This window comes from Juglans regia, chromosome 1 (assembly GCF_001411555.2).
Source record: "Juglans regia cultivar Chandler chromosome 1, Walnut 2.0, whole genome shotgun sequence".
NCBI lineage: Eukaryota > Viridiplantae > Streptophyta > Magnoliopsida > Fagales > Juglandaceae > Juglans > Juglans regia.
The window spans coordinates 12220744-12364922 of NC_049901.1; the positions used below are offsets into that span (position 1 = coordinate 12220744).

Consider the following 144179-nt stretch of genomic DNA (forward strand, 5'->3'; position numbering starts at 1 on the left):
AAAGGTAGAGATGACGAAGAGTGGAGGAGAGGAGGAAGAGTGGAGGCGTGGAGGAAGAGTGGAGGAGGGAGGAAGAGAGATAGAGGAGAGGAAAAGTGGAGAAAGACTGTTAAAGAAAAGTTTCTCATAATATGTATTGCAAAAATATTGCCTCAAAGAAGATAAAATAGATCAATAGAAAAACATTAATATGTTTACCCCGCTCCATAAAATACATAAACATAGCAAGTATATTTCGTCATCAATTTTTACAAAGTTCATTGCTGCAATGCTAAAGGCACCTCAACCGGCATGAAAAATCTTCATTATTACACAATCCTAGATAACTACAAATCTTGTAAATATTGGAAAAGTATGATGAATCAACAAAGAAATATAACAAACCAAGAGTTAATGAAGGAAAACATCTGAAGTCCTATATTATCAAGACAATATAATATAAAATAAAATCAAAGTTCTTGCCAAACAATCCAAAAGAGACATAATGCTTCTAACATAACATACCTATTGATTCCTTGGGAAGAATTCCGGGGTCAACTTGTCATAATATAATCATTGAAAGTTGTCAATGTAAAGTATGTAACTACCCTTCATCATCGAAAAATATGTCATCAGATAAAAAAGTAATAGAGCAGAATTAATCATGTAATCTGCCATCAAACTATTTACCTGTGCCGTATAAATGAGAAGTATGATTTCGAATAGGAAACGACAATATCAGTACCTAAATCAACATTTCTTCATCCCTTCATCTTTGCATCAAAATGAAAGGTATTCCTGAATAATGAACTAAGACCTATAAAGAGTACTTTATACCCAAAAAAAAAAATAGAGTACAAAATGTCATCTATAGACCTAGAGAGCGTCTGCCTCCTTTGTATCAAAGCTGAATATTGGCCACTAAGTCTATCTAATCAAAGTTGGGCCAAATGTCTCATCAACAAATCTCAAGAGTTGGAAATTAAAATTTAAAACCTATAATGATTGAAAAATAAATACTAAAAGTCTAATTACATCCAAACGAAAATAATATAATATTTAAAAATATAACATACAAATAGTAATTCTAAGAGGAATAAATGAATAGTAGTAATAGAGGAGGAGAGGAGGGAGGAAGATGAGGAAGAGGAAGTGAGATGGAGAAGAGGAAAATGAGAGGAGGATGAGTGCAGGAGAGGAAATGTGAAGGAATGAAGATTGGTGGAGGAGAGAATGAAGAGGATGAGTGGAGGAAAGGAAGAGCGGAGGAAGAGTGGTGGAGAGGGAGAGATGTGGAAGAGTGGAGAGAGGGAGAAAGGAGGAAAGGACGAGAGGAGGAAGAAAGGAGGGGAGGAAGAGTGGAAGGAGGAAGAGTGGAGGCATGGAGGAAGAATGGAGGAGGGAGGAAGAGAGATGGAGGAGAGGAAGAGTGGAGAAGGAAAGGAAGAGAGGATGAAGAGTGGAGAAGTGCAGGAAGATAGGAGAAGAGGGGGGAAGAGTGGAGAAGAGGAGGAAGAGAGTTGAGAGAGGAAGAGAGGTAGAGGAGAGGAGGAAAGAAAAAGTGGAGGAGGAGGGAAAAAACTTGTAATAAAAAAAAATATTGGAAATTTTCTGCTATAATATTGCTTTTAGCAGTAATTGACTGTCAAATGAAAGTTTATCATAATATGCATTGCAAAAATAATGCCTCAAAGAACACAAAATAGATTAATAAAAAAACATTAATACGTTTACCTCGCTTATAAAATACATAAATATAGCAAGTATCTTCCGTCATCAATCCTTACAAAGTTCATTGCTACAATGCTAAAGACACATCAACCGACATGGAAAACCTGCATTATTAGACAATTCTAGATAACTACAAATTTTACAAATAATGGAAAATGATGATGAATCTACAAAGAAATATAACAAATCTAGAGTTAATGAAGGAATACCTGTGAAGTTCTATATTATGACGACAATATAATGTAAAATAAAATAAAAAGTTCCTGCCAAACAATCCAATAAGAGACATAATGCTTCTAACTAGGGGTGTAACCGGTCCGGTCCGGTTTTAGACAAAATCTAGGACCGAACCGGTATGTACCGGTCTTACGTTTTTCAAAACCGATTATGCCTCTAAACCGATACCTCCGGTTTTAACGGTTTCCAGTTCGGTCCGGTTTTTATTTTTTTTCAATTGTAAAAATCATATAATAAAGTGTTATATCTTATGATAAAATGTTATTAATAATTTAATATATATTATGTTTAAAGCATATATGATCAATTAAATTTTCATCTTTAAGATTAAACTTTTATTTTATAAATTATAACAACATTATCTTATATATAATTATATTAATAACATATGGTTAAAAAAATTACAAATGTTAATATTTAAGATTAACATTTTATGTTATAATTTATAAATTATAATATGAAATTAATTCATATATGATATATAATTATATATATTATATATAAAAATTTAATATTTAATTATATATTATATATATAAATATTTTGTATAATAGATAAAATTAATTTATATATATATTTTCGGTCTGGTCCGGAAAACTACGGAACCGAAACCGGACCGGATCTGACCGGTTTTCATAAAATAGGAACCTGTTCTGGATCGGACCGGTTTAAAACCGGACCAACCAGTCCAGTTCAGTCTGGTCCCGACCGGTTTTCCAGTTTTTCGGTTTAAATTTACACCCCTACTTCTAACATAACATACATATTGATTCTTTGAGCAGGAAACCAGAGTTAATTTGTCATAATATAGTCATTATCAATGTAAAGTATGTAACTATCCTTCATCATCAAAAAATATGTCATCAGATTAAAAAGTAATAGTACAGAATTAATCATGTAATCTGCCATCAAACTATTTACCTTTGTTGTATATATAGCAGTAAAATTTCGAATAGGCAACGGATTTATCAATACCTAAATCAACATTTATTTATCCCTTCATCTTTGCCTCAAAATGAAAGGTTTTCCTCAATAATGGACTAAGACCTATAAAAATTATTTTATACAAAAAAAAAAAATAGTACAAATGTCATCTATAGAACTAGAGAGTGTCTGCCTCCTTTGATACCCTCCCTTTGTATCAAAGCTGAAGATTAGCTACTAAATCTATCCAATCAAAGTTGGGTCTAAGGCCTCTTCAACAAATCTCAAGACTTGGAAATTAAAATTTAAAACCCGTCAGGATTGAAAAATAAATACTAAAAGTCTAATTACATCCAAAAGAAAATAATATAATATTTAAAAATATAATATACAAATAGTATTTCTAGGAGGAAGAAATAAATAGTAGTAAGAGAGGAGGAGAGGAGGGAGGAAGATGAGGAAGAGGAAGTGAGAAGGAGAAGATGAAGATGAGAGGAGGATGAGTGCAGGAGAGGAAGAGTGAAGGAAGAAAGATAGGTGGAGGAGAGAATGAAGAGGAGTGGAGGAGAGGAGGAGCAGATGAAGAGCGGAGGAAGAGTGGAGGAGAGGGAGAGATGGAGAAAGGAGGAAAGGATGAGAGGAGGAAGAAATGAGGGGAGGAAGAGGGGAAGGAGGAAGAGAGGTAGAGAGGAGGAAGAGTGGAGGAGAAAATGAGTGGAGGAGTGGAGGCATGGAGGAATGTTAGAATGCACAGCGGAAAAGTACCTCAAGCTCAGTTTAAAGAATTGCTCCACAAGTTTTTTCAGATTGATAAACTCCAAGCGTTTCCTTTTAGTGGTGAAAGTGTACTACGTAGTATAGAACTAGAGTAACACTTAATCAATCCACAGCCTAAATATTTTATTAAGAGAGAACAAAAAAAGAGAGAGTCTTTTTCTATTTTTCAGATGGTACCAAAAACACAATTGAGGAGGACATAGTCCTCCTCTGCACGGCTGGCCTTAAAGGCCAGCCTTCAATATTCATGTGTAACGGCAGTAACGCATGGCCAAGCAAATAACGCATGGCTTAAAGCCATGCGTTATTCTGCAGGAGGGGGTCAGCCCCATGTGGGTGCCCCTCCATTTAATATCTCCCACTCGCACACAGTGGGCATGACCCCAGGTCAGCATCTCTCTAATGTTCTCAATCTTGTTCATACAAATAAATAGGCCGTGCGACCACCAAGCACATCTGTAGAAATGAGGGAGTACATACACCAAATCTCTCCCAGAGAAGACCAGCATAGTAACATCCCTAAAGTGTCTGGTAATGTCCTAGACTTATTCGATCGCATCAAGATCAAGCATTTTCGAACCCTCTTGAGTTTAAAAACTCAGAACAATGCTTGACTACCTCCAAATATTTCAATGTGTTCACAACCTTTAGCCGCTACCAAGATGTAGCGTCATTTGTATGACGTCAGCAAACACTATCGAAGATACGATATTGAACAGTCTTCCCTTTACACTCATATCACTCAACTTTGGTTGAACTGCTTTCCCAACAATGCCTCTTTAGACCGTATCAATCATGGCCATAGACAGCATGCCAAAGTAGCAAACATCACAACCTCCATCTCGTGACATAGTTAAAAGTAAATGACATTTTTTAAGAAATGAGACTCACACAGTGAGAAAGAGGGAAACATTTTACTCACTTACTCATATGGTCGTATAAGCACATATAGTATGAAACACATGCTACGGTGGATTTCTCTTTCTCAAAGAGCATATGTCTATATCAACACCGTACAGATCTCAGTCTAGCCGCTCCTTAAGCGTCTAACCCGAATTCCTCAATTTGCACGTCTCCAAGGCGTCAAAGAGAAACTCGCATCTGGCTTACTACAGGCTACATGGATGGTGGGGTAACCCATGCATAGTCCTATCAATGGACCTCATCTTAGCTCCCACTAAGGCGACATAACTTTGTGTCAACCAACTTATCCCTTTGGACAAGTACCTAGGGACACAATGTCTCATCTCTACTCGCTACTTAAGCGCTAGAGGCGATCGCTCGTGTGAGTGAGCCGATCTAAGCCTGTTGACATATCTTGTGTGTGTGTATTAAAAACAATACGATAAAGACAAGAACTGAATCATATTGTATTAATATCCCAAAGGAAATGTTACATCTTTATGTCATTTGAAACACAAATTACATTTATAGTCTACGCAGTCCTAGATTCCTAACATGAGCCTCGAAGACATCTCTTGCTATAGGCTTGGTTAAGGGATCAGCAACCATGCGACTCGTAGAAAGATGTTTCAGAACCACTTCCTTTTACGCTATCATGTCTCTGATGTAGTGATATCTGATATCTATGTGTTTGGTTCTTCCATGATACTTTGAGTCCTTAGCATATGCGAGAGCTGCCATGCTATCGCAGAATATTGTCACCGGATCTGATGTATCCGTGCCAATATCTAAATGCTTGAGGAACCTCCATAACCAAACAGCTTCTTGAACTGCTGCAGAACATGCTATGTATTCTGCCTCCATGGTGGATAACGCTATACAGGGTTGTTTCTTGCTGCTCCATGTAATGGCGCCTTGGTTGAGTAGAAAGACATACCCAGTGGTTGATTTGCGCTCATCTATGTCGCTGCCCCAATCGGCATCACTATAACCTCTTAGCTGCAAATCTGAACCCTGATAGCACAGCACATAGTCCGTAGTTCCCTTGAGATATCGCATAATCCTTTTGACCGCTTTCCAGTGAGCTAGTCCGGGGTTTGATTGGAATCTACTCACTAAGCCAACTGCATAGCATATGTCAGGCCGAGTACACATCATTGCGTACATCAGACTACCCACAGCATTAGCATAAGGGACACGGGCCATCTTTTCTTTTTCTTTTTGAGTCTTAGGACACATCATTTTAGACAAGTTCTCGCTCCTCGCAATAGGGGTGTCAATGGATTTACATCCATTCATTTGGAAGCGCTCGAGGACTTTCTTTATGTAAGTCTGTTGAGACAAACACAAAAGTCTCTTTGAGCGATCTCTGTAGATCTTAACTCCCAGAATGTATTCTGCCTCACCCATATCCTTCATCTCAAAATTGAAGGATAACCACTCTTTTGTGGCGACTATCAACCCTTTATCATTTCCAGCTAGTAGTATGTCGTCAACATATAATGACAACATAATGAAACTCTTCTTAGACCTTTTGACATAAACACAATGATCCTCTGTGATCATCGTAAACCCATTCGAGAGAATGGCTCGATGGAATCTGAGGTACCATTGTCTAGATGATTGTTTTAGGTCATATATAGATCGTTTGAGCTTGCACACTTTGCGCTCTTGACCTTTGACCACAAAACCCGTTGGTTGATCCATATAGATCTCCTCATCTAGTTCTCCATTGAGAAATGCTGTCTTAACGTCCATCTGGTAGAGTTCCAAATCCATGTTTGCTACTATAGCTAGAATCAGGCGAATTGAGGCAAACCTCACCACTGGTGAAAAAGTCTCCTCATAGTCTATACCCTCATGTTGGGTATATCCTTTCGCCACTAAGCGAGCTTTATACTTATCTATTGATCCATCCGACTTGCGTTTAACCTTAAGAACCCATTTGTTCCCAATAGTCTTACGCCCTATTGGTAGATCAACCAGATCCCATACCTGGTTAGTCTTCATAGACTCAATCTCATCATTAAGAGCTTTCATCCACTCATCTTTAGTAGAAGATGAGAGAGCCTCATAAATTGTTCTAGGCTCGTCATCATCATGCGGAGCTACCATAAAAGCTTCCCCTTCAATCTCAAAACGACGACGGGGAATACTTTCACGTGTGCTTCTACGCGGCTGAGGTTGTTGTGATTGATTGACAAGTGATGTGCTCCCACTCGGATTCAAATAATTTGTAGGAGCTTGAAGAATTTCTTCCTCATTCTCAACTAAATTCCTTGGAGCACTTTCCTCTTGTTCCACAATCTCATGAAGTTCTAAACTCCTATCAACCTCACCTCTACTTGGAAACTGATCTTCAATGAAATCCACATCTCATGACTCAATCTCAGTCACACTTCCATCAGATTGTTCACCTATTAATACATACCCTTTAGAGTGTTCTAAGTACCTTATAAAGATACACTTCTTCCCTCTAGGGCCTAACTTCCCATACTTATGAGAAAGGTTGTGAACAAAACCCGTTGAACCCCATGGCCGCAAGTTACTCAAATTGGGTTTCTCGCCGGTCCATAGTTCATATGGGGTGGAAGATACTGATTTGGAGGGCACTCGGTTAAGAATGTAGGCAGCAGTTAAAAGTGCATCCCCCCAAAAAGAAATTGGTAGGCTTGCTTGCGCCATCATTGACCTAACCATCTCAAGTAGTGTTCGATTTCTCCTTTCCGCCACGTCATTTTGCTGCGGCGTACTCGGCATCGTCAACTGTCTTTTGATTCCTTTTTCATCACAGAGCCTTTTAAATTGCTCAGAGAGATATTCTCGTCCTCGGTCAGTTCTTAGAGCTTTTAAACTCTTGTCTAACTGATTCTCAACCATTCTTAGATATCGCCTAAAACATTCCAATGCTTCAGACTTATGGGAGATTAAGTAGACATGACCGTAACGTGAAAAATCATCTATAAATGTGATGAAGTAGACACCTCCATGTCTTGCCCTCACACTCATTGGACCACAGATGTCTGAGTGGACTAATTGCAGTGGAAAAGATGCCCTTGTGGCTTTTCCAAACGGTTTTCTCTTAGCTTTTCCCATTAGACAATATTCACATGTGGGCAAGATGACCTTAGCGAGATTGCCTATTAGGCCTTCTCTAGCTAACCTAGTCATTCTATCTTGCCCTATATGGCCAAGCCTAGCATGCCATTTATATGAATCCAAATTATCAGATGTAGAAAGAAAAGCAATAGACTCATTTAAATTTGAATACTCCAAATTCAATATCATAAAACCGTCTTGAAGAAAAGCATTGCCATAAAACACATGGCCCAAATGAAAAGAAACATAATTGTTTTCAAATACAATTTGAAAACCAAGTCTTAATAGAGTGACTACAGAAAGTAAGTTTCGTCGGATCTCGGGAGCGTATAGCACATTGTGAAGGAAAAGAGTGCGGCCACCCCGCAAGTCCAGCTTGTAGGTACCAAGTCCTAGTACCTCCACGCTAGCTCCATTCCCCACCTTGATATCACGACTCCCAGCTGGAATCCGGCAATACTCAACAAATCCGACTCTGTCTCGCGCTATGTGTTCGGTCGCTCCTGAATCAACAGTCCACACAGGATAGGAGTGAGCAACCATCACATGGCTAGTTACAAAAACAATGCGAGAAAAGTCAGAGTGTACCTTCTTCGGCTCAGTGCAGTCACGAGCGAAGTGGCCATTCTTTCCACAGTTGAAGCACTCTAATTTCGACTTGTTCTTCCCGCGCTTGCCCCTCTTGCTGCGCTGAGAAGTTCCTGACACCTTCTTAATTTGTCCAGCAGCTACCCCATTCTTGGACTTCTTGCGCTTAGGCCTTGATGCCTTACGCGAACCAGAATCAGCCACATAGGCCGTGTGATTGGGCTTGGCAGCCTCTAGGCGCTCAGCCTCCAATTCCAAGTGACGCGAGACATCATCAAAGTCTTTGATATTCTCGTTATGCGTCAGGTTCTGGCTCATATTCTCCCAAGAATTCGGCAGTGATCTTATCACTGCCTGGACTTGCTGTTCATCAGTCAGGTTGTTTCCTGCCGACTTAAGTTCGCGGATCATGGTTGACATAGCCCTAAGATGCTGCTTCATCGTGTGGTCAGAGCGCATCTTATAGGAGTCAAACCTCATGGTTAACCCACGCAACCTAGTGGCTGAAGTTCCACCAAACTTCAACTTTAAAGCCTCCCACATGCTTTGGGCAGTGTCGTAGATCTCGAACTCACACATTAGATCATTGTGCATGCTGCTTAACATTATTATGCGCGCGCACCGACTTTTCTTAGCCCATTGAGAATAGGCTAATTGATCTATTTTGTGTTGTTCCGAGGTCCCTTCCCCGGGCTCAGTAAGGGAGTGAGATAAGGCCTCCAAGACCTCTTGCTCATCTAAAACATATTGGATCTTGCGATGCCAAATGTCATAGTTCTCCCCATCCAATTTCTCCCCTTTGTTTAAATCGGCAACTATACTCTTGGATGCCATTTCACTACAATACGCAAAGAAGGGATATTACACACACAGCTAAGAAATCTGCCGCGTCCATCCAAGTTAAAAAAAAAATAATAATTTAGACATGTCGCAAAATCGAAAAATCGCTAGGCTTCAGAATCATCTTTTGCGCCACAATATCCAATTATTAATTTTCTAACCTAATTCCCGCGCAAATTCAAAAAACAAATATGGGAGAATTAATCATAAATCCCAACCATACTCCCACTATCTTAAGTAGTCATCTAGTCCTAGTCACATGTAAAGACATAACCTACTAAAATCGCAGTAACCTTTTGGGCCAGTCTACAAGGACAGCTACTTCAACCACAGTAACCTGTTGGGCCAGTCTACAAAGATGGTTCATATAAAACCATTACAGTCCATTTTTCTTGTTCCATCAGTGCATTTACAGTTCTTACTGGGGTCACTGTGGTTTTTTGGCTATACAATGCATTTACAGTTCTTACTGGGGTCATTGCAATTTTTTTTCAGTCCATCATCTACACTGACATTTCTAACTAAGACTACTTAGTGGGAATTTTTCTATTTTATCAATAAAGACTAATGTATAAACATTTAAGCCTAATATTCATAGATGATAAAATAAACACATATCCACATGTTCAATTCACATATACATGTCATCACATTTAATATAACAAATTAAATAAAAGATCACATGTAATATAACATAATGGAATAAAAAAAATAGCATGAATATAACTATATATTCACATGTGATCACATTTAATCTAAAACATTAAATAAAAAATCACATGTAATATAACAATATATCTTAGCATATATTAAGCCATGCAAATTTCATCCCATCTTTTTATTTTCTGTTAAAAAAAATGGCTTGAAAAAATTGGACCTTTTTTTTTTAAAAAATGCCCAGATTTTTTTTTTTTTTAAACACTGAAGGGCCGAATGGCCCAAAAACAAATTGGGCCAAGCCCAGCCCATCAGGAAAAAAAAAAAAAAAAAACATTTGGGCTGGGCCGTGAGGCCCAAGCCCATGGAAGGCAGATGACCATTAGGTCATCTTCTTCCTCCATTCGGCTACTGTTCACGTGAACAGTAGCCGTTCGAAGCAGCACCCATGGAGCCTCCCACGCAGCACCGCAGGTGGCGGAAATGATCGGTCCAAGCAGCAGGGTGCTGCCGACCACCTTGCCAGTGCGCGCTGCGCCTCCGTGGTGCGCGCAGCACCACGGTGGTGCGCGCGGCACCGCAGGGGTGCGCACTGCACCGCGGTGGTGTTCGCGGCACCGCGCTGGTGCGCGCTGCACCGCGCAGGTGCGCTCTGCACCGCGCTGGTAAGCGCTGCACCTCTGTGGTGCAGCGCAGCACCTCTGTGGTGCAGCGGAGCACCTCGCGGTGGTGCGCGCAGCACCACTGCGTTGGTGCGCCTCTTTTCCTTTTTTTTTTTTTTTTTTTAACAGATAATAAAAAAAAGAGGATGAAAAAAGAACACCATATAAATCTCAAGCATATGCGAGAAAAAAATATAAACTAGAAGCAATTTAAAAAATAGCTCTGATACCAATGTTAGAATGCACAGCGGAAAAGTACCTCAAGCTCAGTTTAAAGAATTGCTCTACAAGTTTTTCCAGATTGATAAACTCCAAGCGTTTCCTCTTAGTGGTGAAAGTGTACTACGTAGTATAGAACTAGAGTAACACTTAATCAATCCACAGCCTAAATATTTTATTAAGAGAGAACAAAAAAAGAGAGAGTCTTTTTCTATTTTTCAGATGGTGCCAAAAACACAATTGAGGAGGACTATATAACGGCAGTAACGCATGGCAGTAACGCATGCGTAACGGCAGTAATGCATGGCTTTAAGCCATGCGTTACAAGTAAATAACGCATGGCTTAAAGCCATGCGTTATTCTGCAGGAGGGGGTCAGCCCCATGTGGTTGCCCCTCCATTTAATAAGGAAGAATGGAGGAGGGAGGAAGAGCGATGGAGGAGAGGAAGAGTGGAAAAGGAAATGAAGAGAGGATGAAGAGTGGAGAATTGCAGGAAGATAGGAGAAGAGGGGGGAAGAGTGGAAGAGAGGAGGAAGAGAGTTAAAGGAAAGGAGGAAAGAAAAAGTGAAGGAGTGCAGGAGGAGAGAAAAAACTTGTAGCAAAAACAAAATATTGGAAATTTTCTGCTATATTATTACTTTTAGCAGTAATTGACTGTTCAATAAAAGCTTCTCGTAATATGCGTTGCAAAAATAAAGCCTCAAAGAATACAAAATAGATCAATAAAAAAACATTAATACGTTTACTTCGCTCTATAAAATACATAAATATAGCAAGTATCTTCCGTCATCAATCTTTATAATATTCGTTGTTACAATGCTAAAGGCACATCAACCGGCATGAAAAATCTTCATTATTAGACAATCCTAGATAACTACAAATCTTGCAAATATTGGAAAAGTATGATGAATCAACAAAGAAATATAATAAACCAAGAGTTAATGAAGGAAAACATCTGAAGTCCTATATTATCAAGACTATAATATAAAATCAAATCAAAGTTCTTGCCAAACAATCCAAAAGAGACATAATGCTTCTAACATAACATACCTATTGATTCCTTGGGCAGAATACCGGGATCAATTTGTCATAATATAATCATTGAAAGCTGTCAATGTAAAGTATGTAACTACCATTTATCATTGAAAAATGTCATCAGATAAAAAAGTAATAGAGCAGAATTAATCATGTAATCTGCCATTAAACTATTTTACCTGTGCCGTATAAATGAGAAGTATGATTTCGAATAGGAAACGACAATATCAGTATCTAAATCAACATTTCTTCATCCCTTCATCTTTGCATCAAAATGAAAGGTATTCCTGAATAATGAACTAAGACCTATAAAGAGTATTTTATACCAAAAAAAAAAAAAAAAATAGAGTACAAAATGTCATCTATAGACCTAGAGAGCGTCTGCCGCCTTTGTATCAAAGCTGAATATTGGCCACTAAGTCTATCTAATCAAAGTTGGGCCAAACGCCTCATCAACAAATCTCAAGAGTTGGAAACTAAAATTCAAAACCCATAAGGATTGAAAAAGAAATTCTAAAAGTCTAATTACATCCAAATGAGAATAATATAATATTTAAAAATATAACTTACAAATAGTATTTTTAGGAGGAAGAAATGAGTAGTAGTAGGAGAGGAGGAGAGGAGGAGGAGGATGAGGAAGAGGAAGTGAGAAGGAGAAGAGGAAGAAGAGAGGAGGATGGGAGCAGGAGAGGAAGAGTGAAGGAAGGAAGAGGGGTGGAGGGGAGAATGAAGAGGAGAAGTGGAGGAAAGGAAGAGGGATGAAGAGTGGAGGAGAGGGAGAGATGAGAAAGAGTGGTTAGAGGGAGAGAGGAGGAAAAGATGAGAGAGGAGGAAGAGAGGACGGGAGGAAGAGTGGATGAGAGAAGAAAGAGAGGAGGAAGATAGATAGAGGAGAGGAAGAGTGGAGAAGGAGAGGAAGAGAGGCAAAGGAGAGGAGGAAAGAAAAAATGAAGGAGTGGAGGAGGAGGAGTGAAAAAACTTGTAATAAAAAAAAATTGAAAATTCTCTACTTTCATATTACTTTCAGGAGTAATTGACTGTTAAATAAAATTTTTATCATAATATGCATTGCGAAAATAATGCCTCGAAGAAAACAAAATAGATCAATAAAAAAACATTAATACGTTTACCTCCCTCTATAAGATACATAAATATAACAAGTATCTTCTGTCATCAATCTTTACAAAGTTCATTGCTACAATGTTAAAGGCACATCAACCGGCACGAAAAACATGCATTATTAGACAACCCAAGATAACTACAAATTTTGCAAAAAATGGAAAACAATGATGAATCTACTAAGAAATAGAACATACCTAGAGTTAACAAAGGAAAACGTTTGAAGTACTATATTATCAAGAAAATATACTGTAAAATAAAATAAAATGTTCTTGCCAAACAATCCAATAAGAGACATAATGCTTCTAACATAACATACCTATTGATTCCTTGGGCAGAATACAGGAGTCAACACGTCATAATATAATCATTGAAAGCTGTTATTGTAAAGTATATAACTACCCTTCATCATCGAAAAATATGTCATCAGATAAAAAAGTAATAGAACAGAATTAATCATGTAATCTGCCATCAAACTATTTACCTGTGCCGTAAAAATGAGAAGTATGATTTTGAATAGGAAACAACAATATGACTACCTAAATCAACCTTTGTTAATCCCTTCATCTTTGCATCAAAATAAAAGGTATTCCTGAATAAAGAACTAAGACCTATAAAGAGTATTTTATACCCAAAAAAACAAATAGAGTACAAAATGTAATCTATAAACCTAGAGAGCGTCTGCCGCCTTTGTATCAAAGTTGAATATTGGCCACTAAGTCTATCTAATCAAAGTTGGGCCAAATGCCTCATCAACAAATCTCAAGAGTTGGAAATTAAAATTCAAAACCTGTAAGGATTGAAAAAGAAATTCTAAAAGTCTAATTACATCCAAATGAGAATAATATAATTTTTAAAAATATAACATACAAATAGTATTTCTAGGAGGAATAAATGAGTAGTAGTAAGAGAGGAGGAGAGGAGGAGGAGGATAAGGATGAGGAAGTGAGAAGGAGAAGAGGAAGAGGAAAGGAGGGCAGGAGAGGAAGAGCGAAGGAAGGAAGAGGGGTGGAGGGGAGAATGAAGGGGAGAAGTGGAGGAAAGGAAGAGGGATGAAGAGTGGAGGAGAGGGAGAGATGAGGAAGAGTGGTGAGAGGGAGAGAGAAGGAAAAGACGAGAGTGGAGGAAAGAAGAAAGAGAGGAGGAAGATAGATAGAGGAGAGGAAGAGTGGAGAAGGACAGGAAGAGAGGATGAAAAGTGGAGGAGATGAGGATGATAGGAGAAGAGCGGGGGGGAAATAGTGGAGGAGAGGAGGAAGAGAGTGGAGGGAGGAAGAGAGGTAGAGGAGAGGAGGAAAGAAAAAATGGAGGAGTGGAGGAGGAGGAGGGAAAAAACTTGTAATAAAAAAAAATTGGAAATTTTCTACTTTAATATTACTTTCAGGAGTAATTGACTGTTAAATAAAATTTATCATAATATGCATTGCGAAAATAATGCCTCAAAGAAAACAAAATAGATCAATAAAAAAACATTAATACATTTATCTTGCTCTATAAAATACATAAATATAACAAGTATCTTCTGTCATCAATCTTTACAAAGTTCATTACTATAATGTTCAAGGCACATCAACCAGCACGAAAAACCTGCATTATTAGACAACCCTAGATAACTACAAATTTTGCAAAAAATGGAAAACGATGATGAATCTATAAAGAAATAGAACATACCTAGAGTTAACGAAGGAAAACGTTTGAAGTTCTATATTATCAAGAAAATATACTGTAAAATAAAATAAAATGTTCTTGTCAAACAATCCAATTAGAGACATAATGCTTCTAACATAACATACATATTAATTCCTTGGGAAGAATACCGGAGTCAACTTGTCATAATATAATCATTGAAAGCTGTTAATGTAAAGTATGTAACGACCATTCATCATCAAAAAATGTCATCAGATAAAAAAGTAATAGTACATAATTATTCCTGTAATCTGCCATCAAACTTTTTACCTATGCCGTATAAATAAGAAGTATGATTTCGAATAGGAAACAACAATATCAGTACCTAAACCAATCTCTCTTCGTCCCTTCATCTTTGCATCAAAATGAAAGGTATTCCTGAATAAAGAACTAAGACCTATAAAGAGTATTTTATACGAAAAAAAAAATGGAGTACAAAATGTCATCTATAGACCTAGAGAGCGTCTGCCGCCTTTGTATCAAAGCTGAATATTGGCCACTAAGTCTATCCAATCAAAGTTGGGCCAAATGCCTCATCAACAAATCTCAAGAGTTGGAAATTAAAATTCAAAACCCGTAAGGATTGAAAAAGAAATACTAAAAGTCTAATTACATCCAAACAAAAATAATATAATATTTAAAAATATAACATACAAATAGTATTTCTAGAAGGAAGAAATGAGTAGTAGTAATAAAGGAGGAGAGGAGGAGGAGGATGAGGAAGAAGAAGTTTGAAGGAGAAGAGGAAGAGGAGAGGAGGATGAGAGCAGGAGAAGAAAAGTGAAGGAAGAAAGATAGGTGGATGGGAGAATGAAGGGGGGGAGTGGAGGTAAGGAAGAGGGATGAAGAGTGGAAGAGAGGGAGAGATAATGAAGAGTGGTGAGAGGGAGAGAGGAGGAAAAGACGAGAGAAAATGAAGAGAGGAGGGGAGGAAGAGTGGAAGAGAGAAGAAAGAGAAAAGGAATAGTGGAAGATGGAGGAAGAGAGATAGAGGAGAGGAAGAGATGATGAAAAGTGGAGGAGAGGAAGAAGATAGGAAAAGAGGGGAGGAAAGAGTGGAGGAGAAGAGGACGAGAGGTAGAGGAGAGGAGGAAAGAAAAAGTGGAGGAATGGAGGAGGAGGAGGGAAAAAACTTGTAATAAAAAAAAATTGGAAATTTTTTGTTTTAATATTACTTTCAGGAGTAATTGACTGTTAAATAAAAGTTTATCATAATATGAAGTGCGAAAATAATGCCTCAAAGAAAACAAAATAGATCAATAAAAAAACATTAATACGTTTACCTCGATTTATAAAATACATAAATATAGCAAGTATCTTTCCTCATCAATCTTTACAAAGTTCGTTGCTACAATGTTAAAGGCACATCAACGGCACGAAAAACCTGCATTATTAGACAATCCTAGATAACTACAAATTTTACAAAAAATGGAAAACGATGATGAATCTACAAAGAAATAGACCAAACCTAGAGTTAATGAAGGAAAACGTTTGAAGTTCTATATTATCAAGACAATATACTGTAAAATAAAATGAAAAATTCTTGCCAAAAAATCCAATAAGAGACATAATGCTTCTAACATAACATACCTACTGATTCCTTGGGCAGAATACCGGAGTTAACTTGTCATAATATAGTCATTGAAAGTTGTCAATATAAAGTATGTAACTACCCTTCATTATCGAAAAATATGTCATCAGATAAAAAAGTAATAGAACATAATTAATCATGCAATCTGCCATCAAACTATTTACCTATGCTGTATAAATGAGGAGTATAATTTCGAATAGGAAACGACAATATCAGTACCTAAATCAACATTTCTTCATCCCTTCATCTTTGCATCAAACTGAAAGGTATTTCTTAATAAATGACTAAGGCCTATAAAGAGCATTTTATACAAAAACATAATAATAATGAGTACAAAATGTCATCTATAGACCTAGAGAGCGTCTGTTTCCTTTGTATCAAAGCTGAAGATTAGCCACTAAGTCTATCGAATCAAAGTTGGGCCTAAGACCTCCTCAACAAGTCTCAAGATTTGGAAATTAAAATTCAAAACCCGTAAGGATTAAAAAAGAAACACTAAAAGTCTAATTACATCCAAACGAAAATAATATAATATTTAAAAATATAACATACAAACAGTATTTCTAGGAGGAATAATTGAGTAGTAGTAAGAGAGGAGGAGAGGATAATGAAGAGGAAGTGAGAAGGATGAGAGGAAGATGAGAGCAGGAGAGGAAGAGTGAAGGAAGCAAGAGAGATGGATGAGAGAATGAAGAGGAGGTGGAGGAAAGGAAGAGGAAATGAAGAGTGGAGGAAGAGTGGAGGAGAGGGAGAGATGAGGAAGAGTGGAGAGAGGGAGAAAGGAGGAAATGATGAGAGGAGGAAGAGACGAGCGGAGGAATAGTGGAAGGAAGAAGAGAGGTGGAGAGGAGGAAGAGTAGATGAGAGAAGGAAGAGAGGAGTAGAGGAGGAGAGGAGGAAGAGTGGAGGCGTGGAGAAAGAGTGAATGAGGGAGGAAGAGAGATAGATTAGAGGAAGAGTGGAGAAGGAAAGAAAAAGATGATGAAGGGTGGAGAAGAGGATGAAAATAAGAGAAGAGGGGGGAGAGAGTGGAGGAGATGAGGAAGAGAGTGGAGGGAGGAAGAGAGGTAGAGGAGAGGATGAGGGAAAAAGTGGAGGAGTGGAAGAGGATGGAAAAAATTTGTAATAAAAAACAATATTGGAAATTTTCTGCTTTGATATTACATTTAGGAGTAATTGACTGTTAAATAAAAGTTTCTCATAATATGCATTGCGAAAATAATGCCTCAAAGAGCACAAAATAGATTATTAAAAAAAACATCAATACGTTTACCTCGCTCTATAAAATACATAAATATAGTAAGTATCTTCCGTCATCAATCGTTACAGAGTCTGTTGCTACAATGTTAAAGGCACATCAACTGGCACAGAAAACCTGTATTATTAGACAATCCTAGATAACTACAAATCTTGCAAAAAATGGAAAACGATGATGAATCTACAAAGAAATATAACAAACCTAGAGTTAATGAAGGAAAACGTTTGAAGTTCTATATTATCAAGACAATATAATGTAAAATAAAATAAAACGTTCTTGCCAAACAATCCAACAAGAGATATAATGCTTCTAACAAAACATACCTATTGATTCATTGGACAGAATACCGGAGTTAACTTGTCATAATATAGTCATTGAAAGCTGTTAATGTAAAGTATGTAACTACCATTCATCATCGAAAAATATGTCATCAGATAAAAAAGTAATAGTACATAATTATTCCTGTAATCTGCCATCAAACTTTTTACCTATGCCGTATAAATAAGAAGTATGATTTCGAATAGGAAACAACAATATCAGTACCTAAACCAATCTCTCTTCGTCCCTTCATCTTTGCATCAAAATGAAAGGTATTCCTGAATAACGGACTAAGACCTATAAAGAATATTTTATACCAAAAACAAAATAGAGTACAAAATGTCATGTATAGACCTAGAGAGCGTCTGCCTCCTTTGTATCAAAGCTTAAGATTAGCCACTAAGTCTATCCAATCAAAGTTAGGACTAAGGCCTCCTCAACAAATCTTAAGATTTGGAAGTTAAAATTTAAAACCCGTAAGGATTCAAAAATAAATTCTAAAAGTCTAATTACATCCAAATGAAAATAATATAATATTTAAAAATATTACATACAAATAGTATTTCTATGAGGAAGAAATTAGTAGTAGTAAGAGAGGAGTGGAGGAGGAGGAGGATGAGGAAGAGGAAGAGGAAGTGAGAATGAGAAGAGGAAGATGAGAGGAGGATGAGAGCAGGAGAGGAAGAGTGAAGGAAGGAAGAGAGGTGGGAGGAGAAAATGAAGATGAGAAATGGAGGAAAGGAAGAGGATGAAGAGTGGAGAAGAGGGAGAGATGAGAAAGAGTGAAGAGAGGAGGAAGAGTGGAAGGAGGAATAGAGGTGGAGACGAGGAAGAGTGGATGAGAGGAAGATAGTAGAAGAGGAGGAAAGGTAGAGATGACGAAGAGTGGATGAGAGAAAGAAGAGAGGAGGAGAGGAGGAAGAGAGGAGGCGAGGAGGAAGAGTGGAGGAGGGAGGAAGAGAGATGGAGGAGAGGAAAAGTGGAGAAGGAAAGGAGGAGAGGAGGAAGAGCGGAGAAGGAAAGGAAGAGAGGATGAAGAGTGGAGGACAGGAGAAAGATAGGAGAAGAGGGAAGAGTGGAAGAGTGGAGGCGAGGAGAAAGAGGGGAAGGAGGAACAGAGGTGGAGAGGAGGATGAGTGGATGAGAGGAAGATGGGAGAAGAGGAGGAAAGGTAGAGATAACGAAGAGTGGAGGAGAGAAGGAAGAGATGAGGAAGAGTGGAGGCGTGGAGAAAGAGTGGAGGAGAGAGGAAGAGAGATGGAGGAGAGGAAAAGTTGACAAGGAAAGGAGGAGAGGAGGAAGAGCGGAGAAGGAAAGGAAGAGAGGATGAAGAGGGGAGGATAGGAGGAAGATAGGAGAAGAGGGGAAGAGAGGAGGCAAGGAGGAACAGAGGAAGGAGGAACAGAGGTGGAGAGGAGGACGAGTAGATGAGAGGAAGAGAGGAGAAGAGGAGGAAAGGTAGAGATGACGAAGAGTGAAGGAGAGAAGGAAGATAAGAGGAGAGGAGGAAGAGTGGAGGCGTGGAGAAAGAGTGGAGGATGGAGGAGAGGAGAAGTGGAGAAGGAAAGGATGAGAGGAGGAAGAGCGGAGAAGGAAAGGAAAAGATGATGAAGAGTGGAGGATAGGAGGAAGATAGAAAAAAAGGGGAAGAGTGGAGGCGAGGAGGAAGAAAGTGGAGGGAGGGAGGAAGAGAGGTGGAGGAGAGGAGGAAAGAAAAAGTGGAGGAGTGGAGGAGGAGGAGGAGGAAAAAACTTGTAATAAAAAAAATAAAGGGAATTTTTTGCTATGATATTATTTTTAGCAGTAATTGATTGTTAAATAAAAGTTTCTCATAATATGCATTGCAAAAATAGTGCTTCAAAGAACACAAAACAGATCAATAAAAAAACATTAATAGTTTACCTCGCTCTATAAAATACATAAATATAACAAGTATCTTCCGTCATCAATCTTTATAAAATTCGTTGCTACAATGCCAAAGACATATCAACCAGCATGGAAAACCTACATTATTAAACAATCCTAGATAACTACAAATTTTGCAAATTTTGGAAAAGTATGATGAATCTACAAAGAAATATAACAAACCTAGAGTTAATGAAGGAAAACGTCTGAAGTTCTATATTATCAAGACAATGTCATATAAAATAAAATAAAAAGTTCTTGCCAAACAATCCAGTAAGAGAGATAATGCTTCTAACATAACATACATATTGATTCCTTGGGCAGAAATATTAGAGTTAACTTGTCATAATATAGTCATTGAAAGCTATTAATGTAAAGTATGTAACATCGTTCATCATCGAAAAATATGTCATCAGATTAAAAAGTAATAGAACATAATTAATCCTATAATCTGCCATCAAACTATTTACCTTTGCCGTATAAATGAGGAGTATAATTTCGAATATGCAACAAATTTATCAGTACCTAAATCAACATTTCTTCATCCCTTCATCTTTGCATCAAAATGAAAGGTATTCCTGAATAAATGACTAAGACCTATAAAGAGAATTTTATACAAAAAAAAAAAAAAGAGTACAAAATGTCATCTATATATCTAGAGAGCGTCTGCCTCCTTTGTATCAAAACTGAAGATTAGCCAGTAAGTCTATCCAATCAAAGTTGGGCCTAAGGTCTCCTCAACAAATCTCAAGATTTGGAAATTAAAATTTAAAACCGGTAAGGATTGTAAAAGAAATACAAAAAGTCTAATTATATCCAAACGAAAATAATATAATATTTAAAAATATAACTTACAAATAGTATCTCTAAGAGGAAGAAATGAGTAGTAGTAAGAGAGGATGAGAGGAGGAGAAAGATAAGGAAGAGGAAGTGAGAATGAGAAGAGGAAGATGAGAGCAGGAGAGGAAGAGTAAAGGAAGGAAGAGACGTGGAGGAGAGAATGAAGATGAGGAGTGGAGGAAAGGAAGAGGGGATGAATAGTGGAGGAGAGGGAGAGATGAGGAAGAGTGGAGAGATGGAGAAAGGAGGAAAGGACGAGAGGAGGGGAGGAATAGTGGAAGAAGGAAGAGAGGTGGAGAGGAGTAAGAGTGAAGAAGAGAAGGAAGAAAGGAGTAGATGAAGAGATAAGGAAGAGTGGAGGCGTGGAGGCGTGGAGGAAGTGTGGAGGATGGAGGAAGAGAGATGGAGGAGAGGAAGAGTGGAGAATTAGAAGAAGAGAGGACGAAGAGTGAAGGAGAGGAGGAAGATAGGAGAAGAGGGGGAATGAGTGGAGGAGAAGAGGAAGAGAGTGGAGGGATGAAGAGAGGTAGAGGAGAGGAGGAAAGAAAAAGTGGAGGAGGAGGAGAAGGGAAAAAACTTGTAATAAAAAAAAATATTGAAAATTTTCTGCCATGATATTACTTTTAGCAATAATTAACTGTTAAATAAAAGTTTCTCATAATATGCATTGCAAAAATAATGCCTTAAAGAACACAAAATATATCAATAAAAAAAATATTCATACGTTTACCTCGCTCTATAAAATATATAAATATAATAAGTATCTTCCATTATCAATCTTTACAAATTTCGTTGCTACAATGTTAAAGGCACATCAATCGGCATGGAAAACCTGCATTATTAGACAATCCTAGATAACTACAAATTTTACAAATAGTGGAAAACGATGATGAATCTACCAAGAAATATAACAAACCTAGTGAAGGAAAACGTTTGAAGTTCTATATTATCAAGACAATATAATGTAAAATAAAATAAAAAGTTCTTGCCAAACAATCCAATAAGAGACATAATGCTTCTAACATAACATATCTATTAATTCCTTGGGTAGAATACCGGAGTTAACTTGTCATAATATAGTCATTGAAAGCTGTCAATGTAAAGTATGTAACTACCCTTCATCATCCAAAAATATGTTATCAGATAAAAAAGTAATAGTACAGAATTAATTCTGTAATATGCCATCAAACTATTTACCTATGCTGTCTAAATTAGGAGTATAATTTCAAATAGGAAACGAAAATACCAGTACCTAAATCAACCTTTCTTCATCCCTTCATCTTTGCATCAAAATGAAAGGTATTCCTGAATAAAAGACCATAACCTATAAAGAGTATTTTATACAAAAAATAATAATAATGAGTACAAAATATCATCTATAGACCTAGAGAGCGTCTGCCTCCTTTGTATCAAAGCTGAAGGTTGCCACTAAAAGCTCAAGGTTTGGAAATTAAAATTTAAAACTCGTAAGAATTGAAAAAGAAATACTAAAACTCTAATTACATGCAAACAAAAATAATATAATATTTGAAAATATAACATACAAATAGTATCTCTAGGAGGAAGAAATATGTAGTAGTAAGAGAGAAGGAGAATGAGGAAGAGGAAGTGAGAAGGAGAAGGAGAAGAGGAAGAGGAAGTGAGAAGGAGAAGAGGAAGAGTGAAGGAAGGAAGATAGGTGGAGGAGAGAAGGAAATGAGGAGAGGAGGAAGAGTAATGGAGAGGGAGAGATGAGGAAGAGTGGAGTGAGGGAGAGAGAGGAGGAAGAATGGAAGGAGGAAAATAGGTGGAGGAGAGAAGGAAGAGTGGAAAAGAGGAAGAGAGGAGAAGAGGAGGAAATGAAGAGATGAGGAAGAGTGGAGAGGAAAAGAGATGGAGGAGAGAGGAAGAGTAGAGAAGAGGAGAAAATGAAGAGAGGATAAAGAGTAGGGCTATGCAGAAAAGTCGATGATCCGATCCGTCCGTGTGACCCGACCTGACCGAGAAATGCGGTTTCAACTAACTTGCAGGTTGAACCAGCTAAAGGTAAAAACGATCCGACTGCATGTTTTAACTGCTCAAGGGATTTCAATCCCTAGCAGCCAACCCTCTGGCCCTCTCCAAATCTCCCCCCTTGTTGCCATCCCTCTCCATTTCTCTCTGTGATCATCGTCATCGCCTTCTTCTCTGTTCGTCATCGTCGTCGCCTTTGTTCATCATCACTTCTCTACGTTCGTTCATGATTAAGTGCCTGAGCCCAGCAATGGCTGAAGAGATCTTGCCTGAGAGTCCATTTCCCTGCAACGAAATGTTCGTCACTTGACCTCTCTCATTGCAGGCAACACCTTCGAAGGAATGGTCACTTGGGTTACCATTGATGGTCCATGAAGATAGGTACTGGCTCCGTGGTTCCAAATCCGCCTTAATGTCCATGAGCGCTCTAAGCTCTGGATTTGCACAGACCCATGTTGGGCTCGCTAACAAAAATATGAAATTAACATAGAATAGAAATGCAGTGGAACCCATTGTGTAGGCTCAAACTAGTAGAAGCAGCACTAGTTTTTATCTCTCTCTCTCTCCCTTTCTCTCTCTCACTCAAAACAAAAAGGGTCTCTTTCTCCCCTCCCTCAATCTTTATTTAATTGTTTCTATCTTGCACTGAAAATGGCTGGTAGGAAGAGATAGAGAGAAGTGGAGTGCTGTAGCGGGAAAAGTCACCTCGGGACAATTGAGATGGAACCTTACGGAGATGTGACAGTAGGATTGAATGACTTTTGTTGAACAATAATGAAGATTATTAGAGCTCTCAGTTGCATGCAAAGTAGTTTGAAGTTGTGGTGATGAGATGGCAGTCAGGGATTTTTTTTTCTCAATTGGCAGTCAAGGATTATTACGAGGCATTGAAGTAATTTTAAGGGAGAGAGAGAGATCCAGATCTTGTCAAGCCAGATGTAATGATATAAACTCTGTTTTCGATAAAGTTGGGCATGCATGCGGTCAAACTGAGTCTTTTTAATTAGTAGCCATTATAACGGGTTGACCCAATTCAAGTCTGGTCGGGTTGGTTAGTGCCCGACTGGAAGTTGGGTCGGGTCAGTTCAGTCCCAAACACATCTCAGTTTGGTCTGGTTGCAGGCCTAATAAAGAGTGGAGGAGAGGAGGAAGAAATGAGGAAGAAAGTGGAGGGAGGAAGAGTGGAGAAGAGGAAAGAAAGAGTGGAGGATGTGGAGGACGTGGAGGAGAGGAGGAGGGAAAAAACTAGTAATAAAAAAAATATAGGAAATTTTCTACTATGATATTACTTTTAGCAGTAATTGACTATTAAAAAGTTATCATAATATGCATTGTAAAAATAATGTCTCAAATAATACAAAATAGATCAATAAAAAAACATTAATACATTTACCTCGCTCTATGAAATAAATAAACATAGCAAGTATCTTCCATCATCAATCTTTACAAAGTTCGTTGCTAAAATGCTAAAAGCATATCAACCAGCATGGAAAACCTGCATTATTAGACAATCCTAGAGAACTACAAATTTTGCAAATAATGGAAAAGTATAATTAATCTACAAAGAAACTTAACAAACATCAAGTTAATGAAGGAAAACGATTGAAGTTTCACATTATCAAGACAATATAATGTAAAATAAAATAAAAAGTTCCTGAAAACAATCCAATAAAAAACATAATACTTCTAACATAATATATCTACTGATTCTTTAGGCAAAATACCACAGCTATCTTGTCATAATATATTTATCGAAAGTTGTTAGCGTAAAGTGTGTAGCTACCCTTCATCATCGAAGAATATATGTTATCAGATAAAATAATAATAGTACGGAATTAATCATGTAATCTACCATTAAACTATTTAAACTATTTACCTTTGCCGCTAAATGAGGATTATAATTTCGAATAGAGAACGACCATATAAGTACCTAAATCAACCGTTCTTCATCCCTTCATCTTTGCATCAAAATAATGTGCAAAAGATGAGCCAGAAGTACTCATTGCTGAAAGACTCTGAAAAAAGCGTTTTAACAAAAATGATGAAAGGATTAGGACACTTGTAATCACTAGTTACTCGACAAATTATCTCTAACAAGTTCCACATATGAATTTATCTCTAGAAAATTGAATTAGTTTTTAACTGTATTGCTTTTTTGCATGACTACCTAACGTAAACAAAGTTCACTAAGCTTAACGAGGCTCTTAAAAAAAAAAAAAGTAGGAAATCATCTTTCAAAAATTAAGAGTCTCATATAGTTTCAACCAGAGGAGGCAAACGGTAAATACACTTGCAATTGACACACTTGTGCATGCAGAATATTTGGAATTAAAAGACCATAAGCCCCCATCTTGTTCCAACTTAAGAGGAAAATTCCAAGGTGTCTTACGAGGAACCCTATATAAATTTTCAAGCATATAGAATTATCCTATCAGATGAGGTCATGCACAATTACTAAAATTAGGTGTTTATTTGAGCAATTGGTTTGATATGATGTACACTAATCATTGTATGCAGACTTTGCAAAAGCAGACCCAAACCTGTCCACCAATAATTATATTCAATCAAATTTATGTTCACATATTTCAATCACACCCAATTGTTTGATAGCGTCAGCTACATTTGAAAAAGTTAACATATTGATTTCCAGGACCTATATAAAATAAAAATGTTACAGTGGCTGAAAAGAGCAGCAACTATCCAAATAGAAGTTAAATATCATTACCAAAGAAAGCGTGAATCAAAACCTTTGTTTGAAGGAAACTATGTTCAGGAAGATTTGGCTTCAAAACATCTATTAGAAAAGCCGTTGGCTCACGGATCAGGTTCTTCTGTTAAAACCACAAAGAATTGAAAGCAAAAATGAAAATCAATTTAGCCCTATGAAGCCTGTCAGTATTAAAAAAAGTAAAGCAATAACAATGGAAAATCACACGTCCTTATTATTACATTAATATACCAACTCAAAATTCATTAGAGACAACAAAACCTGAAGAAAGAGATCTGTTATGGTATAACTCGACAACCTCCCTCCATTTGAGACATCATTAGCGCAAAGTTAACAGCTCCCTACATTCCAAAAGTATGTATTAGCTACATGGTTCCAGAAAGAAAAGGTCTGTGATGGGTAAATATTAAGTTGATTAAAACATGGTTCAAAGATTTTGTTTTTAAAGGCAAAATATGGTTTCAAGATTTTCTCCTTCTCCAAAAAATAATACTTTTATACTACAACACAGTTATTCAGAAAAAGGTAAATGGAAAAAATATGAAAGGAAAAGTTTTGGCTCCAACAGGATTTCTTATTTGCTCAAGTTTCAACTCGTTTGTTTTAACAGATGAGATGAGTTGAGATGAAAGTTTAAAGTTGAATAAAATATTCTTAGAATATATTTTTCTAATATTATTTTTATTTTAAAAAATTTGAATTGTTTATTTATTTATTGTGGGAATTTGGAAAAGTTGTAATGATTAGATAAGATTATATGAAATGAGTTGAAAAGAGTTGTAAACTAGTAAATACTAAAACAACAAAACATACAAACACAGAGAGATATAGTCCAATACTTGAGGATCTGAACGAAGGATTGTCTGTAGAAGGAATAGTAAATCTGGACTATACCCAAGAAACAATGAAATGATCAGACCATGAAATTAGTAAACAAAAATAAATGATAAATAATATAATAATAACGGTAATGCAATCAATCACAATAGCAACAATGATTAAAAGAAAAAGATATCTTCACCTGTTTTGAATATATCAAAATTTTATCAAATCCCCTCTATTTGCAAACAAGTAACATGCAAAATAGATGTTTGTTCCTATAGTATGTCTTATTCAGTATCTACCAAAAAATGCATAACTAAGCACCCTCAAGAAAGAGGAGCAATCCTTTTTTTTTTTTGACAGGAACAATCTTATGTAGCAACATTCAATTCCAGCAAAAGAAAGATCCAGATAAACAATGAATGTCAAACTGGACAACAGAGACAGTGAGGAGAGATAAGCCCAATACAACCAATGCTTACAGAGATCCTGAAAGGCCAGAAATCAAATGGAGACAATTTGACAAGGACGAAGAACATGGAAGCTATGAAATATTAGCAGCCAACGAAATGTGTTTGATTGGGAAAACAAATTTGAAAGGTAAGATGTGTTTGATTGGAAAATCAACATGTAAAACCTGGAATTTGGCAACTATATCTGGTGTTCGGAGGATTCCTTGAGGGGACTCGGCGGCAAGTTCTGCAGCTTCTTTGTACTTTGTTTGGGAAAATCGTTCTTGGAAACGTTGGACAACCTGAGACCCAAAACCGAGCATCCCTGGATTTTCAGTATTATAAGAAGGCACAGAGCAATAAATAATTTAAACTCTAAGCATATATTCACATACAAGCAGTTAAAGAATAAAAACATGTAATTAAAAAACATGTTACCATTCAATATATCAACACAAACATCATTTATTCTATCATTGTGAGACCCCAGGTTCTAAAACACAATGGCAATAATACACGTCCATATTCCCACATCCACAGTGAATATGAGACAGGGATACACTATATTCCCAAGAACAGGGGTTCACAAACCTCAGGAACCACAGCCCAAAACATCATCTTTTTTATTCTTGGGATGTAATCATACTACACTTGTTAATCGTAACAAAAACAGGGTCAGCAGTAAACATCATTAATAAATCACATCTATCTCTGGTCTTATTAAAGGCTAGGCAGCACTGGTATGCTCAGGAAATCTACAAAAGTACTTAAAACTGTTCAATGCTTTGCTTTGCAGTGAAGGAGACTTTTTAGGAGAAACATGTATAAAGAGAGTGACTTGATCATTAAACAAACCAATCTTTCAAGCATTATCAAATCACAAACTGCAACATGGTTGCATAACTGCGTTAAATTTTAATTTTTATCTGCTGAAAATTTTCAAACTAGCAGAATGGGTACTTTAAGGTGGAAAAAGAATCAGCTTACAAGCTGCTCGGCTCCAGGAAGATTACCTCTTTTGGCAAGATTGACAGCAAGCTCCAAATTTTTCAACTGTAAATGTAAATAGACCCAATTTGTAAACCAAATAATTATTCTTCCATAATAAAACCAACAAAAATGCATGCTTGTGAGTATACCCGGCCACGACAAATGGTACAATTGTTAGATCATTTACTGTAGCCAATAATACCTGTCCATGCCTATTGATTGCATAAAAAACCTCCCACTGGTGAAGCTGCTGTCAAAAATATTGGATCTGGACAGATTCTATTTCTCTAAACTGCAGTTGCGGTCTCCAAGTCGTAAACAAATAATAGCCCAAGCTTGGTGATCACGTAGATCAAACTGTATTTGTGGTATATCTGTGAATTAAAAAATTCATGACTATCAATTTTGTAGCAGTTTACCGAAACAAGTACCAACAAGTAGCGACTTTGATACCTGCATTGCAACTGGAAAGTCTTCGGCAAAATCTAGGGGGAACAAAAGATCTGCGTGTTTCTTTGTAAAAGAAGGCTTCCCTACCAAAAAAAATCCAAATTCATGTAGTTATTGAGGATGCAAGAAAGTTGCGGAAGTAGAAAATGTGAATACATATTAATGATAACCATAACTTCTGTAAACTAATACTCTGCGTCTACCTCCAGGAATCCCACTTGATACCAGAAATGTTTATGAATCTCAAGCTCTTACTTCCTATAGCCATAAATTCGAATACGCATCTTTTTTTATTTTTTTTAAGACTACTTACTCCAAGTCCAACTTATACAAAACTTCTAAACAATAGCTTTGAAAATACAACCATGTGAAACCAGTATTCATTTATATTTTCCATAATTTTTCTCTTCTCCACTAAGATTTCAGTAATTCGCAAAACATAGCCGCACCTGTCCTGACCTTTTTTATTTTTTATTTTTTATTTTTTGTAAGTTGTCTAGGTATTTTGTTTTTTTTTTTCAACAATTGATCTTTTAGTGTAGGGCCTAGGCGACTTGTGGAGACCCAGTCCATCAGATTTTATGCAATTTATAATGAGTTTTACAAACAAGATACCTATTTCCAGCTTGCATGACAGAAAACCAAATCCATAACTGACTTTAAATACATACATATATAAAGAACAAAAATTTCTCTGGAACAGGGAAATCTATAGGTATGTATATGGAATTTGGAATGTGGTAGTTAAAACCTATTCCCACCCATGTATACATTTGGTTATATCAATGTTCCTTTCTAAACATAGCTCTTCACCGCTCCATGGAAACAGCGCACGAAGAACATATCACAAGTCATTTTACGGAAACCAGAACATTGAATAGACACAGAAAATGAAGGCATTACTAGACAATTCTACCTATGTCACTAAAAACAAAAGAAAGAGCAAACAACCAAAAGGTAATTAGAAAGAAATAGCAAGTTCACCTGGCTGGGCAACATAGTCCAAGATAGTTTATAAGGTGTTACAAGAACGACAGGCAAAAGAGAGCGATTAAATTCATCAAGAAATTTAGATAACAAGCATAAGTAGAGTAACACCCCGATTCCAGAGCTCTCCATGGCATGGTTCTAAACTGAAGTAACAACAGTCCCCACCCTATCAAATTCGAGCACCAACATGCTCCACGACAAGCCTTAAAATTGATAGATTGATTGATTTAAAAAAGAAAAAAAAAATGATTTCAATTCAAACGATTCATAGGTAAAAGGCTACTAGCAACTAGAGGATACGGGACATGCCTTTGATGATCACCCTGAGCATCAATAAATCTCATCCACCAAGAATAATGTAGCGAAAAAAGTGCCAAGAGGCCCGCCTTAAGGTCTCCTTCACAGCCATTACAGTTGCCGTCTTTCCTGGGCCCAAAGCTAAAAGACTAAATGTATAATAAATAAATAAAAGAATGAACTCAAAAATCAATGATAAAAATAAACGAAATTACAAAAGATTTGGTATTCAAAAGATTTTACATGAGGGAGTTAGGACCTTTTGTCTTCTCACTCGAGCAACGATCGAAAAGAGAGCAGGGCCACATTTGGGATCAGGTCCAATTGTGAATCTCTTAGCCGAATCAATGAAAATCCCTTCGTCGAAGAATACGAATCGGACCAGCAACAGATTTACCACAATGCTTACAGTTCGGATCATCGGATGCGTCTTGATTGCCGCGAAAACCACCCTTCTCTGAGTTCTCTCCATTGAAGCATGAGCCTCAATAAACCACCACTCTCTCGAATGGCTACCTGTTTGTGTGAGGAATCCTGGAATGGTAAATATACAGGCGCGCGCGTGTGTACATGTATATGTGTGTATATCTTCTCGTGTTCTTTCACCACTGGAAGATTAGAACGGCTATTTTTTGGATTTTGTTTAAAATTCAAATTAAAACTACGGTAACTAGCTTTATTCTTCAGCCTCCGAAGGAAGAGTTAAGCCTCGTTCGGTTACGAATTTACGTAAAATAAGATTAAATATTTTGTTAAAAATTGAATAAAATATTATTATAATATTATTTTTATTTTAAAATTTAAAAAAATTGAATTATTTATTATATTTTATATAAGAATTTAAAAAAATTATAATAATTATATGAGGTGAGATTAGATAATTTGATTTTATGTAACCAAACTAACCCTTAATTGATAATTCAGGTGAAATAACGATGCAAACGTTGGTAATCAGCCAATTGGAGTATTAGCTTTTGTCTTGAGAATTTCTTTTAACTCTTTTATCTCTTAAAAACAAGTATAAATCATCAGCAACATTATATTCGCACCCTTTTACAATATTTTAACTATAAAAACCGTCAAATCATTTAAATTATTTCTTTCTTATTAGATGTTTTTCACAAAATTTAAATTTCTATTTTTATCTCGAATGTAATTTTTCATTGATGAGCTTAAACGAAACGTAAATCTAGTTTATTGTAAATTCTTACTTTTTGATATAAAAAAAAAAAAAAAAAATCTATTATATCAAACTAACATCAATGCCTTGATATAAATTTATAGATTTTTTTTTTATTTGTTTCCGATTAATCATATAGTTTTACTTGTTGTAACATTGATAACATGATTGACACCCGACACTATGATAGTTTCGTGACATGAGAATGTGAAGTTCATGTAATAATTGGTTAAGCATGCATGATATGTCCTTGTAACCAATTATTATACCTTATGGTATAAACTATAACGAGACAGAAAGGCTATTCCATCAGTCCTTGAGTTCCTTTAGGATCTTTGGACTAATCTTTGTAACAAATAGTGGCAGAAAGTTATGCTTGACATTAAGATGTTGTTTGGATAGTGAATTGAAATGAGATGAAACTTGAAAGTTGAAAAAATATTATTAGAATTTTATTTTTTAATATTATTATTATTATTTTGGGATTGAAAAAATTAAATTGTTTATTATATTTTGAGTGAGAATTTAAAAAAATTGTAATAATAAGATGATATGAAATTAAACACTTTTTGTATTCAAACGAAGTTTACAAAAAGAAGCATGATTAGCTTTAGCCTTTCTTTTTTTAAGAGATTTGTTTATTGGGTCATTTACCTGTAAGTTAACTACTCGTGAATCTAGAGATCTTGTAGAGGCTAAGAAAAGAGAAATTTGTGTACCTAAATAAGCTCCTCAACTAGCTAGTGTATTTTGGACTCTATTACAGGGACCGATAGTGAATTTTTCATTTTTTTATAAAGTTTTTTTTATTTTCATCCAACAAAATGCAAAAACAAAAGTATTTGATAATAAAATGCATGCTGAATGTTGATCAGTTAATTTAGAAGAGCAGATACTTTTCATAAAGCAAATAATTGTCAATAGTAAGTTTGATATTGATGAAATGAGATGCAGTGTTGAGGAGGGAGGGATGAAACGGGATAGAGAGGGTTGTATTTGTAGAAGAAGCCATGGATGAAAAACTCAAATAAAAATCGGACGTTGGTCCTTTTGGCTCAAGATACCATGTTAAAGTTAAGAAAATTCAAAAGCACAGCAGGTGTTTGTAAAAAGTTCTTAAATAATATTTTACTCTAGAATAATCACATTTGATTCAAAATATTTTCTCACCTACATTTCCAATGTATGCCAGTACAATATAGAGACTTTTACATAACAAAATCGTCAGAGAACAACCATTTAGCTAGTGACACTTGTCTAACCTAGTCACATTAATTTGTTACAGGAAGATTCGGCAATAAGGTTTTCCAATATTTCAGAGTCATCATTTGATGCTAATGTTTATGATGCCTTAACACTCAATACTTGTTAAATTATCATGCATTTATTTCAAAAATTTTAATTAATAAAAAAATACATTTTTAATAATTTAAATTATATTTAAACATTACTCCTCAAGCGTGCACGGGCTAGATCTTTCTATATAGATACTTCTAACAGTACTTAAAATATTTAATTAAAATAAGGGAAATATAATATATATTTAGTTAAAATAAAAATATTTAATTAAAACATGTGAAATGTGGAGGTAAGGTTTGAACCCATCTACTTTGATTGATCATGTTAAATTGCAATTTGTCCAAAATATCAAAACTAATAAAAGATCTAAATTTAATTACTTAAATTATATTGGAGCCAACAGTACATTTACAGTTGTCTTGCCAAAAGTCAATCCTTAGATCGTCTATGTATTGAAAATATTCTTTGAATTCATGTCTAATGCTCAGTATATAATGTTATCTTGGATTTTAAATTTTCAATTGGCCACAAGAAAATGCCATGTATAAAAACAACTTGTTTGATCTTTCCAATAAAGTTTTTTGATATATTAATTGAGTTCCCTTAATTAGGGTATGCATATGAACTAGACTCAATAGATAAGATTGAGATTTCACCCAATTTTATGATACGTTATTCACAATTTTATTAAATTCCCCGTTGCCATAATTAATACATATTTTAATTCAATGAAATTTTTATAGAAAAAAAAAAAAAAGAAAAATATTCTGTATTACAAGGACACTGATGCTTAGTTTTGAATAATTATATGTATGCGTTAAATAGATAAATTTCGTATAATTTTATCAAGGAAAAATAGACACCATTATAAAAAAATATAAAAAAAAATTATTTAAAATTTAATTTTTTTAATAAATAATATTTATAATCATAGAGTGCGTGCACTTCTAAATATTACATCTCACTCCTTTTTTTTTTTAAAAATACATGATATGTATACAACTCAACCTCGTTTGTTTTTAGAAAACATCTTATCTCATCTTATTTCATCTAATCATTACAACTTTTACAACTTCTAATACAAAATAAAATAAACAATTTAACTTTTTTAAATCTTAAAATAAAAATAATATTAAAAAATATATTCTAATAATATTTTATTCAACTTTTTAATTTTAATTTCATCTCATCTCCGAAAACGAACCGTATCCCACATTAATTAATTTTTTTTTTAATTTTTTAAGCAAGGAAAGCTCGTGAACTTTACTGGTCTCCTTTAAAGATAACGCCCAATCAACAAACTCCACCTAGACAGAGAAGTCTAAAATTCTGGTTCTATCTATATGCCACGTGTACTAAAAAGCTCAGCTAAATTAAAATTTTAAATATATACAATTATAAAGAAAATATACATTTAATTTACAAACCTTGCCACTGCTTGATGAGCTCGGAATGCAGATCGAGACCGAAACTCGACCCGATCACTTCAAAGGTCCCGTTACGGTGGGAGACTATGTTCTGAAATCAAAACTCGGAGAGGGTTCGTTCTGCACAGTGTGGAAAGCGGAGCACAGGTTGAGCGGCCAAGAGGTGGCGTTGAAGCAGGTCTATCCGTCCAGGCTGAACCGCCAACTCAGGAACTGCTTCGACTGTGAGCTTAACTTCTTGTCCTCTGTTAACCATCCCAACATCGTCCGCCTTTTCGACGTTTTTCGGGTTCGTGATATCATTCTCTTTCTCTGCTCTTGTCGCCCACCTTTTCATTCAGTGATTTTGTTGAATCTGGGCCTTTCGTAGGTATTTACGTGTTCTTGGCCCTATTTGTGTGATCTTGGTTGGTATTAGCCACGACCCAGTTCATCAATTTTAATCTTTTTTTGGTGTTTTTTGCACATAACATTCTGCATATGTTGATAAAGAGGAAGGATTTCTTTTAGAGGAAACTATGAAATTTAGCTACAATTGAACTTAAAAGCATTTATTTCTTATAATCCCTCAGGTCCTAGAAAAATTAGTAACTTCCAAAAGGAACTTGTCAAGTCTTCAGTTGGTTTACTTAGGCTCTTGCTGAGTTGTGGTTTACTTGTCAAGTCTTTAGCTTGTCGAAGTTCTATATCGTTCATCCAGGTTTTAGCTTCTAGGTTTGGCGCTAATAAATTGGAAGCACGGAATTTTGGTTCCGGGAATGCTACCTAGAAACATGGTGATTTATCTGCAACCAATTTCTTAGGTGAATTGATTGTTGATCTTGTTGCAAGCAGGAGGTTAGTCCCAAAAAAAAAAAAAAAAAAAAACAGATTTATCAGAAGGAAGGCATGCTGTCAGGTGTTTCCATGTAGATTTGATATCCTAATGACAGTTTTTTTAATGGATATATCTTAATGAGAGATAAAACTGCTAACTTAGCATTATCGCTAAGTGTGAGTATTAAGCTTGGATACTTTATGAAATTTAAAGACAAAGGACCTGTTAAAAAGAAGCTTTAAATTGGGAATCTGGAAGAACATATTCAAGGAGCCGCATAGTTCTTGATATTTTGAAGATTAAAGAAGGCTAAACGTGGTTTACAATAGATACTTTAGATGAATTTGCAAAGGCATCCATTGCAGAGTAAAACCAGACTTGTCATGCTGCTGACTGGTGTTTAACGGTTAACTATCTTTCCCCAGTTCTCTTTGCTTGTCATGCTATTGGAAATTATCTCAAATTCCAAGATTTCCATTAACATATTGAAAAAGAAGCAAGGATTTTCAATTTATTTATAAGTTGGGGTAATGGTTCCACATCCATAAGAAAAGAGTAATGAATTTTAACTGAAGACTTTGTATAGGTCCTATCAAGAGTATTATGGCCTCAGCCCAAGCTGTGATATAGGCCCAAGTTGCTCTATAATTATGGAATAGTTTTGGTATTTTCTTGAACAGAGAGATATGTAGCTCTTGGGTTGAAGACCCCGTGCATGAGTTGAGAGTTTGTTTATTGTTTCAATCTGAGAGCACAGGTAATTCTATTTAGAGCTTGAGTTGGGTCAGTAGGAATTGGGATTAGTGTTGTCTATGGCGGGTTTCTGCGTTTTTTTTAAACCATACTTAAAATAAGATTTTTCTTTTTCTCAGTACCAAAACCTCATGATACCATAACAATTCCGTGGATTTGATTTGCAGTAGAGAAGGTAAGGGGTTTGTGTCCAAGGAAAATTGTGAGATCCATTTCTTGTTGGGGTAGTTCACCTATTGTACTGCCTGCTACAGAATGCCAAAGAAATTTTCTTCCAATGAATGGATAATTCTTATTTCTACAAGAATTTTTCCCCTTTATCTGACTACACATGTTTGGATTTCTCCATTCAATTGCCTTTTCTAATTTACTCCTCTAACTCATCTCTCTTTTCTTTTTATTGGAGATTGGTCTTCTATGAATAACCGTTTAAGATCCAATAAATTAAAATAATCTGTTCAAATTCACATCAATATTTTTAGAACTAAATTGAATATTTTCTACTCTAGATAATTTGGCACACCTGCAACATTCTGGAATGAATGCAAGTGAGTTGCTTACAAAACAACTAGTTTAATTAATCACATTCAAGGTTTTTGTGATGATTGAGAAGCTCTGCAGTGCAATTACAGAATTGAAGAGAATAAACCAATGCCCTCTGAGGGAATCTCTGGTGGTTGTATTAAGAATCTTAATGTGGGTAATTTATAATTTTGCCCATGCAAATTATACATGAGCAAACATTTGCTTCTTAAAACAGAGAAAAGAAAAGAAAATAATTCCTATATGCTCCCCTGTTGTTATCCCCAGGCTGAAGGTTGTATATTTCTGGTCCTGGAATTTTGTGCTGGTGGAAGTCTGGCTTCATATCTTCGACACCGTGGGAGAGTTCAAGAACAGATAGTGAGAGGATTTATGCAACAGCTTGGTAGCTCCTCCTTTGCTTTTCTTCCCAATATTCGGGCTTCTTAGTTGCTGCTATATTACTCCGATGGTTTGCATCAAATTGACATAATGCACTTTTGTCCTCTTTGATGCAGGAGCTGCTATGGAAATTCTGAACTCACACCACATCATTCACAGGGATTTGAAACCGGAGGTAAAAAAATTGTTCATAGGCTATGTGACTTTTGTCTAATTAGTAACATCCGGTATGGAAATTATTTACATCACGCCATTCGATGCTATAGATCATGGTGTCCCCATCAACTGAAAATAAAAGATGACACGATGTTCATTCCCTTAAGGAGAATAAAATTAAGGGCTCCCAACCCTTAAGGGTTGGCTCAAGTGGTAAAGGCCTTGGACTTGGGGGTATGCTCCCCTTAGGTCTAAGGTTAAAATTCTCTTGGGTGCAAACAATCTTTAGGGGCCATCAGATTGGGGGATTTTCCCCTTGAATTTCTCTAGGTGAACTTGCAGGAAACTTCTTGCCGAGAGCCTGTACACCCCCGGGATTAGTTGGGACACTATTCCTGGACACCCGGTGCCAATAAAAAAAAAAAAAAAAAAAAACTTTAAGGGCTCCCCATGCCTCCATGAAACATGCTTTGGTTGGTCATTGGATGGACTGGAGAGGCAAAAAGCAGTGGAAGTAAACATGACAATCTACTTGTCAAAAAAAAAATGTAAACATCAGATTGTAATTCTCTGATGGATCTTTCTTGGTAGACTTCATCAATGGGTTCCACTTGGCAACGTTATGATAGAAATAGACTTCCAATACTCTGTGTACTTATTAAACTTTTAGATCGTTTAGATGTTGCTAGGGGAGAAATTCTAGTTTTTGTGTTATCTTTTCCAAGTTAAAAAGTTAGCAATTTTGCTAGTCATGTATATGTTTATTCTGACCACTTGATGGTTTTTGGACAAAAAGAAAGGAACAATACTTTGCTAAAATTGACTAATATTGCAGTCCTAATTAGTAGTTGCAGAGGCAAATTTGTACGAACAACTCATCTTTTATGTGTGCAATATCATGAGATCAGAGTTCCTTTTAATTTGCTTATCATGGTCATTCTATTTGCACAGAATATTCTTCTCTCTGTTCCAGATGATGATGCTGTCCTAAAGATATCTGATTTTGGACTTTCTAGGTAAAAACTAGCAGAAGGGCACTAATACAGGTTGCCATTATTTATACCTTTCTTGGCAGCAAACTTTGTTGAACTTCGGTTTAAGAAATTCCTGGCATTAATTTTTGTCCTTGTTGAGGACAGATATGTACATCCAAGTGATTACGCAGAGACAGTTTGTGGAACTGCATTATACATGGCTCCAGAAGTTCTTCAATTCCAAAGATATGATGAAAAGGTAAGATCTTTGCCAAATCTCAACCTTTTTTTCTAAATTAGGAATAACTTAGATTTTGGGCTTGACTACAGGTTGACATGTGGAGTCTTGGTGCAATTCTTTTCGAGCTTCTGAATGGCTATCCTCCTTTTCGTGGTAGGACTAATGTTCAGGTACTGCTATGACCTAGTTTTGGTCCTTCAGATGTGCCAGCTCCAATCACCATTAAAATTTCTGTTTTCCTCAGCTGCTGCAGAACATCAAGTCATGTAAGCGTCTTCCATTTTCTCAGTTAATCCTTCCGGCTTTAGATCCAGACTGTGTTGATATGTGTTCAAGGCTGCTGTCTATAAATCCAGGTTTAGCATATTGCCTCAACTGAAAATATATTTATGTTATTCCTCCTCCCAAAAAAGAATTATATCTTGTGCTATTGCATCGTCTTTTAGACTTGCACTTACAGATTCATGTGATGTTTCAGCGGATCGCCTCTCCTTCAACGAATTTTATCGGCATATATTTTTGAGTAGAGAAGGAGTGGCAACTTAAAATGCATGGGAACTCCTAGGCTGATGGATTTTCCTTGCCAGACTGCGTGAAAGTGAAGCACATTGTCAAAACCCATTGAAATGAAGTGTCAATTACTTGCATACCTTTCCAATGCCCCGGCTTTAATATTTGTCTCCTCTTCTTGACATTGCGAGCAGTCTACACTGCAACCAAGTATAATCTCAGATCATTCCCTGCTGCTCTTGCCTGCATATTAAGTCAAGCTATGAGCCTGGCTTTCTTCTTGGTTTCTTGAAGGGGTGTGTTATGGTTGCATACCAGCAGGTATATAGATGAAGAAGGAAGTCCCTTAGTCTGGGATATGAGCAAGAAATTTGAATATTGGATGTAAAAATATAATTGAATCGGTCATGGATATTGTCCTGTCCGATATGATGATTAATCCTTTTGTTTTCACTATATTCTATCTGCCATATGAAGGAACGATTACCTTGAAGTTTTATTCGTTGCACGTGTAAGTTATAGGTCTTGCTTGCCACGTTACGGTGTAACACAGCTACCGGTGACGATTGGCAAGGGAGAACGAGCGGCGGCTGCAGTAGGAAGCTTCAAGAAGAAGAGGCAGAAGAGAAGTGCCAAGTGTTTGATCTTAGTGAACCGTAGTTCTTCACGTGGGGCATTCGGGATCTAAGTGAACTAAGTTACTGAAGTGGGGCGTGCAATCTGAAGTGAAGTTCAAGGGAGTGTTGACAGAAAGGCGGACTGGGCTCAGCGGGCACGGGCTTAAGGGAAATGCCCCTGAGCTGTTTGTTTCAGTTGGGCTTTATCTATTTTATTTCTGTTGGTTTATTTTTGTTGTTGCTCGGTTAGTTCAGAAAGTCTAGTACAGGCCCATGGCCTTTTTACATTTGGTAGGGTTCCCGCGTATTAGAGCCGCCGTAATGTACTTTTCTTTTTAATGCAAAATCTGAATGAAAGTTTGAATTCCTTTCCTCTCATCTTTTTCTTCTCAACATGTTCTGAAAAAGCAACCCTCAGGGAAGTTTTTTCCAGTGTTTTTATCCAATGTGTTACAAGTGGCATCAAGAGACACCATTACCTATGCAAAATATAACCCTATGGTTGAAGGTATTAGGCTAAATCAGTTGCAAGATGGGCTCAATGCCCTAAAAAAATCATAAAAATCCCAATATCAGGAGCTAAAAAAATCAACAGAGACAGAAATGATAACACTCAAAAAGCAAAATGAAGTTATTGCACAACAACTAGCTATCATTACAGCGGAGCTAAAAAAGGGAAATCCTAGTCCGGGGAGTCTTCTTTAGGAGTGCCAGGTGGAAATGACCATGAACAGTTGTAGTTACAGTAGCAGCAATAACAACTATAATTTCAACAGCAACAACAATATTTTTATCAACAGCAACAGTTCCATCAACAGTAGCAAGGTGAAGTCCAAGCACACACAGTGATGTTGGATTTAGTGATGTTGGATTTCTCTGTATTCAATGGAGAAAACCCTGCAGGTTGGATCTATAAAGTAAATCAATTTTTTCAGTTTCATAACACTACCCCCCAAAGCCGAGTGAAACTTGCCTCTTTTCAAATCCCAGATTGGGATATGTTTACCAGAGCACTACTTGTTCGATTTGGGCCTAATGCCTATAATAACTCCATGGAGGCCCTCATTAGGTTAAGGCAAACTACTACTGTTGAGGAGTACCAAGCCAACTTTGAAACATTGTCAAATAGGTTGAGAGGGATCTCAGATGCATGCAAGTTAAGTTTTTTTTTTAAGTGGATTAAAGGATGAAATCAGACTATCAGTAAGAATGTTCAACAGTACCAATTTAATCACAACCTACAGCCTAGCCAAGATACAAGAGGAAAACATCAACCTAATCAAAAGAAATCCAAAATCCAGCTCACACTATTCCTCTGAACTGGGTATGAACTGGGTATCTTAAGGAACCCCAACCATAATTTTTTTCCACCAAACTGAAAATTCCAAGCCAATCCTAAAGCCATCCTTGACCATACACAAAATCAATAAAAACCAAATGAAAGAGGGGAGGGAAAAGAGATTATGTTATTATTTTGATACAAAGTGGATCCCAGGGCATAAGAATTGGTTTTTCTAGCAAGAGAATAGAAACAAGTTGAGAAACTGAAAGTTTTATGCATACAATAGATTGATTACAGCAAGCGTAATTAGCAGAAAGAAAATAATTTCATGAAACGTCAACGTCGGAAACAACTGGAGATGGTGGGACTGGAATATCCATCGTCCCTTCCAACATCAATATCACTTTCTTCATTGATGGACGCAAAGCTGGATCTTCTTGAAGGCACCATAACCCCACCTTCACCATTCTTTCCAGTGTTTTGAAGTCAACATTTTCATCTTCCACAAGCTTATCCAACTCTCCAGCCACAAAGCGATTATACACCCAACTAGAAAGAACTATCTCATCTGCTATTGGGGCGTTTAGTTCTATACTTCTTCTACAACATACAATCTCCAAAAGCACGACCCCAAAGCTGTATATGTCTGATTTTACTGAAATCAAGGCATTCTTTTGCCATTCGGGTGCAAAGTAGGAAAACTCGGTTGCCCTTCCACCCCCCATAGTCTTTCTTGATAATTGATTTGGCGGCAATAGCTTTGCCAACCCAAAATCAGATATCTTTGCCGTCCATGTATCGTCCATGAGTATGTTCTGGGGCTTGATATTGCAGTGGATGATGTAGACTCCACACTCTTCATGCAGATAGAGGATTCCTCTGGCAACATCAAGTGCAATTTTTACCCTCTGTTTCCATACGGGATGTATCGCAGCCTTGAAGAGAAGATCTGCAAGTGAGCCATTGCTCATGAATTCATAAACAAGAAGCTTCCTAGAGCCCTCAATACAAAAACCAAGCAATCGAACCAAGTTTCTGTGATGAGTTCGTGCAATTGCAGCCATTTCAGCTTGAAATTCCCTTTGCCCTTCTTCCGCAACTTTCTCGACTCTTTTAACAGCAATAGTTTTGTCACCTCCAGATATAGTCCCTTTATAAACAGCCCCAAAAGAGCCCCTGCCTAACTCTTCCTTGAAGCCACCAGTTGCTTTCTCAAGCTCATTGTATGAAAATGATCGCAGAGTAAAGTCGTCACTTAACCCTAAATTTGCATTTTCTGACAACCTCTTATACCTCCAAACTTGATGCCTGTATCTCAAGAAACTATAGATAGCAAAGATGAAACAAAAAAACGAAATGAAACCCAAACATGTAGCGAGAATCAAAACCAGGCCACTCTTGCCATCGGTCACGACTCGTACGTTTGGATCTGATGGACCTGGAAGGCCGGTATGGATCTTTCTCTCGATCACCTTGAAGAAGGCCGTCTGACCGGATTTGTCTTTATCTAGCACTCTACCGTATCTTAGTGGGAGCTTAAATTTGGAGCAAGTGTTATTTGTAAACAATACTGCCCCACAATTACAATCCTTCAAGCAGGAGTTGCTACAATCTTCCTCCATCGTTTCTACCACTGAGTAACTGTAATCGCCCCACGACATATTCTCCAAACCAACGATTCTATACAGCACCATGGGATCTTCACCGCGTATGCAATCATCGTCAGTGAAGTTCCTGTAGCAGCCCAGGAACTTACTGTCGGGGTTAACGAAATCAAATCCAGGATAGCAGGTACAGTCAGCTTTGTTGCCCGGGACTGAGCAGTAACTATTAAGTCCACAGAAGCCTCTGACTTCACATTGGTTGGAAAGGCTGGACCATTCCATGAGCATACTTGAGTTATTATCACTATCAAACTGGTGAGCATACAATCTAAAGATCCCATCTGCATCAAGTGTTACTCGGTGGATAATGCTTCCATTATTATTATCAGGATATGAGCTATTTGCCAGAACTTTTTTGGGAAGGATTTCTAGAACACCTTGAAGACTAAGCGCGAGCTCTTCCCCACTAGAAGTCGCACTAGACCAATATGAGTCGTCTGGTTGATTTGAGCTGTTAACAGGGTAGGCAACAAGGTTTCCATCACCCTGCAAATTAAGAGAAAATCGTCCACTCGATCGGTCTAATTTAGATACACTCGAAACCAAACTTTTGTCCATAGACAGATTCTGACCTCCTAATATGGTATCAGTTGGAAAATCAAAAGTTTCCCAAATAATATAAGATTCATTTTTGTACAGCACAAAATTACCGGAATCAAGCATAGCAGCTGAAGTTGCAGGCTCAGACGCATCAGAAATGGGTTTTTCAACATAGTCCTCGGTAAGAAGCTGTAGAGTACCATTAGTGAAGTTGAGTGTAGCATTTGAGGAGACAGGTGGGTCATCTCGATTTGCAGTCCAAATGGTTATGTTTTCGGTTTGATGAATCAGCCATATTCCGATTGCAAAAAGATCACCTTGGGGATAGAAACCGAATGCAAAAAGACCGGAAGGTGAGAGCCATGAAGTACGGTTTAAACTGGGGGAGAGTGAAGAACCCAAGGGTATGACAACGGACTCATTTCTTTGGGCATATGCAATGAGAGAAAGTAGGAAAACAAGCAGCGAGTTTAGAACTGCCTTAGAAGCCATGAGATGAAGAGTGAGAGACACGAGGCCAGACTATTGATCAGGCCAATGAATACCATATAATGTTGACACATATATATTAGTTTATAAGATAATTTATCCTTTGCGACTAATTCCCAGTGACTAATAGAAAGAAAGAAACTTCAGAGCAATTCGGTGAAGTTATTTCAGCCAAAGTTGACTTTGACTAACCTTTTTTGAAAAAATAAAAGAGCTCTTCATTCCGCTGATTATTATTGCAGAAAATTTTGATATTTGAACAGTAAATCCTAAATATGGAAAGCTATTCTTCATCCCTCAATTATTTTTTTAGAAATATTTTATCGAAAATTGATAGGGATCCCGGTCATTTGTCCCGTTCCAATTTTTTTTTCATATTTTTTTTAACGTAATGATTAAGAAAATATTATTTAATAATATTGAAAAAAAATTTCTTTTTCAAAAAACATTAAGAAATAAATAATTTTAAATTATTAAAAAAATGCGAAAAGAAAGAAGTTAAGAAATAATAACTAAATAGAGAGATGCGTTAATTTTCTTACTAAAATTTGATAAGAAATTTAGAGAATCCAATAATGTGAATGCTCCAAGGGACGAATAGAAGGAAAGAAACTACAGAGCAATTCGGTAGAGTTATTAATTGCAGCCCAAGTTAGACGTTGAGTACTAACAATATATCTGAAATATTTTCAGAATATTTTATTATTATTATTATTTATTATTATTTAATATTTTATTAATATTTCTTAAATATTTTTTTATTACTATTAAAAATACCTAAAAAAAACCTCGCCACCTTAATTCGTACGGCTTCAACGTTAGATTTTATAGTACTTCGGTGGTAAAATTTATGTGAATGCAAAAAGTTGATCCATGAGCCACGTCGATGAAATGAATGTACTGTGCATGATTGAGATTTCAAATGATTCAAAGGAAAAGTACCTTGCATTCAAAACATACTTTTGACCGGAATGGTTTGGTGGTTGGTTTAATTAAAAAACCGGAAAACTTACTTGACCCGTCCGCCATTTAATTATATCAAATATTGTCATTTGAACATGTCAATAAAGTAATGTTAAATTAATGAACTGTTGACCCACACGCAAAAGAATGATATCTTTCTTCGTTTTCTCGGTATACCTGCCTACCTAAGGGTGTAAACTGGTTATAGTCAGTTTCGGTTCAGTAAATAAGAAAATTTTGATCTTCCGTCCGGTCTTAAGATGGAGATTTTTCAGACTGGACTGACCGAATAAAAAATAAAAATAAAAAAATATTATATATATTATTTATATAATAATTATACAATTAATAATATTATAATGTTGGGTTCTTCCACAGGCAATAGGGGCGCGCAACTGTGGGGAATCGGCTTACCACATCAGTCAATATAACGAAGGATAAAAAACAAAAAAAACAAAAAGGGAAATAAAGATTTTAGAAGCTCGTATCGAAGAAAACAAACTCCAAATTATAAAGTATTGATTCTATGGCAAAAATACTCAGATCATCATCAAGACTGAAATCATTTCCAAAACTTGTATAAAAATCTGTTCACCCACTCCTCCCGATCTCAAAACCTACACACTCTCTCTTCTTGACCAACTCTCTCCCGCCATCCATGGTATACTTTGAGTTCCATACATTTCTTAGGGTTAATGGTGATAGATCCAGAAAGAAATACAGATAGATAGAGAGAGGTTTGATAGGACCTTGTCAAATGAGGAAATCCCACGAGATTGAAACCCAGAGAAGGGAAAGTGATCAAAACCTTTACATTGGTCATAGATCATCCATGATTTCCAACCCCCGAAATCATAGCTTAACCCATTGTACGAATCTTGTAAGCTTTCAAACACTCTTTCTCTGTTCTATGTTACGCCCACCTTCTGTTTCTCCCCTTTTCCTTTCTGTGTTCCTGTAATAATTTTTATCCATAATCTGATTGTTCCACTATTTCTCCTTCGACTGTTGATTTTCCATCTAGTTGAACATTTTTTGGGCATTTTTATTGTTTCCTCTCTTATTTTCTTCCACAAAGAAACCTTTCCCTATCCCAGTCTGAAAATGGGTCCAGTGGAAAAAAAAAAAAGACAGGGAAGACAATCTTAATTGCAAAACGCACGTACGCATTCACCGGCTAGCTATTTACATATAAATATTTATTTCTTCGATCGACATGTTTTTACAGCTATTAACACTGTGCATTTGAGAAAATGAATGAAGACGCCAGAGCGCAATGACAAAAAGCATGGAGAACCAAGCTCTGAGGAAAATGGAACAAGAGAGAACGAATTCAAAAGAAAAAGAAAATAAGAAATTAATAGAGAAAGAGAGAGTACAACAAAACGAGTCCTTTAGCAAGAGAGAGAGTTGTGTAATGCGATTGCCATTGGAGGTCGATCGCGACCACTAGTAGTTGTGGTACTATTGCTGTTGTTCATTGTCTAGCAGCCAAGATGATATATTCCGACAAAAAATGGATGGGCTTGATGTAGAGCTCTGTGGATTTTTAGGTTCGTAGATTTTAGATGTGGGTGGAGAAGACGAAGGGGGCTTCGTTGGGTTCGTGGAGAAGACGAAGACTTTTGTGGCTTAAACCATACGTTTTGACAAGTTGAATGAAACGTGGTCGTTTCATTTTTGCCACGTGGGATGCGATTCCCTGGCGGTTTCTCTAGCTGGTTATGAATAGCATTATTTATATGTTTTGGGAGAGCAACTGTGGGATATGAAAGCACTGCAATCTATTAATTTTTATTGGCCTCTCAGCTTACATATATGGTTTTTTGAATACTGAAAACAACACCATCCATCATTTGGAAGACTGCAACTGTGGGCCGGCGGCACTCTTTGATGGTGGGTCTTGTATGAAACAGGCTCTTCCACTGAGATATGTACGAAGAGATACAAAAGGCGGGTCCAAGGCATTCTTGAAAAATGGTATACATGAGAAGCATCAATGAAACTGTTAGTATCCCAAACAAGAAACTCATTGTCCCACTCAAAAAGACAACAGTGATGAAGATTCTTCTTGTAGCCTTTTGTTTTACTGTATTCTCAGGCGTTGCCCTTGCAATCTCTGGCCTCTTCATTTTCAAAAGTAGATTTTTAAGGTACAAAAGGCTGTTAGAGAATGGAAACTTGGGGTTGACGGAGGAGGTCACCCTAAGATTGCTTTCATATAATGAGTTTTTTTTTTAATATTTTTTTAAGAAGATGACAGTATTCCAATTTTATTGATTATCCTCACTTGTGGCTGATGAAAACCGTGGTTACAAACACGACACCTGAGAGGTATATATAATCTATGAAAATCAAAACCCAGGCATCAAAACCATTATATTCATATAGTCCAAGTACACGGCCAAAAGAAAGACACTTATCCTAAATCAGAACAAACCAAAGAGTAAGGAAACCTGCAAGAAAAAACAAGCAAATGAAGCGAAACTTACCAGGCACAAACCTTACGAGACCCTCAGGTAAGGCATACCCAATTTATCCATGTGGAGAAGACCCTTCAACGGACTAGGCAACATATGATTTTCAGACCAATTGGAGTTCAAACCCTTAGCCCCACACTTAGCTAGAAAATCAGTCACAATATTTCCTTCACGAAAAATATGATTCACAGTATACTCCATGCTATTAAGGTATTCATGTAATTCATCTCAGAAATCTTCTAAATACTAGATAGCACAATTATCTTTAGTAGTCCAATTAACCACCAGTTGAGAATCAGTCTCGATTTGAACACGATAAAACCCAAGAGCGTGACACCTTCGTACGCCTTCCAATAAGCTACTGATTTCGGCAAAATTATTAGTACCCGGACCCAGGGGAACAAAGTAAGCCAGAAGTAACCTACCTTTATCATCCTGAATAACACCCCCAGCACCATAAGCGTCAGGGTTCCCGAGACTACTACCATCAGTATTGAGTTTAACCCAGCCCTATTGAGGCCGATGCCATCTAACCACCCAAACCCTCTTAGGCTTAGGAAACAAAACCGGGATATCCAGTCTGTTTATCATAATATGGTCCATGATGAGAAGGAGACATAATTTAATAGCGTGCCAAACCACTCTGCCGTATGAACCTTATCCTCATACCGAGCTTTACATCGCCTCTTCCAAAGTTTCCAGGTTATAATAGAAGGGAGATGGCCAAAAATTATTCTAACCTAAGAAGACCTACCCGCACGGCGAAACCAAAATTTAATTTGTTCCTTCCAAGTGTAGAAAGAGGCCATATGAACCCCTAATTGTGAAGCCGCTAGGCGCCAAATGTGTCTAGCAAAATCTCCCGTGCAGAGCACATGATTCAAGTCCTCAATATGGCATTTTTTACAACAATTACATTTGGAAGCTATTGGAACACCCACCATCTTAATATTCTCATCAAACACTGATGCAATTATTAGCAGCCTTCCACATTATTATGGTAATCTTCTTGGGGAGATTAGTATGTCATATCCATTGAGCCCAAAGTAAAGGAGGCCCCTGAACCCTAATACAATCACAAACGCTCTTAGTGGTAAAATTGCCCTCATTGTCTTTAAACCAAACAAGCACATCTTGACCCTCCTTCCGTCTAGCCGAAAATTCATATAGAGCATTGGCTTTTTGATGACCCATTACGCTATTCAGAAGAGAGATATCCCACCCATTCTCAATGTGACATTCATTGATCTTAATCAAAGGGTGAGCAGACACAGAAAATTGACCATTGAGAGGACCTCCCTCATCCCAAATGTCATAGCAGAAGGAGATATTACACACTTTCACAACCCATTTGCATCTATTTATCACCTCCAGGATACTGTGGACAATCGACTTCCAAAAACGGGTCCCTTTTATAGGCTCCAGGAGGGATAAATGATTTCCTTTAACATATTTACCTTTGAAGAATTCTGCTCAGAGAGTTGTCCTTAATAAGATTCCAGGCAAGTTTCATGTGTAAAGCTCTCTGAACATCTCCAAAATCCCTAATACTCAATCCACCTTCACCCGTGGGAGTACAAATATGCTTCTAAGAGATCCATTTCCTTCGACCCTTGCCTCCATATTCACCCCAAAAGAATGAGCTTAGAAGCTTATTCAAGCTTAGAATCACCACTTTGGGGACATCTAAAACAACAAGAAGATGGATGGCCATACTAGATAAAACGTGATGCAAAAGAATAGTTCTACCACCAACATAGAGTGTTTTCATCTTCCAGCCTGCAATCTTCGTATTCACTTTGCCCAGCAAATTACCAAAATCACCAAAATCACAAGCCTTCAGCCTTCAGCCTTCCGTCCACTATAGGCACTCCCAAATACTTAAAAGGAAACGAACCCTCAGTAAACCCAGTAAAGCAGAACAGATAATATTTCCTGGAGACCAAAATTCTCTTAGAGAAGAATATGACACTCTTCTCTTTGTTAAGCACTTGACCAGTCCAAACCTCATATTTGTGCAAAACCTCCATCAAGCCTCTCATAGTTCTTTTCCCACCATTAGCAAAGATAACTGTATCATCGGCATACATAAGATGAGAGATAAGGGGGTCCCTCTAGCTTGAGCAAATTGACCAATTTTACCTTCTTCAAAAGATTTCTTAATGAGATGAGAGATCATCTCTTGCATTATAATGAATAGGTAAGGTGATAAGGGGTCACCTTGCCTTAGACCCCGCTTTCCTTTAAAGAAACCTATAGGAGTCCCATTTATCATGGTTGAGTACCACGGCGAGGATATATAAGAATTAAGCAGGTCACAAACATTAGAGGAGAACCCAAAGTTGGTCAAAATTTGTAATAAGAAATTCCAATCCACTCGATCATAAGCCTTAGACATATCGAGCTTGACCAAAACATTGCCCCCCATGGACTTCCTGTGAATTGAATGGACCATTTCCTAAGTTAAACTAATATTCTCAAAAATACTGTGGTCTGGGATAAAGGCTTCTTGTTCCTGCGAAATCATTTTAGGAAGTAAACTAGTCATGCGAGCCATAATAATTTTAGAGCAAATCTTATAGACCACAGAACAAAGGTTAATAGGCCGAAATTTATCAAAGCTAGTAGGCTTGTCTACCTTAGGAATTAACACAATATAAGAAGCAGTGTAACTTTTAGGGGCATGTGGGAACCAAAACCATCTGGCCCAGGACTACTATCAATGGGAGTAGTGAAAAGAGCATCCTTTACTTCCTCTATGGAAGGAGCTCTACCAATAGAGAAGTTATCATCATTTGTTATAACAAGAGAGATCAGGTCACTCAAATTCGGCATAACACGAGGACTACTTTGGCCCAAAAACTTCTGAAAATAATCAACAGGGGCTTTATGAATGTCAAAAGGTGACTGTAAGACAGTACCATCTGGCAAACACATCTCCTGAACTCTTTTATGATGTTTGGCCTTCAAGTAAGCATGAAAGAATTTCGAGTTCTGGTCCCCATATTTCAGCCAGCTCTTCTTGGCCATATGAGGAAGCCTAGTATCCTCTCTACCCATCCAGGTTAAAAGTTTCAACTTAGATGCTAAGAGATCATTGTCATCCTCACCATTAAAAGAGACTTGAAGACTGTTTTCCAAATTATCAATACGAGCCTCTAAGTCTTTGATTATGACATTAGTCTTACCAAATACACTTTCATTCTACAAAGCCACCTTGACCTTTTTTAGTTTAGATGACAGGTTAATTAATCCATGACCAAAACCCTCATGCTTCCATACCCCCTCCACAAAACTATAGAAATCCATATGATCAGTCCACATATACTGGAAGCGAAAAGGACTAAGACCATACTTGAAAGGATCCTCCCCTGTCTAAATAACCAAAGGGGAATGATCTAATGTAGTACGCACCAAAACCTAGTAAGAAACATTAGAAAAAGAATTAAGAAAATTAGTATCAATAAAACATCTATCTAATCTGGCCCAACTGTGAGCTAATCCACCTTGACCATTGCACTAGGTCATTTCCGGGCCTTTGGAGCACATGTTTATCATACCACAGGTTTGAATACACTGGTTGAAATCTTCCATGGCTGCAAAAGGACGAGGACGACCACCGCTTATTTTTTAGTCATCCTTAATGATTTTGAAATCCCCACAGAGAACCCATGGAATGCTGGCAGTCCCCGTTGTCTCCATATCCGCCCAGAGTTATTTTCTTTCAAATCGACTGCACTTCACATATATAATAGATAGAAGAAATACATGACCACTCTCCTCTACTATCACAGTAATAAGCTGATTAGACTCTGCCACCCATTGTATTGAAACCGCTGAGTTCCACAACAACCAAATTTTAGCTCCATGCATCTCATTTGTAACAAAATAATTGCGACTGAATTTACCTAAAAAGGACGGGATTCTATCCTCCAACAAGAAAGGTTTAGCCAAGACTATAATATTAGGATTAAATTGTTTAATAATTTTTCTCAACCTCATGTAAGAAGTGCCAACTCCCCTAATATTCTAAAAAATAATAGGATTGATCATATATTAAGTTTGGAAGGGCGAGTTACCACCTTGGTAGAGCTCCTCTTATGACATGTATCCACTGGATTGCTGGGACCCTCAGAGTCTGTACAGTAATCCTTGCGCATATCTTCCTTTAATTTGTCCCTCTCACTTTCGTGATCAGAATGGGAGAAGTGTACAACCATGAACTTTTCCCCTTGATCTACCAGTTTTGACACGTCTATAGAAACATCCTTACCATGCTGCATGTCTTCTTGTCCATTATCAGGAACCTTGAGAGCCGGCAATCCTCCTGCTTCATATTCCGCCTTCTTCTCATTTACCCTGGCTGCCTGGGACCTTGATTTATTCTTCTTCAATTTCTTCTTTAGGCTTATCAGAGGATTCTCCCATTCTTCATCTAACTCAGTTACTCTATTTGCAACCAGATTTATAACTTTTGTGCTTACCTCTTGTGAGTATGGCATAGAATAAGTTGATTTTACGATTTGTGGGCTCTCTTGCTCTTGTAAAACTTTCCCTGTGTCCTCAACAACCAAATCTTCAAGTGCTAGCGTAGAGGGGGAAATAGGCTTCTTTGGTTGATTGTCGTTCCGCTGAGCAGCAATACTAGTATTGTCCTATCCTTGACCTAGAACTTTGGGGGGCCTATCTGTCCCATTATGCTCCTGGTTATCAACCAGGCCCAACTGCGCTTGTTCATCAATCTGGTTAAGAGCTTTCCTGCATCCTCCGAAAATATAACCAAAGCCCCTTCTTGCTCCGTTGGTTGTATTACTTCCTTCTCCCTTCCTTTCTCCTTTAGCAAGACATTGTCATTGTGTTTGATGTGGTATTCCTGCCGGATACGTTTCTGGACTTCCCCATCCTCTGTTTTGTTCAGATTCTTTCCCTTTTTCCTATAAGTGGAATGATTGTAACCTTGTTGGTTGCATTTTGCGCAATAGTCGAGCAAGGTCTCTTAGACCACTTCTTGCAAATGGCTCGATGGTCTTCATAGGTGACCAATCCAAAAGGATTGAAGCGGTGACTTAGAGGCATCCATTTCCACACAGACTCTTGCCCCATCGGTGCGTGTGACACATTTTGTAGCATTATCCCATCTAATAAATGTTCTGATACCTATCGTGAGGATCTTGAGCATCGAATTGTGATAGAAATACGGCAAGCCTGGTAGAAAGACCCAAACAAGAACCAAAGGGGGTTCGGAGTCCCTATTGAAATCTAGAGTCAATTGGAAAGCATGGTAAGGAAGCCCCTCCATCTCGCAAGATTCCAAGAAAGCCTTGTTAAAGTCTTCTTCCTTAGTCATCCTCACTAAGACATTCCGAAATCTCCTCATAGAAGAAACTAGGCACGTACCAGAAAGGCCCCATCTTGTCCTGGTAAAAGCTCTTATCGTGTCTAAAGAAAGCCTCTTGCGGAGGAACTTGATGACCATGTAGAACTAGAAGGATGAAACCACTTTGTCGATCTCTTCTCGAGAAAAGAGAAAACAAAGCTCTCCGTCGATGGTTCTTGGAGGTCTCATCGCTATCTCAACCTTTGGGAGAAGCTGAGGAGTTGTTTGGAGCAGATCAACAAAGGATCGGTAGCCAGGGACCCCCTACTAGGGAGGCCTTGACAGCCATCGGGGGCCCTAGCAAGGACCTACTACTTTGGTATCTCTATGTTATACAGCGAATCTGCCCATTTTTACGATTAACCAACCAGAGGAAAATAATCTACAAACTTAACTCCTTAGCCAGTCGAGAAATACAAGAACTTAATTTTGAAAAAGAAATGAGTGCTAGCCGAGAGGTACCAGAAATACTCCTTACCCATGAGGCTCTACTCAAACGAGGTTGCGGTGACAGTCGCCCAACGTGGAAAGCCCTCTCAGTTGGGTGCAACTCCGACGAGGACTGCTCTCATGAGGTGCTCTGAGCGACGACGACGAAGGCCGCCTCCCAACACTCAGGAGGCTCTTGGAGTAGATCAAGTGCTGAAAGACCTTCAGCGAAATTGCCTGAGCCCAGCGATGGTGTCTATGTTGGCGGTGAGCAGCCCCTCACCGGTCTACGTCGGCGTACGGTTTTCTCTCTCCTCACGGGTTTGAAATTCGCCTCACATTTTTCTGTCCTTTCCTTTCACAATAAATTTAGAGGCTTTAAAAAAATAGACGTTTTCATATAATGAGCTCAAAAGAGCAACATTTGGTTTCAAAGAAGAGTTAGGCAAGGGCTTGTTTCGTGTAGTTTACAAAGGGGCTCTATACAAAGGTAAAAGACTTGTTGCAGTAAAGAGACTGGAGAAGCTAATTGAAGAAGGTGAAAGGGAGTTGAAAGCAGAAATGCGAGCAATTGGGAGAGCCCACCATAAGAACTTAGTACGTTTGCTGGGTTACTGTGCTGAGGACTCTAGAAGGCTTCTATTTATGAATACATGAGTAATGGCTCCCTTGCAGATCTTCTCTTTAGAGCACAAAGGCGTTCATATTGGAATGAGAGAGTACAAATTGCGCAAGATGTTGCAAGAGGGATCCTCTACCTTCATGAAAAGTGTCATGCTTCAATTATTCATTGTGACATAAAGCCTCAAAACATTTTAATGGACGATTTTTGGACCACGAAAATATCTGACTTTGGATTGGCAAAGTTTTTCATGCTAGGCTAGACAAGGACCTTCACGGGTGTTAGAGGGACAAAAGGGTACTTGGCACCAGAATGGCAGAGGAAGACCCCAATCTCAGTGAAGGTAGATGTTTATAGTTATGGAATAGTTATCTTGGAAATCATATGTTGCAAAAGGAACATGGAATTTAACGTGTCAAACGAGGATGAGATTATTCTTTCTACTTGGATCTATAAATGCTTTGTTCCTGGAGAGTTGGAGAAGATTGTGAAGTGGGAAGAAGTAGATAATATCACCTTGGAGAATATGGTTAAGGTGGGACTTTGGTGTATTCAAGATGAACCAGCTCTTCGTCCTTCTATGAAAAGTGTCCTCTTGATGTTAGAAGGGAATATCATTGATATATCACTGTTCCTCCATGTCCAACCGCTACATCCATGTAAACTTTCGCCTAAAACACAAAATAATTTTCTGCTTTCTGGAAGTTTTCATTTTGTTTTATGTATTTTCCTCTTTGCATTGTGGAAGGGCATATATATCTTCTATACATTCCGCCATGCCCGGCTGCTATATATACATCCATGTAAACTTCTGCCTGCAACAACAAAAGTAATTTCTACAGTGGAAGTTCTACTTATGTGTAGTATTTTTTTTTAAGAAGGTGGGTGTCACCTCCATTTATTAATAAAACCCTCACTCTGGCAAAGGAACAACCACAGATACATAAAAAAATCCAAAATAAAATGCATCCTCACAAAAGCTAACATTTAATGTAAGGGATGCCCAATCTATTCGTACGTAAAGGTCCCCTAAGCCTTCCTGGATCAACATCTTCTCCAATAAAATCCATATTACTGCCATCATCTCCATATTTAGCCAAAAAATCCGCTACCATACTTACGTGTAGTTATTTGCATATCCTGAAAGCTAGACCCATCACAACACTTGAATCAGGTTCCATCAATAAACCTCTCAACCCAAGAGATTGACACAAACGAAGACCATCAAGAAGAGCACAACACTCGGCAATAGTATTTGTCGCATGACCATAAAAATGGGCAAAACTCGCTATCACCTTACCCCTGGAATCCTGAAGTATGCCCCCACCACTAGACCTCCCAGGATTACCACAAGATCCACCATCAACATTAAGTTTAATAAAACCCATATCCTATGGCTTCCAAGCTATTAATCTTGGTAATTTTTCCAAGAACAGGAAGCATAGGACACTTAAGATCCTGCAAAACTGAAAAATCATTAGCGCCCATCAATTTGAATTTCCACAATCCATTTGAAATATCCTTTAAATTCACTTTCACTACTCTCAAAATGCCCATCCAATCAAAATTAACACCCTCCATCCGAGAAGCACGTCTAGCCCTCCAAAGAGCCCAAGAAATAATAATGGGAAGCACACCAAGGATCCAACCAACCTGCGAAGAAGAAGCCTCACGCCTCCACCATAAAACCATCATCCCATCCCAAGTCAGAACCTGTGGCAACCGAATCCCACAAATCATCGCAAAATGACTCCAGATTTTTTTTGGCCTTTCCCCCTCACAAAGAACATGGTCTAATGCCTCCATATTAGGCTCTGCACAGCAAGAACATTTTGATACCATCGGAATACCCAACTGCATAATAGCCTCATCAATTGGTAATGATTTCCTTCTAGCTCTCCAACAGCAAAATGACATTTTCTTGGGAACTACATCATGCCACAACCATCTGTGCTAGGAGCACAAATTCCCTTTTTTTCCGCACAAGCTGCCATGCAGATTTAGTGGAGAAATTACCATCAACCGAAGGAACCCAAACACATTTATCCTCTCCCTCCTTCAATCTAATATCCAACCAAATGATTTTTTGCACCAACTGCTCAAAAACCAAGTAACGTAGCAACTCTACATTCCAACCTAATCCAAACCAAAGAGACTTGATCTGCAACCCAGAATCTCCAATCGCCGATGTGCATTTTGCCAAAATCCCATCTCCTAGCCAGTTATTGAACCAAAAGATGGAATTTCCATTACGAATAACTCATCTTGAATTTTCCAACACAATTGGCGTTAACCACATAATTCGCTTCTGGAAACGAGATCCCTTCCTCAAATAAATAACCGAATAAATCTGCTTATCCCCCACATATTTAGTAGAGAAAAAATTGGCCCACAAAGAATTACCTTGTTGAATTTTCCAAGCAAACTTCATAAGCAAAAAAGTTTGCAGTTTTGATAAATCACGTATCCCAAGCCCCCTTCTTCTATCGGCAAACAAATTTTTCTCCATGAAATCCACTTCCTTTTATTATTCTCAAAGGACGAACCCCATAAAAATTTGAGAAAATCCCTTTCAATGCTGACAAAACTCCCTTTGGTAAATTAAAAAATGAAAGCATGTGAATAAGCATACTATTCAAAACATGCTTAATTAAAACAATTTTACCACCAAAGGAGAGAAGTTTACCTTTCCACCCACTAACTTCATCCGAATCTTCGTAATCAAAGGATCAAACATCCGTAATCTCATTCTCCCCACATGCAATGGATACCCAAATAAGTACAAGGCCATGCACCTTCCTCAAAACCAGAGATTCTTTTTAATTTCAATTTTCTATCAATCGAAAAATTAGAAGAGAAAAACATAGAAGATTTATGAGCACTAACTCGCTGACCCGACCTAGCCTCATATAAATGAATTACCTCCAAAAGTCTTTTGATTGAAGCTTTACCAACTTTAGAAAAAATCAATAGATCATCCGCATACAACAAATGGTAATCATGGTACCCCCACAAGAATTGAAAGGCTTAATCCTTCCCAAGTGAAACTCGCTATTTAACATACGCGAGAGTACTTCCTCTGATAAAATAAACATATACGGTGAGAGAGGATCACCTTGACGAAGACCGCATGAAGCCTTGAAAAATCCCCGAGAACACCCATTCAACATAACTGAGAAATATGGAGAAGAAATACAATTAAAAATCATGTTCCTACATTTATCCGAAAAACCCAACCTTTTCAATACCTCCAATAAAAACCACCAATTAACCCTATCATATGCCTTGTCCATATCTATTTTAAACATAACATTCCCTCATCTCACTTTCCGATTCATCACCTAAACCAACTCCTGTGCAATAGCCATATTATCAAAAATACTTCTTGTCCTAATAAACGCAGATTGCTCCTGAGAAATAACTTTATGCAACAACGGAGCCAAACAATACACCATCACCTTCGACAAAATTTTATAAATCACCGAACAAAGGCTAATAGGTCGAAATTGCCCAAAACCCACAGGTTCATCAACCTTAGGAATGAGAACCAGATTAGTTGCACCAAAAAACATTGATAAAGGCTTCCCCTAAAAAAAATCAATGGCCATCTCCAAAATGTCGTACTTAATAATATCCCAAGCAAGAATAAATAAACTGGCCGAAAAGCCATCAGGGCCCGGGCTACTATCCAACGGAATAGACCAAAGTGTAGATTTTACCTCTTCCATTGAAGGCTTCGCGGTTAATGCTTCATTTCCAGATCTGTGATTGACGGCAAAAGCAAAGAAAGGGAGTCTTCATCAAAATGAACTCCATCCGTAGCAAGTAGATACTGAAAAAAAAGATCAATTGTGCCGTTATGTACCTCTTCCACAGATTCATGAACCTGCCCATTCTCCAGCCGCATTTTCTCAACCCTTTTATTCTTCTTTTTAATACACATCATAGCTTGAAAGAAAGCCGTATTCGAACCCCCCTCCATTAACCATTTAATGCGGGAGTTTTGACAACCCAAGATTTCCTCTCTATGCAACCATCGTAAATGTTGTTGTTTACAACTTAATAGTTCCGCTTCAGTCTGAGAAGAAAAATCAGTCAAAACCGATTGCTCCAAGGCAACTATACGATTTTCCAAAGCCTTTAATTCAACTTCGACTCTTCCAAACACCTCAACATTCCATTTTCTCAAAGCACCTTTCAATGCTTTCAATTTCTTACTAATCGGAAACATTGGACAGCCATCTATAAATACATACCACACCTCCTTAACCAAGGGAAGAAACCCCTCATGCGTTCCCCACATGCACTGAAAACGAAACGGCCTGGCGACCATACTTTGCTCACGACATAACGACACCACCATCGGCAAATGATCCGAAGATGATCTCGGAAGATATTCAACATGCACATCTCCCCATAAATTAATGAAAGTCATATTCACCAAAACTCTATCTAATCTCGCCCAAATACACCTCACCCCAAGTCTACCATTACACCAGGACAATCGATTTCTTACATAAGGCAAATCAAGCAAACCACAATGTTGAATACAAGCATTAAACTCAGCTTTTGCACTGGGAGCCCACATAATACCACCAACTTTGTCATCATTGCAACGAATAATATTAAAATCAACCCCAATGAACCATGGCCAACTACCCGGGTCTTGATCACACAAACTCAAGGTCATCATCTCAAAAAAGCCAAAGTTTCCCCCTAACCTCAGCATTATGAACAAAATTAAGCAACTTCATCCATCTCGCCCATCGGCGACATTTATTCTCACCAAGAAAAAGATTCTAAAAGGGCCACCTTAGATGAACCACTTTTATTTAATAAACGCCGAAGCCTACTCTTCGACGAAAGAATAACCCTAATGTTCCACGTCAATATGTTCAACATCAATTAAAGTAATTTTTTTGAGCGAGTACGTCGCTCCAAAACAAAAATAGATTTTTCTTTTCTTATCCATATAAATTTCTTCAAAGGTACATGCAAATATGGGTCTGAGTCAAAATATTTTATTGCTAACTCATTCAATTCTTCATCAGGTTCAACATCTGAAATCGCTCAGCCATGCAAAAACAACTCCTCTTCTCTACTCCCTTCCTCCCCTATACATCCCCTATGTGCCAATCCTCCCAGTTCAAACTCCAAAGCCTCATCAATAAGTCTAAGAGAACTCCTAGGAGACGAACAAGCACCCATCCCAGAACCTTCCTTATCCTCAAAGTCCTTTTCCGTTAACTCCAACAATCACGTTGAACCAGAGATTTTTCAATCAAGACAGAACCACCGGTCACAACTTCCACAACTTCCATCAACCCAACATCAGAATCCATACCGTCAAATTGATAGAGCTAACCTGACCATCAGTAGCAACAAACAAAACCTCTTGCAACCCTGTATCCATCCTTGCCTTCCTCAATTTAATAGCATCCAGAATTTCTTTTCGGCACAACCCATTAAAACCAACTTCAACAATTTTTTGTTCTACAGATGGCTTGTCCTACTCCTTAGAACTCACAATTTTCCACATCTTCTTTGGTTTCTCTGATTTCCCTACATCATGTTTCGCAGTTTCCCCTCTATTTTGACTTCTCTCTTGCCGTTGCATTGGTGAACAAGGTGACCTTGCTTCCGATAGTGTAAACAAAAGGCAGGAATTGTTTAAAAAACAACCTCTTAAAAATGGCTATTTTCCATCCCTGGCGTTCCGAACCAAAAAGAATGACGTAGTGGCTTTCAAACATCAATCTCAACACAAATTCGCACTGCTTTCGGATAAGTTACACACGCCGTCGCATTATCCCATTTCAAGAATCGCCCAAAACCTCCACCAATACTTCTCAAGATCGATTCATGAAAAAAATTAGGACGTAATCCTAACAATGTAATCCATATAGGAACCCAAGGCGAATCCTCCTCCTCAACAAAATTCGGTGTCCAGTGAGAAATTCTATAAGGAACCCCTTCTATATCAGAATTTGCTTGAGCCATCACGCTTGTAAAATCCTCCTCATTTGAAATCCGAACAAGAACATTCTGCAGATTACGCATTGCCCAACCACAGGAATAGATCACAGCCCCCAACGATTTTTTATAAAACCACGAACATGATCAAACATCGGCCTTCTACGCAAGAATTTATGAACCACAGAAAACCTGAAAGGTTCCGGTGATTGCTTAATTTCAGACTTGGAAAACATAAAATACATGCCCTCCTCAGTGAATTTTGGATTCCGAAAAGGAAGCTCTACTTCAGGAAGCAACTGCGGCCTCGCGACCACCACCTCAGCAAAAGTAGGTCCAAACGAAGGAACAGTAAGACCATCTAACTTCGAAAACGATTTTTGCGCTACAACCCGATCAGAACCAACACCAACACCCTGTCCTACCGCCCCTAACGGAGGTCCAGACGTAGGACTGGCGGCTAGCGCCATTAGTGTAACCCTAATTGCCTCTCCAAACTTGACGCTGTACTTCAAGTTGTTGCTCTGGGTTTTTAAAAGCAAGGTATTAATCAGTTTGCCTTAGTATTTCTTTACTTGCTTTTTGTGCTATATATTATGTCACCCAAAAACAAAAATGTTGCAACAACCCATAGGCACTCTCAGTTATTCAAGTAAACCATGATACAAGTTAATCAAGCAGTGCCTTGATTTAATCAGCATAAAAGCTTGAAAACAACTTCAAATCATCTGCAAAACTAGCCCTTAAAAACTCCCAGTGACTCAAAGTTGTGGCACGCGGCAGGCGAGGACATGCATGACAGTCTAGAATAACGTCACATATTATATATATATATATATATAAACTTCATTGAAAATGTAGATGATACATAGATAAGTTTGTTTGAAATTAGGTAGTTATTTGCTTGAAAATCTACATGATCAGTATACTACGGGGGCATCCCATCTCATCCCATCTATGAAGAGTAGTCCTTAACAAAAATGTTGGAAATTTTTCCAATATAATTATATATTATATTTATTATTAATAATAATTTGAGATTTATTTTGAAATTTATGAATTATTTTAAAAAATGATAATTTATCGAACGTTTATAAGCTTATACTTATGGTTATAATATTTCGGGTCGAGATGCATAACATAAGGGTTGATTCAAAGTGATGGGGTTCGAATCACCCCTATGCCAATATAGCAATTTTTACTGAGAGAATAGGCTTCACACGGGCTTGTGACCCAGCAGCCCAGCCCAAGAGAAAAAAAAAAAATTTCTCAATGCGCTGAACGGGTACCACATGTATTGATTGGAGGAGGCCAGGGCGTGTAATTGTTGGACACGTCGGAACAAATTTTAGCAAAATGAAAGATGTTGCTTTTCGTTGGCATCCTTTGTCATCTATAAATAGATTTATTGGCATGTAGATTTACAAATCTCAAAAGCAAAATTTAAAATTTTCTCTCTCAAAAATTTTCATTTCTTCAAAACTAATTATTATGATCTGTTTATTCTCAAGATAATAGATTTATATTTCATGAATAGTAAAATTCGAGAGTGTTCAGATTTAATTTCGTTTATACATAAGCAGTTACACAAACATCCTTGTATTAGGCTTTATTATATCTTTGAGGCCAATTCACTAGTAACTCGTGTACATACCATTACTAAAAGGAACAAATATTATTTTAAGAAAAATAGCATTGTAACGCATCTCGAAACAAACTCTTTTCATTCACTATTCTCTTCTTTTATATCCCTCTTTGTACCAACATACAATACATTAAGAAAGGAAAACATCTATTAAGCAATGGGCATACAGATAGTTGTAACAATAGTTAGAAAGAAACAAAGCATATTGGATGCACCAAATTACAAGTTTTTGACGGCCAGATCCTCCTTTTTCGGGCACTTCCTGGAAATCATCAGCTACTTGTTTTCAGGATAACAAATGACTACTCGTTGTTTTGATTTTGTATTCGACGACACCTCAAACAAATCTCAAGTTCTCCATAACTAAATGATTTTGGAGCAACATTCTCACTCAAGGCAAATTGTTCCTTGTTTGTCAGATATGTTTTGGAATATCAAAGAGCGTTAGATATGTTTCTATACAGCCAAACACGATATTTGTAAAATAAAATTCCAGAAATTGCCAAGATAATGCATGCAAATGAAAGCAATGAAACGCCAATAATCAGAATGTCCACTCGATTCTTCTTTTTGCTCTCTTTCGGCACTCTTGGATCCGGAGAGATTGGAGACGTACCTACCTTGATGAGGGCTAAGCTCGATTCACCCTGTGTTCTTCTTCCAAATTTCAAAGGAAGCCTTTGTTTTCTGCATTCCCCGTCTTTGTAAAGCGCAGCTTCACAGTTACAGTCCCCCAAACATGCTTCTCCACAGGCGTCTTGGGTTGAAGATGTTAGGATAGAATAGCTATCATTATGCCATTCGGTATGAAGCTCTGCTTCCATGGTATATCCAGTAACTGCCTCGTTGCTTTTGCAACTTTTAGAATCGAAATTTCTTTCACAGCCTGAAGCCCAACTGTCTTGGTTAACACGTTTGAATCCGGGTAGACATTCGCAACCAGCATCTTGATCGCAAAATGCATTGATGCCACAGAGACCCTTAGGGTCACACACGTCTTTTGGACCTGACCATGTGACATTCCAAACACCATTCTGATCCATGTTGTGTGAGTAATGACGCAAGATCCCGTCAGGGTCAAGTGTCAAACGGTAGATTACACCTTTTGTTGGATTTCCCGCTGTAATGTTCACTATTGATATGCCGGTGCCATTGAGCAAGTAGAGGCGACCATCAGCATCAAAATTCAGTGTCACATCAGTTCCTTCTCCAGAAACACCAGCTCCCCAATAACCATACTCAATTGTGAATGGGGTTCCAACCGGGTACATCGCCAGCCATCCATCTTGTTGCATTATGAGACAAAATATGCCCGTTGATTGGTTGGCGGCCGAATAACTGGGAAACATCACTTCATCGGTTGTGAGTTTCTGACCTGGTAAGAAGGTGTCGGTTGGTTTGTCGAAACTCTGCCATATTGTACTGTTATCTGAATTATAGAGAACAAAGTTGCCGGAATCCAACATTGATGCCGCTGCTGCACCTTCGGTATTACCGGCGATTCCCGTCTCCATGCCTTGTGCCGTCTGCAGAACCAGCCGTCCATTGCTTGTGAAGTTCAATTTAACATCACCAGGAACTGGAGGATTGTCTCTGTTGGCTGTCCAGACCACAGTCTTCTGTCGGATCCCGGCAATAAATATTCCTACAGCATAGCCGTTGCCCTGCTCGTAGAACCCAAAGGCATATAGACCGGAACGTGATAGCCATGATGAGTTGGTACCCGTAGGTGTTAACAAAGAGCCTGCCCTGACAAAGGATCGCTCAGCTTGTTGAGCTTCTGAAGTGGAAATTACTGAGAAGAGAAGAAGAAGAAGAGGCCAGATGGTTGCCATCGTCACGGAATTGTTCTCACTGCGTTTTTCTTGCTCTGGATCTGCTTTCAATTAGAAAAGTCAAAGAATGCAGCACGCATGGATTGAGTGAGGGGTGATGAATGTTGTGGAAAACCACATGTTTCGTGGAGTTGTCCTGCTTTTGTTTCTTGTTTTCCATTGCTTAAGAACCACATGTTACTATAATCCTTTTCATTCTTGATGACATCATGTAAAGAAGTTTTCTTCAATTTTCAACATAAACATGTTTAAAACCCCCAAAATAATATTTCATCTCTCGGAAAAATATCTTCTAACACTTGGTAGACTCCTCACAATAATTTTTTTTCCAAAAAAAAAAAAACAAAACAAAATCATATTACAAAAACCTAGAAAGGAATCCTACCGATTTCACAGACAAAAACCTTAAAATACAAGTCAAATTTATTTTTTGTTGCAAAAATGCTCTGAGATGGGAACTGGATGAGGGGAGAAAAGAAAAGCTTTTAGTTTGGAATAAATAAATTAAATTCTAATTAAGAGCTATGCATAGATGTGGTGTTGTATTTTGTTTTGTATGAAACGTATAAACCCTAAGAGCATAAAAAAAGAAAAAAATAGCAACTCAATTTTTCAGAAAACTTACAATAGTGGAAGTTGATGATCCGTGCCTTCTCTTTAGCTATCTGTATTGAAACGCGTGTCCGTTTTGAAGACATGGAAAGGAAAAACAGTAAAACAAGAACCAGACATTGAATTTATAGGTCTGAGTTAAATGGTGACTGTGGAGGGAAAAGTCTTATAAAAACAAAGAAGGAATACATAGCAGCCGGTGGAAGGATTGTCCTGTTTTTGGTTTTGTTTTCCTCTGTTAACAAACCACATGTTTCTGTAATTACTAACATACTCTTCTGCACAACGTACATATCATTTCTATTACCTTTTTTCCTTTATAATTATGTAATAAAGTAGTATTTAATTTCGTTGTCGAGAAATATGGAGCCCAAAAAAGTCAAGTCATTATTACCACACAGTCTTCCTTCCAAGCTGTCTTCGATCATCTAATCAAATACAAGTCTTGTTTGTGTAATGAAGGGTGTTGAAGAGTATTAAAGTTTGAAATTGTTGTAAACTGTTTGAAATGTGAGGATTACAAATTTGAAATTGAGTAAATGAGTGGTTTTGACGCCATAGCAAGTTGTTGCTAATTTTGGTTTTCTACTCACTGCAAATCAGTTTGTCTTTGTTCTGCTCGATCTGCTTTGAGTGTGGTGAGTCGGTGACTCAGTCAATGCCCATGTTTGCTATCAATGTAGTCGGTAAACCATTGCATCCCATGTATGATGTATGAATACAATATATTAAGAAACCAAAACACTAGTGTTGCAATGGAATACATATATTTGGAACTACAGCTAGAAAGAAAAAGAAATTATTGCACCAATAACAGGAGATCTTTTATCTTCTTTATACACTTCTAAGCAACAAAACGAACTGGGCACTTATTATTATTTCAAACCAATTTAGAGGGCAGTGAGAAAAGATGTTGGACTGGGAGGGATTGGAATATCAACAGTCCCTTCCAACATATGTAGAACCTTCTTCATTGGAGGACGAAGTGACGGCTCATCTAGAATGCACCAGAGTGCTACCTCAACCATTCTTTCCAGTTGTTTCTTGTCGACCACCTCATCATTCAAAAGTTTGATCAGCTCACCACACTCAAAGCAATGGTATGCCCATTCTTCAAGGAGTGCTTCTTCCTCAGGAAGATCAAAGTCCGTATTCCTTCGACAACAAATAATCTCCAAGAGCACAATTCCAAAGCTATACACATCTACTTTGACTGTCACGGGCAGATTCCGATGCCACTCTGGTGCGACATATCCCTTTGTGCCTCTTATGTCGGTATATGTTTTGGTTTGGTCTGGTTTCAGCAACTTCGCTAATCCGAAATCAGCAAGTTTTGCACACTCGTTCTCATCCATGAGAATGTTATGTGGTTTTATGTCGCAGTGAATGATCTGTTGCTCACACTCTTCGTGGAGATAGAGAATTCCTTTTGCTATATTGCGAGTAATTTCAATTCTTCTATCCCAAGAAGGTCGTTGTTTTGATGGCTTGAAGAGTATATCTGCAAGTGAACCGTTGCACATGTAATCGTACACCAAAAGCCTATTCAGTCCATCATGGCAATGCCCGAGTAAACGGACTAGGTTTTTGTGATGGGTTTTCCCAATAACTATCACCTCCGTCTGAGACTCTCTTTCCCGCTCGGCCAACAATTTGTCTAGACGTTTGACGGCCACAATCTTCTTGCCATTCCATATTGCCCCTCTATAAACAATCCCAAAGGCTCCTCTACCAAGCTCTTTCTTGAAACCATCAGTCACTTTCTCAAGCTCTGCATAAGTATATGATTTTGGAGTAACATCCTCACCCAAGCCAACTTGTTCATTGTTAGATATGTTTTTGTTGGCCCGAACACGATATTTGCAAACTACAAATCCAGAAACTGCCAAGACAATGCATGCAAATGCAATCAACGAAACACCAATAACGAGGATGTCCACTCGAACCTCCTTGTTACTTTCTTTCGGCACAATTGGATCCGTAGAGAGTGAAGACGTACCTACCTTGATGAGGGCTACGCTCGAGTCAACCAGTTTTCTTCTTCCAAATCTCAAAGGAAGCCTTTATTTCCAACACTCTCCGTCTTTGTACAACGCAGCTTCACAGTTACAGTCCCTCAAACATGCTTCTCCACATTCTTCTTGGGTTGGAGATATTTGGATAGAATAGTTAGCATTTTCCCATACGATATTAGGCTTTGCTTCCATGGTATATCCGGAAACTGCTTCATTGCTTTTGCAGCTTTTAGAATCAAAATTCCTTTCACATCCTGAAGCCCAATTGTCTTCGTTAACACGTTTGAATCCGGGAAGACATTTGCAATCAGCATCTTGATCGTTTAGAACACAAAATCCATTGATGCCACAGAGACCCCCAGGGAGACACACATCGATCGGATTTGACCATGTGACTTTCCAATCACCATTCTGATCCAGATTGTGCCAGTAATGTCACGAGATGCCGTCAGGGTCAATTGTCAAACGGTAGATTATACCTTTTGTTAGACTTCCCTATGTAATATTCACTATATATATTCCAGTGCCATTGAGCAAGTAGAGGTGACCATCAGTATGAAAATTTAGTGAAACATCAGTTCCTTCTCCAGGAACACCAACTCCCCCATAACCATACTCAATTGTGAATGGGGTTCCAACCGGGTACATCGCCAGCTAGCCATCTTGTTGCATTATGAGACGAAAAATTCCTGTTGAGTGGTCGGTGTCCGAACGACTGGAAAACAACACTTTGTCGGTTGTAAGCGTCTGACCTGGTGAGAAGGTGTCAGTTGGATGATCGAAACTCCGCCAAATTGTCGAGTTATCAGAGTCATAGAGAACAAAGTTGCCTGAATCCAGCATCGATGTCGTTGCTGCAGCTTCGGTACTACTAGCGATCGTGGTCTTGCTGCATTGTGCCGATTGCATGATAAGAAAAATTCTCATATTGAATTATGCATCGTTGAACCAAATAATAATTATTATTTTTATTTTTATTTTTTTCTTAAATTTTTATTTTTTTATTTTTTTATTTTTTATTTTATAATTAGTACCATGTGTTAAAAAATACAAATTTCATATATCAAAATGATCAATTTTATCAATAAATATTAATATATAAATTCAAAGCACGTATAAGAATATTTTTATCAATTAACTTTCTAAATCAATCAATCCAAAAAAAAAAAAAATCTATAATCACTAAGTACACAAAATGCAAGTGAACACACCCCATAATTATATATAAATAAAAGTCTATATAAGTATTTTCTTTATTTTTTCTTTGAAGCTGGTTCACTGTACATGGCTGAGATGCGACAGTATAAGTTCTATTCATAGATGTGGTCATGTCGTTTTATGTTTTATATGAGATTTATAACGCTAAGCATTTTTCACATTAGCAATGATTTTTCTATATGCATATAAAAAATCACATATTTTAAAGATTAATTTTGCATATCAAATAAACTATTGAATTATACATTTTTAAACTAAATAATAATAAAATATTTGTTTTTTTCTAAAATTATTTTTTCTTGATATGCTTCAAATAAGCAATTTTCAAATTATTTTTTGTTGATATGCTTTAAATAAGTAATTACCAATCTGGTTAGGTCCTCTTTGGTTAGTTTCTTTGTTTGCGTTGTTATTGAGAGAAAGATCGAAAGGTAGGAAAGAGAAAAAATAATAAAATAATATTTAGAGATTGAATATTATTTCTTTAAATTTGAAAAAACATGGGTTCGTATCATAGTGTTTATAGCTATGTAAAATTTTAAAAATATATAATCTAATACAGGCTAATTTGAAGAGATATTATGTAAATATAAAAATAAATATGAAGATGTATAAGTCATTAGGAAACTTACAATAGTGAAAGTTGATGACCCGTACCTTCTCTTTTGAAATCTGTATTGATACACGTCGGTTTTGATCGACGGTAGCGACAGGAAAAACAGAGTAAAACTTGTAATACCTATAATATGAGAGTGCTTTGGGGATGGAAGATCACACCGAGAACCATACATGGATTTATAGAAACAGTTCTGCTACAGGTACCCGAGGATGGGTACCTTTTGCGGAATCGGCTCGTCAGCCGATATTATTATTAAAAAAAAACAACGATTTCAGAAAAGGATAATTTCTGAGTTTTTTTTTTTAGTTTATTTTCTCAACTTTGCACGCTAGTCCAGGACTTCATAAGTCCATCTCTGCTCTCTAATCACGTTCTGCCGTATTTGACTTACTTCAAAACTTCAAGATCAAACCTCTCCTCCTCTCAAGATCTGGGCTCTTTCCTCTCAAGTTCACACTCTTAGATCTGGACTCTCTCCTCTCAAGGGTATCATTATACGTGTGCCAAAGAAGAGCAATGCTACATACAGTCCCCATTTGGGGACTGTATGTGCAAGCATAGTCAATTTTGTCTTTAAAAATTTTTAAATTACAATAATATCCTTCTCAAAATAATACTTTGTTTCATTTAATGAAGGGCTTGCACATGCAGTCCCCATTTGGGGACTGCAAATAGAATTTCTCGCCAAAGAAAGGGGTATGGGAATTGAAAAACTTTCAAATTCTTCAACTACCTTAGCTGGAGGGGACTACTCGTGGCATGGAACCCGGGTGTTTTCCCACTGTAAATTCTTCAGGGACAGAACTGGAAAACAGGGATCTCTCTGCCAATCTCTCTCTGTCCGTGCACAAAAAGGGAAAATGGAAATGGTCATGGACTAAGTTCTATCAATTTTTGGTGAGTAAAAATAATAATATAAATTGTAAGAGTAGATTGTGAAGAGAAACCAAAGAAAAGCTCTTGAGACTGTTAGGTTGCATCTGTTATCTGTTCACGACCTCTCTTTGAGAAAAGCAAGCATCAACATCATGGATCCGTTGGATTGTCACCAAAATTTGACTCAAACCTGATTTTAAAATCAACCCTGTCTGTTTCGTTCCAAAAAAAAGGAAGAAAAGTTTCTTGCGTGAAGCGGGTGAAAAAACGCCACAATCACCCAATCTTCTACATGGGTAGAAGAAGATGAGAAGAACCAAACCTGTGTTCAACTACACGTGGGTAGATGAAGAAGATGAGAAGAAGACCCCTTCATGCTTTGTTCGTGAGTGGACCTGTCGTTTGGGTTAAACATAAAATGTGCCGTTTCAATTTTTCCACGTGGAGGGACGGGTACGCGGGGGGTTCCCACGCCGAGTGCAAGTAGACTTATTCTTATAGAAATAAGAGCACACAAGGCCTTAGTGAAATGGTGCGTGACTGTGGGGCCTGTTGGGAAAAAAGTCTCGTGAATTAAGATTGAGACAAAGCATAGCCGCCTGTATAGATTGTCCTGTTTCTGGCATTTTGTTGTGTTTGGATGTTGAAGTGAGTTGAATTGAGTTAAATTGAGATGAAAAAATATTATTAGAATATTATTTTTTAATATTATTATTATTTTGATATTTGAAAATTTTGAATTGTTTATTATATTTTATATTGAGATTTGAAAAAATTGTAATGATGAGTTTGGGATCCTAACTCATCCTGAGAACTCCCCACCATATTCTTTATTCTATTATTTAAAATATATTATCAAAATTAATTTTTTTTATTTTATATAATAATTTTTACAATATACTATATACTAATTTATCTATTTTTTACAATTTTAAATAGTTACCGTTAGATATAGCGATAAAATTGTTGTCAATTGAAAATTATAGATAAATTAAATAATCCATTGGATGTATTTTTTAGATTATTTTCTTTAAATTATACAGAAATAAAAATTTTACATATCCCGTTGACAGTGCTGTAAGTGCTAAAATATCTTGTGCACAACGCATTATTTTCACTTATCTGCTCCACCAGAGACAGGAGATAAAGTAGTGTTCAATTTCGTTGTTAGGACTCAGGACCCCAAAACGTCTTTGTCAGTATTACCACTAGCCTATGACCCGCACAATGTGATCAAATGAAAGATGATGGTTCGAAAGGAGACTCTTGGTTGTCCTTGAAAAAAGAATGACGTATTTTGGTGGCTTTACAGGCTCTGCACATTTGAAGTTCAAAGTTAAGGCACCATTTCAAATATGAAGACCACTTCAAAATGAGATGCCATCTAACAGTATTTTTCCAAACTCATGCGGCAAACACGAATCTTTATTAGACGTGGTTGCCAATTCGTGAAGATTCATGAAAGCAAGGAAAACAAATGGTGAAACAACCATAGGAAATGGCCTCACACCGTCAAATCACCTATCATCTGTTATGCTTGATGTCAATTTGTAATTTGTAATTCAGGAAAATAGGGTAGGCAATTCGAGGTGCCTAGCCTCCACAAGTGTAAACACAATATTCTGAAAAATGTGATATATCATGCATTGATAACTGCCATATAAATAGAGTTTTACATGGACTTAGTCAAATAATAAACTGACCCACGAAACCAACTGACCCACTAACCCTACGGACTGAAAATAAGGAACTGAATAACAAACACTTAACAAACACTAAATTTAAAACGTGCTCCATAACAATTACAAGTTGGACCCCTTGGTCCGTAAGAACCTGCTGGACTTAACTAACCCATAACCCACACTGAATCAGAGTCATAGAGAACAAAGTTGCCCGAATCCAGCATCGATGCCGCTGCTGCAGCTTCGGGACTACTAGCGATCCTGGTCTCGTGTGCCGATTGCAGAATTAGTCGTCCGTCGCTTGTGAAGTTCAATTTAACATCAGCGGGAAGTGGAGGATCGTCTCGGTTGGCTGTCCAGACCACAGTCTTCTGTGGAATCTCGGCAATAAAAATCCCGACAGCATAGCCGTTGTCCTGCTTGTAGAATCCAAAGGCATATAGACCGGAATGTGATAGCCATGAAGAGTTGGTACCATCAGTGCCTGTAGGTGTTAACAAAGAACTTGGCCTGATAACGGGTTGCCCAGCCTGTTGAGCTTCTGCAGTGAAAATTGCTGAGAAGAGAAGAAGAAGCAAGATGGTTGCCATCACCTCAGAATTATTCCCTCTTACGTTTTTCTGCCCTAGCTGTGTTTTCAAATTGGAGAAAAAGAATAATGTTCATCAATCAAAGAATGCAATACGCCTCTATTTTCACTTATTAAAATAGAGGCGTGTCTACAATTTCATGTCGAAATTGTTTGTAATTGCTAATGAAATTTTTAGGTTTTCTGATTTTCTTGATTTATTTCTAGAAGAATTACGTGGATAAACAAAGTGAATTCGAACCCAAATATTACATGGATTAGAGCACGAGCATTAGTTTCTCTACATGCATATTTAAAATTACATCTTTTAAAATTGATTTTATATAATAAGGAAAACTCCCACATTGAATTATGCATCGTTGAACCAAATAATAAAAAAATATTTTTATTTTTTAATTAAACCTTTTTTTGTTTTTACAATTAGTACCAAGTGCTAAAAAATAGAAATTCTATATATGTAATTATTACAAATTTCATATATCCAATTTTATCAATAAATATTAATATATAAAATCAAAGCACGTATAAGAATATATTTATCAATTACCTTTCTAAATCAATCAATCCAAAAAAAAATAAAAAATCAATAATCACCAAGTACACAAAATGCAAGTGAACACACCCATTAATTATACATAAATAAAAGTCTATATAAGTATTTTCTTTATTTTTTCTTTGAAACTGGTTCACTGTGACATTATAAGTTCTATTCATAGATGTGGTCATGTCGTTTTATGTTTTATATGAGATTTATAACGCTAAGCATTTTTCACATTAGCAATGATTTTTCTATATGAATATAAAAAATCACATATTTTAAAGATTGATTTTGCATATCGAGAAAATTATTGAATTATGCATCTTTGAACCAAATAATAATAAATTATTATTATTATTATTTTCCTAAAATTAGTTTTTCTTGATATGCTTCAAATAAGCAATTACCATATTATTTTTTGTTGATATGCTTCAAATAAACAATTACCAATCTGGTTATAGCACTCTCATTGGATTAGTTAAAGTTAAAGTATATTTTTTATAAATATAAGATGAATTTAACTTTTAACTATTACATTCACATAAGTCTTTACATTAGAATAGCTATTTGCCAAATTCACATTAAATCTCTACATTGGATTATCCATTTATTCATGACTAATTAATAATTTCAAAAATATTTTATTTTTTTTAATTATGAAATTATATATTTTATCATATTTTACTATTTATAATATTATATATTAATTAGTAATCATATTCTAATTAAATTATGGGTTAAAAATAGAAACTAGAGAGATATTGATGGAGACCTCAAGAGAGAAAAACAAATAATATAAAATGGATTTGATGAATAAGCAGTGTCTTTCAAATTTGAAAATTACTTTAGAAGTTATTGTAGCTATATTCTAAATATAGCTATTCCAATGTGATACATTTTATGGTTCAATAGCTAAATTCTCATTAGATTTAGTTTTTAGCTAATCCAATCAGAGTGCTCTTAGGTCATCTTTGATTAATTTCTTTGTTTGCGCTGTTGTTGAGAGAAAGATCAAATGGTAGAGAGAGAGAAAAAATAGTAAAATAATGTTTGGAGAGTGAATCTTATTTCTTCAAATTTGAAAAAAACTCGGGTTCGTATCATATTGTTCATAGTTATGCAAAATTTTAAATATACATAATATAATGCAGGCTAATTTAAAGAGATATTACGTAAATATAAAAATGAATATGAAGATGCATGAATGGAAAAAAAAAAAAAAAAAAAGCAAAGAACATAAAGAATGAAAGCTTACAATAGTGAAAGTTGATGTCGAATAAAAAAGAAAAAAGAAAAAAAGAAAGCTGATGACCCGTACCTTCTCTTTTGAAATCTGTATTGATACACGTCCGTTTTGATCAAAGGTAGCGACAGGAAATACTGTAAAACTTGTAATACATATAATATGAGAGAGTTTTGGGATGGAAGAATCAAGATCACACCGAGAACCAGACATGGATTTATAGAAATAAGAGCCCACAAGGCCTTAGTTAAATGGTGCATGATTGTGGGGCCCGCTGAGAAAAAAGTCTTGTAAATTAAGATCGAGACAAAGCATAGCCGACTGTGGAAGGATTGTCCTGTTTTTGGCATTTTGAGAAAAGGAAAATGCTATCCCGTTGGAGCTCTCGCTGGGGCATGTGGTATTTTTTTATATGGTTTTTTTTAATTTTTTTTATATAAATATTTTTAATATTTTTAAATATTTTTAAAAATAAAATAAAAATTATAATATTATTTAAAAATATTTTCTTAATTAGAAATAGAATAAAAATTAATATTTAATGATTTTTTTTTACTTTCTGATTAAAGAAATATTTTTTAATGATATTTTAAATTTATTTTATTTTTTAAAAATATTTAAAAGTGTAAAAAAAATTTATATAAAAAATAAATTAAAAAATTACACATAAAAAATACATGTTAAGCTCAACAGGAGCCCCCAACGGGGGCTGTAGTATGATCATTTTAAATATTTAAAAAAAAATCATAATATTATTAAAAAATACTTTCTTAATCATGAAGTTATAATTTTTTAACAAAGTATTTTTTAATATATAGTTTTTACTTTTTGATTTAAAAAATATTTTTTTAATAATATTTTAAATTTATTTTATTTTTTTAAAATATTTTAAAATAGTAAAAAATCTATATAAAAATTATTTAAACAAAATATATATTAAATAATACTACAGCCCCTAGCGGGAGCTCCCAGCGAGGGCTGTAGCACCACCATTTGAGAAACTTTCAATATATTTTTTATTCTATTATTTAAAATATATTATCAAAATTTATTTTTTTTATTTTATATAATAATTTTGACAATATACTATATAATAATTTATCTATTTTTTATAATTATAAATAGTTACCGTTAGGTATAGCGATAAAATTGTTGTCAATTAAAAATTATAGATAAATTAAATAATCCGTTGGATGTAGTTTTTAGATTATTTTCATTAAATTATACAGAAATAAAAATTTGACATATCCCATTGACAGTGCTGTAAGTGCTAAAATATCTTGTGCACAACGCATTATTTTCACTTAGAGAAATTCTATTTGCAGTCCCCACTTAGGGACTGCATGTGCAGGCCCTTTATTAAATGAGAAAAATCATCATTTCAGGAGGGATAGTTTTGTAATTTTTAAAAAAATTAAAGATAAAATTACCTATGCTTGTATTGCAGTCCCCAAATAGGGACTGTATCTAGCATTGCTCTTTCACTTATATGCAGTGTTCAATTTCGTTGTCAGGACTCAGGACCCCAAAACGTCTTTGTCATTATTACCACTAGCCTATAACCCGCACAATGTGATCAAATGAAAGATGATGGTTCGAAGGAGACTCTTGGTTGTCCTTGAAAAAAGAACACGTATTTTGGTGGCTTTACAAGCTCTGCACATTTGAAGTTCAAACTTAAGGCACCATTTTAAATATGAAGACCACTTCAAAATGAGATGCCATCTAACAGTATTTTTTCAAACTCATGCGGCAAACACGAATCTTTATTAGACATGATTGCCAATTCGTGAAGATTCCTGAAAGCAAGGAAAACAAATAGTGGAACAACCATAGGAAATGGCCTCACAACCTCAAATCACCTATCATCCAAACTATTTACCTAATAAAAATAAAATAAATTCAAGAACAACAAAACTATGGAAAATTTGATCTTTAGCGTTTAGAAAGAAAGCCCAAAAAAGAATCGCTAGCAGACACTGATCATTTCATTCCCATGTTTGAATTGAGCGAAGTGTCTTGCCAGCTTCCACGGGTCTTGTGTGTTTGAATGTGTTTCTTTCTCTGGTGGATGTCATTATTGCTATTCTTGCGTGGATGTCATTATTGACCGATAAATTAGATTGCTCAGGTTAGTTTGGAGCGTGGAATATTTTATTATTATTTATTATTTATTATTTTATTAATATTTATTATCTTTTATTATTATTTAATATTCTATTATTATTTAATATTTTATTATTATTATTTACAAAATATCTAAAATTACCTCGTTACTTAAATGCAACCTCAGTCTTCCACCAGGCGGCTAAACCTAACAAAATTGTAAGGGTGCTGTTACAATTTGTAATGATATTTATTTATTTTGAGATTATGATAGAGATAATTTTTCAACCATTTTAGATTCCATCTTTCTCGATTGCTCACGGTTAATGTGCGACTGGGAATAGTAGAGAAATAGTCTACACAAGTAAGGTTGTAAATAAATCAGTCTGTTCAATAGAATGCTTGACATTTGTTTGAGTAAATTTGAATCGAACTTGACTTGTGAGAAAAAAAAATTGCCCTTAAAAGTAGACATCCACTCGATTAGTAAATGACACATATCTGACTCGACTTGACTAAGACTCATTTATGTCGTCTGGACATAGTAGTTCGACTCGATTAAAACTTATTCATACATCGATAATTAATAATATAAACATAGCACATTTTATAATTAAATATATAATATGTAACCTAGTTATTTACGCCTATATATTGAATATACTTTATAGTTATGCTTTATAATTTGTGCAATAATTAGTAAATAAGATTTTATATTTCATATACTAATATGTAGGAGCCTTGTATAAAATGTTGATATATACTACTTTGTTATTTGTATTGTGCTAGTAATTTATATAGATATATAATATATGGTTATTATGAATAAATATCAACTGATTATATATTAATTATTTACAAAATATTACAATTTTATAATTCAATATATTAGGGTTTACTTAGTTGTAAAAATTCTATTAAATTTAAAATTTTTTTTATTTTTTTTATTAAATTTTATTCTAAAAATAGCTAAATCGAGCAAAGCTCGAACAAATATTAAATAAAATTTTTAAATTCGAACAACTTGATATGCGAGCTCAGTAATCCAAAGACTAGCTCAACTTGAGTCATTACATCCAGCCACTTGTTGAATGGTGCAAGATTCAATCATGTTTGGACTCGAATGATTTTCAACTGTTTTTTTATTTTTTATTTTTTAACTTTTTCCAGTTTCAATTTGAATATCTTTTTAAAAATTAATAAAGAAATATCTAAAATAAATTGTTTTATCTTATAATTTTCCTCCATTTTCATAAAAGAAAAACATAAAAATCAAGACAGTTTGAACAAGACACTAAAGAATTTGATCGCATCTTATATATCTTCCCGATCATCTTTCTAATGAATCCAGCCACTTTTATAAAAAATAAAATAAAATAAAAATACATTTGAAAAGATTTTGTCAATGATTATGAAAGTATTCGAGAAAATCTTCAATCCAAACGAGAGAATTATTTTGAAATTAGGCTGCCCGTTAAAATTATAAAATTGAATTGCATGCATAAATACCTTGCACAAGTTACTTTTAAAATTTGGATGTTAAAAGCATTTATTTAGAGGTATAAATATATATTATGATCAACGCGTTATATGAATTTTAAATTGTACATTAATTCATGTGTACTGCATGAAACTATATTTTACAAATCGTTATTATCAACTTTATTTCTAACTTGTTTCTGTTGATGATTACGTTTTGGCACGTAAAATGCAATTGAGGAATTTAAACAAAATGTAATGGCAATAAATTTATCTGAAGGCGATGATCTGTCAAAATCTAGGGAAAATGCCTGATTAGGATGCTTTGGCTACGCAAATTGAGCAAAACATTGAGAGTACCATGAAAGAAGCTATTAAAGTAATGGGTGACCTGAAGAAAGAAGAGCAGAATGATCTCAAGAAGCTGATCTACAAGAGACACTACAAGAAAATGGCTCTATTGCGGCGATTTTTGGTCTGCTGCAATAAATGTCGCCGCAATAAGTCATTATTTACGGCGATACATTTGGTCGACGCGGCTTCCAACCGGTGCCAATAATTGTCTTTTTTTGCGGCGAGTTTATACTTTTTTGCGGCGAAAATTGTCGCCGTAAAAAATATCCTTAATTTTATAGCGATTTTAACGTTAATTACGGCGAATTAACGTGCCGCAAAATCCCAAAATCTTCTGCCGACGCATAAGTTCGCTTCGAATCTGATTTTAATGTAAACGCGCGCGCCAATACCCATATCGATTTTCAGACTTCCCCCCAAATCCCTATTTCCCCCCAAATCCCGATTTCCTTCGTCCCCATTTTGGCCTACGCCAGAGCTCTCTCGCCCCTGTTCGCGCCCGTCGATTCTGGAGCAAAAATTCATCCCAGGCCCCTCATTCCAGACTTGAAGCAGCAGCGGAGTCAGTGCCTCCCCGCGGTCCGTTTCCGAGTGATTGTTTTGGGAGGGCCAGTATCGGAGGTCCAGATCGTCCATCGACACTTGTAAGTGGTTCCCTTTAAGAAATTGCTCTCCCCCTTCATCCTCGCATGAGCTACTTATTGCAAAAATTATGCATTTTGGTGGGTACTGATTAAGAGTGTGTCGAACATTGTGGTCAAGTCTTAATGGATTTGTTGATCTCTAGCTTATGCATTCTGGTTTCTGAGTGATAATTTTTTTTTGTTGATCTGTAGCTTATGGATTTTGAGTTCTGATTGGTTTATTCATCAACCCTTCACTGGTGCATTGTTTGTGTTTGTGTTTGTGTTTTAGTCGACTGTCTTTGAAGTTCCAAACTATTATATGTAAACTTTATCTGTTGTAAATTTTATCTTACTATTTCCTACAAATATATTCCCCAACTGAGATATAATTTTATCTCTTGTAAATATGTAAACTATTTCCAGAACTATTTCACCATCAAGAAACGGAATGGGAGAAATATACAAAACCTCCTCCAACTATCATCAAATTTAAAATCACCTCTCAAACTATTATATTAATTTGAGACAATCATACTGCAAACTATTCAAAAATTATAGTGTATTCCCTTTTCCCTCAAATGAAGATATTGCCTTTAGAACTTCTAAAGTCAGGGTGATGCTACACCCACTAAGAAGTCTCCCCGAACAGCCTATTTCTTTTTTAGACCTCTTAAATATTTTTAAAAGTAAAAATATTATCAAGTCATTAAAAAACACTTCTTTAACTATTAAGCAAAAACAAATACTAATAGATAAGAATCCTCGATAGCACTCATTAAATTAGAACATATTCTCCTAATGCACTCTATTAAATTCCAAAATTGATTTTGGCATTTGAAAAAAAAAAACCCTATATATATATTATCTCCCATCTAATCTCCAACAATATTTATAGCACTCATTTCATGGAAAGGTCACCATAGATCATGAAAATCAAACATATAGATCATTGTGAAAAGATGTACTACCCAAGAAATCTGGGCAAACTTACTTTCTTTGCCCTACATCAAGCACAAGCTGGGCAACTGCCCAAACTGTAGATGCTATATAAATGTATATATATATATATATATATAATATATCATATATGAGGGTTTTAGTAGACATCGATGTGACGTCCCGTTCGCAAATCTTCTCTCCATGAGGTTATTCCCTAGAAAGTCATATATATATACCTAACCATAATCTAATGTGTGTAATTACGTATATACCACCTTCTTTTAGTCTATGATCGATCGGTTCATTATCAACGACCCGGCCCTTGTATAATTTACATAACTAATCTATATTTTTCTGGCCTAGCTAGATAGTAGTAGTACTATAAGATCACCGTATGTAATTTCTTACTGATGAGTTTAAATTATATATATTGATCAGCTATATATATATATATGTATGTACATATATAATTGCTTATAAAGTTCATGATCAGACACAGATCAATCGACATGCATAAACACTTCACAACCTATATATCTAGCTTATTTGGGTTTGAATAGGAACTAGATAATAGATATATAATATATGACATGATTTCACTGTTTAATTAATATTTGATCATTAACATTAAAGTACTCCAAAATCTTGATGAACTACATATAAACTGGTGGAGTAATGGCTAGTGGAGTAGGCGGTGTAATATCGATCGATCTTATTGCTTCGGACAGCATATCAAATCAGAAGTGATTTTTCATGCAAGTAGTACTAGGATATATGATCATGATCAGCAGTACTGAGCTGATCACGTACTTAGACATGAACACATGGGAAAAAAAAATATATCGATATATATATATATATATAGTAGCACTTAATATATACTGAAGCCATAGGGAATTTGAGACGTAAGAAAGCTAGATAACTATGCTTGGACGTACGTCATATTATATATTCCGTCTATTCTTCCCATGAATATCCATTTCTGTGCAAAGCCATCCATATATGATGTGTATATATCCATATATGATTAAAGCATATATGATGTGTATATACTGAAGCCATAGGGAATTTTACTGGCTAGCTGGCTTGTGAATTGATTAAAGCATATATGATGTGTATATATGCAAAATATAATGATGACCTATATAAATTTTTGGCCCTGCATGCACAGCAGCAGTTTGTCTTCCCTGCACCACCCATTACAGACCAATAAAAATTACACAAAATTATTAGAAAAGTGCCATGGATTACAAGCATACCAAGCTTTAATCAATTCACAAGCCAGCTAGCCAGTACTTATATTGGTGGTTGGGACAATTTTACTCAATTGCAGTCTGCTTAGTGTTGCAGAAAGGAAAAAAATTTGATAAAAAAAAATCACAGAAAAGCTGAGTAGTACTATTACTGGACCTGCATTATGCATGCTCCCACACCTTTCTCATGAAATCTTCTATGCCATTAATATACATATAGATGTATTTCTGGCCTTTCCCTTATACAATATAATAATATATTGTGCTGGATAATGCATTTTGGATTGTTTTAGTATTAAATATCTGAAGCAACTACAAACCCACTACCCTCTCTCACTCTCTCTCTCTCTCTCTCTATATATATATATTTATATATATACACACACACACACAGGACCTAATCACAAAGTTGCATCTGTTGCTTCATATAAGTAAGCTTGGGAGAGGCAAAGTCATGAGGAAACACGTGGTGCTTGATTTTAGGGTGAAAAAAAAATTGTTATCCCATAAACAAAGAACAAGGAGATTGTATAAAAGTGTTTTGGCCTGTTTAAATCACATATTCTCAGCCTTTGTGCTGAAATTGATGTTTGTGGTCTAATGCTTTAAATATTTGTTTTATGAGATTTATAGTTGAAAATAGTGTTTTTATATCGAAATTTTGAGGGAATCGAGCAATAGATATATATATATATATATATATATATATATCTATTGCTGTAAAACTAATCATGAGACATCATTTTGTAATATTTGAAATGGATCTTGATTATTATTTTCATAATTGTAATCACACGTAAAAACATCCATACCAGTTTTGTTCTTACCATTATCAACTAATTATTATTGGAAAAATAATGTTACATACAATCATGATTTATGCAAGCATCTCGTCCTCATTTTGAAAAAGAGTGAAATCCTCCATTAAACGAGGTAATTAAGTATGTAGCTTTAGAACAATAAAAGTCAAATAAAATAAATTAAGTACTTTTTACTTGGTGGCTTAATCATATCTTATAGATAGTGAGTCACTAAGTGATTGCATTAATTAATATGAATCTCTTTTGTATTTTGGACTCTAGCAACTCTAGGGATAACCAAAATAGCATGTTTTTGCTTTCTCAAGCTTTTTGGATATTTTGTTTTGATGTTCTTAGCTTTTGGAAACCCAACTAAAATGTATTGATATTTTCTGCCATGAAAATCCTGAGAAGGTGCAACCAACTATAAATCACTTCTTTAACCATACAGGTTCGGCTTCAATGGTTGAGGCAATTTCTAAATAGGCTTGTGTGAATCTTGATATGGATAAGCTTGAAGTTGATGGATGCATGGTAGCATTTAAATGGTGGCTTTTGTTTTTCTAGTATGTATTTTAAGGGTCAACAAGCCTAGTGGTTTGGGGGTTTTGAACGTCCAACCTTGAATCCTATCGTCCCAAAAGATCAAGGATAGTGCCATTCGACCATAACAAGTGTATGCAACATTTAAATAGTACTTGTCTTTAGATAAAGCCAATGACTTTGTAGATAACATTGCAAAGGAATTTCCTATATATGATCAATTTGGATGAATTTTTCACTCTCATTAAACTTCTTGCTATTACTACATTTTATGGAAATCTACAAAGAAGGTTCTTGGGTACTTGCAAAGCACTGCATGTTTCTATGCTGACGTCTATCCAATGGGACCTTCTACAACCTGTCAAAACAGGGTGGTTTTGCCTGCCAATTCTAGTGCACAAGGTAAAAATAAATCACTTTAAGTCTAGAGCATAAATGTGGGTAGGTATATGTATATATATAGGTATATATATAGAAGAGGAGAAAAAAAGATAGAAAAGATATAAAATTAGAGTCTCACATAAGTCAGCATAAATGTGGGAAGGTATATATATATATATATATATATGTATATATATATATATATAGGAAATATAGAGGAGGCGAAAAAAGATAGGAAAGAGAATTTGAATTTGAAATTAGATTAATGGTCCATTAATCTAATGTAATGTTAAAGTCAAGATCCCTCCACTAACTATATTAGAAAAGTAAAAAACCAGCCACACAAATATACTGGAAAATGTTGTTGAAAACTCCCTTATAATGAGATAAATGTGACATAATTCTTGTCATTTGGGAGTTTTTCATTTTCATTTTCATTTTCATCGATCTTTAATCATATATGGGAGTTTGATTTCATGTAATATTTTGCGGATGTCCTAAATGTCTTGACTGGACAAAAGCATCTTGCCCAAATTCACGGAAGGGCTACAAGCAGGTGATGTCTTCATTCCCCTATGCGATTTACTTCTACTATGGTTTCTACTTTTTGAATGCGTATATTCTAAACATTATGTACATTGACCATAGTTTGGTTTTGCAAACTGGATTATGCAATTATGGAAAATGAATCATTTTGATGTTCGGTTAGTGTCTTAACTTGATAGACCTTGAGGGGCTGAGTTCATAAAAGTTTAAACTTTTATGATTATTGATTCTTTAACATTTGATTAGCAGTTTGTCTTCCCTATGAAACATCTATTTTGAGTCCTAGGAAACTCAAAACATTTGTTTCAGTTTTTGGGCTCCATGTGCAGATTCTGGCTGCACATATAAAGGCAAGGTGGTGCCAATTTGTGTTAGCTTGATATGTATTGTTGGAGTTGTGTTTTTAAGTTTAAGTTCGTAGAATTATGAGACATCCTTTGGACACTTGTACCTTTTCTATTTTAACCTTCTCTGGGATGAGTATTGATATGTCCATTTGATTGCAAACTTTGTGTACAAAATTATGTTATAGTTTTCAAGAGTTGGGAACTTTATGATGGATGTAAAAGGGGGTTGGGTGTCAAACTTAACTTTCTTTATGTTTAATAGGATGTTCGTAGAAGTGATGGAGAAATGGCTTCAAAAGCATGAAGTAACTTCAAATCATACGAGGCTTCTGGACAGGTAAAAAAACACTAAGTGTAGTCTGGTTTCTTGTACAATTTAGTTATGTTGAGTTGTTTTAGAGTAGAGCTTGATAGTTTTTATTACTCTCAGCAGCTTGATAGTTGATCCACCTTCATTGTTAGAAGAAAAGAAATTGTGGAATGAAACATTAGAGGCCAGTTAATTAATGGAAATAAATGGATGAGATGTCTTTCTTTAATCTTTAACTTATAAAAATAACAAAATGCATGATGCTAATATGATAACACTTTTCCGGTAATCCATTTTCTATCTTAAGCATGTGAGGGGAAAAGATTCCCAGCTACTAGTTTAGTCTAATCCATTCCTTCTTAATTCATTCTAATTTCCTTTCCAATTTCCTTTCTTTATGAACTCCCAGAACATAAAACTGATCTGATATATATCATCAGAAATCGTCTGATCGTACTGACAGAAAAGTAGCTTGTAGATCTGGATTCTAGTTAATTATCATAGATTGGAGGTACAAGTTCTAAGCAATTTAGTATCAAATCATAACTTGCCATTCACATTCATTGATTAATGCAATGGCTCTTAATCGATCCCATTGAGGTAATGAACGTCTCTCCCAAATAACAAGTGTCTGTAATTCTAAAAGAAACTGCCACATGCAGACACATTGATGATCATGAAACTGCAACAACAAGATCAGCATGCATATTCAATATCTAAACTCAAATTTGTTTTGAGTTCTAGCTTTTTTTGCAGTCAGTAGTACTAGTGCCGTTGAAACATGATAAAGAGCAGGATTAATTAGCTGGTACTTATAATTTCACTCAAATCTAGGCCTGCATGCATCTAGGGCTTCATAAATTTACTTACTGATGATTGAGGGCCGGGGGCGACTAATGACTATATAAAATCGAACAAGTATCTTGGGCTTGATGCTCAATATTATTGATCACTCATCCCTAGCTAGCTAGCCTCTTAATTAGCTTCAGCAAACCACCATATATATATATATATATATATATATATATATAACAACAAATTACAAACATGCATATGTTTTGAGCTACTGATCATAAATATGGAAAACGCTATAAATATGTTTTGATAATTCTATGATTGGGAAGGTGGAAAGTTAGGCGAAGGAAAACTTAGAAAATAGAAAAAAATTAATACACAACATGAATCAGAACAAGTGCAAGAATTTCCAGAACAGCAGTGAGAGATTAGGTTCACAAAGATTCAAAACAAAGAAAAAAACTGAAAAAAAAAAACAAAAAACATGCAGCTTGTGATCAGTAGAGAACGAATGTCGTGTTTAGCTGAAATATCTATATATCTAGCTGCTAGAGCTAATACGTACAAAGTCAACATGAGCTAGCCATATATACATTTGATACCAGTTTTTTTTTTTATGCATGTGGTATATGCAAATATAATGTACCACATGATCTAATACAGATCATGTGGAGCTTGAATACATATATAAACAAATATTTTAATACCTTTGTTAATTAGATTAACAATAAAATCCACTATTAGGTAGCTAGCTAGGTAGAAAAGAAATCATGGTTCATGTACATGATTTCTTTTCCTCTTTTGGTTTTCAATTGTATTAATAGGTTTTACATAATTTCTACCAAGAAATTGTGAGTTTTATGCTTTAAAAAAATTATATGAAGTAGAAGGCAGTGTACTCCACTGCAGATTTCCTATTAATTGCCCCATTATTTGTTCATGTACACCATTTGTTTTTATATTAATAGCAGTGTTTTCATTTTATGGATATTTCTTTTGTGCAGCGAATGTAGAAGGCAGTGTAAAAATTTGCGGCGATAACCCTATTCCAGACATTTTCATCGATCTTTGCCCCTCAATATACAAGTCATCGCAAATCATCAACGATCGATATCTCAAAGTTGCGGATGAACACCACCCAAGCAAGCATATTTTTTATATTTGTTTATACTTGTATCACTTGGATTGTGGATGTTTGATCTGTACTTTAAAGTTGTAAGAGACATGCATTAGCTGCTCCCATTTGTAAGACTTTATTGCCTTCCATTAAAGCACCATATGCCAGTTTATAGTAACCTTAAAGGGTATGATGTATTGATGATGTATTGGATGAGAATTTGAATTTATATTAATGTACAACATTTTATGCATACAAGACTTGGATTAAAGTACTATTTGGTAATGTTGTGAATTAGTTGGAGCAGGGAATTAGGTACCCACTACAAATTTTGCATTCTGTACGTATACTGCATAATATAGGATCAAAAAACTATTTGCGGCGATTTAAAATTCGCCGCTATTGACCTAATCAAATGTTTTTGCGGCGAAAAAACAAGGACGCCAAAGCAATCAGACCAGCGTGTCCCTTTTTGCGGCGATTAAAACTTCGTTGCCGAAAAAATAATATTCATTTGCGGCGAACATAATTGGACGCCAAAAACAAAGTCATATAACGAGGTTTTTTGCGGCGCCTTAAAGTCGCCGCAAATAAGCTTGGGGCCGCGATTTGCGGCGAAAAAAGTCGCCGCAAATAAGCTTGGGGCCACGATTTGCAGCGTTAAGAAAATCGCTGCAATAAAATATGCTCTATTTACGGCGATTGTTTGGATATTTGCAACAATCTAAAGTGCTGCAAATACTTTTTCGCAGCGATAGAAGAGCGAAATATCATCATTATTTGCGGCGAAATTAAGTATATTTGCGGGGGAAACAATCGCTGCAAATAAAAATTGGTCGCGACGAATTTTTCATTTCGCTGGCGAATTTTTTAAAAGGCGCAACAACTACGACGGACAGCCGACGCAGTACAAATCGCTGCAAATACTTATTTGCAGCGATTTTGTGCATTATTAGCAGCGAGTTTAGGCGCTGGGAAAGGCGATGTTTCTTGTAGTGAGAAATGACGATTGCAAAAGGAACATCGCGTGAGAGGAAGTGTCTGTTGCAGCAGAATGCATCTCTCGATTGCCTCATCGAGAAACCGAGAGTGACCTTGGCATTGCCTTTGAGCTCTTCTCGTGAACTGCTAGAGGGATCTTCAACACGTAGATAGCTTGTAAAATTTTGTGGACGGATTCAAATTTTATTTATGATTTGAGTTAATGTATCAATCGGTTTTCTAATTTGATGTTTACATAAATAGGATATTTTATACATTCAAATCCTTTGTCGAATTTCAAGAATTGATTCTTATGGACTAAGGCCCCGACTGTTTAGATAGTAAAAGTGTTTCATTTTATCTCAATGATCTCATCTCATCATTACAACTTTCTCAAATTTTCATACAAAATATAATAAATAATTCAACTTTTTCAAATCTAAAAATAATAATAATATTAAAAAATAATATTCTAACAATATTTTATTCAACTTTCATATAAAATTATCTCATCTCATCTCACTATCCAAACCGCATCGAAATGGATTTGTTTTTTCCTTTTTTTTTTTTTCAAGAAACGTTTTTTGATAAACAACATTGTATTATTCCAAAGATTCTATAAAAGAGGAAGAATACAAGGAGAAATTTCCTCCGGTACAATGAGAGAATTATGTAAATCCAGAACATCTTTTCCAAGAGCATGCACAATTCTATTGTTGTTCCTATCAGTATGTTGCACTGCCCAAGTATCAAGATGTTGAATCCATGCCCTCAGGAGCCAACAATGACTGCTCAGCGCTTAACCCTCAACAAGTAACTGCAAATGTAGTTACACATTGAATGCAAATAAATGCATTCATACATTGAGGCGCCTATAAATTGAAGCTCCAGGCGAGAGCTTCAGATACACCCAATAAGAAAAGAAAAGAGAGAGAACCGGGAGAGCTCTGAGAGAAAAGAAGAGAGTTGAGTTGAGTAGAGTGTGATCCTCCTCCTCTGTAATATTTTCTTGTGTTCCACTGTTTATTAGTAAAGCTCCTTTCTGTCGATGTAGGCAGCTGCCGAACCACGTTAAATTCTTGGTGTCATTGAATGCATGAGTGTACTTTTCCGCTGTGTTGATTTCCCCAACACAAGATTAGCCAGTAAAGATCTTGAATCTGCCAATATCATATTAGTGCTAGTTCCCATCTCTTCAGAACTTTTGAGCCCCTGAACTACTTGCAAAGAATCTCCTTCCAAAATAATATTTCTAAAGCCCAAGTCACAAAATAAAATGGCCTGGAAAGCAGCTATTGCCTCTGCTCGTAAAGGGTCAGGGAACAAGTCCCTTGTCATTCTAAGTGTGGCCTTGACATTGCCCTCCTAGTCATGAATAAAAGCTCCTATCCCCACCACAGCTAACAACTCATGGCTTTCTCCTTCGGGCCGATTTGCATTTGGGGTTTATAAACAAGGCATTGATCGCTTCGCGGTTGGAATTTGGTTGGTCCATAGAGACACTACATGAAGATGCTTACTGGAGCTCACAAACTGCCGGTCCCATCCGTCCTAATGTTTACCTTTATCCCAATAATAAAGGTGAGGATTATATTCAGATGCTTATCCTCGACGACAATGGTTCACAGGTAGTTTCTCGATGATATCCAGGTAGCACCAACTGACATAGCAGCAATACTAATACCATTTACCGTGCAACCCTTGGTTCCGATGGAGTTTTCCAGCTTTATTCTTACCTCTATGATGAAAGTGGCAACTTCATTAACACATCCACGTTATGGGGAGTGCCAGAGAACCAATGTGCGTGAAAGGCTTCTGTGGTGTCAACAGCTATTGCACATTCAATTACTACAAACCATACTGTGTTTGTCATCCTGGGACCAATTTCTTAGACCTGAATGACAAATCTCTTGGCAGCCAGAGAAACTTCTAGGAAGCAGGTTGTAGAGGTGGAAAAGATAATTCAGACTTTTATAGCATCGAGACCATGGATAGAATGGATCTTCCTTATGTTAAGGCATCGATGTCAGAGGAAGAATGTCACCAGTCTTGTTTGGAAGACTGCAACTGTGGGGCAACACTCTTTGACGATGGGTCTTGTATGAAATAGGCTCTTCCACTGAGATATGTAAGAAGAGACACAAAAAAGGGGTCCAAGGCATGCTTGAAAAATTGTATGAGAAGCATCGATGATGAAGAAAAACAGGCTAATCTCCCAAACAAGAAACTCGTTGTCCCACTCAAAAAGACAACAATGATGAAGATTCTTCTTTTAGCCTTTTGTTTTTCTGTATTCTCAGGCATTGCCCTTGCAATCTCTGGCCTCTTCATTTTCAAAAGTAGATTTTTAAGGTACAAAAGGTTGTTAGAGAATGGAAACTTGGGGCTGACAGAGGAGGTCACCCTAAGATTGTTTTCATATAATGAGCTCAAAAGAGCAACAGATGGTTTCAAAGAAGAGATAGGAAATGGCCCGTTTGGTGCAGTTTACAAAAGGGCTCTATACAAAGGCAAAAGACTTGTTGCAGTAAAGAGATTGGAGAAGCTAATTGAAGAAGGTGAAAAGGAGTTCAAAGCATAAACACGAGCAATTGGGGGAACCCACCATAAGAACTTGGTACGTTTGCTGCGTTACTGTGCTGAGGACTCTAGAAGGCTTCTGGTTTATGAATAAATGAGTAATGGCTCCCTTGCAAATCTTCTCTTTAGAGCACAGCAACGTCCATATTGGAATGAGAGAGTACAAATTGCGCAGGATGTTGCAAAAGGGATCCTCTACCTTCATGAAGAGTGTGATGCTTCAATTATTCATTGTGACATAAAGCCTCAAAACATTTTAATGGACGAGTTTTGGACCATGAAAATATCTGACTTTGGATTGGCAAAGCTTTTAATGCCAGACCAGACAAGGACCTTCACGGGTGTCAGATGGACAAGAGGGTACTTGGCACCAGAATGGCAGGGGAACATAACAGAATGAAGTAAAATAGGATTTGACAAGATACCAATCCAGAAGTATACTGATATATTTATAGAAGTACAAATGAGGAGGATCGGATAAGTTACAATACATTTGAATTTCAAATAAAGATACAACTAATGGATAAGCCATAACTAATAGATAAGCCAGTGTTATCGACTTTGCTGATCTTCTTTGAGTAAATCTGGTTTTACATTTGAATTGGAGATAGGATCATTATCTTGAACAGAGTCCTGTGTAGATACACTAACAGCCCCCCTCAAGCTGATGGGAGGAGCAACAACCATTAGCTTGGACTTCAAACTAGAGAATTGAGTAGAACTAAGTCCTTTAGTCAAAATATCAGCAATTTGATCATCAGAGGAGATATATTTAAGCATGATATCACCATTCAACACCTTTTATCAGATGTGCTTAGTCTGAGCATGAAAGACCGGATTGGAAGCAAGAACAAGAGCATTAACATTATCACACCATAGAGTAGGGACTCATGTAAGTGGGAGCTTAAGCTCTTTAAAAAGCATACGAAGCCAAAAAAGTTCAGCAGTTGTGAGTGGAAGGGAATGATATTCACCTTCTGTTGATGATCGAGAAACAACTGATTGTTTCTTTGAACTCCATGAAATGAGGCAAGGGCCAAGAAAACTGGCCAGACCAGAGGTTGATGGACGATCATCGGGGCTGCCCACCCAATCAGAGTCACAGTAACCTGATAATCACAGTGAGCCTTTTGTATAAATTAAACCATGATCAATGGAACCCTTTAAATGCCTGAGAACTCGTTTAGCTGCAGCCCAGTGAGCTGTTGTAGGATCATGCATATGTTGACAAAGTTGGTTGACATCAAAGGTTATCTCAGGGCAAGTGATAGTACAATATTGAAGAGCACCAACAACTTGTCAATACTCAGTAGGATCTGACAATGATGTGCCATCATACTTGGATAACTTAGAACCAAAAGCACATGGAGACTTTGCTGGTTTGGCATCAAACATTTGAGTTCGATTCAAAAGATCATAGATGTACTTGGTTTGACATAGATGAATAGTAGAGCAGGTCCGAGTGGCTTGAATGCCAAGAAAAAAACTAAGACTACCCAAGTCTCTCAATGGAAACTCATGTTGAAGCTGCTTGATCAAGGATGTTATATAGCCAGGATGTGTTCCAAAGATGAGAATATCATCCACATAAATCAAGATATAAAGTGTAACATGATTGTGATGATAAAGAAATTTTGAAGTGTCTACCAAAGATGCTGTAAAACCAAGCTCAAGCAGAAAAGTTGATAGAAGTATAAACCCAGCTCGTGGAGCTGGTTTAAGACCATAAAGAGCCTTCTGTAGCTTGTAAACATAATCAAGAAAGGATTTTCCAACAAACCCTAGGGGCTGCTCCATTTATACAACTTCTCCAAGAAGACCATGCAGAAATGCATTAGAGATGTCCAGCTGATGAATTGGCCAATCAAAATGAACTGTTAAGCTAAGCAACACATGAATTGTAGAAGGCTTAATAACAGGACTAAAAGTCTCATTATAATCGATACCACTCTGTTGTTCAAACCCCTTAGCAACCAACCTAGCCTTGAACCTGTCAATAGAGCCATCCTGCTTCTGTTTTATTTTAAACACCCACTTACTTCGAATAACATTGTGGTTTAATGGTCGTGGACACAGAGTCCAGGTGTTATTGAGCTGCAAAGCTGAAAATTCTTGACTCATAGCATCCCTCCATCATGAATCACGAATAACTTTAGTGTAACAAGATGGTTCAACCTCTTGGAGAATAGTATGAAAGGAATGCAAAGGATGGCATGTAGAGGAGAAAAACTTATAATCAGATAATTGTTTAGGATGCAAGGAACCAGTTTTCGATCTAGTTTGCATGGAATGAGAGGATTGAGGTAGAGGTGGGGGAGAAGGTGAAAAATCTGGTATAGATTCAGGTGAAGACTCTGCTAAAGGTGCAAAAACTAATTGAGAGCTATGGTTGAGATCTGTGATAATAGGAGAGGCTAGTATGGAAGGTTCTGAAAAGGAGGATGGTGTGGAATGAGAATTCAAGTCAATAGGAGAGTTATGAGAATGGTCTGAATGTGAAGATGCATTGTTAGATATAGGAAAAGGCATACTTATAGGAAGTGTGAATGGAGTATCAGCCGATGTCCAACACATAATATTATTTTGTTTAGTTATTATTTTGTTTCATGTTATATTCTTGCATCTCACATTCTCAGTACGTAGTAGTGCATTATTATCAGTTAGAGGCGTAGAAGTGGATTCCATCGTGGACTCTGATCTTCGGCCCCCACCCACGTGGAGATTCTCCTTGCAACATACGATGGAGATTGCCCTGAGGCCGATATCTTTCCCTTTTACGTGATGATCACAATGGTCATGCCTTAGAGGAAAAGGTATAATTAATGGATCTAATAGTTTTGAACGGAAGTGGGTCAATATATTTGCATGTGCGGCTTGCTTAGTTGGGGCTAGTAAGTATACAAAGTGCATGCTTTCGGTGCTTTGGAAAAAAATCTCAAAAGAGTTGAGGGGTGAATTGGAAGATCATCTAAGAGTACAAAGTGCATGATTTCTGTCCATGAGCCTCTCATTGATGACCTTGGCTAGTTACATTTAAGAGTACGAGAGGCTGAATTGGAAGATCATCTATCTGCTGCCCGTTTACATTAATGCTATCCATTTTAAATTGTTTACAACAACTGCTTAGAAAAAACAGCATCGCTTTTCATATTTTACCTGGTATTGATCTGGTTATAACTTATTATATATATCAATTCACTCAACCAAGTTAAGTTGTAATTACAACAGCTACTAATACATATAATTTCTATTTGGATTTGTGTTCTGTAAATGAGTGGTTTTGACGCTGTACTTCAAGTTGATGCTCTTGGATTTTAAAAGCAAGGTATTAACCAGTTTACCTTAGTATTTCTTTACCTGCTTTTTGTGCTATTAAGTCACCCAAATAAACAATGTTGCAACAACCAGTAGGCACTATCAGTTATTCGAGTAAACCAAGATACACGTTAATCAAGCAGTGCCAGCTTGATTTAGTCAGCATAAAAGCTTGAAAACATGTACTTCAAATCATCTGCAAAACTTGCCCTTAAAAACTCCCCGTAGTGACTCAAAGCTGTTGCACGCGGCCGGCGAGGATCGACATGCATGAAAGTCTAGAATAACGTCACAGATTATAATGACAAAAAAAAAAAAATCTTTCATTGAAAATGTAGATGATAGATGGATAAGTTTGTTTGAAATGAGGTAGTTCTTTGCTTGAAAATCTACATGATCGGTATGCCACGACGGCATCCCATCTCATCCCATCTATGAAAAGTAGTCCTTAACAAATATGTTGGAAATTTTTTTCAATATAATTATATATTATATTTATTATTAATAATTATTTGAGATTTATTTTGAAAGTTATGAATTATTTAAAGGAGAGAATTTATCGAACGTTTATAAAATTATACCTAGGGTTATAATATTTCGGGTCGAGATGCATAACATAAGGGTTGATTCAAAGGGAAGGGGTTCGAATCAGCCCTATGCCAATATAGCAAAATGAAAGATCGTAGCTTTTCGTTGGGCATCCTTTTGTCATCTATTCAAAATCTCAAAATTCAAAATTCAAAATTCAAAATCTCAAAAGCAAAATTCCAAATTCCAAATTCTCTCCCTCAAAAGTTTTCCATTTCTTCAAAACTAATTATTAGAATCTACTTATTGTCAAGAGAATAGATTTCAATTTCATGATTGAATAGTAAAATTCGATGGTATTCTAGTCTAATTTCATTTATACATAACTCAATTAGACAAACATGCTTGTACTCGGCTTTGTTATATCTTTGTTGCCAATTCGCTAGTAACTTATGTGCACACCGTTACTAGGGGGACCAATATTAATTTAAGAAAGAGTTTGGCTATTATGCCGCCCCACTCTTGCCACTGGAAGTACCACCTAGTGGTTTTTTTTTTTTTTTTCTTTTTTTTTCACATTTTTTTAATATATTTAAATATTTTTAAAAAATAAAAAATATATATTAATACATTTAAAATTACTTACTTAATTACTAAGAAAAAAAAATAAAAAAAATTTGACCAGCGGTCAACTAGGGCGGTACACTTGAGTGGGCAGAATCATTTTTTCCTTTAACAAAAGTGACACTGAAACGCATATCGGAACAAACTATTTTCATTCACTATTTTCTTCTTTTATATCCCTCTTTGTACCAACATACAATACATTAAGAAAGGAAAACATCTATTAAGCAATGAGCATACAGATAGTTGTAACAATGGTTAGAGAGAAACAAAGCATACTGGATGCACCAATTACAAGTCTTTTGACGGCCAGAACCTTCGGGCCATTACATATTGCCCGGTTGCCCCTCTATAGACAAGCCCAAATCCCCCTTTTTCGGGCACTTCCTGGAAATCATCGGCTACTTGTTTTCTGGATAACAAATGACTACTCGTTGTTTTGATTTTGTATTCGACGACACCTCAAACAAATCTCAAGTTCTCCATAACTAAATGATTTTGGAGCAACATTCTCACTCAAGGCAAATTGTTCCTTGTTTGTCAGATATGTTTTGGAATATCAAAGAGCGTTAGATATGTTTCTATATAGCCAAACACGATATTTGTAAACTACAATTCCAGGAACTACCAAGATAATGCATGCAAATGAAAGCAATGAAACGCCAATAATCAGAATGTCCACTCGATTCTTCTTTTTGCTCTCTTTCGGCACTCCTGGATCCGGAGAGATTGGAGACGTACCTACCTTGATGAGGGCTACGCTTGAGTCACTCAGATTTCTTCTTACAAACTTCAAAGGAAGCCTTTGTTTTCTGCAATCCCCGTCTTTGTACAGCGCAGCTTCACAGTTACAGTCCCCCAAACATGCTCCTCCACAGGCGTCTTGGGTTGAAGATTTTAGGATAGAATAGCTATCATTTTGCCATTCGGTACGAAGCTCTGTTTCCATGGTATATCCAGTAACTGCTTCGTTGCTTTTGCAACTTTTAGAATCGAAATTTCTTTCACAGCCTGAAGCCCAACTGTCTTTGTTAACACGTTTGAATCCGGGTAGACATTCGCAACCAGCATCTTGATCGCAAAATGCATTGATGCCACAGAGACCCTTAGGGTCACACTTGTCTTTCGGATTTGACCATGTGACATTCCAAACACCATTCTGATCCATGTTGTGCGAGTAATGCCGCAAGATCCCGTCAGGGTCGAGTGTCAAACGGTAGATTACACCTTTTGTTGTATCTCCCGTTGTAAAGTTCATTATTGATATGCCGGTGCCATTGAGCAAGTAGAGGTGACCATCAGCATCAAAATTCAGTGAAACATCAGGTCTGTTATGAGACCAAAAGAGATGGAACCCTAATTTAGGGTTGGGTGTCTGAATGGGTGCATGGGCCGGGTTGTGGCTTACGGGCCTATTGTGGGCCTGAGGCCTTAGTATTAATTTGAGTGGGTATTGTTAGTTAAAGTCCAGTAGGGTGAGTCAAGGGCCACGAGCCACGTTGTTTCAGGTTTATTTTCTGTTGTTGAATTAGTCCGTTCAGTTGAAGTTGTTCCTGTTTTGAGTCCGTGGTTTAGTGGATCTGTTGGGATTTGTTTTGGGTTAGTTTTCATATCTGTTTAAGTCATGTAAAATGCTATTTATATGGCTGTTATCAATGCATGAGGATATGAATTTTCCAGATACATAGTGTTTACAATATTGGAGGCCAGGCACCTCGAATCGCCTACTAATTTCCAGAATTACAAACATCGATTATCACTCCATACATAACAGTGGTATCAGCAGCCGCGTTCCTGCACCATGGCTGAGGGTACACGCCAAGCTCAATTATCGGAAGCAGTATCTTTGCTCTCAACTGAAGCAGGGTACCTGCGGGAAGAACAAACCAAACAAAAAGGTATGCTAGAAGCAGTGTTACAGCAGCTTAACAACTTGGCAGCAAGCTATGACCAATTAGCTCTACGGATTACTAATCAGAACTCGGGAGTTGGGCCATCCAATGCTAAAGGTCAGTTTAATAATCCATTATTTGAAGGAACTGGAGGAATACATGCTAGGTCTATAAGATTAGATTTTCCTAAATTTGATGGGGTAGAACCTATGGAATGGATTCTTAAGGCTGAACAGTTTTTTGAATATTTCAATACACCTGAAGACCAAAAAATTCAGATTGCCTTCTTTCACATGGAAGGCAAAGCTTTGTCTTGGTTTTCTTGGCTAAGGGATTCGGATACTTTGGGAAATTGGGAGGAGTTTACTACAGCACTTAGGGTGAGATTTGGACCTTCAATATTTGAGGATCCAATTGGGGCTTTTACAAAGCTGAGACAAACCTCTACGGTAGAAGAATACCAAACTGAGTTTGAGATTTTATCAAATAAAATTAAAGGACTTACGGAGGAATTTCGTATTAGTACCTTTATTAGTGGTCTAAGGGATGATCTTAAAATTATGGTGACTATGCTTAAGCCCAATACTATTTCAGCTGCATTTGGGTTAGCAAAGTTACAAGAGGAGGAAGTAGCTAGAAGAAGCAGGACAGCCCCAAACAGAACCCAAAACCCATTTCTACCCACTCAAATTAATCTGCCAAAAATTCCACCAGCACCACCAATTTTCAGATTACCAGCACCAACTACTAGACCTGAAAACAGAATCCCACAAGCTCCTTTTAACCCAAACAGAAAGCCAATGATGCCCATAAAAAGAATTACCCCAATACAAATGCAAGAAAGAAGGGAGAAGGGTTTATGTTACTATTGTGATGAGAAATTTCACATAGGTCATAAATGTAATAAGCCCAAGTTGTTTTTGTTGGAAGGGATCGAATTGAGTGAGAAGGAAGAAATAGAAGATGAGGAGGGGAACTTGGCCATTATTGAGCCAAAGGAGATGGAGGAAGGAAATATGGAGATGGGGGAACTACTTGGCATTTCCTTACATGCCATGGCTGGGTCATTATCACCTAAGACGATGAGGGTAGAAGGTTTTATTGATCAACAGAAAGTTCTGATCCTTATCGATACAGGGAGCACGCACAGCTTTGTGGATCCATATGTAGCAAGGAAATCCAAACTATCAGTGGAGAGAAGCCAACTGACGGTTAAAGTGGCTAATGGGGATAGCCTTCCTTGCCAAGGTCACTGTAGGGCAGTTCCTATTCAATTACAGAGTTTAAAGTCTATGGCTAATCTGTATTTATTAACTCTAGGAGGCTGTGATGTAGTGTTGGGAGTAGATTGGTTGCAAGGTTTAGGATCAATCTTATGGAATTTTTCTGACCTCACTATGCAGTTTGATTTCAGGGGTAAAAAAGTGCAACTACAGGGTTTACAACCTCCAAGAGAAGCCTTGGAAGTAGTGGAAGATGTTCCTAATTTACAGAAAGGTTCTGTCAAAGGAATCTGGTTGCAATTAATAGGTGAATCTGTGATGAAGATCCAGGAACACAAGGAACCAATGCTGGAACAAGTTATTCAGAAATTTGAAGATGTTTTTGCTGAACCCAATGGCTTGCCTCCTTCCCAGAGTCATGACCATAAAATTGAGTTGTTAGAAGGAGCAAAACCGACGTGTGTAAGGCCTTACAGGTACCCATATTATCAAAAAACAGAAATAGAGAAGTTGGTGGCAGAGATGCTCAAGAGTGGAATTATTAGGGGAAGCCAAAGCCCATACTCTTCCCCTGTTTTACTGGTTCGAAAGGCGGATGGGAGTTGGAGGATGTGTGTGGACTACCGTGCACTCAACAAGGACACAATAAAAGATAAGTACCCAATTCCTAACATTGATGAGTTACTTGATGAACTTCATGGAGCTGAAATTTTCTCAAAATTGGATTTGCGTTCCAGTTATCATCAAATCAGAATGCATGAGGAAGATATACAAAAAACTGCTTTTAGAACGCATGAAGGACACTATGAATTTATGGTGATGCCTTTTGGACTTACTAATGCACCATCTACTTTCCAAGGGTTGATGAATGAAGTTTTTAAACCTCATTTGCGAAAGTTTGTTCTGGTCTTTTTTGATGATATATTAATTTATAGCAGGTCTTTGAAAGATCATGTGAACCATTTGCAAGTGGTTTTAAACACTTTGAGATCCCATCAGCTTTATGCAAGGGAGTCTAAGTGTGTGTTTGGCTGCCGTGAAGTGGAATATCTAGGTCATCGAATTTCTAAAGAAGGAGTCAAAGCTGATCCCCATAAAATATCAGCAATGCAACAATGGCCACTGCCCAGAAATTTAAAGGCCTTACGAGGATTTTTGGGTCTTACAGGATACTACCGGAAGTTTGTGAAAAACTATGGAGCTATTGCAGCTCCATTAACTAATCTCTTAAGGAAGAATGCCTTTGTATGGTCCGACAAGGCACAAGGAAGCCTTTGAAAGGCTCAAGGAAGCGATGGTAAGTCCACCCGTGTTAAATTTACCTGACTTTTCTAAAAGATTTGTGGTGGAATGTGATGCATCAGGTGAAGGGTTAGGGGCGGTATTAATGCAAGAAGGGAAACCCCTAGCTTATTTCAGCCAAGGTTTAAAGGGAAGAAGTCTCACATTATCAACTTATGAGAAGGAGCTATTGGCGCTGGTCATGGCAATCAGAAAATGGAGACATTATCTGTTGGGACAGCATTTTAAAGTGCGAACAGATCAACAAGCTTTGAAATATCTACTGGAGCAAAGGGTGGGAACCCCCGCACAGCAGAAATGGGTTTCCAAGCTGCTGGGATATGATTTTTCAGTGGAATATAAGAGTGGGAAAACCAACCAAGTGGCTGATGCATTATCCAGGTTACCCATTATAAACAAACCAGAAACCCCAAGACAGTTAGCTACTACTTCAGAAAAATCTCCAGATACACAGAGCCCAACCAACCAAACACAATACCAGCCAGCACATATTCAAGCTATAAGCTTCCTTCAAACCAATTGGATTGATGAATTACAGAGAGCTTACCTACAGGATTCCCAGTTGCAGGAGCTAATTAGCAACTGCCATCAAGGAACCCTGGAAAACCAATCTCTTTACCAAGTCCGGGATGGGTTGCTTTTTTATAAAAACAGGTTGCATCTTGGGAATTTGGTGGCCTTTCAGCGAGAGATCCTGCAGAAATTCCACAGCAGCCCATTAGCTGGTCACACGGGGATGTATAAAACATATGCAAGAATTAGAAAAGAATTTTTCTGGCCTGGTTTAAGAAAGGATGTCAGGGACTTCATTCGGGAATGCGATGTTTGCCAGAGAAATAAGGTGGAAAATATTCATCCAGCAGGCCTACTCCAGCCTTTACCAATTCCTACAAGGAATTGGGTTGACATCAGTATGGATTTCATTGAAGGGTTGCCACCTTCAGGAGGACGAATTGTAATCATGGTGGTAGTAGACAGATTGAGCAAGTATGCTCATTTCATGTCCCTATCACATCCATACACAGCAGCCTCAGTGGCAAGGGTATTCCTTGAAACTATATTTAAATTACATGGGTTTCCTCTAACAATTGTGAGTGACAGGGATCCGGTGTTCACCAGTCAGTTCTGGAAAGAACTTTTTAAAATGAGTGGCACTGAGTTAATGCTTAGCTCAGCTTACCATCCTCAGACAGATGGCCAAATAGAAATAGTCAACAAAGGGTTGGAAGGATACCTCAGGAGCTTCTCGGGAGATAGACCCCGTGACTGGGCAAAATGACTACCTCTAGCTGAATATGCATACAACACTTCAGAACATACCTCAACAAAAATTTCTCCATATGAAGTGGTCTATGGACAGCCACCACCAAGAATGATGCCATATGAATCGGGTGTAACAAAGGTTCAGGCTGTTGAGGAAGAACTTAAAAGCAGGGAGCTCATAAACAGATTAGTGCGCGAAAATTTGAAGGAAGCACAAGAAAAAATGAAATTTTATGCAGATAGGCACAGGACCGATCGTGAGTTCCAGATCGGTGACAAAGTTTACCTTCGACTTCGTCCTTATCGACAGATGTCGGTAGCCATGAGGAGGAACCTCAAACTTTCTCCAAGATATTACGGACCGTACAACATAACTCAGAGAATCGGCAAAGTGGCATACCGATTAGATTTACCAAAGGATTCACAAATTTTTCCGGTATTTCATGTTTCGTGTCTTAAAAAGAAACTGGGAGAGCAAGTACAATCATCTACAAAGTTACCGAGGCTTACCTCCGAAGGGCATCTCGAGCCCGAGCCCGAAGTTGTACTCGCCAGAAGAATCTTCAGAAAGGGAAGGAAGGCTGGTGTGGAGTTGTTGGTTCAATGGAGGGGCATGGACGAAAATGACGCAACCTGGATGGATCGTGAAGAGTTGAAAAGGAGATTTACAGACCTTGAGGGCAAGGTCTTTTGAGCGGCGGCATGTGTTATGAGACCGAAAGAGATGGAACCCTAATTTAGGGTTGGGTGTCTGAATGGGTGCATGGGCTGGGTTGTGGCTTACGGGCCTATTGTGGGCCTAAGGCCTTAGTATTAATTTGAGTGGGTATTGTTAGTTAAAGTCCAGTAGGGTGAGTCACGGGCCACGAGCCACGTTGTTTCCGGTTTATTTTCTGTTGTTGAATTAGTCCGTTCAGTTGAAGTTGTTCCTGTTTTGTTATTCCTGTTTTGAGTCCGTGGTTTAGTGGATCTGTTGGGATTTGTTTTGGGTTAGTTTTCATATCTGTTTAAGTCATGTAAAATGCTATTTATATGGCTGTTATCAATGCATGAGGATATGAATTTTCCAAATACATAGTGTTTACAATATTGGAGGCCAGGCACCTCGAATCGCCTACTAATTTCCAGAATTACAAACATCGATTATCACTCCATACATAACAAGGTCCTTCTCCAGAAACACCAAGTCCCCCATAACCATACTCAAGTGTGAATGGGGTTCCAACCGGGTACATCGCCAGATATCCATCTCGTTGCATTATGAGACGAAAGATGCCTGTTGATTGGTTGGCGGCCGAATAACTGGAAAACATCACTTCATCGGTTGTGAGTTTCTGACCTGGTAAGAAGGTGTCGGTTGGTTTGTCGAAACTCTGCCATATTATTCTGTTATCTGAATTATAGAGAACAAAGTTGCCGGAATCCAACATTGATGCCGCTGCTGCACCTTGGGTATTACCGGCGATTCCCGTCTCCATGCCTTGTGCCGTCTGCAGAATTAGCCGTCCGTCGCTTGTGAAGTGCAATTTAACATCAGCGGGAAGTGGAGGATCGTCTCGGTTGGCTGTCCAGACCACAGTATTCTGTGGAATCCCGGCAATAAAAATCCCGACAGCATAGCCGTTGCCCTGCTCGTAGAATCCAAAGGCATATAGACCGGAATGTGATAGCCATGAAGAGTTGGTACCACCGGTGCCATTGGGTGTTAACAAAGAACGTGGCCTGATAACGGTTTGCTCAGCTTGTTGAGCTTCTGCAGTGAAAATTACTGAGAAGAGAAGAAGAAGAGGCCAGATGGTTGCCATCGTCACGGAATTGTTCTCTATGCGTTTTTCTTGCTTTGGATCTGCTTTTCAATTGGAAAAGTCAAAGAATGCAGCACGCAATGATTGAGTTGGGTGAATGTTGTGGAAAACCACATGTTTCTTGGAGCTGTCCTGCTTTTGTTTCTTGTTTTCCATTGCTTCAGAACCACATGTTTCTTTCTAGTTTCTATAATCCTTTCATTCTTGATGACATCATGTAAATTAGTTTTCTTCAATTTTCAACATAAACATGTTTAAAACCCCCAAAATAATATTTCATCTCTCGGAAAAAAAAAAAACAAAAATCATATTACAAAAACCTGGCGTTAGTGGGTTTCACAATAATATAATTATAAATCAATTACCTTTATAAATCATTCAATCCAAAAAAAATTAATAATCACTAGGTACACGAAATGCAAGCGAACAAACCCATTAATTATATATAAATAAAAGTCTATATAAGTATTTTCTTTATTTTTTCTTTGAAGCTGGTTCACTGTACTTGGCTGAGATGCGACATTATAAGTTCTATTCATAGATGTGGTCATATCGTTTTATGTTTTATCTGAGATTTTCGACCAAAACACTTCGGGGCCACCTAACGGCATGAAAGAAAATTTGGGGATGGAAGATCACACCGAGAACCTGACAAGGATTTATAGAAATAAGAGCACACAAGGCCTTATTGATATTGGGGCCGGCGGGGAAAAGTCATAGCTGCAGGTGGAAGGATCCGATTAATGCACAACGCGTTATTTCCAATTATCTGCTCCAATTTCGTTGTCAGGAACCCAAAAATTAAATTCTATAGATTAGGGTTTACTTGTACTTGTAAAAGTTCTATTAAATTTAGAATTTAGTTTTGTAATTTTTCAATTTTTTTACATATTAAATTTTATTCAAAACTAAAAAACTCAAGCCTAAGTCGAGCCAAGCTCGAACAAATATTAAATTAAATTTTCAAATTCGAACAACTTGATTTGAGCCGAGAAACATGGAGCCCCAAAAAGTCAGTCATTATTACCGCACGGTCTTCCTTCCAAGCTGTCTTCGATCGTTAATCAAATACAAGTCTTCTTTGTGGAATGAAGGGTGTTGAAGAGTATTAGGGTTTGAAATTGTTGTAAACTGTTTGAAATGTGAGGTTTACAAATTTGAAATTGAGTAAATGAGTGGTTTTGACGCCATACCAAGTTGTTGCTAATTTTGGTTTACTACTCACTGCAAAATCAGTTTGTCTTTGTTCTGCTGGATCTGCTTTTTGTGCTATTGTTGTAAAAATTAATGCACAACAAAGAGGCCGCACTATTTGGTATTCGAGTGAACCCTGATATAGGTTGATCAAAGTTCAAGCAGTGCATTGGTTTTGCATAAAAAAATAGAAAACAACTTCAAATTATCTGCAAAACTAGCCTCAAAAACGCCTGGTGAGTCAGTGACTCAGTCAATGCCCATGTTTGCAATCAATGTAGTCGGTAAACCATTGCATCCCATATATGAATACAATACATTAAGAAACCAAAACACTAGTGTTGCAGTGGAATACATATATTTGGAACAACAGCTAGAAAGAAAAAGAAATTATTACACCAATAACAGGAGATCTTTTGTCTTCTTTATCCACTTCGAAGCAACAAAATGTACTGGGCACTTACTATTATTTCAAACCAATTTAGAGGGCAGTGAGAAAAGATGTCGGACTGGGAGGGATTGGAATATCAACAGTCCCTTCCAACATATGTAGAACCTTCTTCATTGAAGGACGAAGTGACGGCTCATCTAGAATGCACCAGAGTGCTACCTTAACCATTCTTTCCAATTGTTTCTTGTCGACCACCTCATCATTCAAAAGTTTGCCTAGCTCGCCACACTCAAAGCAATGGTATGCCCATTCTTCAAGGAGTGCTTCTTCCTCGGGAAGATCAAAGTCCGCATTCCTTCGGCAACAAATAATCTCCAAGAGCATAATTCCAAAGCTATACACATCTACTTTGATTGTCACGGGCAGGTTCCGATGCCACTCTGGTGCGACATATCCTTTTGTGCCTCTTATGTCGGTATATGTTTTGGTTTGGTCTGGTTTCAGCAACTTCGCTAATCCGAAATCAGCGAGTTTTGCACAACCATTCTCATCCATGAGAATGTTATGTGGTTTTATGTCGCAGTGAATGATCTGTGGCTCACACTCTTCGTGGAGATAGAGAATTCCTTTTGCTATATTGCGAGCAATTTCAATTCTTCTATCCCAAGAAGGTCGTTGTTTTGATGGCTTGAAGAGTATATCCGCAAGTGAACCGTTGCTCATGTAATCGTACACCAAAAGCCTATTCGGTCCATCATGGCAATACCCGAGTAAACGGACTAGGTTTTTGTGATGTGTTCTCCCAATAACTTTCACCTCTGTCTGAAACTCTCTTTCCCGCTCGGTCAACAATTTGTCCAGTCGTTTGACGGCCACCATCTTCTCGCCATTCCATATTGCCCCTCTATAAACAATCCCAAAAGCTCCTCTACCAAGCTCTTCCTTGAAACCATCGGTCACTTTCTCAAGCTCTACATAAGTATATGATTTTGGAGCAACATCCTCACCCAAGCCAACTTGTTCATTGTTAGATTTGTTTTTGTTGGCCCGAACACGATATTTGTAACCTACAAATCCAGAAACTGCCAAGACAATGCATGCAAATGCAATCAACGAAACACCAATAATGAGGATGTCCACTCGATTCTCCTTGTTACTTTCTTTCGGCACAATTGGATCCGTAGAGAGTGAAGACTTGCCTACCTTGATGAGGGCTACGCTCGAGTCACCCTGTTTTCTTCTTCCAAATCTCAAAGGAAGCCTTTGTTTCCAACACTCTCCGTCTTTGTACAATGCAGCTTCACAGTTACAGTCCCTCAAACATGCTTGTCCACATTCTTCTTGGGTTAGAGATATTTGGATAGAATAGTTAGCATTTTCCCATACGGTATTAGGCTCTACTTCCATGGTATATCCGGAAACTGCTTCATTGCTTTTGCAACTTATAGAATCAAAATTCCTTTCACATCCTGAAGCCCAACTATCTTCGTTAACATGTTTGAATTCGGGAAGACATTTGCAGCCAGCATCTTGATCGTATAGAACACAAAATCCATTGATGCCACAGAGACCCCCAGGGAGACACACATCGGTCGGATTTGACCATGTGGCGTTCCAATCACCATTCTGATCCAGATTGTACGAGTAATGTCGTGAGATGCCGTCAGGGTCAATTGTCAAACGATAAATTATACCTTTTGTTGGACTTCCCTGTGTAATATTCACTATATATATTCTGCTTCCATTGAGCAAGTAGAGGTGACCATCAGTATCAAAATTGAGTGAAACACTAGGTCCTTGTCCAGGAACACCAACTCCCCCATAACCATAATCAAGTGTGAGTGGGGTTCCAACCGGGTACATTGCCAGCCAGCCATCTTGTTGCATTATGAGACGAAAAATGCCTGTTGAGTGGTCGGTGTCCGAACGACTGGAAAACAGCACTTCGTCGGTCTTGAGCTTCTGACCTGGTAAGAAGGTGTCGGTTGGATGGTCGAAACTCTGCCAAATTGTCGAGTTATCAGAGTCATAGAGAACAAAGTTGCCCGAATCCAGCATCGATGCAGCTGCTGCAGCAGCTTCGGGACTACTAGCGATCGTGGTCTCGCTGCCTTGTGCCGATTGCAGAATTAGCCGTCCGTCGCTTGTGAAGTTCAATTTAACATCAACGGGAAGTGGAGGATCGTCTCGATTGGCTGTCCAGACCACAGTCTTTTGTGGAATCCCGGAAATAAAAACCCCGACAGCATAGTCGTTGCCCTGCTTGTAGAATCCAAAGGCATATAGACCAGAATGTGATAGCCATGAAGAGTTGGTACCACCGGTGCCTGTAGGTGTTAACAAAGAACCTGGCCTGATAACGAGTTGCCCATCTTGTTGAGCTTCTGCAATGAAAATTGCTAAGAAGAAAAGAAGAAGCAAGATGGTTGCCATCACCTCAGAATTATTCCCTCTACGTTTTTCTTCCCCTCGCTGTGTTTTCAAATTGGAGAATGAGAATAATGTTCATCAATCAAAGAATGCAATACGCCTCTATTTTCATTGATTAAAACAAGAGTTTTTTATGTCTACAATTTCATGTCGAAATTGTTTGTAATTGCTAATGAAATTTTTAGGTCTTCCGATTTTCTTGATTTATTTCTAGAAGAATTACGTGGATAAACAAAGTGAATTCGAACCCAAATATTACATGGATTAGAGCACGAGCATTGGTTTCTCTACATGCATATTTAAAATCACATCTTTTAAAGATTGATTTTATATAACAAGGAACACTCCCACATTGAATTATGCATCGTTGAACCAAATAATAAAAAAATATTTTTATTTTTTAATTAAACCTTCTTTTGTTTTTTGTTTTTTTTTTGTTTTTACAATTAGTACCATGTGCTAAAAAATAGAAATTCTATATATTTAATTATTACAAATTTCATATATCCAATTTTATCAATAAATATTAATATATAAAATCAAAGCACGTATAAGAATATATTTATCAATTACCTTTCTAAATCAATCAATCCAAAAAAAAAAAAATCAATAATCACCAAGTACACAAAATGCAAGTGAACACACCCATTAATTATACATAAATAAAAGTCTATATAAGTATTTTCTTTATTTTTTCTTTGAAACTGGTTCACTGTACTTGGCTGAGATGCGACATTATAGTTCTATTCATAGATGTGGTCATGTCGTTTTATGTTTTATATGAGATTTATAACGCTAAGCATTTTTCACATTAGCAATGATTTTTCTATATGCATATAAAAAATCACATATTTTAAAAATTGATTTTGCATATCAAGAAAATTATTGAATTATACCTCTTTGAACTAAATAATAATAAATTATTATTATTATTATTTTCCTAAAATTAGTTTTTCTTGATATGCTTCAAATAAGCAATTACCATATTATTTTTTGTTGATATGCTTCAAATAAACAATTATCAATCTGGTTAGAACACTTTCATTGAATTAGTTAAAGTTAAAGTATATTTTTTGTGAATGTAAGATGAATTTAACTTTTAACTATTACATTCACATAAATCTCAACATTGGAATAGTCATTTTTTCATTATATGACAATAAAATAATAAAAGATGAATTTGGCTTTGGCTATTCACATTAAATCTCTACATTGGATTATCTATTTATTCATGAGTAATTAATAATTTCAAAATTATTTTATTTTTTTTAATTATGAAATTATATATTTTATCATATTTTACTATTTATAATATTATATATTAATTAGTAATCATATTATAATTAAATTATGGGTTAAAAATAGAAACTAGAGAGATATTGATGGAGACCTCAAGAGAGAGAAACAAATAATATAAAATAGATTTGATGAATAAACAGTATCTTTCAAATTTAAAAATTACTTTAGAAGTTATTGTAGCTATATTCCAAATATAGCTATTATAATGTAATACATTTTATGGCTCAATAGCTAAATTCTCATTAGATTTAATTTTTAGCTAATCCAATCAGAGTGCTCTTAAGTCATCTTTGATTAATTTCTTTGTTTGTGCTGTTGTTGAGAGAAAGATTAAAGGGTATGAGAGAGAAAAAAATAGTAAAATAATGTTTAGAGAGTGAATATTATTTCTTTAAATTTGAAAAAAACACGAGTTCGTATCATATTGTTTATAGCTATGCAAAATTTTAAATATACATAATATAATACAGGTTAATTTGAAGAGATATTACGTAAATATGAAAATGAATATGAAGAAGCATTAATAGAAAAAAAAAAAAAAAAGCAAATAACATAAAGAATGAAAGCTTACAATAGTGAAAGTTGATGTCGAAGAAAAAAGAAAAAAGAAAAAAAAGAAAGCTGATGACCCGTACCTTCTCTTTTGAAATCTGTATTGATACACGTCCGTTTTGATCAAAGGTAGCGACAGGAAATACTGTGAAACTTGTAATACATATAATATGAGAGAGTTTTGGGATGGAAGAATGAAGATCACACCGAGAACCAGACATGGATTTATAGAAATAAGAGCACACAAGGCCTGCCTACAAAAGAAAAAAGCACACAAGGCGTGAAATGGTGCATGATTGTGGGGCCGGCTGGGAAAAGTCTTGCATAAGATCAAGACAAAGCATGGCCGCCGGTGGAAGGATTGTCCTGTTTTTTGCATTTTGAGCACGCCCAATAGATATTCATTCTATTATTTAAAACATATTATCAAATTCAATTTTTTTATTTTATATAATAATTTGTACAATATATCATACATTAATTTAACTATTTTCTTTTCATATCATTTAAATATTATATTTTTTATTCATTTCAAATATTTTTCTTAATTATCAATAATATCTTCATATTCTTTTATATTTACAATATCTCTCCATATACAACATCATATAATTATATTATATTTTAAATTAATCTAAATTTATAAATCAAATTAAAATATAAATTAATTTAAAAAATAAAAAAAATAATTATATTAAAAATAATCCAAATTAGAGGGTTTTTTTTTTCCAGATGAGAGTATATATATATATATATATATATTTGATTTTTTTTTATATAATTTGTAGCAATTCTAAAAAAATACATATTTGATATTAAAATTAGAGTCCTTCTATATAGAATCCACTGTAGTGGGTGCACATAATGCACTCACTACGTGGATGCTTTCTCTTTTTTTTTTTTTTTTTTTTTTTTTGAAATTTAAAATCAAAACGTGCCAATTTGAAAATCTGAATGTATTTTCATTCCCCCGCGAAGCACCCTGCTCCTTCGCAACCCACGTCTGCTTCCACAACCCAGCACCTCCCGGCGACGCCGTCTCTCGTCAGTGCCACCGAGCGGCGCTCCTCCGTCTGCCCAGCGCCTCCACTGTCCCTCGAGCTCGTTGAACGGAGCAAACAAGATTTGAATCATGCGAACCCTCCTTCCTCGCCACGAACCCACGTCCATCAGCTTCCTCTTGCCAGTGCCAGCTCACGACTGCGTCTCTCTGTTCAGGGCCAAATCGCGACGCTCGTACGTCTGCCCAGTGCCACCACTCCCCGCGAGTTGATTGAACGGACCAAACCAGCGACGGGACTGAGTGCTCTGTTTCGCCAAATGGTTTGCTAGGTAAATATTGTAGTACCATTTTCCCATCCGTACATGCTATGTTCTTCATGTGTACATCGAGATGTGATTTTTGTGTTTTCTGAGATGGGTATGCTTTTCCAGAAAATTAGGGTTCGTAACTGCTCTTGTGCGTGCGCATTGCTATTATTGAGGCACATTTTGTGGTAAGTTAATGGACATCATTTTTTTTTTTATGTTTTTATTTTCAGAAACATTTCCTATCTCTCAATGTTTGTTTTCCTTGTATGATGCAAGCAAGCATTGTTTACTAATGGCAGTGTACAAGCTAACATAACTGGAAAAAATATGTCCCATGTTCGGGATCAGTATACCAAAGTAAATGGTTCTCCAACAAGTTTAATGGATTGTATTAATTCGTATCCCAAAGTAAATGGTTCTCCAACAAGTTTAATGCAATTCTCCACCATCTAACCACTTCAGCGTAGGCACAATCTTGACCAAAAATGACTTTAATTTTTCATCAGCGACTGCATTCCCCACAATATCTAACTGTGTCAAGCTCAAGCCTCTAAATATTACAAAAGCTTCCCAATAATTTGCCAGGTTGACATCACCAGTCACCATTTCATCACGAACCCAATCAATTTCTTCTGTATGACACAAAGGCGATGAACACAGATACCATGTTCATCAATCGAGTGTGAACCTAACTGGTTGCATGAAATATCCAACACTTTATCCAACTCAAAAGAACCTCAAATTTTTTATTTATTTAATTTTTTTACTACTCACAGCCCGCTTGATTTTCTCTCTTCCTCTCCCTCTGTTTCCATTTCAAACTTCCCTGGTTTTTTCTCTTCCCCTTCCCTCGCCAAGGTAATAGTTTAGAATGAAAGTTGAAGATCCTCAATTCACTTGTCACCTGCAAATGAGTCTTTTTTTTTTTTTGGCAGAAGAAAAAGAGAAATTCCTTAGGAGGTGGCCAATGAATTGAGATGAAGTGGTGGCAAATATACGATACTTAATGAACTAGTATTGGCAGACTACTTTTAACAAGATGTTCACATTATATGGTGCGATAAGTTTACATATTTTTTAGACAAGTAATTTTATTGAATGCTCCTATTGATTTTTCTCGTCAGGTTTGTTTTCTAGTTTTCATACAGAGTAAAATCTAAGTAGAGTTTTGTGCTGATCATTCGGTGCCTTATCCTTTATACTTGGGATTTCCAGTATGGTCCACATTCATTAATTCCAAGATGAACTTCACGTTACAGGTATTTGGCTCTTCTTGCAAAGTATCCTGTGTCAACAAAAGCTCTAACATCTGCACTTTTAACTTTAATTGGAGATTTAATCTGTCAGGTACACTTTCAACCAAACAAAACTATAGATATCTGGTATTTCTTTGTGAGGTGTTTTAAAGATTAATGACTTTCTGTACTCATATCTTCCTAATTATCCAACTAGAAGTTAGGATAGAAAACTTTCAGTTTAGCTTTCGTAACTGCCTAAAATGAGTCTAGGATGCCACGTCCTGGATGAAAGTAACAGTAAGAGGGATTTCTATGTTATGGTTGTTGGGGGATTTGCAGGGAAGGAAATGAAAGTTTTTTTTCCTGTTTCATCAAGCCAGTGATTTTGCTCTTTTTCGATAAATCTGAAGTGGCTTTCTGGGTTTTCATTTGTTATGTAAAGTGTTGATGTTGTCTATATATATCTAGTGTTTGGTTGATGAGAGTTTTAAAAAATAATAGAGAATTTATTGGCTGAATGATCTAAAAATGTATAAGCTTAATCTATCATGCAATTTTCTTTTCTTGGTTGGGTTGGGAATTTTCATCTGTAGAAAATGGAATTCCTTCATCTTTCAATATGGCTTGGGAGGGTAAGAATGTTGTGACAACTGGGTGAAAGATTATTTCTGGTGCTGTTATTAATGTTTATTATCCACTTGGTTTGGCTCTGGTGTCAACAGATTTTTTCAACTGTGGTTGTTAGCCTAAAGAAATGAGGTAGCAAGTACTGTTTTGGATGAGTTATCTACTAGTCACAATTATTTAGAAACACAGATTATGAGTTGAAGAGCCTCTGTTTTCACTTTTTGGTCACAACACTCTATGCCTAGTTTCCTATTTCTTTTTAGTATCTTCGAATGAATTGTTTTCAACCATGAAAAAACCAATATGCCGCAAAGAAATGGAAAGTGAAAAATGACCGATTCTATGCTAATAATTGATAATGATACTAGGGGATTTCTAAATATCTGATGTTGAAGCTACGTTGTTTGCAGGAATGTTATTTACGAAAGTTATTGGGTTGGAAGTGCAAAGAAATTGCTCTTTGGTTCCCCGAAGGCCCTGCTAACTGGGGGAGTAGCCTACACCCTTGGATCTATGAGTAAATGCTTGATTAAGTTGCTTGATGCCCATCGTCCTATTTTCATTTGTTGTTAGACTATTTTGAGAAGCTAGTTATGAAGTTTTGACCTGGCTGGGTCATACCTATTTCCTTAGAACATTAGACTTGCTGCTTATCATTTAATGTAACGATATTTATTAAATATAAAGTTGGATGTGGGTTTGCACGGATGGATGGATGGATTGATTTAACCCATTGGATGATAACAATACTTGGGAGAAATGTGGACATGCTGTACGGATGGCACCAATGTGTCATCTGGAGCTTTCCAACAAGCCACTTAAATTCTCATTCATTTACCATTGCAGATGACGATTTACAAGACAATCTCACTGAGAATAGTACATATTTCTCAAAAAGAGAACAGAGGACTCGAATTTCATACACTGGCTGAGAACATCCTAACCATAATTTAGGTGCCCAAAAACAATACATGTAAAATGAGGTTTCTTTGCATTTTGGTGCCCAAGAAGGCACTAAGAGACCGCCATTTATTCAAAACAAATCCCACATTGGTGCCCAAACGTTCTGAAATTGCAAAAATGTTTTAGGGAAGTCAACTGTGGAGAAATATACATTCAGCATTTAAACTTCCTGCTTGAAATAATTTTTTGTACTTCTCAGCCTTACAAACTCTGGAAACCTACCCTTTGCGAAATCAAATGGTAACATGCTGTGGTGAAATCAAGCAATATTTGAAACGAGAAGCAATATACCATATACAATATACCATATACATAAAAACGAGTGTCTCCAACGATGCGATAAATCTTGCCGTCACAAGAACAAGTGTCTCGAATGTTGCCGTTAAATGCCATTATGTTAAATCTGAGAACTGTAACACTATTGGGAAAGAAGGCTGTATGATGGCAATTGTTCCAACCTTGTTATCTCTTCAAGCAATAACTCTTGTTCTAGCTGATGACGCGTCGATTTCATCACCGCCTGTAAGCGGAAAAAATAACAACAATAATCTCAATTTGGTAAATCTTCTGTTCCACCATTAAGCAAATCAAAGAAATGTCTCACAAGCAAGATGACCGTAAACTACAAATTCAATCAACAAATTGTCACATACATAACTCTGTAAATGAACATCATGAACACAATAACTGCAGATGAAATTTTCAAAGTACTGGTGGGATTGTGGCCCCAACCGCCCAAATGATTGATCATTGGACAGTCTGAATGCACTTGTTATTAATGTATTTAGGTCAATGCACCTCTACAACTACTAATATGGGCTGCTGCATGGCAAGGAGATGGTCAACTAAGTACCTAATTTTGTTACTATTTCCACATTTTCCTGAGTCCAGCTCAGTATGAGTTTTCATAGCAAAATTGATCACAACTATACAATAAACATTGGACCACAATGACATTTGTCACCATTTGGGAACCTAAGAGGTTTTGAATAAAAAACAAACTTACTGTTAGCCCAAGGATTGGCAGCAAGAAGCACTTCTATCTGCAACAGACGTGCACTGTGAGTACTCGCTCATTGTCCCTAATCCTGGATTCGTCGCCTCTTGCTCTCTTCTTGGAATTTGCATGCTTTCTCTGTTAACAATGTTTGTATTCATATGGATTAACTAGTTAATGGTGTTACTTATTACGGGAAAACAACAGAAGAAATGACAAATTGGATTAGTCAAAGGGTGCACATTTCAAAAATTGCAACCATTCCCAAGTTAACAGATTGTAATTATTCTCAGCAAAGTCATCAGGACGTAGAAAGAGTGCAAATTTCATGAAAAGTGCAGCCAACTCATGTCATCTGCATGCAGAGAAAGCCCCACTCTGACCATTTTTTTCCTTTTTTGTTATCATATTTGTCCAGAAAAAGGGAGAATAAAAAAAGAAACACTAGCCCCATGTTAACAGAATGATTAGTTGCAAAGCATGTTTTGAACAAAACTAGTTTTAGCAAGAACTAAAAAGACCCAGCTACTTTGAATTTCAAGAACAAAAATACATAAACATACAACCGAGCGATACATTTTAAACAAAATCCAAAGGAGAAAAAACAAGCGCACACACCAACACAATAGACAAACCTTCCACCCACCAGACACCAGAGGGAAGAAAAAAAAAAGAACCCAAAATCAATTCCTTTTGAATAAGATAAATTTGAACCATATTTCGCAAGTGGTGTTCCCCTTCTCATTGCACCACCTTTGTATGCAATCTCTGTGTGCAAACTGAAAATGAAAAACAAAATTTTTTTTTTTGAAAATTAAGCAGAAACAGAACATAATCACATCAACAAAACAAGCAGTAATATATAATTGTATGACTAAACCCAGTAATCTAAAACTAGCCAGGATAGAATGCAACCTTTAATCTCTAGCTAATACTAGATATGCATCATCCAGAAACAACCTCATTAATTTCTAGCAAAATACCATTAACTTACAGCTCATTTAACTAAACCCTAGAGGAAAAAAGAGATGCTGTAAACACAGAGAAAAAAAAATAAATGTATGACTAAACCCTAGAATCACAGAGAAAAAATGAGTAATAAATGGAAGAACTTGAAGAAGATTATTTACAAGAAACTATACATTACCCCTCCTGCATATCCGAGGGCTTCGCGTCGGTGAATTGAGGGCTTCAATCTGAGTGTGTCGAACTTGCAGAGAAGAAGAAGAAACCTTAAAGAAGAAGAAAAAATCATAGAGAAGAAGAAGAAGAAGAAATCACCTACGAACTTGAAATTGCACTGCAGAGGAGCTCGAGGCTTCGGGGGAGGAACTCGAAATCTCAGGACAGAGGAACTCGAAATCACAGTGCAGGGCTTCTCGAGAAATCACGTTGCAAAGGAGTTCCGGGGGGTGGGGGAGAAGAAGGAAAGAAACGGGAAAATAGAAGAGGAAGAAAGAAACCGGGAGGGAGGAAGAAAGAAACGCGGGGGTTGGAGGGAGAGGAACGAAATGGATGAAATGAAAATTCAAAATGAAAATGGCTGCTTCGTTTGGGGGGGGGGGAGGGGAGGGGGACACGTCATGTGTGCCATTTGGATGCAGGAAACAGTAGCTTCTACCAAGATTTATTCTTAAAATTAACGTCAGAGGTGCAAAGTGCGTGGGAAATGTTGGGTGGAAGACGAATAGATGAGAGAAAATAATTAAAAAATTATTTATAACTGTAAATAGCTACTACTAGATGTAGCAATAAATTATTTATTAGACGTGGTTGTCAATTCGTGAAGATTTATGAAAGCAAGGAAAACTAATATTGGAACAACCATAGGAAATGGCCTCCCACCGTCAAATCACCTATCATCCAAACTATTTGCCTAATAAAAATAATATAAATTCAAGAACAACAAAACTGTGGAAAATTTGCTCTTCAGCATGTAGAAAGAAAGCCCAAAAAAGAATTTCTAGCATCTTTGAATTGAGCGAAGTGTCTTGGGATGTCATTATTGCTATTCTTGCGTCTTATCAGGTTTGTTTTGTTTTTACTTATTTGGGTTTTTGTGTTTATGATTCTGACTGTTTTATGTGTTGATCTTTACTGGTCCGAAAGGTCATTTGAGCCTATTAATGCGGGATGAATGCCAACTCAGCACTTCTTTTCAAGTCTTCGTATTCTTTTCAAGTTTCGTTTTTTTCCATGGAGAGAGATTATTGGATAGATTGAGGCATCTCCGAGAAAATTACACATGTTCATATAAGGATAAAAGACCGATAAATTAAATCAGTCAGATTAGTTTGGAGTGTAGAATACTCTATTATTATTTATTATTTTAATATTATTTTTATCTACTTTTTATTAATATTTAATACTCTACTATTATTTATAAAATATCAAAAATTACCTCACTACTTAGATGCAACCTCAGTCTTCCACCACGCGGCTAAACCTAACAAAATTATAAAGGTGCTGTTACAATTTGTAATGGTATTTATTTATTTTGAGATTATGATAGAAACAATTTTTCAACCATTTTAGATTCCATCTTTCTCGATCGCTCACGGTTAATGTGCGACTGGGAATAGTAAGGAAATAGTCTACACAAGTAAGATTGTAAATAAATCAGTCTGTTCAATAGAATGCTTGACATTTGTTTTAGTAAATTTGAATCGAACTTGACTTGTGAGGAAAAAAAAAATCTCTTAAAAGCAGACATCCACTCGATTAGTAAATGACACATATCTGACTCGACTTGGCCAAGACCCATTTATGTCGACTGGACATAGTAGTTCGATTCAATTAAAACTTATTCATACATCGATAATTAATAATATAAACATAGCATATTTTATAATTAAATATATAATATGTAACCTAGTTATTTAGGCCTATATATTGAATATATTTTATAGTTATACTTTATAATTTATGTAACAATTAGTCCATAAGATTTTATATTTCATATATTAATAAGTAGAAACTTTATATAAAATGTTGATATATACTACTATCTTATCGTGTTAGTAATTTATATAGGAATAAAATATATAATTATTATGGATAAATATCAACTAATTATATATTAATGATTTACAAAATATTAAAATTTTATAATTCAACAGATTGGGGTTTACTTAGCTGTAAAAATTCTATTAAATTTTAAAAAAAAATTTATAATTTTTTTATTTTTTTAATTATTAAATTTTATTAAAAAAAACTAAATAGAGCCAAGCTCAAACAAATATTAAATAAAAATTTTAAATTCGAACAACTTGATGTGCGAGCTCTGCAATCCAAACACTAGCTCACCTTGAATCATTACAGCCCGCTTTACAAGGCATCATTAAATGGGCCTTTGTGGGCTATGACATCACATATGACATCACATCCACCCAGACATGGAATTTATAGAAACAAGAGGAAATGGTGCATGATTGTGGGGCCGGCTGGGAAAATTCTTGTAAATTAAGATCGAGACAAAGCATAGCCGCCGGTGGAAGGATTGTCCTGTTTTTGGCATTTTGAGCACTCCCACCAGCTTCGTTTAGTACTAAATATCTTTTAATTCATTTCAATTCATTATTATAATTTTTTTAAATTTTAACATAAAATATAATAAATAATTTAATTTTTTCAAATTCTAAAATAATAATAATATTAAAAAATAATATTCTAACAATATTTTATCATCTCAACTCAACTCAACTCAACACACTTCAACATCCAAACGCAATCTAAGACTTCGTTTAGAAGTTGAATTCATCTCAATTTATTTAAATTCATCATTACAATTTTTTTAAATCTTAATATAAAATATAATAAATAATTTAACTATTTTAAATCTTAAAATAATAATAATAATAAATAATAATATTCTAATAATATTTTATCATCTCAACTCAACTCACTTCAACATCCAAACCCATCTTTAAAATTAAAATAGGACGTTACTAGGTCCTCGAAATTCTCTGCCGAACACTCAAAATATATATACATATATATATATATATATTTTAATTTTTCTTTCACCATTTTATAAACTATTTAGATATATTTTGAAAATTAAAAAAAAATCACATATTTATTTAAAAGCACTTACTTAATCATTAAATAAAAAAATTAAAAAAAATTCGGTAGAAGATTTCGGTACAAATCTTATGTGAAAATAGTGTTTTCCTTTAAAATATATCATCAAATTCAAATTTTCAATTTTACATAATGAATTTTACAAAATATTATGTATCAATTTATTTATTTTTTCTTTATATCATTTAAATATTATATTTTTTTAATCAATTTTATTCATTTTAAATATTTTCTCTAAACTATTAATGATATGTTCATATCTTTTGATATTTATAATATCTCTATATATGCAATATCATATAATTAAGTTCTATTTTAAATTAATCTAAATTTATAAGTTAAACCAAACTAAAAATTAATAAAAAATAAAAAAAAAAGATTATATAATAAAATTAGTACAAATTAGAAGGTCATTTCTTCCTAGATGGGACTATATATATTTGATATTTTTATATAATTTGTAGCAATTCCAAAATATATATATTTGATATTAAATTAACGTTGGAGGTGCAGAGTTTGGGAAACATTGGGTAGAAGACAATTAGATGAGAAAAAAATGATTAAAAAATTATTTACAATTGTAAATAGTTATTACTAGATGTAACGGTAATATTGTAGTCAACTGAAAATTACAGATAAATTAGATAAATAAATTAGATAATCCGTTGGATGCCATTTTTTGATTATTTTCTTCAAATTATAACGAAATAGACAACGAAATAGGAGTTTTACATTAAAATATCTTGTGCACAACGCGTTATTTCCACGTTATCAGAGCATTGATATTGGATTAATCAAATGCCTTTTCATCTTTATATTTGAATAATTTTAACAATAAATGGCCCACATTGAATTAGCCAAAGACTTTTCATCTCAACAATAAACAACAGTAATTTCATTTTTCTTTCTAAAGATGAAAAGTCCTGTAGCAAGTCTAAACTCATTGTTTATTATATTTTGGCTCCTCTCTCCAGTGGCTCTTTGCCTTCTTCTTTCCCGGGACCCTTTTCTTGCAGTTGTGATGTATTGTCTCACATTATAATATGGTGGAATAAAAGTAACAAATATCATCTCATGTTCGTTACTTTACCTTTCTCTTTATATGGTGGGATAAAAACAACAAATATTGATATCGATTTTGTTTATTGAATTGTGAAAATGAAAATGAAAATGATTGTTAGAAATTATAGGTGATTATAGGAGGTTATGAAAATAAAATTAATTATAAAATAAAAATTAATTATAAAAATATAAAAATAAAAAATAATAATATTTTATTATTATAGAGAGTGTGATGACTAATCCAATATAGACTTTAAGTTTTGAATGATTAATTAAAAGTGAAAAAGTTACATATTAATCAAAATTTAAAGAGTAAAATAGTCAATCCAATACCAATGCTCTCAAGACCCCAAAATGTCTGTCATTATTACCTTCGTCTTCTTTCCAAGTCTTCAAGTCTTCGTCTTCCTTCCAAGTCTTCCCTTTTCCTTTTTATATATTTATATATATATATATGAACATGCTGCAGTTTCCTCGGAGATGCCTCAATCCATCCGATTATCTCTCAGTGGAAAAGATATATATATATATATATCTTCCTTATCTTAAAAGCACGTATAAAGATGAACAGTAGTGAACAGTGGCACCGTTTTTTTTTTCCCGTTGGCTTTTCTCGTTCCCTTTTGAAATTCAGTTCGAGTTTCAGTGTTTCCCTTCCTCTTCCTCTTCGTTCGGTTAGCACCATTTACAGACTAAAAATATCTAATCCTTATGTAAAATATCTAATATTCACATATAAGAGATGAAATATCTCATCTAATCTACACACAATTCACATTTACAGAACAATTTCCAAACTCAACTCGAAGAAAAAATTTTCCCGTGCTCCTGAGATTTCTTCTCGCCGTTGGTACGCCGTTCACTTCTATTTCACCTCTAACTTTGTTTTTCTCTTTTCTGGTTCTCGAATATATTTTTCTGTTTGTCCGTGTGCCTTTGAGTGGGGGAGACGGAGGGAGACGAAGGGCTGCGCGTGGGGGACTCCGAAGGTGGGTGCGATGGTCGCCGCCTTGAGGGGAACTCCTCGGTGGTGGCCGTGAGCTTCGGTGGCGACGTACGGCGGCGCGAAATGAAACAAATGGGTGAAACCCATTTTCGTTCGGTTTCCGTGGGGGAGACGGAGGGCTGCGCGTGGCGGCCTTCGAAGGTGGGTGGGATGATCGCCACCTTGAGGGGGACTCCTCGGTGGTGGTCGTGCCCTTCGGTAGCCGCGTACGGCGGCAGAAAACCACAAAAATGGGAGAAACCCATTTCGGTTCTCTTTCCACGGAGGAGAAGCATGGCTGCGCGTGGCGAACATTGGTGGTGCCGGGGATGCTCATCGGCGTGAGGGGAACACGCCGGTGTAGGCGGTGATGATGGCCGGCGCTCGCCGGCAACGGGCTTCGCTGGAGGAGAGGAGCCGAGCTCCGGAATCGCGTAGGAGAGAGAGAAACTGTTTTCAAAATAAAATGTTTTCGAAATCAAATGAATTATTAACTATTTATATTATTTACAATTTTCCATCTGAAAATATTAAATAATAGTAAATTTTTTTTTTTTTTTTTTACAACTCTACTTTTGTTCTTACTAGAATTTTATATTGTTGAATTTTTTATATAGGTTGAGCTCCATGAAATTGAAAGTGGAAACAAAATATCTCAACAACTAGCTGCTCATATAAAAATATCAAAAGTATGGATCTTTTAACTTTTTAGTTTCATACTGTGAACTGATAACTGAAATAGTTTATTTTGCTTCTCTGATTTTAGAATCTTTTAAATTATTTATTTAATATCATTTATTCAATATTTATTCTGTTTGAACTTTGAGCTGTATTAAATTATAATTTCAAATTAAATGTTATTCCAACATATTTAAATGTTATATCTTATTAGTTACATATGCATGTTTATAGAAAAAAAAATTTAAAAATTGTTATAAAATTACTCATAAAATTCTACCGACAAATTTACTTCTATATGTAAATACTTACATCAATATTTACAGTTTTACCCATATAATTATACATAATCAATTAGTACAATATTAAAATTTTTAAAAATCGAAAATTTAATTAAATAATTTGATAAAATAGAGTATACATTCAATAAAATCAATATTGTGCATAAACTTATATTTTAAAATATGCTTCAAGAACAAAAATGAAATAAAAATTTTATAATAAATATTATACATATAATAAATATTTGATAAAAAAATAATAAAAATTAAAAATAATATGGAGTGTAGAGTGTTAGAAGGTAATGAAGATTTTTTTATAATAAATACTACTAACCAGTATAAATAGTAATTAACAGTCCTATAGTATGTGATACAATAATAAACAGTACTGAACATTACTCATGAATAATAATAAACAATTACAGTAATAAATAGTTCTAAACAGTAAAATAAATGATAGAATTTTATTAAATATTTTAAAAAATTAAAATCATGTAAATAATTAGAGTTTTTAATATAATTTAAATCTTATAATATTTTTAATTAACTAAAATCTTTTTATCTAAATGATTTTCTATCATTATAATATCTTTAGAATTTTCAAAATAAAAGAGATTTACTTTAATAATGAAAAATGTGAGAATAATATAAAAATAAAATATTCTGAATTTTTTCAATGCTCCTTGGGTCATTGAATATTATGATTGAATTTTACAACTTGTATTTTAAAATATGCTTCAAGAACAAAATGAAATAAACATTTTATGAATATTAATAATAAAGTTTGTAAATAATAGAGATGTACTTTCCGATTAAATAATTATTAGATTTTAAAAAATGAAATATAACAGTTGAATAAAAATTATTATAAAATTGAAATATTCTCAAATTATATTTTTTTAATCATACCTCTTCTGCTATTATTTTATTACTAAACAATTTGTTTTCCTTTTACTATTTATATTTGAATTAAAATTTAAAAATTGTTATAAAATTACTCATAAAATTCTACCGACAAATTTAGTTCTATATGTAAATACTTACATTAATATTTACAGTTTTACCCATATAATTATACATAATCAATTAGTAAAATATTGAAATTTTAAAAAATCCAAAATTTATTTAAATAATTTAATAAATACATAATCAATTAGTAAAATATTGAAATTTTAAAAAATCCAAAATTTATTTAAATAATTTAATAAATACATAATCAATTAGTAAAATATTGAAATTTTAAAAAATCCAAAATTTATTTAAATAATTTGATAAAATAGAGTACACATTCAATAAAAATAATATTGTGCACAAACTTGTATTTCTTCAAGAACAAAATGAAATAAAATTTTTTTGAATATTAATAATAAAGTTTGTAAATAATAGAGATATACTTTCTGATTAAATAATTATTAGATTTTAAAAAATGAAAGTTTAGTAGTGGTATTAATGAAAGTTTTTATATATATAAACTTGAGACAAGAAATTCTACCGACAAATTTAGTTCTATATGTAAATACTTACATCAATATTTACAGTTTTAACCATAGACAAGAAATATATATAAAAACTTGCAAACAAAATATAACATTTTCATGAATTTCAAAATTTGTTGTTTCCTTTTATTTGTTTAAATATTTAATTTAATTGTAAGTTTTTTATTTCTATTTCCTTCATCTGCAATTCATGCTATAACAATTATATAATTTCTATATCTATTGGTTGTTTATTTCTAATTTTCATTATCTCTTTTTTACAGCTTCGTTAAATTTGCTGAGTTGACTTAGTTTTTTTAGTATTTTTTCAAGACTACCAAGGTAACCAACGATGTTATAAATATATCTTTTTCAATAGGTTGTTTTATTCTGTTGGAATACATACTTAGATTAAAAAAGTTTTCCAATTTGCATCATTATGAGTTTCTTCTTTATCCAGTTATCGACAAGAATTATTTCATTCCATGTATAAATGAAAAGTGGTAAGCTTATATTAATAAATTAGTATAAATTTATCATTATATGATTAATTAATTCTTTGATATTCTTATAACTTTGATTCTTGTTTAAAATGATTCCCAAGGTACTACAAAACATCCTAAGATAAACAATTTATATGAGGCTCTTTCTTTAGAAGAAAGAGAACATATACGACAAAAAAAGAAAGAAAAATATCTACAACAAAGGAATTCTACGAATGATACTACTCAACATGAAGAACAATTTTTCTCCCAACCAATCGTTGATGATGAAACAAATGTGTTGGGAGATCATATAGAATCCATACACAATAATGAAGAAGTCAGGCCATATTGTACAAAAAGACAACGCACTTTTCGCGCCGAAGCTGGAACCAGTGATATTTCCTCCGTTGAACAGTTCAAATATAGTTCTAATATTGGTAGTTCTGGAGCACTCTATCAGGAAATAAACACAGTTGAAATTACATCAACAAAATCTCTATTTCGGGGTAAGAAAGATGTATAAAATTAAATCGTATTTCTTTTCCTTCTTTTCCCTTCTTATATACAACTTCATTCAATGATACCACCATTTGAAACTATAGCAACTTTAAACATTTACCTCATTTTTATGATTCATCTTTCCTCCATAGGAAATCAACATCAACAATCAGCTGGTCATAGGAAAATATTACAAACAGTGCCATTTGAGGCAACTCTCTTACCATCATTACCATTCTGTAAATTTTGTGAAGCAAAAAGATTTCAATATGAAACAAAAGATTTTTGTTGTGCCGATGGAACAATCTCTTTAACTACAAATGATGTTCCAGAACAACTTTACCATTTGTTTACTTCCAACACAGTTGAATCAACCAACTTTCTTACGTATGTTCGCACATACAATAACAAATTTGCTTTCACATCATTTGGAGTTAAATTTGATAGAGATTTGTGTAGAAGGAACAAAGGTATTTACACATTTCGAGCTCAAGGTCAAATCTATCATTACATTAATGATTTGATTCCTTTGGATGGACATCCTTCATATCTACAATTATATTTTTATGATACCGAACATGAATTGGACAATCGTGTTTATGACATTGGAAGATTGGATTCATCAACTGTTGCTCAACTTATGGATATTCTTCATGTTAATCCATACTCAACATTCTTTCGAACTCTTGGAGATCTGCCCAATTTGGAAAATCACAAAATTCATATCAGATCAGATGTGGGTTTGGATCAGCGTGTTTTTAACACTCCGTCAGCTTCTCAAGTAGCAGTTATTTGGATTGAAGATGATGATTCAGAACATTTGAGAGGACGAAATATTGTGGTATTCAATCATGCAGGTGGAAGTCATATAGTCCAATACTATTTTGGCTGTTATGATCCACTGCAGTATCCATTGTTATTTCCTTTTGGTGATACTGGTTGGCACCAAGGAATATTAAGAATAAAGAAAGGTGATAGACTACCACAACAAGTAACAAAAGCATCAGTCGACCCTCAACAATCAGTATCAGCAGAACAACTGCTTATAAAGGAACAAGAAGGTTAAAATAATAATTCTTCTTTTAACTTTTAATTGTTCTAATATAACAATGTTACATTTCTAATTTATTAAATTTATTATCTTACAGTGCTGAAAAAAAACAGAAAACAGCAGGTTGTCTCATGTCGCGAGTACTATTGCTACAAACTTCAAATTAGGAAAAATACAAAATCTATTTTACTATTCTCGGGCCGTTTACTGCAGCAGTTTGTTGTTGATATGTACGTAAAAATTGAGACGTCAAGATTGGATTATTTTCGTAATAAGCAACAAGAGATTCGATCTGAAGTATATCAAGGAATAGTTGACAGTCTATCAATTGGACAAAGCAATGCTTCTAAAGTTGGTAAACGCATCATTCTGCCTTCTTCTTTTATTGGAGGTCCAAGAGATATGCGTAAGAGATATATGGAAGCAATGACTTTAGTCCAACGCTTTGGAAAACCGGACATCTTTTTAACCATGACATGCAACCCAAGTTGGAAAGAAATCTTAGATGAATTGGGTCCACAAGAAGAAGCACAAAATCGTCCTGATTTGATTGCACGTATCTTTAGAGCAAAATTAGAAGAACTGAAGGATGAATTATTCAAACGGGAGATATTTGGGAAAGTTTCAGCATACGTATACGTCATTGAACATCAAAAAAGAGGACTACCACATGCACATTTCTTGATCATACTACAAAGAGATTGGAAAATCTATACTCCAGAATCTTTTGATGAAATTGTATCAACAGAAATACCTGACAGAGAAAGAAATCTACATTTACACAAGACAGTAAAAAGACATATGATGCATGGCCCCTGTGGAGTACTGAATCCGAACAATGTGTGTATGAAAGCAAATGGCAGTTGTAAAAACCACTTTCCAAAAGGTTTTGTACCTAACACAACCGTTGGAATCGATTGTTTCCCACAGTACAAACATTGTGATAATGGAATGACTGTCAAAGTCAGAGGTAAAGATTTAGATAACCGTTGGGTTGTTCCACATAATCCATATCTCCTCGCAAAATTTGATTGTCACTTGAATGTAGAAATTTGCTCAACAATCAAAGCAGTCAAATACCTTTATAAGTACATTTATAAAGGTCATGATCGTGTTGCTTTCAACTTGATTCCTGAACAAAACATCCAAGATATAGATGAAATCCAACAATTTCAATCAGCCAGATGGATCGCTCCACCAGAGGCTATGTGGAGAATATACGGTTTTATTCTTAATGAAATGCATCCATCAGTTTACAGTTTACATCTACATCTTGAAGATCAACATCTGGTAGCTTTTCATGCACATGACAACCTTAACAATGTTCTGAGATCTGATTTTACGGCAAAATCAATGTTGACTGAATTCTTTTCAACAAATCAAACTAATGAAAATGCACGAAAACTACTGTACAAAGAATTTCCTGAAGCTTTTGTTTGGAACCAACAACACAAAATATGGACTCCAAGAAAGAAGAAAACTGTTATAGGCCGCATTGTTACAGCAAGTCCATTCGAAGGTGAAAGGTATTACTTACGAATATTGTTAAATCATATAAGAGGCCCTTTATCATTTGACCACATCAAAACAGTTGGCAACGTCACTGCACCAACCTTTCGTGAAGCAGCTACATTACATGGTTTGTTACAAAGAGATACCAGTTTGCAAGATTGTATGCAAGAGGCTTCCTTATACCAAATACCACACAGTTTAAGACGGCTATTTGCAACAATTTTAGTATACTGTAATCCAACAAATCCTAGAGAACTTTGGAAATATTTTGAACAAGATATGTCAAGTGATTTCCAAACAAGTGTTGCAACATCAGCAGATATTAGGACAAAAGTCTTACGAAGCATCTCTTCTACACTTGAATCGATGGGAAAAGACATAAACATGTTTCATTTAATAGAACATGATGTCTCTTTTGATCAGAACGAAACTGAAGCTAGAGAAATAAATGATGAATTTGCAGTTTCGATACCAGAAGAAGATCTTATGGCTTCGATGAGTCTTAATTCTGAACAACAACACGCATATGAATCAATTTTGCAGAAAGTCCTTCTAAATGAATCTGCTGCATTTTTCATTGATGGTCCGGGCGGAACAGGGAAAACATTCTTATATAAAGCACTTCTCGCTACAGTAAGATCAAGAAACTTAATTGCTCTTGCAACTGCATCGTCTGGTGTTGCTGCATCTATTTTACCTGGAGGTCGAACAGCCCATTCACGCTTCAAAATTCCATTAGATCTTGACAAAAATAGTACTTGTTGTGTAAGCAAACAAAGTGCTCTTGCCAAATTGTTACGTCTTGCAAAGCTAATCATATGGGATGAAGCACCTATGTCTAGAAAAGAATGTATGCAAGCATTGGATAAAATGTTACGAGACATAACTGATTCAAGATTACCATTTGGTGGAAAAATTATCGTATTCGGTGGAGATTTTCGTCAAGTCTTACCTGTGATTCAGAAAGGCACAAGACAAGAAGAAGTTAATGCTAGTTTAGCATCGTCATATTTGTGGTCTACTTTAACTAAGATTAGGTTGAGTGAGAATATGCGAGCAAGATTCGATCCAAACTTCTCAAATTATTTACTTCAGGTCGGAAATGGAACAACACCAATCACAATTGAGAATAAGATCAAAATTCCCAATGAAATGCTCATTCCTTACAGAAATGATGTGGAGTCTTTAGATGATCTGATCGATGCAGTCTTCCAAGATATTGGCAGCTATTCAGAAAATTTATCCGAAATGACAAATCGAGCTATCTTGACACCAAAGAACAACTCTGTCGATGAGATAAATACAATACTTATTCAAAGATTTCCTGGTACAGTTACACAATACTATAGCTTCGATGAAACGATTGATACATCAGAACAAGGAATCATGGAGGATTTTTTAAATACATTGACACCAAATGGACTTCCACCTCATGAGCTGTTATTAAAAAAAAATTGTCCCATCATGTTACTCAGAAATGTCAATCCTTCAGAAGGTTTATGCAATGGAACACGTCTTATTTGTCGCAACTTTGAACGAAATATCATTGATGCTGAAATTGCAGTTGGTCACCACACCGGAAAAAGAGTTTTCATACCAAGAATTCCTTTCTTGCCAAATGCAGATGACAATAGTGGTTTTCCATTCAAAAGAACACAATTTCCTATCAGATTAAGTTTTGCAATGACAATAAATAAAGCACAAGGACAGACATTAGATTTTGTTGGTGTATACTTGCCTCAACCTGTATTTTGTCATGGCCAACTCTATGTAGCACTATCAAGAGCCAAGACTTCTGCTTCAGTAAAAGTTGTTATAAGACCAGTATCAACTCAAGATTGTGAAGAAGCTGAAACAAATAATATTGTTTATAAAGAATTACTAACACTAGCATATCCATCATAAACTTCTGTAAGTAATGAAATTTCAATATATACCTCTCAATTAAATACAATTTATTTTTCCATTATGTAATTTTCAGAACTTCCTGTTTTTCTATTATTGAAATTGTCTTATTTAAATTCAATTGTTTAAACTAATATTTTTTTTCTCTTCATTTATAAGTAGGCTTCAACATGCGGACTATCTATACATCAATCAAAGACATTACTCCAAGTACAAGAAATTGGAGCATCAAGATGATTGTGTCAGACAAATCTCCCAAACGTACTGCACAACATTCACCGACAAAATATCAAAATTTGACATTAATAGACCCTGAGGTAACACATTGATATCATTATCATTCTTGCAAAAATATACTTAATATTTATATTATATTCCTTCACATGATATATCCAAAATAAATATGTTTTCCCCTTACAACATAGATTCATTCTAACTATATTCTCAGATTAAATCTTATATATATTTAATAAATACTATTTTACAATCAATAGAATAGAAATAACTATTCATTTATACAATATTATGCAGGGCAACCGACTACAAGCAACAATTTTCGGCAAAGATATAGACCTACGTAATGACATGTTGCACATCTTCCGGTCTTACTACATCAGTAATGCTTATGTTAAGCCTTTAGATCCCAGGCATAGAATTGAAGCGCATGAATACCAGTGGATCTTAAATTCAAGAACAATCATCGAAAACATTCAAGATAACGAAGTGGAATTACAACCACCAGAATATGATATTATCCCATTCACCAATCTGCATGAGTACAAAGACACTGGAACTGAAATAGGTAAATATCACATCGATATATTTAACGTACATCTTGATACTCTTATTCAGTTTTCACAATTTTTTTTTTTAACATAATTGGACAGCTATTCTGGCGATCGCAATATACATGAAACCTCCTAGAGAAATTACCTCAAAACATGGGCCAACAAAAATTCAAGAAATATATGTTATCGACCAGAGGTAAAAAAGATTTCTCAACTATATATGTGATATTAATAAATTCTTTAATTAACTTATTTTCAATACTATTTCATCATGCTACACTTTTAAATATTTTCTCCTAAAATTTACAGCCTAATGCCCATATGGTTGACTATGTGGAGTCGATTTGTGGATGGTGAATGCCGAACAATCTCTGATATTATTGAAGCTAAGCCAACTCTACTCGCAACACGTATAAAAGTTGGTTCATACAATGGTATATCACACAACTTATAATATCAACATTTATTAAAAATAGAATGTTATTATCTACTAACAAATATCTTTTCTTTATAATATAGGTCTCTCTCTTTCGTCTCAACCAACAAGTGTATTTACCTTAAATCCTGTCATCCCTGCTGCAACTCCATTATGTCAATGGTAATTCTTTCTTACTTTATTATATACATATACAATTTGTACCTACTATATCTTTTCCTCCATTATTTCTCTCATTCATTTTAAATTATTCTAAAAATATTTAGGACAATGCTAAACCATGCACTGCTTGAAGAAATCGTCGAAAAAAATCTACATCACACAACGGCATCAACATCGACATCAAATGTTGACATGAAAGACATAATTAAGCTTGATGATCTTGCTGGTTTTCTTAAATCATTACAGCCGATGACGGTACATTTCTAACCTTATCTTAAGACTACATATTATTTACAACCACTAAAAATATATATCTGTTGCAAAATTAATGCAGAAAGCAAAATTTTGGATTAAAGCAACTATTTGTGTGGTTGATCTCCATCAAATATTCTTCTACATGTCCTGCATTGGATGTAAAAAGGGGACTGGATATGAACAAAATGAAAAATTTCAATGTTATCATTGCAAATACATGAGTAATGCACAACCACGGTATACATCTTATATTCATATTTTACGTCGTAAATGTTCCTTTAATCAATTTTATATTATATTTAAATTATTGCTTAATCATTCAGACTAAAAAATATAGTTTGTTTATATAGCTGTCGAGCTTACATCGAAGTTGACGATGGTAATGGACGACTAGGAGCTGTCATGTTCGGTAAAATCGCAGAAGAAGCTCTAGGTTGCACAGCAATCGAACTAATGGAACATACAGGAGAGGTAACCAACTTATTCAAATTCCAATTTATATTTTAAAAACATTTAATTTTAGATATTCAAATAGGAAGTTATTAAAAATATATTTTACATTAAATTTATTCACCATACAGGAACATTTACCGTATATCTAAAATATTGCAAAATTATGTTCAACAAAAAAATGGATCATACAATTGGGTGCAAATTTAGATCAACTCAAAAAACAACGTCACAAAAACTTCAACGTTCTCTCCATAAATGCTGCGAATGAGGAGAACAATGCTGTGAATGAGGAGAACACACCACTTTGAATCCATTATGTAATATTCAGTTGTTTCAAACTTTACTTTTAGTACCAAAAAAAACAATTATGTAATATTTAGTCGTTTCAGACTTTACTTTATGTAATATTTAGTTGTTTCAGACTTTACTTTTAGTACCAAAAAAACAATTATGTAATATTCACTTTCCTGACTTGCTTAAACATATAGTCTGTCTAAATCTATTATCAGAGACTTTAAACAATTATAATTTGCTTAAACAATTAATTATGTTATCTTCATAGACCTTATCATTAATTTCTCTTCTTCTACACTAGATGTTTATATTTTAGAATAATCTAACACAGGGCAAACGTGCATCGCACGTAGATCCACTGCTAGTATATATATATACATATATATATAAATAAAAGGATAAAAAGTTATCCACTCTGTTGATAAATTAGCTCAGTCAAGTTAGCTCAGTCAACGCGACTAAACCTAACAAAATTGTAAGGGTGCTGATACACGCACCTATAGTTAATTTGAAATGATATTTATTTATTTTGAAATGATATTGATTTATTTTGAGATTATGATAGAAACAATTTTTCTATCATTTTAGATTTCATCTTTATCAATCGCTCACAGTTAATGTGCGACTGGGAATAGTATGGAATTAGTCTACACAAGTAAGGTTGTAAATAAATTAGTCTATTTGATAGCCAACTTGACACTTGTTTGAGTAAATTCGAATCGAACTTAACTTGTGAAGAAAAAAAAAATTGTCGTTAAAAATAAACACTCACTCGATTAGTAAATGACAAATATCTGACTCGAGTCTGCTAGGACTCTTTTATGCCGATTGGACTTAGTAGTTCGACTCAATTAGAGCTTATTCATATATCGATAATTAATAATATAAGTATAGCACTATTTATAATTAAATATATAATACATAACCTAGTTATTTATGCTAATATATTGAATACATTTTATAGCTATGCTTTATAATTTGTATAATAATTAGTAGATAAGATTTTATATTTTATATACTAATATGTAGAAACTATATATAAAATGTTAATATATACTATGATGTTATATGTATCGTGTTAGTAATTTTTAGAGACATATAATATATAATTATTATGGATAAATATTAACTAGCTATATATTAATTATTTACAAAATCTTACAATTCTATAATTCAATAGGTCAGGGTTTACTTAGTTGTAAAAATTTTATTAAATTTAGAATTTTGTTTTGTAATTTGTCTATTTTTTAATTATTAAATTTTATTAAAAAATAAAAAATTGAAACTGAGTTAAGTCAAGCCAAACTCAAACAAATATTAAATAAAATTTTTAAATTCGAACAACTTAATATGAGCTGAGCTATGCAATCCAAAGACTAGCTCATCCAAGTCTTCGTCTTCGTCTTCTTTCCAAGTCTTCTCTTTTCAATGGAGAGAGAGATTATTGGATGGATTGAGGCATCTCCATGGATAAAAGGTTTTCCACTCTGCTGCTAAATTAGCTCCGCGATGCATGTTAGTTTGGATCGTGGAATACTTTATTATTAATTATTATTTTATTTTTATCTATTTTTATTAATATTTAATATTTTATCATTATTTTTTTACTACTATTTACACCGTATCTAAAATTACCTCACTACTTAAATATAACTTCAGTCTTCCACCATGCGGTTAATCCTAACAATCCATCATTCCGTCCCAACAACACTTTCGTTGGATTAGCTAAAAGCTAAATTCAATGAGAATTTAACTATTAAACTATAAAATGTATCACATTGGAATAGCTATATTTGGAATATAGTTACAGTAACTTCTAAAGTTATTTCTAAATTTGAAAGACACTGTTTATTCATCAAATTCATTTTATAATTTGTTTATCTCTTCCGAGGTTTCCATCAATGTCTTTCTAGTTTCTATTTTTAATCCATAATTTAATTAGAATGTAATTACTAACTAATATATAATATTATGAATAGTAAAATTTGATAAAATAAAATAATTTCATAATTAAAAAATTTAAAATATTTTTGAAATTGATATATTAATTTGAGTTAGTGATATATTAATTTAATAAGAATACGATTATTAATTAATATATAATAGGTAGAATAGTAAAATATGATAAAATAAAATAAATTAATAATTAAAAAAAATTAAATATTTTTGAAATTATTAGTTATTCATTACTATATAATAAATAAATGTACAATCTAATGTGGAGATTTAATGTGAATAATTAAAATCAAATTCATCTTATATTATTTTATTATTATATAATGAAAAAATAGCTATTCCAATGTGAAGATTTATGTGAATGAAATAGTTAAAAATTAAATTTCTCTTATATTTATAAAAAAATGTCTTTTAAGTTTAGCTAATCTAATGAAAGTGCTCAAGACATCATTAAATGGGCCTTTGTGGTCTATGACATCATATCCATCCACTTGTTGAATGGTGCAAGATTCATCCATGTTTGGACCCGAATGATTTTCAGCTTTTTTTTTATTTTTTATTTTTTTTAACTTTTTCCAATTTCAATTTGAATATCTTTTTAAAAATTAATAAAAAAATATCTAAAATAAATTGTTTTATCTTATAATTTTTCTCCATTTTCATAAAAGAAAAACATAAAAATCAAGGCAGTTTGTACAAGACACTAAAGAATTTGATCGTGTCTTATCTTCCCCGATCACGTTTGATCTATTAAACCAGCCATTTTTATAAATATAAAATAAAATAAAAATACATCATCTGGAAAGATTTTGTCAATAATTATGAAAGAATAATATTTTATTACTATAGGATATCATTTCAAAAAAATAATAATTGTCTTCATATTATTTCTCATAATAATAAATCATAAAAATCACTTTTTAAATTAATAATATTTTAATTTGAAAAAAAATTTTATACTTTTTTAAATTTCAAATTAATACTCTCTTTTAACATTTTATCATTCCAATAATGCTTACATCTATGTAGTTTTCTGAAAAAATTAAAAATATTATTATCTTATTTTATTTTCATTTATTATTATTATTATTATTATTATTATTATTATTATTATATACATGTCTAATTGGTCTTATAACGAGTGGAACAATGCATGTCCTATTATGATTTCAATACAATTAGTTAATTTTAAATATAAGATTTGTTGTGTTCAAAAATTTTACATTTTTGTGTTTTTCATTTTTTTAAATATATTTATAATAATTTGTAAAATGTTTTGCATAGATTTATGATTATATTTACATTTATCATACGTGTTGTTTTAATTGATATACATCTTAAAATTCATATCTACTATATTAGAAATGCAATAGCACTTTCAATAAGTAATACGTGCCTTGCATGTAAGCTCTTATCTAGTATATATATATACATGTAAAAAAGAGGAAAAACAATAGTGTCATCCTAATTTCCTTATGGACGGGACTTGTCAAGGACCAAGGACCACAAAAACTAATTGGTATTGTTACCATATAGTCTTCTTTCCAAGTCTTCGTCTTTGTGGACTGAGGCATCTCTGAGGAAACTGCATGTTCATTATTAAGATAAAAGATTAAAGTAATCCTAGATAGAGTGCAAGTTTATTTTTTTTCAATTTAAATTCTTAATTTTCCTATGAATTTTAAAGGACATAATATATATTCTTTAAGGACTTGAAAGCTACTGCCCAACCAAAAAATAAAAACATGAAATTAATACAGCTTTTGATTATTCAAGAATCAATATATTTGGTACAACGTTGCCTATCCCGGGGTTTGGGACTAAATGGTCATAAATTCGTAGGAAGATCCAGCAAAACGTGGATCTATCATTCAAATTTCAATGCAAATAAATAGACCCAATGTTAAATACTTGAGTCATTAGAAGAAAATACACTAACATATTGTTTAAATATCTCTTATATACAAATCATGACAATACACTCGAATCTTAAGTTTCTAGGGGTGAATTTGGTCTGGTACCGTTGGTCCATAAGGTGTTTTTGGGACTGGACCGAACCACTTCGGTTCACCCTTTTCCTACCACTGGACCGAATTGCTTTATAGATGGACCTGTTAAGGACCAAGGACCTAAAAACTAATTTGTCATTATTACCATATAGTCTTATTTCCAAGTCTTCGTCTTTGTAGATTGAGGAATCTCCGAGGAAATTGCATGTTCATTATAAGGATAAAAGATTAGAGTAATCCTAAATATAGTCATGGAGTGCAAGTTTATTTTTCTTAAATTTAAATCCTTAATTTTCCTAAGAATTTTAAGGGACATGATATATATTCTCTAAGGAATTGAATGCTACCGACCTACCAAAAAATAAAAACATGAAATTACTACAACTTTTGATTATTCAAGAATCAATATATTTGGTACATCGTTGCTTGTGTTGGGGGTTGGGAGTGCATGGTCATAAATTAGTAGGAAGACTAAGCAAAGCCTTGATCTATCAGTCAAATCTCAATGCAAATAGACCCAATGTTAAATACTTGAGTCATCATAAGAAAATACAGTAACATATTGTTTAAATATCTTTTATATACAAATCATGACAATACACTTGATTTTTAAAATTTCTAGGGGTGAGTTCGATTCAGTCCAGTAGGTCCATAATGTATTTTAAGGATAGGACTGGACCACTTCGATCCACCCTTTTTCCACCCCGAACTGGACCAAATTTCCTTATGGACCGGACCTGTCAAGGACCAAGGACCACAAAAACTAATTTGTCATTATTACCATATAGTCTTCTTTCCAATTCTTTGTCCTTTTGGACTAAGGCATCTATGAGGAAATTGCATGTTCATTATCAAGATAAAATATTAGAGTAATCCTAGATAAAGTCATGGAGTGTAAATTTTTTTTCTTAAATTTAAATCCTTAATTTACCTATGAATTTTAAGGGACATAATATATATTCTCTAAGGAATTGAAAGCTACTGACCTACCAAAAAATAAAAACATGAAATTACAACATCTTTTGATTATTCAAGAATCAATATATTTGGTACACCATCGCCCATCTCGGGGTTTGGGAGTGCATGGTCATAAATTTGTAGGAAGACCCAACAAAACGTTGATTTGTCATTCAAATTTCAATGCGAATAAAAAGATGCAATGTTAAATACTTGAGTCATTAGAAGAAAATACACTGACATATTGTTTAAACATCTTTTATATACAAATCATGACAATAAACTCGAATCTTAAAGTTTCTAGGGGTGAATTCGGTCCAGTTTGGTCAGTCCATAAGGTATTTTGAGGACCAGACTGTACCACTTCCGTTCACTATTTTTCCACCTCTGACCGGACCGAATTTCCTTATGGACCAGACCAGACCATTAAGACCAGACCGTTAAGTATTGGACTGGTCAGTCCGACCCAACACTAGATGGGTAAGTTTTATATTTTTAAGCCCAATTGACATTTCTAGTCAGATTTCGGCCTAAGTCTTGACATTTTATCCTATTTTTAGCCTAAAATTATTTATATACAGAAAATTAATATTTTAATTAAGTGTAAATAGTAGAGTATGTATAAATGGATGATGTATTTACATATAATGACATAAATTGTTATATGAATTATGATATATTATTAATTGATAGTATATATTATTAATGTTTGTTTGCAACTTAGGTATCTTAAAAAAAATTCTAATTACTTTAATTAAATGTAAACAGTAGAATATGTATGATTGTATGATGTATCCTCATATAATGACATAAATTATCATATGATTTATGATATATCATTAATTGATAGCATATATTATTTAACATTTTATGTGGTCAATGATAATATATTAAAATTACATAAATAACTTATATAATCACTATATAAAATAATATATTATATATATATAATATTTTAAAAATATATATATTGTTCGATCGATTCCGGTTTGATCCTGTCCAAAAATCATAGACCCTGGGATTGGACCAAAATCCATTCAGTCCGAAATTGACCAAACAAATTTTCAGTCCGATCCGGATGGAAAATTTTACACCCCTAAAAGTTTCTAAATATTCAAAGCAGCATACAGTAACACCTTGATTCCTGGAAGTATCAAGACAACATAATAGGTTCATCCATAATACAATTTGAAATCCTATTTACAGAGATCAAGGCTAGAATGCCATAAAACTTGACGTGAAATGTTATAAATGTAAGTACGGACCGTCAACAACTTCACCATATTTCCCAAAAGCTTCCTTAAGACTTTGCTCATCTGTGGCATATGAAAGACTTGAAATTGATAGTGATGAGAAATCTTAATAGAAAAAATGACTTCGCAATTACAACTACAAACGAAATATGATTGCACCACCAAATGGTGAATTAGAAGGAAAATATGCAAACTTGTGAATTAGAGCTTGACCATCAGTGAAGTTTGAAGTAATTTTCCAAATTGTATGTTTTCTTAGCATTGGATAAGTCTCTTGGTAGAACATAGGTGGAGTATCAAGCTGCAAAAAAAAATCTTGCACATTTTTACAGCCAACATGCATTAATTAGAAACTATTTGTTCTGTTATTTATTGCAGCTTTTAGATTTTGGGTATCACCTCCCATGAGCCAATTCTAAGAAATGAATCGGAATTGCCAACTTAACGGTGAGAAGAGTCCAAAAGCACATAGAAACTCTTGATGCATTGAAGTTGCAAAATTCCAAACCAAGAAGTAGTGGAGGTAAAATCCCATGTCAGCCACAAGCAGATTCATCCAGGCAAAAGTCTATGCAAATGCAAATACAGTAGGTACAGCTGAGGCAGAGGGAGCCTACAGGGAAAATGCCACTTTGATTATTACATTGAACTTCAAGTTGGTGCTAAGCAAGGTTTGAATAAAACCTTATGTAGATTGGGTTATTTTGGCATGGATCAAACCTTTTTAGCAACAACTTCAGATCTCTACAGAATCTTCCTCCATTCTTTTCTGTCTGTGAACAGCTCTGTCATCTAGTTCTACATGTTTGATCCATACAAACTACAGAATTATGAAAATATGAGAAATTAGAGAACTAGATTCACGAGTTGGGACAAGCGGTGAAGGGACTTGGAATTCATCTTACAAGTTCTTCCATTGTTGTAGGAGGGGATCAGAGAAGGCGGCTTTAATTAGATGGGTAGCAACAAATGAAAATGTGCTTATATGATGGCAACTAGGGAGAGAATTAGGCATAGAGTTTTGCAGGGAGAAGTTTTAGGATTCTCCAGCAGTGGCTTTAAAATCCTGCAGTGAAAATAAATTGAAAAAGAAACACAAGATTGTCACTACAATATTATAACACAAGGATAAAATGGTTCCAAGAAAATTAACGCACTTACCTCAAAATCCACAGTCTAGGTCAGAAACATAGACTTGCACTGAAGAAAAAATATTCGCCAACATGCACCAACTGATGGTTGAAGCCATTTACATTTATTCAAGATCCAGTAGGATAAATAGATGGAAACTAAGGCCTCATAATCATTCAAAGCTTCAGCCATACATATTCTAAAAATGCCAGTCGATTGTACGTATTCTTCCAACTCCCATATGTCTATTGGTTTGGTCCTTAACCAATTTTGGGAGCAAATGAGGGCGTCCACAGTCTCTGGAGACAATGAACTCCTAAAATGATCTAAGATACCTACTCCAGTACTAAACGTTGATTGCGAGCCAACAATAGAAGTGGGGGTGGCTAACACATCACTTGCTACCTCAGAAAGGACATGGTAATTGGCTTCATTAACTCTCTACCAATCTAAGTTATCAAAACCGAGCGAGTTTTTTGTACACACCTTAGACAAATACCTCTCTAGCTTCAATCTAAACTCCATAACACCCTGCTACTCAAGGTATTTAGCGAACATGATATCAAGTTGAATCTATTTGCGCTACCCCTATATTTTTCATAGTTTTCATATTTAGGCCCATGGTACTTGTGATAATATCATTATTCATGCACATATCATTTAATACATCTTTAATTGTGCAGAGTTGTTGAAAATATACATTAACCATCACATACAAAAAACCAGAAATGTTCAATATAATATCATAAAAAACATTTCAGCAACTCTACAAAAATCCGTGCATTTTTCCAATCATTACTAGTGGGGTTCACGAATTGTTCATCCGCAAACACATACTGTTCAAAGGCTTCTTTATCTTTTTCAGCAGTACTTTAACATCAAATATGGGGAGTTCCATCTAGTACATCTAAGCAAATCATTTTCCCACTAATCTTTTTCTTTGCCACATAAGACTTGAACATGAAAAATCTTGATGGCGAATATTTCACATACCTAATGGCATCCCTAATCTTTATTACAAATTCATAAATATCTTTTAACAGATCCACAACAATCAAATTCAATATATGGGCAGCACACATCATGTGAAGAAATTCACCGCCCAATATGATACAATCATTGTCATTTATCATCATTCTCATGCAATCAACAACAACATCATTAGATGAGACATTATCAACTGTGATGGTCAAAATCTTATCAATAACCCATGCATGAAATCTCACGTCTAACACCCTCCCAATAGTTTCACCCCTATGTTCAGGAATTTGGCAAACTTATGTATTTTCTTATGCGATCTCCAATTGAATTAAGTAAAATGTGCGGTAATGGACATGTAGTTCATATTTTGCACTAATGTTCAAGTATTGGTGGTAACACATATTCTTTGACCATCCAACAACTTTTTAAATTGTATCTTCTCTTCATCATACAGCTTAACACAATCTCTTCGTAAAGTGGTTTGGGATGACAATGTAAGTCTATACTCCAAATAAGCCACAAGCTCAATAAACCCGTCATGCTCCACAAGCCTTAAAGGCAATCCATACCTAATAAAAAACTTAGTGGTTGACACCTTAAATTTTTCTGCATCATACTTCACTAGTCCTTGTGGGGCTACACACTCTTCGCTCCACATCCCTCTTAGCACTCAAATATTGACTTTTTTGGACTCCTTTAATTCTAAGAGGAGAGGTTTCACACGCATTCTGTAGGTGGTGCATCATTGATGAAGTGTCATTATTGTAGTGGCAACTGAATAGTTTAGTGCAATAATTACATTCGGCTTTCGGGCTATCATGGTCAATAGGTTCCACTCTAATAAAGTGTTCTCATACCACCGATTGATTGCTAGGTTTTTGTTTTGAATTTTTTGAGTAAAGGTGGGATGGAACGGCTAGAGTGTTGTGTATATGTGGATGAAGGGTCGGAAGACTCCCATGCTCATCCACATCCACTGGAATAGAATAGGAGTCACCACCAACCCCCTAGGTTGTACCATTATTATAACTCATAGAATCTTATTTCATCTGTTATTGAGTAATAAAAACCACCAAAGACAGTAGAATAAATAATCAAACACAAATAATCAAATTCACAAAAATAAATCATCAAACACAACAACATAAATAATCAAATACTGATCATCTAATTGGTTCCAATAAATCTTGTTTTGTTTTAGTATTTCCAAGATAAGGTAACTTTCCGGAGTCTAGTTCAAATGTTTGAAGCAAACAAATAAAACATATGATCAAATACAGCAGAGATCAAATACAGCAGAAATGTCTATCTCACTATATATGCACTACGTTTTCTGATTACAAGCACGCATATTGGTTTTTGGTTAAAATTAAACTCTGATGGGCTAAGTGCAGGAAACCTCAAGGCCCAAATATGAGGGCTGGAATACAAAAAGAAAAAGGTAACTTAGAATAGTACTACATAAGAGGGCTGGAATACAAAACATCAATTTCTTTCTTTCTTTTTATTCTTTTCTTTTCTTATTTTTGTTAAAATAAAAAATTTCGATTATCAATTCCTTAAAATACAAAACCAAATGCCCCTTAGCAAGAATCACATGATTGTTGTAGCACCACATATTGGCCCCATTAATGTCATTGATATATCCTTTATGTAATGCAGTAGTAGTCATGTCAGAAATGTTTTCATACAGTTTTTTGGCCTTGTTGATATTGATCACTGTCGTATAAGACTATCATCAATAGATTAGTTAAAAGTTAAATTTATTGAGTATTTAGTTATTAGAGAACAAAATTTGACCACAATAGATTAGCTAGATTCTAAATAATTAGACTTTAGCTATAGTGACTTTCAAAATATTTTCTAAATTTGAAGGTTATTGTAGATAGACCAAATACATATTTTATTAATTATTTCTCTTTCCTCTTTCTTATCTACTTCATATGAAACAATATTAATTTAATTAGAATATGATTACTAATTCATATATAATAGGTAGAATGATAAAATATGATAAAATTAAATAAATTAATAATTAAAAAATTAAATATTTTTTAAAGTAATATTATTTTATTACTATATAATGAATAAATGAATAATCCAATATGAGTGTCTGATATAAATGGAATAGTTAAAGTTAAATTCATCTCATATTATTTTATTATTATATAATAAAAAAATAGATATTCCAATATGGGAATTGGAATAGCTAAAGCTAAATTCATCTCACATTAATTAAAAGTATCTTTTAATTTTGGCTAATCCATAGAGTGCTCTAAGGGTGTTGCTCCCACCAGAATGTGAGCCTTGAAGTAAAATAGTAGTTGAGTTTGAAGAGAGATTGGTACCCTATATGGATACTGCCCAACTGGTGTCTATAACAATGTGATATAGTTCTTTCATGAACACCATGAAAGATGTACCTCTTTAGGTACCTTCTCAAGCTTGTCATCGTACGACATAAAAGGAATGGCTTGCCAAAAGTGATATATAGACTGGCCGAGATATAGAATCGCACATAGAGATAAGTCATGAGGCCAGAAACATATTTATTCAGAAAAACTTTGGTTTAAAACAAACAAATGAAGCATACGGATAGGCCTGTGCATAAAAGGCGCTGGACCAATCCGTCCGCAAGACCAACTATTGGCCCACCCGTTAAAAGTTGAGTTCATCAAATTAAGTGGAACAACGGGTTTGCTAGGTATTATATCGGTCGAAACCGACTGGTATGGTTAACTCATAGACCTTGGACATACTCACTCAAACTTCATCTTTGGACTGCAGTAGTACTTCATCACTCAAATGTCACTGTACTTTAATCCATAATCAAACTTCATCAAGCACTGCTGCCGCCACCTTAAGCAGTCATTGCTTGCTTGCCACGTCATTGTAGGATTTATTTTATGGAAAATAATTTACACATAATATTTTGTACAACATATTATACAACAATATTTTAAATAAGGAATATTTTTGTAAAACATCTTATAAAAGTAATATAATTTTATAAAAATACCCTCATTTTATAACATTATTGTAAAATATGTTATATAATTTATTGTAGGTATATCATTACTCTAATAATATTATATTGTTGCAAATGAAATTCATTAATTAATTTGAAAATAGAAGTGTCTGCTGCCAGTCTCATTAGACCCGTTTATCTAGCATACACCATTAATTAAGGCAGAAGTAGCAACCCTCCCCCCCCCCATCATTGTGATCGGGGGAGGGGGGTAGTCTACGTCAGAGTCAGATCAATGACTACGTGAGCATGTCCATCAACAACCAAAAAACTACACATATGGTCTCAAAATATCTCAGCCAACTTTTTTTTTTTTTTTTTTTTTAAGATAAGTTGGGTCATACGGGTTCAATCCAATTTTATTTTGAAGGGTTGGTTCGGGTCGGGTTTCCACCTTGACTGGAGCTATTAGGGTCGGGTCGGGCACAAACTCAATTTTTTGAGCTCGGGTTGCAGGCCTACATACGGATACTACAAAGTCCTTACAACCCAAAGAATACTTTGATTGTAAACCTCACAAATTCGTATCTAACCCATAAAAATACTCCTCAAAGATTATTCTATTCAAACATTCTCATCAAAACAGACCCAAATCAACAGAGAGAGAACAAAACAGATTCAACAGAGAGAAGAAAACATACTCAAAAGGCTAGCGGCGGTTTCTATTGAAGGTGGTGATCATTGAAACGTAAGCTAGTACTCGGACTGGGGAATGCCCAGGTTGGCAATGCAGTTATCGGCCTGGGTTTTATCTAGTCTGAAACCCGCAACCGAAACTGGGGAACCCAGATGAATAGTCATATCTGCTACTCTTTAAAAAGGTTTCAAATGTCTTTTGGGCTGGGGTCTAGAATAAACTTGAGGGCAAGACTTGTACGCTATGTAAGTTGCTTGGTGATTTTCAAGGGTAGTTGTGGTTTGTGGGAGGCATTGGATCCCTTTTTCAACATATTTTTTTTAAGTTTAAAAGTAGGGATGATAATATGTGACCCATAAACTTAACACAAACATGACATAAAATTAACAGGCTTGTGTTTGATATAAATAGATTCGGGTCAAAACAGGTATAAGATACGATTAATAAACGGGTCAATCTGCAATAACCCGTTTAAATCTTATTTCAAAATTAAAATTTTATTATTGTTGGGTTGTAATATAAATATTTCTCAATATGCTTATGTTTTTATAGTTAGGATTGTAATTTTAGACCAATGCTAATATTTGTTGTTGTTGAGTTTGTAATATTTAGGGGTGTAACCGGTCCTGTTTTGGACAAAATCTAGGGTCGAACCGGTATGTACCGGTTTTATATTTTCTAAAACCAATTACGCACCGATTACCCTCCTAAACCGGTACTTCCGGTCCGGTCCAGTCCAGTTTTTCAATTTTTTTAAAATGTAAGTTTCACAATTTGTTATTAAAAATTTGTTTATTAAAAAAAAAAACTGATTTAAAAAAACTATTTTATACTTCTATTAATATATTAGACTATATAATAGTATTAATATTAGACTATTGGTATAGTTATAAGTTATATATTAGTATTAGTTATAAACTTTTAGTGATTTAGTATTAACATTTTATGTAATAATTTATAAATTATAATAAGAAATTATTTCATATATGAATATATATAATTATATATTATATATAAAAATTTCACATAAAAATTTATAATTATACATAATATATAAAACTTATATATATTAATATATATATAATATTTTTTATAAAACTTATATATACAATAATATAAATATTATTTTATATATATATTTTTTATCAACCGGTCCGGTCCGGTCCTAAAAACCCTAAATCGGAACCGGACTGGAATCGACCGGTTTTCACATTCTAAGAACCGGTCCCGGACCGGAACGGTTCAAAACCGGTAAAACCGGTCCGGTCCAAACCGGTTTTTCGGTTTGAATTTACACCCCTAGTAGTATTGGTTTTATTATAGGGTAAAATTTAATAAATATTGATAATTTTTAAATGTAGTCTAGTAGATAGTCTTATTGTTTTTTTAGATAATGTGGCTACTAATAAATATAGATTTTAATTTTTATATGAAATTATGTTAATCGGGTCAATTGAGTTATACGGGTCATCCCAGGTCAATTATACGGGTCAATTATGTTAATTTTTATATGACCTTTTCTTCCTGCTTGTAGACTCATTGAACCCATTGCCGCCATACATTCTCCTCACCTTCTAAGTGAAAGGAGGCTAATCGCACCTTATGATCCTCGGCAATGGCTTGAAATTCAAAGAACTGTACCAGTCAATTTACCCACATCGTTGGATCATCGCTAGAGTAACGTGGAAAGTCCATTTTACTGTCATGGATGCAATTGTTGGTGTCTTCCTTCTCCTTGGTGCGGAATCTGTGAGTGTGACCCCATTTATTCCTGCTTTGAAGAGTCTTTGTCTAGCCGAAGGAAAGGTTTCTCTTGTGATGCCTCCAAATACTCCTTGATTGCCTTCAAACTTTCTTCCATTGCTTGAAGTCGTGAACTGGTGTCTTTGGCCCCTTCCCATACCTCATGCAAACTGTATTTCAAGCTTTCAAGACGTTCCTTAGTCGTAGTCATGCTCTGATACCATTGATGGAACCAAGATTTTACTACGATGAAAAGTGATAAATAGTGATCCAATTAGGGTTGGAACAAACCACAAGTTTTATATTCTTTTTTATGATTGAAAATAAACTACAGACCCTAGTATTTATAGTCATGCACTCCTGACCATATACAGAAACCTACTCCTATTCTAAAAAACATAACAATCATACTCCTATTCTAATTAGAGTAACAATCCTAACTGACATGAACTAGTTTAAATCAATAAAACAACTTATAGCCATAATAACTCTTCATACTCTAATTAAATAATAACTTTTCCTAGAATAAAACAAAACTCCAACCCACTTCGTGTCCTACTCCATTGTGGCTTGCCCACTTCGTAGTAGACTTCCAAGTTCTGTTTCCATTAGTTTGAGATTTGTGGTTTTGAAATTCAAAATGAAAACATAAGAGCTTTTGAGAGTTTCAAATCTCAAAGGGACTGACAGCTTCTGACTGCCCACTCTATCAAAACTCAGATAGAAGGCTTTCAGAAGATAGAGCAGTGGACCCAGAGAAAGAAAAGACAAAATAAAGCCATGTAGGCTGGGTAGTAAACCAGTTGTGGGAAGTAGTAACTATATCATTACCCTTGTGTTTGAGTGTGATTGGATAGTGACATAAGATGAAATGAGATTCCTCAACATCCAAATCATCCCTTTCGCTTTTCTCTTCACATCAATTTCAAAATCCATCATGATTAGACATTAACAAAAAAAAAGGTTACAAATGCTTCATTTTTTTTCTCCTCTTCTCAATTAAGTACTCTGATTTGCTTAAGTAGGCCTTTTCTTTCGCTTCCCTTTGCACTTTATTTTATTTTTTTAGCATATGGTGTCTTTGTGGGATTCTTGGATCCAAAGAGGTGGGTCTTTGTTTTTGGAGATTTGTATCATTCTTCTTTACTTTGCTGTTATCTTTTGCTCTTTTGCCTTTTGTTGGATATTCAAAGCCAATCTACATTTACTTGTGAATCCGATAAATTTCTCTCACTTTCTCGAAAAATATCTTCTAACACTTGGTTGACTCCAACACTATCACAATATTTTAAAAAAAAAAAAAGAAAAAAAAAATCAAAATCATACAAAAACATAAAAAGGCACCCTGAAAATTTTTTCTTTGTAGATATATTGTCAATGAATCCTACGATTTTCGCAAACAAAAACTTTAAAATACAACTCAAAATTATTTTTTGTTGCGAAAGGAAAATTTTTTTAGTTCGGCGTAATGAGAACAAGGAAAGGTGTCCTCCGTCCACACATGTTGGGGCAAATTTGGGTGTACGGGAGAAAAAAAAAACCCAATGAGATGTTTTTGGTTGAATTCTCATATTTCTATATCTGGGGTACTAATACTAGAGCTGAGAGACAAGGGCTGTTTTGCATGGTCGCAATTAATATAGGATGGGCTGCAACCCAGTTTTAAAGAACTTTATTTATAATATGTTCCAACCCATTTTAATGGGATTTCAGGTCACCTGATTTTTTTGTCAACAAAACTTGCATGTCAACATTGTTTGTCATTGATAATGGGATTTCAGGTCACCTGATTTTTTTTTTTGTTTATTTCTAGATGAATTACATCCATAAAGAAAGTGAATTGGCGTCCAAATATTATTAAGGTTATGGCTTGTTTCGATGTTGAGATGAGATGAGAAATCTGTTAATAATAGTGAAACAATTTGAGTTAAGATATTTTATGGAATTTTCAAAAATGAGAGGAAAAAAATTGGATAAAAATTATATAAAATCTTATAAAAAATCAAAGCATAGCGGATTGTCCTGTTTTTGGTTTTGTTTTCCTCTGTTCACAAGCCACATGTTTCTGTAATTGCGAAAATTTTGCCTTATTCATAATACTTCCATTAAAAACTTTAAAAATTAAAAATAAAAATTATAAAAGAACCTTTGCCTTTTAAAAAGAAGGGACTAGATTCTGGTGTGCAAAAATGTCCATTAAAAATAAAGATAGGGTTTAAAACTGGCTCTGTTTTGAAATTCAGCTCAGTGATATTATAGTTTGATGCTTACATTTTAATTGATTGAGTTGTTTTGTTGATGGTCTATATGATTGGTGAATCTGTTGCAGATTATTGAGATAATGGTAGACAGAGTTGGAGTACCTTTGAAGGTACTTGTGAAAAGGGCTAATGATAGTTTGGTGACACTGACTGTAAAATCCCAGAAGATTCCAATCCAGATATTTGAACTAGATTTCTTTACAGAACATTGTCTTTTCGTCATATATAATATAGATATTTAGTTTTTTGTCCTGGTAATTTTGAAAAATGTAAAGCAGCAAGTGAATTTCGTTGTTCAATTCTAATATATATATATATATATATATTCAAACACAAATCTGCATTTGCTGCTGCTGCTGCTTGGTACATCTATTGATGCTAGAATAGACCAAACCAAAACCAATTGTGAGCAACGGGACGTGCTGGGCACTTTTTATTTCAAACCACTGCTTGCTTCGGTTTTGACATTTGAGACAGATAAATCGCAAAACCAATTTAGAGGGCAGTGAGAAAAGATGTCAGACTGGGAAGGATTGGAATATCGACAGTCCATTCCAACATAAGTAGAACCTTATTCATTGAAGGACGAAGTGATGGCTCATCCAAAATGCACCAGAGTGCAACCTTAACCATTCTCTCCAGTTGTTTCTTGTCGACCACTTCAAGAAGTGCTTCTTCCCCGGGAAGATCAAAGTCCGCATTCCTTCGACAACAAATAATCTCCAAAAGTACAATTCCAAAGCTATACACATCTACTTTGACTGTCACGGGCAGATTCCGATGCCACTCTAGTGCGACATAGCCCTTTGTGCCTCTTATGTCGGTATAGGTTTTGGTTTGGTCTGGTTTCAGCAACTTCGCTAATCCGAAATCAGCGAGTTTTGCACACTCGTTCTCATCCTTGAGAATGTTATGTGGTTTTATGTCGTAGTGAATGATCTGTGGCTCACACTCCTTGTGGAGATAGAGAATTCATTTTGCTATATTGCGAGCAATTTCAACTCTTCTATCCCAAGAAGGTCGTTGTTTTGATGGCTTGAAGAGTATATCTGCAAGTGAACCATTGCTCATATAATCGTACACCAAAAGCCTATTCGGTCCATCGTGGCAATACCCGAGTAACTGGACTAGGTTTTTGTGATGTGTTCTTCCAATAACTTGCACCTCCGTCTGAAACTCTCTTTCCCGCTCGGCCAACAATTTGTCCAGCCGTTTGAGCCACAATCTTCTCGCCATTCCATATTGCCCCCCGATAAACAATCCCAAAGGCTCCTCTACCGAGCTCTTCCTTGAAACCATCAGTCACTTTCTCAAGCTCTGCATAAGTATATGATTTTGGAGCAACATCCTCACCCAAGCCAACTTGTTCATTGTTAGATATGTTTTTGTTGGCCCAAACACGATATTTGTAAACTACAATTCCAGAAACTGCCCAGACAATGCATGCAAATGCAATCAACGAAGCACCAATAATGAGGATGTCCACTCGAATCTCCTTGTTGCTTTCTTTCGGCACAATTGGATCCAGAGAGAATGAAGACATGCCTACCTTGATGAGGGCTACGTATGAATCACTCTGTTGTCTTCTTCCAAATCTCAAAGGAAGCTTTTGTTTCCAACACTCTCCGTCTTTGTACAGCACAGCTTCACAGTTACAGTCCCTCAAACATGCTTTTCCACATTCTTCTTGGGTGGGAGATTTCAGGATAGAATAGTTAGCAGTTTCCCATACGGTATTAGACTCTGCTATCATGGTATATCCAGAAACTGCTTCATTGCTTTTGCAACTTCTAGAATCAAAATTCCTTTCACATCCTGATGCCCAACTGTCTTCGTTAACACGTTTGAATTCGAGAAGACATTTGCAACCATATTCTTGATCATTTATAACACAAAATCCATTGATGCCACAGAGACCCCCAGGGAGACACACATTGGTCGGATTTGACCTTGTGACTGTCCAATTACCATTCTGATCCATATTGTGTGAGTAATGCCGCAAGATGCCGTCAGGGTCAATTCTCAAACGGTAGATTAAACTTTGGACTTCCCAATGTAATATTCACTATATATATTCTGGCTCCATTGCACAAGTAGAGGTGACCATCAGTATCAAAATTTAGTGAAACATCAGGTCCTTGTCCAGAAACACCAAGTCCCCCATAACCATACTCAAGTGTGAATGGGGTTCGAACCGGGTACATTGCCAGCCATCCATCTTCTTGCATTCTGACAAGAAAATTGCCTGTTGAGTGGTCTGTTGGTCGTGAGCTTTTGACCTAGTAAGAAGGTGTCGGTTGGCTGGTCGAAACTCTTCCAAATTGGTGAGTTATCAGGGTTATAGAGAACAAAGTTGCCCGAATCCAGCAACGATCCGCTACTGCAGCTTCGGTACTACTGACGATCCCGGTCTCCCTGCCTTGTGCCGATTGCAGAATTAGCCGTCCGTCGCTTGTGAAGTTCAATTTAACATCAGCGGGAAGTGGAGGTTTGTCTCGGTTGGCTGTCCAGACTATAGTCTTCTGTGTAATCCCGGCAATAAAAATTCCTAAAGCATAGCCGTTGCCCTGCTTGTAGGGCTGGGCTCCGACTCCGACGGAGTCGGAGTGCTCGTTTTCGACCTCCGACTCCGACAAGAGTCGGAGCCAAATTGGAGCTCCGACTCCAACTCCGAACTGGAGTCGGAGTTCGATTCCGATCGGAGGTCGGAGCTCCGACCTCCTATCGGAGCTCCGACATAAGATCGGAGCTCGACATGCGCTCGACGTGGCGCTCGAGCGGAACTCTTCCAGAGAGGTTCGCTCGACTTCCGCTCGACATGTCGCTCGAGCATAACTCTTCCAGAGAGGTTCGCTCGACTTTTGCTCGACATGTCGCTCGAGCAGAACTCTTTCAGAGAGGTTCGCTCGACGTCTGCTTGACATGTCTCTCGAGCCAATGTTCAATACAAAGTGCGCTCGACACCTCGCTTGAGCGCAAGTGTTCAATAAAAAAAATTTGGGAGTCAGAATCGGAGCTTCTTGGAGCTCC

The 144179-nt window shown here is 35.5% G+C and overlaps 6 protein-coding genes, 4 long non-coding RNA genes and 4 pseudogenes across 12 annotated transcripts; 5 read left to right on the forward strand and 9 right to left on the reverse strand.

Moving 5' to 3' along the window:
• Positions 1-25000: 25000 nt before the first annotated feature.
• LOC108996251 lies at positions 25001-25419 on the reverse strand. Its single transcript, XR_004798045.1, has 3 exons — positions 25351-25419; positions 25109-25192; positions 25001-25014 (listed from the first exon to the last, which is right to left on the reverse strand). It is a non-coding gene; the product is annotated as an uncharacterized LOC108996251 (long non-coding RNA).
• A 1135-nt stretch (positions 25420-26554) lies between these two features.
• On the reverse strand, positions 26555-27715 carry LOC118344286. The gene is made up of 3 exons (XR_004798046.1): positions 27556-27715; positions 27377-27416; positions 26555-26665 (listed from the first exon to the last, which is right to left on the reverse strand). It is a non-coding gene; the product is annotated as an uncharacterized LOC118344286 (long non-coding RNA).
• Positions 27716-32985: 5270 nt separating this feature from the next.
• LOC108996345 (serine/threonine-protein kinase ATG1t) lies at positions 32986-38361 on the forward strand. 2 transcript variants are annotated; one of them, XM_018972194.2, is made up of 8 exons: positions 32986-33285; positions 35377-35494; positions 35607-35665; positions 36598-36662; positions 36786-36879; positions 36951-37031; positions 37106-37217; positions 37340-38361. In XM_018972194.2, exons 1-8 carry the CDS (start codon positions 33022-33024, stop codon positions 37405-37407), a joined length of 861 nt encoding a protein of 286 aa, XP_018827739.1. In that variant the 5' UTR covers positions 32986-33021; the 3' UTR covers positions 37408-38361. The 2 variants fall into 2 exon arrangements, 1 of the variants encoding a protein (XP_018827739.1); XR_004798035.1 differs by having other exon boundaries at positions 32995-33285; positions 36598-36692; positions 37340-37864.
• Positions 38362-39438: 1077 nt separating this feature from the next.
• On the reverse strand, positions 39439-42012 carry LOC108996344 (G-type lectin S-receptor-like serine/threonine-protein kinase LECRK2). The gene has a single exon (XM_018972192.2). The coding sequence runs from the start codon at positions 41964-41966 to the stop codon at positions 39597-39599; it is 2370 nt and encodes a 789-aa protein (XP_018827737.1). The 5' UTR covers positions 41967-42012; the 3' UTR covers positions 39439-39596.
• A 9251-nt stretch (positions 42013-51263) lies between these two features.
• Positions 51264-53086, forward strand: LOC118348312 (annotated as a pseudogene).
• Positions 53087-55576: 2490 nt separating this feature from the next.
• On the reverse strand, positions 55577-56524 carry LOC108996150. The gene has a single exon (XM_018971914.1). The coding sequence runs from the start codon at positions 56522-56524 to the stop codon at positions 55577-55579; it is 948 nt and encodes a 315-aa protein (XP_018827459.1).
• Positions 56525-59505: 2981 nt separating this feature from the next.
• On the reverse strand, positions 59506-62095 carry LOC108996397 (G-type lectin S-receptor-like serine/threonine-protein kinase LECRK1). The gene is made up of 2 exons (XM_018972281.2): positions 61913-62095; positions 59506-61328 (listed from the first exon to the last, which is right to left on the reverse strand). The coding sequence occupies exons 1-2, from the start codon at positions 61983-61985 to the stop codon at positions 59887-59889; spliced, it is 1515 nt and encodes a 504-aa protein (XP_018827826.1). The 5' UTR covers positions 61986-62095; the 3' UTR covers positions 59506-59886.
• A 694-nt stretch (positions 62096-62789) lies between these two features.
• Positions 62790-68899, reverse strand: LOC108996106 (annotated as a pseudogene).
• A 16344-nt stretch (positions 68900-85243) lies between these two features.
• LOC118348313 lies at positions 85244-92232 on the forward strand (annotated as a pseudogene).
• A 7028-nt stretch (positions 92233-99260) lies between these two features.
• On the reverse strand, positions 99261-103841 carry LOC109016611 (G-type lectin S-receptor-like serine/threonine-protein kinase LECRK1). Its single transcript, XM_035683922.1, has 2 exons — positions 103738-103841; positions 99261-101845 (listed from the first exon to the last, which is right to left on the reverse strand). The coding sequence occupies exon 2, from the start codon at positions 101804-101806 to the stop codon at positions 99464-99466; it is 2343 nt and encodes a 780-aa protein (XP_035539815.1). The 5' UTR covers positions 101807-101845; positions 103738-103841; the 3' UTR covers positions 99261-99463.
• Positions 103842-104609: 768 nt separating this feature from the next.
• Positions 104610-107527, forward strand: LOC109018301. Its single transcript, XR_002000552.2, has 4 exons — positions 104610-104986; positions 105089-105150; positions 106225-106312; positions 107241-107527. It is a non-coding gene; the product is annotated as an uncharacterized LOC109018301 (long non-coding RNA).
• A 269-nt stretch (positions 107528-107796) lies between these two features.
• LOC118344145 lies at positions 107797-110261 on the reverse strand. 2 transcript variants are annotated; one of them, XR_004797910.1, is made up of 4 exons: positions 110072-110261; positions 109938-110000; positions 108800-108928; positions 107797-108313 (listed from the first exon to the last, which is right to left on the reverse strand). It is a non-coding gene; the product is annotated as an uncharacterized LOC118344145 (long non-coding RNA). The 2 variants fall into 2 exon arrangements; XR_004797909.1 differs by having other exon boundaries at positions 109933-110000.
• A 9355-nt stretch (positions 110262-119616) lies between these two features.
• LOC118348314 lies at positions 119617-123386 on the forward strand. Its single transcript, XM_035689819.1, has 2 exons — positions 119617-122536; positions 123337-123386. The coding sequence occupies exons 1-2, from the start codon at positions 119617-119619 to the stop codon at positions 123384-123386; spliced, it is 2970 nt and encodes a 989-aa protein (XP_035545712.1).
• Positions 123387-141644: 18258 nt separating this feature from the next.
• Positions 141645-144179, reverse strand: part of LOC108996959 — a 2851-nt pseudogene continuing 316 nt past the window's right edge.

Bases quoted from the DNA above. Each gene is read 5' to 3' on its own strand.
- LOC108996345 (XM_018972194.2), top strand. From the start codon at position 33,022: ATGCAGATCGAGACCGAAACTCGACCCGATCACTTCAAAGGTCCCGTT. The intron at 33,286-35,376 runs GTTCGTGATATC...TGTTATCCCCAG, and splicing joins GCCTTTTCGACGTTTTTCGG to GCTGAAGGTTGTATATTTCT. The intron at 36,663-36,785 runs GTAAAAACTAGC...TGTTGAGGACAG, and splicing joins TCTGATTTTGGACTTTCTAG to ATATGTACATCCAAGTGATT.
- LOC108996344 (XM_018972192.2), bottom strand. From the start codon at position 41,966: ATGGCTTCTAAGGCAGTTCTAAACTCGCTGCTTGTTTTCCTACTTTCT.
- LOC108996150 (XM_018971914.1), bottom strand. From the start codon at position 56,524: ATGACCTTGAGTTTGTGTGATCAAGACCCGGGTAGTTGGCCATGGTTC.
- LOC108996397 (XM_018972281.2), bottom strand. From the start codon at position 61,985: ATGTCTTCAAAACGGACACGCGTTTCAATACAGATAGCTAAAGAGAAG. The intron at 61,329-61,912 runs GTAAGTTTTCTG...AATTGAAAGCAG, and splicing joins GATCATCAACTTCCACTATT to ATCCAGAGCAAGAAAAACGC.
- LOC109016611 (XM_035683922.1), bottom strand. From the start codon at position 101,806: ATGGCAACCATCTTGCTTCTTCTTTTCTTCTTAGCAATTTTCATTGCA.
- LOC118348314 (XM_035689819.1), top strand. From the start codon at position 119,617: ATGTACGTAAAAATTGAGACGTCAAGATTGGATTATTTTCGTAATAAG. The intron at 122,537-123,336 runs GTTTTCCATTCA...AATATTATGCAG, and splicing joins AAATGCAGATGACAATAGTG to GGCAACCGACTACAAGCAAC.